Consider the following 131,032-nt stretch of genomic DNA (forward strand, 5'->3'; position numbering starts at 1 on the left):
CACCTCAATACAATGGGAGGGGGGAAAGTACTTAAATACATTATTGAAACCAATATCCTTACTGCCATCAGAGTGCTTTTCAGAAAAGCCGAATTTCAGGCCTCATTCCAGAGCTTCTGAATCAGAATGTGTTTTAATGAGATTCCCCAGTATTTAGTTCTTAAATATTTTATTTTGAAATAATTTTGGACTTACAGAAAAGCTGTGGAAATAGTATACAGAATCCTCCCTTCACCCAGCTTCCCCTAACTAACATCCTATATCACCACAAAACAATGATGAAAACTGGAAATTTACATTTATACAATAGTGCTAACTAATCTATAGGCTTCGTAGGAATTTTGTTAGCTTTCCAATTAAGGTCCTTTTTCCGGTTCAGCAGTCAATCAGGATCCCACATTGCACTTAATTTTCATGTCTCCTTAAGTCTTCTCCAATCTGTGACAGTTCCTCAGTCTTTCTTTTAGGACCTTGACATTGTTTTAAGAATACTGGCAGTTATTGCATGGAATGTCCCTCAATATGGGTTGGTCTGATACTACCTGGTGATTAGGTGAAGGATTTTTTTTTTAAATCCTCACCATAATCATGCTTCAAGACAGATAATTCTCTCAAATAAAATGTTGAGCACAAAAAATAATAATAATAATTTGCAGATGAATAATAAAGTTTGAACCCAAATATATGTAGTTAAAAACATATAAAGCTAAGCAATATATTGCTTGAAGTTACCTACATATGTGTTAAAATTGTAAAGAAAATCAAGGAAATTATAACTTAGGACGTGGTCATTTTTGGGGGGAGAGACAGAGGGTCACATTGGAGAGGAACATAAGGGTTTCCAGCGATGTTAATATTTTATTTCTTTTTTTTAAAATATATTTTTATTGATTTTGTTCAGAGAGGAAGGGAGAGAGATAGAGAGATAAAAACATCGATGAGAGAGAGTCATTGATCAGCTCCCTCTTGCACACCCCCTACTGGGGATGTGCCTGCAACCAAGGTACATGCCCTTGACTGGAATTGAACCCGGGACCCTTCAGTCCCCAAGCCGATGCTCTATCCATTGAGCCAAACCGGTCTCGGCAATATTTATTTCTTAATCTAATACATGGGGGTTTATTCATTATTCATTATTCTATACACCTCACATTTACTTTCTATTTTTAGGAAATATAGACTATTTTATCTATTAATAAAAGAGGTTGCTTTTATTAAGGGTGACTGAAATCTTTTCACTGCCCTAACCAAGTCATTCCAGAAATGAGCTGAGGAGAAGGCGTGTCCCTTGCTGAGGAAATTCCAAGGCTTTGATTCTACTTTGCCCTATTCATGTGAGTAAACTGCCCATAACAGGGCTGTCTCTGAAAGGCAAGCCTTGACTTAACACGTTTTTCTCTTAAGTGTTATTTCTTTCATCAGTCATTGGATGGATTGAGTATGAAAACTGGAAGCTTTTCTTTAAGTCATATATACAACTGTCCAGATAACTACAGATAGTTTTGCTTGTATAATAAAAAGATACCATTAATCATATAATTTCATTCATATGTGAGAGCAACAAATGAACAAACAAGACAAACAGACAAAAACACATGGACACCGACAACAGTATGGTGGTTAGCAGAGGGGAAGGAGGCTGGAGGGAAGGGAGAATATGCAGATGATGTATTATGGAATTGTATACTCGAAGCCTATGTAATTTTATGAACCACTGTGTCCCCAATAAATTTAATTTAAAAACTAAATGTGTGCAATTAAAAAAAAGGGCGGGGGGAACTACACTAAGGACCTTGTTACTCAAAGTGTGGTGAAGCAGCGTCAGCAGCAGCTGGGAGCTTGTTGGAAATGCAGGCCCTGCCCCCAACCTCTGACCTACTGATCTCTTTAATAAGATCTCCAAGTGACTGCTGTGGACATTAAAGTCTGAGAGGTCCAGGAGTCCTACAGCTTCACCTACAGAGAGCAGCACCAAGCACCAGGAGAGGGGCTGCATGTGGAAATTCCTCAGGTTTAACTATAACAGATCTGCTTCTTCCATGGCCCGCTCTTTGGTGGCCTGCATATTTACAAGTAGAGACTTGATATATTTACTAGAGGCCCAGTGAATGAAATTCATGTGGGTGGGGGGTGTCCCTCAGCCCAGCCTGCACCCTTGAGGGATGTCTGTCTGTTTAGGCCTGATCCCTGGGATCGGCCAGATCCATGATCGCCAGCCAGATCCATGATGGCCGGCCTGCCCCCTGTTTGCTGCCTCAAGTTGCAGGATGGGTGCTGCTCCTACATTGAACGTCTGGCCCCCTGGTGGTAAGTGCACATCATAGCTACCGATCCTTCTGCTGGTCGTCATGCCATTCAGCCGATTTGCATATTAGGATTTTATTACCGTATATAGGATGACTCTCTCCTCTTTCCAACCGTGCTAGGCTGTGGCACTCTCATCCATTCAATAAAAACGTACAGAACTTCTCTTAAGCGCTGAGGATAGTGAATTGGATGATATGGCTACGGATCTCAAGGAACTGACAGTTTAACAGGATACAGATACCAAATGAGTAGTTGCAAGTTTGATGAGTGTTAGAAAGAAAACAGGATTTCATGGGAAAAGAGCTGGAGATGGAGAGTCAGAGTAAGCATTTCTGCAGAAAGTGTTGTTTAAGCTTTTTGTGAAGGCACATGTAGGTGAGCTGTGGGAGACCTGGGAGATTGTTCCAGGCACAAAGAACACCACCCATGAATGGAGTGCTTTGGGCATTTATGTTTGTATTTCCAATGCCTTGCACTGTTCTTGGCATACAATAAGTGTTTGCTGAATCAATAAGTGTTCTGTCATGTTTTAAACATCTGCTCTCTGGCGCTGGAGATGATGGAAGCTTTATTTTTCTATTCAAAGGAAATAAGATCCCTTAAGGGGGAAATGAAAAGGAAGAGAGAAAGCTGACTGTTGTACAAATTGCTAAATTGGAACTGTGAGTGGGAATGAAAAATTGATTTACATGAATTTTCCTCCCTGAAGCAACTTGACAATTTATTCTGTTCTGGAGAATTTTCAGTTTTTAGCTTTCAAAAACCAAGCTGTTTCTTATTCTAAATTTCTTGGCCTGCTGTGAAACTAGCATTTAGTGTCTTTTACAGCATACTCTGATTAGGTCATGGAAATTCACAGCTAGATCAAACTGGAAAACAGCTAGATCAAACACAGCTAAATCAAAATGGAAAATTTGGAACATTTACTGCCCATTTTACTTTGTGCATAGAATTGAAAGGTGTTATAAGACATTGACTTTTAAATCATTTTTTAAAAGAAATATTATCAAATGATCATAATCGCTATCATTTTTGGACACTTACTTCATGCATTACATAGCAAAATCCTTGTTAACTCTATGAGAGACTAAGTTGAGGAAAATGAAAATTGCCAAATGTTAGCAATTTTATATTGTTCAACTTAATATTATCTTTAGAATATCACTTTAGAAACTCATAAAGAGGTCAGAGAATCCCTGATAGCCATAGCCTTACTGTTAAATATAGTACTGAATTTTCTTTATAGACAAAGAGATTCTGAGAGAGTTATAGCTCCTTAATAACCCCCCCAAGTCCTATTGGCTCAAGGGCTGTCTACTTCTATTATGGTTGTTTACAATGCTTTGCACTGTTTGTTGAGGTGGTCTACAATCCATCTCCCCTGCTAGATTGAGTTCCTTCAGGGTGGAGGTGTGTGAAAAGAATTTGTTACCTTGAAACCTTAACAAAATGTCTGTGGAAACGAAATAATTTTTTAAAAATCCTATTGATTTGTTACTGAACAATGCAAGGTAATCAGTCACTTCATTGGGGTTTTGCATTTTAGAATCAGTCTGAGGAGTGATGCATTTGGCATTCTTGGACTCCTAGGAATTTATATATGTCCAATGATGCAGGAATTGTCTCTCCACCCCTTCCCAGAGAAAGGGCCAAAGGCACTCTCTAACCTCCCTCACCTCCTTTTAATATTTGCTTAAATGGTACCTTTTGTGCTCCTTCTCTGAACACCCTATTTAACAGAAGCCATTCTGCCTTCTCTGCTTATATATTTTTACCTATAGCACGTATCAGCATGTAACAGAGTTTGTAATTTGCTTATTTCTTTTGCATCTTGTCTTCTCCATTCCACTAGAATGTAAGCTCATGAATGATTTTTCACACAGACACAGCATTAATAGACAAATGTTTTAATATTGAATTAAAGAGACAGGTATTTGGGGTGATGTGTCACGATTTTATCTTCAGCTCCCACTTGATACAGAGACTCGGCCTGGTTTGGATCTTACTTGCCTATTCAGGATCCCTATGGTCTCTAAACCACTGTCTGAATAATTACAGGGTGCCCTACACTCACCCCCACACGTGGCCTCACAGTCATTCCCCCCTATTCCCCCCTGCTCACTGCTCTCCCCGTGGGCGATTCATCAAAGGCTGTTTACCCTCTTCCTAAAAACTTTCTGCAAGGATGGGGTTTTCCAGCTTCAGGGCCTAGGGGATGGGGGTGGATGGGAAAGTCAAGCCTGAGGAAGGGCGTGTTTACAAACATTAGGCCTCAGGCCTGCAGCCCCCGCGGGAGGCGGATGGGGAGCCGCAAGGCCAGGGTCTTCGCAGGGGACCCACTGGGAAGCTCCGCCGAGCGGCCAGGGGGTTGGAGCATCGCATCCCTTCGCCTCGCGGCCCCGCCCCTGCACCTCCGGCCCCCTCCTCTCTTAGGGAAGCCTGGGGGCGGGGTTTGTTTACTCCTCGCACGCACCGCCGCCCCGGCCAATCGGCGAGGAGAGGCGCCTTACGCCACTCACCCCGCGGGCCAATCGGCGCGCACCGTGCTGCTCCGCCGCCAAAGCTCGCGCGGGGGAAGCGGGGCAGTGGCCGGGCCGGGTGCGGGCGGACGGAGCAGCCGGCGATCTCTCCCGCGGTGGCGGCTGCTGCTCGGCTCGGCTCGGCTCGCGGGGCGCGCTCGGACCCTTCCTCTCCGGCGGGCTCGGGGGCGCGTGCACCGCCGGCGTCCTGGGACCTCGAACTCCGGGGCCCTGACTGGACAGGCCGCGCGTCTCCCACCCCTGCCCCGCGTGGGAGTCCGCCGAGACCGGGCCGCCGCCGCGCACGGCTGCCCCTCAGGCTCGGAAGAACAGCCAAGCGGGGTAAGGTGTGGGGCGACGGCGCGGGCACCTAGGCCGAGGGCCTCCAGACCCGGCCCCAGGCTTCCCTCCCTGCGCCTCGGGGTGTGTGTGTGTGTGTGTGTGTGTGTGTGGGAGCCTTGTCACTCCAATCCTCTCTGAGAACCACGCATCCGTCCAGGCCTGGCCGGGTCAAGTGTGAGTGTCTGGAGGAGAACCCCTCAAACCTACCCCCCACCCCCAAACACACACACACACACACACACTGCAAACTGGGGGGAGGGGGGGGCGTCCCTGAGTCACGCCTCGTGGAGGGGAGGAAGGGCCGCTTTCTACTTTGTCTTTCAGGGGAGAAGGATGGCTCCTAGGTCTCGTTTTCGGACTTTTCCTCCTTTCCTGGCCCACCCGCCTCCCTCTCTGTCTCTCCTAGGCGTGTTTCAGAGTTCCAAACGTGCGTGTTCTGAGGAGAGCCTCCTATTCCCCATTGAAGGAACTTTTCTCTCAAGTCGAGGGTCACTCTTTTGGACCCAAACTCCTTTGAGGAATTCCAGAGAGCCGTGGTCCCCGGCCACAGGAAATACGAAAGTAGTTGGTAGGATCTTGATCTTGCAGGCAGTTAGTTGAGTTAATGGATGAGCGCTCAGACCCTGGAACCAGCTGGGTGGCCTTGCATTGCCAGGTCTCAGGGGCTTCACCTGTCAAGACGCAGGAACTGCCTCTTCGGGGCGGTGCGGAGCTGCAGGGGGGTGTGAGGAGTAAAGGTTCTGATCGGTGGGCGCCTCTGGAACAAAGCTCACAACATATAAGAGCCATGCCTGGGTCAGGCATTGTGGTTACCGACTACCGTGAATGCTGGTTCCCTGTATGGTTTATCTTTTTCTACTGAAACAGTTAACAGGCTCGCCCCCACTGCTGAAGCTCCCTTTAAAGCCTTGGAATATTTTCCCCTCATTCTATCTCAGGGGGCTCACACTCCCTGTCCCATTTATTTGTTTTCTCTCTCTCTCTCTCCCTCTCTCTCTCTCTCTCTCTCTCTCTCTCTCTCTCTCTCTCTCTCTCTCTTTCTCTCTTTTAAATATATTGATTTTTCACAGAGAAGAAGAGAGAGGGATAGAGTGTTAGAAACATCGATGAGAGAGAATCGTCGATCAGCTGCCTCTTGCACACCCCCCACTGGAGATGTGCCCGCAACCAAGGTACATGCCCTTGCCCGGAATCGAACCCAGGACCTTTCAGTCCGCAGGCCGACGCTTTATCCACTGAGCCAAACTGGTCCCGGCTATTTGTTCTCTTTTTATTAAGTCAGTAGCTCATTTTCTTCCTTACCCCTTTCCTCCCAAACCCTAGTTTTTTTGTTGTTGTTTTTTCATTTGACTTATACAGCCTAGTATTTTCTGGGCCACGTCTCTCCCCCCCCCCCCCCCCCCCCCCCAATGGCTTGAAGTCATCTTCAGGTGATAAATATAAGTTGAAGTTACTCAGCCGTTCTCTATTTAAGGTAATCATGACCTGTCTGTCCAAAATTAAATATAAAATAAGATAGTTGAGCTGATAGTAAACGTTGCTTTTCCATTTCATTGGTTGGCATATGATTTAGCTAGCCCTTGATCATTATCCCATTACTATAATAAATTTTTCATAGCAGTGTCCATTTTCAAGTAGGACCAAGGAGAAAAATCAGATGCCTGGAGCCTGGATTCCCTCATGCTTGTGTGCTGGCTCTTGCTGCATGTTATTTGCTAGAACATCTTGTGCCTGTATCTGGAGTCTAGTTGGAGGGCAGACATGGTGTGTGTAGTGCTGTTCTGGCAGGAGAGGTGCAATTTCAGCAATGTGGCACTTACCGCTTGCTAATAAAGGCTCAAGACCTACTAAACTCGTAACTTTTTAGTTCTCTTTATTTCTAGTGGTTTGAGAGAAAACGGATTTTTCAAGCATGGAATACTTGTATGACCATTTTGTGATCATGTACCTTTCCCTCCAGCTCTTGTAGATGTGTAGCCCACTGGCACCTTCAAGTTTTTCCTTTGCTGCCAAAATTCTTAACTGTCTGAGCTATGTCCTCTCAATACAATTTAACACTGAATGTTCAAAGCGTTTATGGATGGACATTATACATTAAAACACACTCGATTCAAAGGTTGCTTTTTATAATTAGGAATTGAAATGTGAACATACACTTGCTTTTTCTTTTAACATGGCTTTGTTTTCTTGCTGTTGATAATACATGAGTTATTTATATTGACATAGCACTTCACCATTTAAAAACCCTTTGAAAAAAATAAATAAGAACCCTTTTAGGCCCAGTTGGCATGGTTTAGTGGTTGAGCATTGACTTAGGAACCAAGAGATCATGGTTTGATTCCTGCCAAGGCACATGCATGGGTTGTAGGCTCAATCCCCCAATCCCAGTGGGGAGCAGCCAATCAATGATTCTTTTTTATTATTGATGTTTTTATCTCTTCCTCTCTGAAATCAATAAAAATATATTGTAAAAAATAAAAAATAAAATAAAAAGCCCTTTTAAGTATATGAAAGTTTATAGAGCAAGATAAGGAGATGGACTAATACAAAATTAAATTCATGGTAAAGGTAGTGAATTAGAACCTAAGTGTTCTAACTTCTAGTCCATTATTTGTTCGTCTGTCAGTCTTAACAGTCAGGAACAAAGGATGAAAAGGGAGAGTTTAAGAAGTTTTAAAGCAGGGGAAGGAATTTCTAATTTAGGCATTAAATATTAGATATTGAGTTGTACATTAGCATCTTATTTTTTATCTTTAAACTTGGGCATATATCTTTTGAAGGTTGAATAATAAGCCATACTATCTATGAATTTAAGCATAGTTTATATTGTCGCTAGGCAAATGACTTTTTTTTACTGTCATATTTAAACTCTTATTGCAATATGTATTATAGTGGATCTCAGAAGAAATTAAAGGCATAGAGTTAATAGTTATTTTAGGTAATAGAATTTTTAAGTTGTAATGAGTTTTAAAGATTATTTACTTACTAGTGACCCGGTGCACGAAATTCGTGCACATTAAAAGGGGATTAATTAGAGGAAATAATTTGCCCTTTCTCTAAATAAGTGTCAGAGATGAAAGAAAATTAGTAAAATGTATATGAAAACCTTCCTTCTCTCAGCCTGGGGCTCTCTATGGGACCCAGAGTCTAGTCCCCACCCACCCACATGCACCTCAAAATCATGTGAGACCCAGACCCGGCTGGCCCCTCGCATTGGGCTAGATCCAGACCTGGCCAGTCCCACCCTTGTCAAGCCCGGCTGGGTAGGGGGTGTAGCCTCAGGTCCCCTGGCCCTGTGCCAGGATGGGGGTGTGTGGCTTGAGGTCCCCCAGCCCAGACAGGTGCAGGGGCTGTGCCTTGAGGTCCTCTGGGAAGCCCCACCAGGTGGGGGACACGGCCTGAGATCTCCTGTCAAGCCCTGCTGGGTGGGGAGCGTGGCCTGAGGTCCCCTAACCCAGCACCAGGACAGGAAGCGCACCTTGAGGTCCTCTGTCAAGCCCCACCGGGTGGGAGACACGGCCTGAGGTTCCCTGTCAAGCCCTCTGGGGGCGGGGGTGGACATAGCCTCAGGTCCCTGCTGATTGCTGGTTAAGGCTCCTTATGGGAACTTGGCCTCAGCTGTGGGTGCAACCATCTTTGTGATGCAGTGATGGTCAATTGGCAAATTCCCTTTTTATTAGATAGGATTTATTTATTGAGAGGGAAACTAAGTTTTATTTAGGTAGAGAAAAAGAAAGAAACCAGGATTCAGGTTCCTGGAGACAGGATAAGGGGCTAAGCTTGGGAGTGACTAGCACTGCTCCCCTGGTTTCAAGTCTCAGAGATCATGGCTGTGAGAGAAGCAAAACATGTCCAAGTGGGCAGAAGTGAACTCATGCATTAATTGCTAAAGATTATTAAATATACTTGCCTCTTTATCCTTGACCTTTTCGTTTTAATCTGGGGTACATGGCTCTAGAGGTGGTATGAGTAGATTTAAAAGTAGATTTTTAACCCTTGGAGATGTAAAGCAAACTTATATGCATTTGCATTATTTTTTTTCTGGAGAGAAGATTGATAGTTTCATACTTTCTAAAGTAAGGTTTTGGACAACTCTGGCTTTTACAAAATTATTTATTTTACTGAGCTAGAAGTTACATCTTCACTGGTTCTAATACTGTCTTCTGTATGTGGATTTTCAAATATTTGAAGACTAGAAGCCTGGTGCATGAAGTTGTGCACAGGTGGGTCCCTCTGGGTGGTCTGCAAGAACCGGGTGAAACCCGCAGTGCAGCACCACCTGCAGCTCCTGTTTGCTGCTCCCGCTCCCCCGGCCCCAGTGTGCATGCTACGGGCTCACACCCAATCAGTCCCAATCTGGAGAGGCTCCCGCTGCCACAGCAGTGCTTGCCACCCATGAGCACTGCATCTGGCTCCCTCCCAAGAGGAGTGGCCTGCGGGATCCAGCTGAAACTGGCTCTCTGACATCCCCCGAGGGGTCCCAGATTGCAAGAGGGCTCAGGCCAAGCTGAGGGACCCCACTGGTGCACAATTGGGCTGGGGAGGAACCGTAGGAGGGCTCCAAGGCGTGTCTGGTTCATCTCATTCAGTCATGATTGGCTGGACCCCAGTAGCAAGCTACCCTACTGGATGGAGGATCTGTCCCCTGGTGGTCAGTGCACATCATAGTGAGCAGTTGAGAAGCCTTAACATATCATCAGCATATCGTGCTTTGATTGGTTGTTTGGTTCTGCCGTACAGTTGATTTGCGTATTACTCTTTTATTATATAGGATACTTATATTCCACTGACTTTTCCCATTTCTAGACATATCTTCTCAGTCTTTAACTTCTTTTTTTTTTTTTTTTTTTTTTTTTGATTTGAGCCTCCTCATAATACTAATGGCTTATTTAAAGCCCTGCTTGAGCTTTGACCTATGAACTAGGATATCATGCTTCGATTCCTGGTAAGGGCACATACCTAGGTTGTGGGCTAGATCCCTGTACGGGGCATGTAGGAGGCAGCCAATTAATGATTCTCTCTCACCATTGATGTTTCTATCTCTCTCTCCCTCTCCCTTACTCTCTGAAATCAAATAAAAAATATATTGTTTTTAAATTGCACTTAAATTTTAATAACTAAATAGCATTTCTGTAACTGGCCCTTTCCAGTTATGAATCCCTCTTCCCCAAGGGAACTATTCAGACTTCTAACGGCATGAATTGGTAAAACCACCTTTCACAGTATCTATTTTAGTTCTTTTGATGATTATCACTTTTTTTTTTATGATTATCACTCTTAATGGTATAATTATTGCCTCACTTTAAAAAAAAAATATATATATATATATATTTTATTGATTTCAGAGAGGAAGGAAGAGGGAGAAGGAGGGAGAATCATTGATTGGGGATCGAGCCCGCAACCTGGGCATGTGCCCTTGACCAGAATTGAATCTGGGACCCTTCAGTCCGTAGGCTGATGCTCTATCCACTGAGCCAACCAGCCAGGGTTGCTTCACTTCTTTAAAAAAATACAAAAAAACAAACTTATTTTGCCCTAGATGGTTTGGCTCAGCGGTTGAGCATCAGCCTGCAAACTGAAGGGTCCCAGATTCCTGTCAAGGTCATGTACCTTAGTTGTGGGCACATCCCCAGTCAGGGATGTGTAGGAGGCAGCTGATTGATTTTTCTTTCTCATTGATGTTTCTAACTCTCTATTCCTCTCCCTCTCTGTAAAAAATATCAATAAGATATGTTAAAAAAAAAACTTATTGAACTAATTTTAGACTTACAGAAAATTTGTAAAAGTTGTACAGAGTTTAATTACATTTCTCAGCCCATTTCCCCTAATGTTAGTTTATATTTTATATAACCATTAGAGGCCCGTTGAAGGAAGATTCTTACAAGAATAGGACTTCCTGTGGCTGGAGCAAAGCAGAGAAGGGAGTGGCAGGCTTCCCTCCTGTCTCCACCTCACTTCCCTCCCGTCTCCGCCACCCCACCTCACTCCCTTCTCCCCCCACCTCACTCCCTTCTCCCCCCACCTCACTCCCTTCTCCGCAGTGCTTCACTCCTTTCTGCAGTGCTTGGTTTCCTTCTAGGCTGTCTTCAGTCTTGGCTCCGAGCCTGTGTATGCAAATTAACCAACATATTTGGTGGGTTAATTTGTATACCCGCTCTGATTGGCTAGTGGGCATATCAGAGGTACAGTCAATTTACATTTTTCTCTTTTATTAGTGTTGACAGGGTAATTATCAAGATCAGGAAATTAACATTGGTACAGTATTGTTAACTCAACTCCAGCCAGAACTTATTTGAATTTCACCAAATTTTTTCACTAACGACATTTTTCTGTTACAGGATTCTATTCAGGATCCCACATTATACATTTAATTGCTATCTCTCCTTAGTTGTCTCTATTCTTTTTAAAAAATATTTTTATTGATTTCAGAGAGGAAGGGAGAGGGAGAGAGAGACAGAAACATCAATGATGAGAGGCAATCATCAATTGGCTGCCTCCTGCACACCCTACACCAGGGATCAAGCTCACAATGTGAGCATGTGCCCCAACCGGGCATTGAACTGTGACTTCCTAATTCATAGGTCAACGCTCAACCGCTGAGCCACATTGGCCAGGCAGTTGTCACTATTCTTTAACAGCCTTTAATTTTTCTTTGTTATATGACCTTGACACTTTTGAAGAGTGCTGATAAAAAGTTTACAGAATTTTTCTCTATTTGGGTTTGTCTGTTGCTGTCACTGGTTGGAGGGTGGTTATGCATTTTTTAGTAAAAATATCACAAAAAATAATGTCTCTGTTTTTCACAGGGTATATCAAGGGGTTCATCATGTTATGTTTTAATCATTGGTGATGTTTATCATTGTCTCTTGGTTAAGTTGATGGCTGCCTGGGACCTGGGACCTGGGCTTCCATCATAGCCTGGCAGCTTGCCTGGGCCCTCGAAGCCCCGGCTTCATCCTGAAGGACGGCTGGTCTAATTAGCATATTTCGCTTTTATTGTTATAGATGGCTAACTTACTCCTGCCCCCTCTTTAGTCCATTTTTTCATTGAAAATGTATGAAAGAAGGTAGAAGCCATAATTCCAACTCTAATTCATGTCTCTTGTCACTCTAAACCAGTGGTCAGCAAACTCAGTCAACAGAGCCAAATATCAACAGTGCAATGATTGAAATTTCTTTTGAGAGCCAAAAACCGACTTCTGCGCATGGGCCACGAAGTTTCAATCGCACTGTACGTGCGTGCCCCCACGTGGCATTTTGTGGGAGAGCCACACTCGAAGGGCCGAAGAGCTGCATGTGGCTCGTGAGCCGCAGTTTGCCAACCACTGCTCTAAACCATTAAAAACCAAAAATATTGGTTATTTATGTTGACAGATTTCCCCATGGCCACTGAAAGCTTTGTTCTCTTGTGACCTCAGCATGTGAGGGAATATCTACTTTATCTAATATTTCTAAGTGGTTTGTTAAGATAAAGTTTATTCACTATGTTTATTTTTGGTATAATTTCCTTCCTTTTCTGAAATTTCCTTTTAGTTGTACCTTTTGGATTGGTGTTCTAATTTTTTTTTTTCTAGTTTTTAAAAAACTTTTTGTTCTACTCTGGGAATTTCCAACCCTTCCTTTACCGCTTTCCTTTTTATTTTCTTTCTATTTTGTTTATTAATTTGGTTTACTGCTGTTTTGTTACGTTGTTCTCTTCATTTCCTATGAGAGGCTTTCCTCAGTTGTTCAGTAAACTTGGGCCATCTGTTCAGATTAAAGAGTGAGGCAGTAAAAAGCTGAGTAAAACTTTGTCCATGGGGAGTTAACAACAAGTCTTTTTTTTTTTTTTTTAACATTTTTTTCAATTACAGTTTGAAATTTAATATGGTATTAGTTTCAGGTGTATAACATAGTGGTTAGACAACCCCAATAAGTTCTGTACTCACCTGACACCATGCATAGTGATTACAATATTGATTACATTCCCTATGCTGTACTTTACATCCTATGACTATTTAGTGACTGCCAATTTGTACTTTTTTAAAAAAAATTATATTTTATTGATTTTTTACAGAGAGGAAGGGAGAGAGATAGAGAGCTAGAAACGTCGAGGAGAGAGAAACATCGGCCACCTGCCTCTTGCACACCCCCTACAGGGGATGTGCCCGCAACCAATGTACATGCCCTTGACCGGAATCGAACCTGGGACCTTTCAGTCCGCAGACCGACGCTCTACTGCTGAGCCAAACCGGTTTCGGCCAATTTGCACTTTTTAATCTCTTTATCTTTTCACCCAGTCCCCCAACCCACCTTCCATCGACAACCATCATTTTGTTCTCTGTATCTATGCGTTTATTTCTTTTTTTTTTTTTTTTTTTTTTTTAAATATATATTTTATTGATTTTGTACAGAGAGGAAGGGAGAGAGATAGAGAGCCAGAAACATCGATGAGAGAGAGTCATCGATCAGTTGCCTCTTGCACACCCCCTACTGGGGATATGCCCGCAACCAAGGTACATGCCCTTGACCGGAATCGAACCCGGGACCCTTCAGTCCCCAAGCCGACGCTCTATCCATTGAGCCAAACCGGTTCCGGCTATGCGTTTATTTCTTTAAGTGCAAATCCTCACACAGGGTGATGGAGTGGTTGTAGGTCTTTCCCTTGGGTCACATTTCCCATGGAAGAGTGCCCGAGCCCCCTGTTTGAGAGCCTGTGTTCTGAAAGCTGATTTGAGGAACAGAGGTGGGGTCCACTGTTCAGCATGTAAATCTTTCATCTCCGTGTAGTATGATATGACAACCCCTGTGTGTACCCGGTTTCTACATTCTATCTGGTTTAGTGTCTTAAGAAAGCAAACCACTGTCTCTCGCTAGGGATCAGGAGAGGCAGTTTCTTGGATACATGGTAAGACTTCTGGGTGAAAACTGTTCCTTACAAACATTCAACCTATATTCCTATTTTCAGCCCAACCTTGACCCCTACCTTCAGATTCTTCAGCCTTTCTGTTGTGCTTGTATCTTACTGGTTCATACCCTCACCTGCCCTCACATGTGTGGGGTTGGTGTATTCTGTTTTACAAAGCCAACCAAGTGTTATAGTATTTATACTAGAGGCCCGGTGTCTGAAATGCATGCACTTAGTGGTGGTGGGGGCGGGTCCTTCAGCCCAGCCTGCGCCCTCTTGCAGGTAGGGAGCCCTCAGGGATGTCCAACTGACTTAGGCCGCTCCCAGTCTGGTCTCCCTCTGCGGGAGGTGACCCGGCAGGCCAATCAGAGGATGGTGTTGGGTGGTGAGCGGCAAGCCAGCCGCATCCCCCCTCCACTGCCCCTTCAAGGCCTGCTGGTCGCTGCCCCCCAATTGCTGGCCCCTCCCTCTGCCTGCGCCTTGGCTGGCCTGGTGCTGCCTGCTTGCCAGCCCTGCCCCCTGCCTACTGGTAGTTCCCTGGTTCGATTCATTTGTATATTACACTTTCATTATATAAGATCTCTCAGCAGCTGTTGTCTCCTTTCATGTTATATGGTTTGTTTGTTTTTATGAGTTTATCCTTTTTTTTTTTTTTTTAGCATCATTTTAGTGTAGTTTTAGAAGAGGATGGATATTTAACAAAGATAATCTGAATTTTTTTTTTCAGATGAAAACAAGTATTTATTGGGTTAAACTTTATAAAATAATTTGCAACTCTACATATAGAAAAATAACTACTGCATGGGAAAACATATACAAATTAGCTTCACTGCCTTTAGACTACTTTTTTTCTTGATCTCAGATGGCTTCACAAACTAGCAATAGCAGCTTCTGGCAAATGGAGAAACAGCAGCAAAGTCCGGCAGTAAAGTTGTGATTACTCAAGTTGAACGGTTCAGTCCACTAATCTTACAACTTTTCTACATGTATCTGTCACACATTTTTACTTTCTACAGGATAAACACCTAGCCACGTTTTGTTTTGTTTTGTTTTTTTTTATAATCTGAATTTTTAAAAAATATATATTTTATTGATTTTTTACAGAGAGGAAGAGAGAGGGACAGAGAGTTAGAAACATTGATGAGGGAGAATAATCAATCAGCTGCCTCTTTCATACCCCCTACTGGGGATGTGCCAACAACCAAGGTACATGCCCTTTACCAGAGTCGAACCTGGGACCTTTCAGTCAGCAGGCAAACGCTCTATCCACTGAGCCAAACCGTTTTCGGCAATAATCTGACATTTTAATTATGTCATATTCACTTAAAAATACCGTGTTTCCCCGAAAATAAGACATCCTCCGAAAATAAGACCTAACGCATGGAAAGATAAGACATCCCCTGAAAATAAGACCTAGCACAACTTTGGGAGAAAAAGTTAATATAAGACACTGTCTTATTTTCGGGGAAACGGTAGTATTATCATAAATATTATTATAAATTCAGGATTTCTTCTATCTTTCCTTTCCACTAATATTTATTTCAGTGAAGAGCAGAAGGATAGGTAAATATAGGAGGGAATGGCCGAAACCGGTTTGGCTCAATGGGTAGAGCGTCGGCTTGGGGACTGAAAGGTCCCAGGTTCGATTCCGGTCAAGGGCATGTACCTTGGTTGCGGGCATATCTCCAGTAAGGGGTGTGCAAGAGGCAGCTGATCAATGACTCTCTCTCATCGATGTTTCTAACTCTCTATCTCTCTCCCTTCCTCTCTGTACAAAATCAATAAAATATATATTTAAAAAAAAATATATAGGAGGGAATGGAGAAGGGCAACAAGAGACACAAAGAGGAAAAACAGGTTCCTTACTGACAGGATGAGAGGCTTAGCTATTGGTACCAGTGAGGCTGTAATGAAGTAATATCGCCATCTTCTGGCTTTTTAAAAACTGTTTCTGGAATTTTATCTGGGAATGTGAGTTACAAATACTTTTTTTCCGGTAGATTTTTCTTATGACTTGCATTGTGTTGTTTTCTTCTATATCTATATATACGTTATACTTATATCAGTTTTTTTCTTTGAATACTTCTGGGTTTATACTTATATTTAGAAAAGTTTTCTACACACAAAGATAAAAATTCTGATTCCCGTGTTTTTTTTCTAGTAACCTAAAAAATGGCATTGAATTCTTTGATCCACCTGGAATCTATTTTGAATGGGGGGTAAATTATGGCCCCTGTTAATTTTTTTTCCAGATGGTTACTATCCTGTTTCCCCAAAAATAAGACAGTGTCTTATATTAATTTTTGCTTCCAAAGATACGCTAAGTCTTATTTTCAGGGGATGTCTTATTTTTCCATGAAGAAGAATACGGTACACATTTATTGTTAAATGAAAATAAAGGAAATTTATTACCTGTATATGGTACGGTAGTACGGTAGTTGTCAACACAAACCAGACAAACTGTGAATCCTACAGTATCAAGAATTTACTCATTTATTCAATGACAATCATGTCATCATCTTCTGGAACATCATCATAACAATCCAATTCCTGAATTTCTTGTGACTCCATTTCTTTCAGAATCAGTGGACCAAATCTCTCATGTTTAGCAATAGCATTCTGAGACAGAGCCTAGGGGGGCCTTATTTTCGGGAGGATGCCTTATATTTCACTCAGAAGGAAACCTGTAAGTAGGTCTTATTTTCGGAGGATGTCTTATTTTCGGGGAAACACGGTAGTTCTCAGTGCTACATACTGAATAATTCATCCACATCAATTAAAGCCCACTGATTTGAACTTGATAAATATTATGGATTTGGGTCTCTTCTTGAACTTGTTTTTCTATCCATCAAGCTATATGCCTTTTCATTTAACAAGAGCAATATTTTAATTATTATATAACTTTATAACTTACTTTAATAATTGGAAGGGGCTAATTTGTAATCTATGTTTCAGGATTTGTATAGCTATTCTTGCTTATTTTTTTCCCCATAAACTTGTTTTTTCTTGCTCATTCCCTACTTAATTTCCTATCTATTAAAGAAAAATTTTTATTATGTAAAGTACACACAATATATGTCAATACTCAACCACTGAGCCATGCCAGCTGGGCCAGAAGTCTTTTTAAGATAATTTTAAAGTACACATAATTTATATTCAACATTTATAAATAATATAAATTTTCACTAATAAATGAATTCCACAGCAATATTGGAACCGATCTTTTTATATGTGGGACTTACTTAAACTTTATTGTAAATTTTGGTTATATATGACCTTGGCCAAGTTATTTAAACTCTTTGACTCAATTTCCCCTCCTGTATAATGGGATAACATCTATTGGGTTATTTGAGGAATTACCATAGTAAATAGCTCTTATGAGGATGCTGATTATAAAATTGTTTCATTTTCATTTGAATACAGGTTGTATATTTACATAAGTACGGTGGTATTCTAAATGAGAATTAGAAATTACGCTATTTTCTTCACAATTACTTCTTTTTATTGTCTTCATTTTTATCTTCTTGGACTTTTAGATAAATTGAATATTTTATGCTTGCATAATTCATTGTATAGTACTTTGTCTGCAAATTTATATTAACACCCAAATGATAATTTAAAAACTCATGTATCCTGTTATGATAGATCATGTAAGGTAAATCTTAACATTTGTAGTTCTAATCTAAATCTGCGTTGATCTGGAAATGAGATTTTGCTAAAGAGCATATGTGCAGCAAATGATGTAATCTATGCAGTCATTGTGCGTGAGTGAATGAATGGCTTAAAATTTGGCTCGTACTGTTTGATCAAATAACCTTTTGTTAGGTTTTTGGCAGGATCTTGAAGTGTGATTTTGTTCTAAATTTGGGCGATCTCTTAGATTCTAATGTTGCTTCTTTGGACAGGGTAGAAATAAGTTTTCTTTGTTAGGCTTTTATTTTCAATAATTAACAAATAATGTTATAATCTATGACAGTGTTTGAAACAAAAGTATCCTTAGATTTTATGGTAGATGCATATATAGGAACATGTCATTAATCTAGTTTTGCCTGGGCACGAGGGAAGAATTCTACTTCTGTGGATATACTTGGTGAAATAAATTCTGTGTCTAATTTTCTTTAGTATTAAGCTAACAGTTGTCAATGTACTCATCTGTGCCTGGACCATTTACTCCCTAAGTTTAATTTGTTTCATTCCTGAAAATCAAGTAGATTTAATAAGAATTTATCTTCTACACATATGTAACACAGTAATCAATAAAGAAATAAAAAAAAATTTATCTTCTATATATTTAAAAGGTTAAGTGACCTATCATATGTTCATATGTCCGACTGACCAGCCGGTACACATGATGAGACGTGCACTGGCAATTTAAAAAGATAACATTGCCGGGACCGGTTTGGCTCAGTGGATAGAGCGTCAGCTTGGGGACTGAGGGGTCCTGGGTTCGATTCCGGTCAAGGGCATTTACCTTGGTTGCGGGCAGATCCCCAGTAGGGGGTGTGCAAGAGGCAGCTGATTGATGACTCTCTCTCATCGATGTTTCTAACTCTCTATCTCTCTCCCTTCCTCTCTGTACAAAATCAATAAAATATATTAAAAAAAATAAAAAAATAGAAAAGTAAACATTGACTTGCGCATGCATGATACATATAAAGCTCTCACTGGTGCCAATCGCACGCATGTGCTAGATTTTGATTTTTTATTGTCGATTGTGAATGTGGTTGTTTTTGTTGACATTTCTATTATAGAGCAAGGATGAATAGTGATATTAAAATATTTCTTCTAATTAATTTCCTTTCAATGTGCACGAATCCATTCACTGGGCCACTAGAGTTAAATAAACCAGTGAGATGAAGGAAGGCCTAAGGTCTTAAGTGACTGACTAGTGTATGGGTTTTGTGAAAGCTAATTTAGGAACGGGGAATATTCTTTTTGCCTATTTCTGAGCTTTGAGTGTTGTTGCAATGGGTGAAGGTTGTTTTTTAGGTAAATGGATTCTAGATGGTGACTATAAAGTTACCTGATAACAGTTGAGAAATGAATATGGCTGATAATGCTGACTTTTAAAGAATTAGGATGTAAATACTTTTACTTAATCTTTGGTGAACATAATTTAGTCTCTCTCTACTTTAAATGTTCAGCTTTCTATTTAAAATCTTTCTGAGGCTTCCTACTAATCTGATTTTTTAAAAATAAATGTTTATTGTTCATATTATTACAAAAGTTCCTCATTTTTCCCCTCCACCAAGTTCCTACCCCACCCTTTACCCTTTCCCCACCCCCCACTGTCCTCATCCATAGGTGCACAGTTTATGTTCAGTCTCTTTCCGCACCCCCCTCTCCTCTTTTCCCGAGAATTGTCTGTCCACTCCCCTTCCGTACCTCTGATTCTAGTATATTCACCAGTTAATACTGTTCATCAAGTTTTTTAATTCCCTTGGTTGTTAGATTCACTTGTTGATAGTTACATATTTGTTCATTGATTATTTTATTTTTTTTTAAAATAATGTCCTGCTTGACCTGGCATCCAACCTCATCTCTTAGAAGCCCTCCCTCTTGCCCTTTATTTTCAGGTGCATAGATCTTCCTCCAGTTCCTGGAATTTCCCTTGTGCTTTTCTTCTGAACCCTGTGCTGGCTGCTCCCTCTGGCTGTGATGCACCCCTTTCTCTTTGCCAGTGGTTTATGTTGTTTATTTGGTGAGCTCAGCTCAAATCTTACTTCTTCCGAGAAATCTTCTCTAAAACCACCAGAATCCCAGTCTCTTATGTTACATCCTTCTTCTGCATCTTTTTGTCTCTGTAGTAGCACATATACCATGTTTCCCCGAAAATAAAACATCCTCCGAAAATAAGACCTACTTACAGGTTTCCTTCTGAGTGAAATATAAGGCATCCCCCCGAAAATAAGGCCTATCTCCAAACTCTTGATATTGCAATAAACAAGCCATTCAAAGACAATTTGTGCATGGAAATTAATGACTACATTGAAAATAGAATGGAGAGAAATCAGCATGAAAACTTTGTGAAACCTAAACTGCAAGAAGTTGCGACTTGGGTGAAGAATTCATGGGAGAAAATCACTGACAGTTGCATTGCAAATGCACTGCGAGCAGGCTACCTTGACAAGAAGTACTCATTTAAAGACAGTGCTATTGCTAAACATGAGAGATTTGGTCCACTGATTCTGAAAGAAATGGAATCATAAGAAATTCAGGAATTGGCTGGGACCAGTTTGGCTCAATGGATAGAGCGTTGGCTTGGGAACTGAAGGGCCCTGGGTTCGATTCCGGTCAAGGGCATGTACCTTGGTTGTGGGCATATCCCCAGTAGGGGGTGTGCAAGAGGCAGCTGATCGATGACTCTCTCTCATTGATGTTTCTAACTCTCTATCTCTCTCCCTTCCTCTCTGTACAAAAATCAATAAAAATATATTAAAAAAAAAAGAAAGAGAGAAAGAAATTCAGGAATTGGATTGTTATGATGATGTTCCAGAAGATGATGACATGATTGTCATTGAATAAATGAGTAAATTCTTGATACTGTAGGATTCACAGTTTGTCTGGTTTGTGTTGACAACTACTGTACTACCGTACCGTATACAGGTAATAAATTTCCTTTATTAATAAATGTGTAACGTATTCTTCTTCATGGAAAAATAAAACATCCCCTGAAAATAAGACCTAGTGCATCTTTGGAAGCAAAAATTAATATAAGACACTGTCTTATTTTGGGGGAAACAGGGTAGTAATTGTCATTAAGAGTTTATTTTGAAATTCATTGTCTAATGTAGGGGTGTCGAACTCAATCAGAGAAGGGGCCAAAATCTAAAATCCAGCCTAAATCGCGGGCCGAATGGTTTACTGAACAGTCATAAACTGTCATTGTGATGGAAACGCAGCGGAGTGCAGTGATGACAGCGCGGTGCGGGCCACATTGCAAGGCCTGGCGGGACGGATTTGGCCTGCGGGCCTTGTGTTTGACACATGTGGTCTAATGTCTACCTTCTTTTTTTGTGACAATACTTCCTTTTTAAGTAAAAAAATGAATCATTTTCAAAACAAAATGTTTTGCCTCCAAATAATTTTTAAAGGATAAGGGGAAAGGTCATATTTTCATTTTTCAATGTTTTTTATTTTTATTTTTAATTAAGCTACACAGTCACTAAGCAGTTTTTATTTTTTTATTTTTAAATATATTTTATTGATTTTTCACAGAGAGGAAGGGAGAGGGATAGAGAGCTAGAAACATCGATGAGAGAGAAACATCGATCAGCTGCTTCCTGCACACCCCCCACCGGGGATCTGGCCACAACCAACGTACATGCCTTTGCCCGGAATCGAACCTGGGACCTTTCAGTCTGCAATCGATGCTCTATCCACTGAGCAAAACCGATTTCAGCACTAAGCAGTTTATTTAGGTTTCATGATCCATTAGACTTCATGCTTTTAAAAGGAGTCTTTATCTTCAAACATGACAGATTTCAGAATCCATTAAAAATTATTTTATTCAAATTATATTTTCCAAAAGGGAGGGTTCTATTCTAGTCATCTTTGAAAGTTCTCATACCAGCTGGGACCGGTTTGGCTCAGTGGATAGAGCGTCGGCCTGTGGACTGAAAGGTCCCGAGTTCGATTCCGGGCAAGGGTATGTACCTTGGTTGTGGTACATCCCCAGTAGGGGGTGTGCAAGAGGCAGCTGATCGATGATTCTCTCTCATTGATGTTTCTAACTCTCTATCCCTCTCTCTTCATCTCTGTGAAAAATCAATAAAATATATTTAAAAAAAAAAGAAAGAAAGAAGGTTCTCATACCATTTCAAAACCACATTTGCTAGAATGAACGTTCCAGATGGACTTGGTGTCATGTGGGTCTGAGAGATATTGTAGCAAATGATGATGCAAAATTTTAGCCATTGTCCAATATCTTTTTTGTGAATTGTGTAAATAAGTCAGTTGAGGATACAGCAGCATTACCTACAGGACTGTCCAGTGATTCCACTGAAATTCCAAACTGAGCAACAGATGAAGTTCAGACAATGTTTGTGGCTCCAAATGGGTGCCGGCTTCCTTCTCCAACTTTAAGACCTGACTTTTTGAAGATGGCTCTTGGTTTCCCGTTCGTGACAAATCCTGGGAGTTGCCATACTGGCATTCCATTTGAGTTAGGATAGGCAAAGTAGACAGATCCTCCCATTCCCTCAGGAAATGGGATTGTTCCCAGCATAAAAACCACAACATGGTTAATATTTTCATAATCAGGCAAATCAAAAACTAATTTATCGTCTGCCACTTGCTGTGCAGCTGTTTGCACCACTTCCCTCCACCAAGCAGCCAAATGTGGTGGTGGCAGCCTAATGCCTGCCTTCTCAGTATATGCAGACTCCATGGAGGCAGGGACTGTTATTGTTTCTCGCTGTGTCTTCAATGCTCAGCCTGGTGTTTGACATGCGGTAGGCAGTAATATTGAATAATAAATAAATGAGCAGTGCTCAGACATGATTCATCATTTCATTGCACTTAGATAGAAGACTGTTTAAAAGTTGTCATTAGTTGTTTGTAATATTAACCAGTTTTTATCATTGTAGAGTCTGGAAAAAAATTTTTTTCAAATTAAAGTAAGCAATGAATATGATAACTATCTTTTTTTTTTTTAAGTGTGAAATGTCAGTGGTTTCAGCTTTTAGTTCATAAAAGTGTTTTTAAAATTTTGCTCTTGCCTACTATTCATTTTACCTTAAAATTAGCGAAATTAAATTTACCATATTAAAATTTCCCCCATAAAATATAAAAATAGAGTTGTATTGACTTTTAGAAAGAGAGAAAGGGAGAAGGAGAGAAAGAAACATTAATCGACTGCCTGCTGCACACCCCCCACCAGGAATTGAGCCCACAACCTGGGCATGTGCCCTGACCAGGAATCGAACCAGCACAGGATGATACCCAGCCAACTGAGCCACACCGGCCAGGGCAGTTCTAAAACATTTTTTGTTCATGATAGGAAAGTGATACTCAAAATTCAGCTATATAGCTTAGTGATATTTCAGATGTGTGAATATGTTAAATGTTTACATTTCTTTTCATTTTCTGCTGCCAAGTCATAGTAAGTGGGATTATCATACGTTACTAAATGGTAAAAATAAACATAACATTGAGTATATAGTTAATTTACTAAGTAGTTCTTTAAAAACAAACAAAAAATAAATATTACTTGTATTCTAACCACGTGCCAGACACTGGATATAATAGGTAGGTTCCCTGCCCCAAGGAACTTACATTTTAGTTGGCAGAGATAGACCACATTTTATAATTACACAAATGACAACCCAATGTGTACTTAAAAAGGAGAAAGTAGGATAGAGCATTAAATAGAGACCTCTGACCTAGTCTGGGTAGTGGGAGAAGAACAGTTCTCTCAGGAAGTGATATTTGAGAAGAGATCCAGAGGAGGAGGAATTAACCATTGGTGAAAGTTCCAGGCAAAGGGAACAGGATGTGCAGAGGCCCTGAGGCAGGAGGAGCATGTGTTTGAGGAACTGACAAGGCCAATGGAACTAGATCAGAAAAGGGTATGGGAAATTGGTTTAACACAGACCTGGAGTGGTAGTCAAGAACAGATCAAACATGAAGGATTGAATCATTAGAATGTGACTCCTACCGAAATCGGTTTGGCTCAGTGGATAGAGCGTGACATCTGCGGACTTGGGGGGTCCCAGGTTCGGTTTCAGTCAAGAGCATGTACCTTGGTTGTGGGCACATCCCCAGTGGGGGTTGTGCAGGAGGCAGCTGGTCGATGTTTCTCTCTCATCGATGTTTTTAGCTCTCTATCCCTCTCCCTTCCTCTCTGTAAAAAATATCAATAAAATATATATTTTTAAAATAAATAAAATAAAATGTGATTACTGCCCCGACTGGTTTGGCTCAGTGGATAGAGTGTCCGTCTGCGGACTGGGAGGTCCCAGGTTTGGTTTCAGTCAAGAGCATGTGCCTTGGTTGCGGGCACATCCCCAGTACGGGGTGTGCAGGAGGTGGCTGATTGATGTTTCTCTCTCATTGATGTTTCTAACTCTCTCTCCCTCTCCCTTCCTGTCTGTAAAAAATCATTAAAATGTATATTTTTAAAATGTGATTTCTGCCAACTGTTTAGAAACAGGAATTCTATAAAGTGTTCATCAGCCAGGGACTTGTTCAATCAGTCCTATATAATATTGTAAAAGGGTAATATGCAAATAGACCGAATGGCAGAACCACTGGTCGCTATGATGCACACTGACCACCAGGAGCCGGGAGAGCACTGCTTAGCCACAATCCAGGCTGACGGCTGGCGAGCACAGCGGTCTGCCTCCACAGCAGCGCTAAGGATGTCTGACTGATGGCTTAGGCTGCTAGTCGGACTTCCTCCAAGGGCACCTGGACTGCAAAAGGGTGCAAGATAGGCTGAAGGACCCCTCACCCCAGTGCACTAAAGTCGTGCACCAGGCCTCTAGTTACAATATAATGATGTAAAGGACTCCTATATAATAAATAGCTTATATGCAAATTAACTGTCACGCCATCACAAGATGGCTGCACCCACAGCAGAGGCGAAGTTCCCATAACACGTGATCAGCAGGGACTTGAGGCTGTGTGGAGCCAGGCCAGGGCAGGGGACCTGAGGCTGCACACACACACACACACACACACACACACACACACACGCCTAGCAGGGCTTGACTGGGGACCTCAGGCCACAACACACACCTGGCGGGGATTGATGGGAACCTTAAGAAGTGACCACTAGCCCAGGCCAGGGGACCTCAGTTCACGCTGCCCATCCCAGCACTAGGCTAAGGGACGTCAGGCTACTCTCCCTGCCCAGTGGGGCTTGACAGGGGACCTCAGGCTGTGCCCCCAGCCTGGCAGGGCTTGACCTCAGGTTGGGTCCCCTGCCTGGTGGGGCTTGACTGGGGACCTCAGGCATGCCCCCTTGCCCCAGTGCTGGGCCCAGGGACCACAGGCCAGGCCAGGGTATGTGAGAGTGCACCGGGGATCTGAGGCTATGCCCCCCGCCCGGCATGCACTGGGGGAACCTGAGGCTGCAACCCCCACCCAGTGGGGCTTCACAGGGGATGTGAGGCTGTGTTCCCCCGCCTGGCAGGGCTTGACGGGTGGGAGTCATCTGGGTCTGGATCTCACCCAATGGGTGTGGGGCCAGCAGGGTCTGGGTCTCGCACGATTTCGAGTTGCATGCGGGTGGGCGGGGACTTGACTCTGGTTCCTATGGCATGCCCCAAACTCTGACAGGAGGAAGATTTTCATATACATTTACTAATTTTCTCTCATCTCTGGCACTCCTATTATAAAGGGCAAATAGCAACATTAAAATATTTCCTCTAATTAATTCCTTTTTAATGTGCACAAATTTCATGCACTGGGCCACTAGTAAAACTATAAAAAGAAATGAGGAATTTACTAAGAAAATTTTAATACTGAAATTAATAAAAGGAACTAAAAAGGGTGAAAATCTGATTAATGATATATGACTTGTCCTATATGAAATTCTGAAGGCTTCTTTTGGTAATGTGAGGTATTCTTTTATATGGATTTATTATATTAATTATATTTTTTGCTATATTTTTAGGATATATTTGTTGTATCTCAAGTCAGATATATTTTGTAATTTAGTGTAATAGGTAAGAACATGTCTGTTAGTTTTCTTTGTGGGTTTTTGTTGTTGTTTGTTTTTGTTTTGTTTTGTTGTTTGTTTTTTGCTAGTTCTTCGGTTGATCTTCTGGCATTTCCATTTACACAGTTGGTTAACTGGGCAAATTACTTCAACTGTAAAGTTCAGTTTGTCATTTATAAAATGCAAATAGTATATTTGCCTGGTAGAGTTGTGGTACGAATTATGTGAGATCCTACATGTGAAGCACTTAAAAGAGTGCCTAAGTATGTATATTTTCCAAACTTTGAAACATGAATTTGTATTTAAAATTAATAATATCTTTCACATAATTATACTGCCTTTGCTGAAATTAAAGTTTTAGTAGCATCTGTTAACAGCATTGTTAGAAAGTCTACAAATTCTAATTAAGTGACGTTAATTCTACAAATATATTTATAACTTTGCTTTTTTTCTTAGTTGTATTTTGATTAATGGTGTACCATTTTAAAAGGCTTTGTGGCCAGAACTACTAAATTGTGGTTGGAAAGGAAAAGGGCTTGCATTTTGAGACCATCTGTGGGAGTTACATTGTCTGAAGCTGACAAGAGATGGTGGCAGATGGTGAGGTCACAAAGACTGACTTTTTGAGCTTGACATAATGTGTTCATGAAGGTGGAAGAAGAAATCCGATTTATTTTTTTTAACCAACAGAAAACTTGGTGACAGGAAGGAGTGTACAATAGTTGAGTCTGGGTAAAATATAATGCATTAGCTTGTCTTTGAGATTACCAGTGCTGTCCAAAGATGGCAATTTCTTGAAACACTCCATGCCATGTTTATTTACTTTCTAGATACTTGGTTTAAGTCACACATTTCCAATAATTTGTAACTTAAAGACAATGTAAAAGTCAAAAGCTTTAAAAATACTTATAAATGTATACTTTTTAGTTAAAAGGTTAAAAGCTCTAACTCAAAGCCAATATAGCATACTTATTTATTTGTAGTAATTGAATGAAGCTGATATGTCACAGTGCCATTTCCTTTTGTAACATTTACTGTAATTTTATATATTTAAATTACATTTGAAGGTTTATGCTGTTTCTCTCATTTACTAGGATATCTCCAGTACCTGTATTAGTGCCTTACACATACTGGGCGTTCAGTGATTTCTGGATGAATAAAAAATTAATGAATGAAGTTGCCTAATCTTGTTACTTTTAGAATTTTTCTTTTTAACCACAATTTTTCCTGTTTTAAATTGGATTTATGTTGTGGCATTTTTCACTTGTACTATGTGTGAATTGTGTATTATTTATTTTAGAGGAAGAAACCTTAATTTGTCATGAGAAATCAGTGAGCTTTTTCCTCTAACATGGGTTGAGTGCTAACCTTGCGCTAGGCAGTATCCTCATGATTTTTCATACCTTGACTCATTTAATTAAGTAGATAAACTATTACTGTTTTGCAGATTAAAAAATTGAGGCACAAAGACATTAAGGTAAATTTGTTCAAGTAACTCATGCACTCTCTTTCAAATATTTATCTTTGAGGTAACATTTAGTGGTTCTCAACCTGTGGGTCACGGCCCTTTTGGGGGTCCAACGACCCTTTCACAGGGGTCGCCTAAGGCCATCGGAAAACACAGATATTTACATTACGATTCATATCAGTAGCAAAATTACAGTTATGAAGTAGCAACGAAAATAATTTTATGGTTGGGGTCACCACAACATGAGGAACTGTATTCAAGGGTCATGGCATTAGGAAGGTTGAGAATCACTGATTTAGAGGTTCCAATCTGTGCTAGCTCTGGAGAGAAGATACAAAGGAATACAGTACTAAACAAAATTATGAGGCTAAAGCAGTATTTTTTGTTGTTAATCCTCACCTGAGGATATTCTTTTCCATTGCTTTTGAGAGAGAGTGGAAGGGAAGGAAGGGTGAGTAGGGGGGTGGGAGAGGAAAGCAGAGAGCAGAGAGAAAGAGAGAGAGGAGAGCAGAGAGAAAGAGGAGAGGGGAGAGAGAAAGAGAGGAAGGCAGAGAGAAAGAGAGGCATTGATGTGAAAGACACATTGATTGCTTGCCTCCACATGTGCTCCCATCTGATATCCAATTGTAACCCAAGTACATGCCCTTGGTTGGGAATCAAACCTGTGACCCTTTGGTGTGCAGGCCAATGCTCTAGCCACTGAGCTACCAGCCAGGGCTAAAGCAGTATTTTTATTGGTAGCCTATCACTATAGTGTGCTGAAATAGTAACACTCTTAATATCTTCTATTTGGGAGAATAGCACAGTGCCACTGAATAATACAGTTCTTGACATTTAATACACAAATGAATACTAAATATAGTAATGAAGCATATGCACGGGGACAAGCAGCTCTTGCTATTACAACCATATTCTGAAAATTAAGAAATGGGGAGAAGGGAAAAAACAAGCCAAATCTGGTAGCCCAACCCAACAATGTCTGCTTATATTTCACTAGAAGCCCAGTGCACAGATTTGTGCACCAATGGGGTCCCTCAGCTTCTTTTCATAATCTGGGACCCCTCAGGGGATGTCGGACTGCTGGTTTCAGCCTGATCTCTGCAGGCCATCAGGCCAAAACCGGCAGTCAGACATCCCCTGAGGGATGTAGTAATGCCCAAAGTGGCAGGCGCCTGGGGAGGAGCCCAAGCCTGTGCTGGGCACTGCTCCGCTCCCGCTTATCCCGGCCCTGCTGTGCCTGCTGCCGCCACCACTCAGTAGGCAGGATAGGCTCGTGCTCACCAGCCATGAGGTCAGCATCTGGCGCCCATAGGTCAGCTGAATGCCACTCTCAACTGGTGTGCCAGGCAGCTGTTACTAGAACTAGGACTCGGAGAGCAAAGGAGATGGCCCACACTGAGAAGGACCTGCAGAGGCCAGACCATGCTCTCCCATCTCACTTCTCAGTTTCGCTTGCATGAATCAGGACAAAGCCTGCTGCCCGAGACTGGCACCATGTGGGGAGGGTTGCAGCAGGGAGAGGGGCCCTGACCTGTCAGTCTTGGTTACAATCATCTCGGTGCCCAGATCATTGAATTCATTCCACAGAGCCTTCATCTTAAGCTGCACACTCACGCTGGCCACCTTTGCATTGTTCTTTACTGGCACCTTGGTGGTGGCTGCGCAACTGGCCTTGGGGCCTTTGGGCTCGGCAGTGGCGCTAGTGGCAGGCCCTGCAGCTGGCATGTCATAGTGGCTGGTTGTTCCAGTTGTTCCGCCGTAATTGTCACTGGGTTTCTAGTATATATAGACTAGAGGCCCAGTGCACAGATTGGTGCATGGTGGGGTGATCCGCTGGCCGGTGATCAGGGCCACTTCACCCAGTCCTGATTGGCCACTTAGGGCCAGGGCCAGCTAGTGGGGGGAGAGTCCACGGGAGGTTGGCCAGCCATGGGAAGTTGGCTGTGGGAGTGCACTGACCACTAGGAAGCAGGTCCTGCATTGAGAATCTTCCCCCTGGTGGTCAGTACGTGTCATAGCTACCGGCTGGTCATCTGGTTGTAACATTTGCTTAGGCTTTTATATGTATAGATTGGCCAGAATTTGTCAGAATTACATCAAATGGTCAGCCAGTCTGAGAGGAAAACTGAGAGTGTAGTGTTTTTAATTGAACACATGGCCACTCTCAACTTCTAAGGAAGAAGAAGAAAATGATATTGGATAGGCAACAGTGTCTGCCTTAGATAGATATGGCATGTTTCTAAAATTTAACAGGTACTTTGGATGGGAAAGACCTTTTGGATTTTTATCATAACTACATTTGAGTCAGTAATAAGGAAATCTTCAATATATTTAAATTAAAAATTTTTGTGATTAGGAGTATTCAGTGTTGATATATAAATTGTAGGGCATTTGGCACATTGCCTTTGTGGATTGAATGATTTTCACTTCAACTATATCCAATTTACTCCTAACATAACCCTAAAAAACTCAGTATACCTATTTTTCAGATGAGGATACTTAAGCTCAAAGAGGTTAAGTCACTTGGTCAGAGTCACACAACTAATAAGTTTCAGAGCTGAGACTGAGCCTAGATTTAAAAAAAAAATAAAAATCCATGCACTTTCCTCTCCGCTAACAATGCTACTTTACGAATTACCGTATTTTTCGGACCATAAGACGCTCTGGACCATAAGACGCACCAGTTTTTAGAGAAGGGAAATGAAGAAAAAAAGATTCTGAAACAAATAGTGTCCTAAAATATTTTATGTGCATTAAAACCCAACATCACAGTCATAAACACATGTAATCAACCCTGTAAAGTAAACAGCAGCATTTAGAACCATTTTAGAGCCAGGCAAGCACACAGAGACCACACAGAGCCGGGCAAGTAAAAAAACTTTTTTTTAAAAGTATATGTGTAGGCTATATTTGGACCATAAGACGCAGGGACTTTTCCCCCCACTCCTGGGGGAAAAAAGTGCGTCTTATGGTCGGAAAAATACGGTAGATCCGTACTTCAAGCAAGGCACTTAAAACCAGTTGTTATTTTGATTTTTCCCCCCTATTTCATTAGTTTTTGCCTTTTTCCTTCTTCCTCTGAATTCCCAGTTTTTAATTTGGGAATGTTTCTCAGGCTTCTTTTGTTTCTAGTGACACCAGCGTTTTACAAGAATTCAGTCCTTCCTTTTACAGAATGTTTCTCCGTTTAAATTTTTCTGTTTCCTTAAGATTAGATTTAGATTGTGCATTTTGGGTGGAAAACCTCAGAAATTATATCCATCTCAGTCATTTGAGGAGATGCAAATGTTCGTTTGTCTCTCATTGTTAGTGGTCATTTGGTAGCTTTGGTCACTTTTGCTAAAATGGTGTGTATCATGTTTTTTTACTGTAATATTTGAAATTATGTGTATTTTGTGGGGAGATATTTCAAAAGTATGTAAATATCCTTCTCACCAATTCTGATTGGCTAATTTTAGTATTTAGCAATGATTCTTGCCCAATCCTTTATAGAAAACCACAAATTGGGGTTTTTCTAACTCCATCACTCCTTTATACAGGGCGGGACAAAAATAAGTTTACAGTTTTTAGTACATGAAACAGTTTATTCTTGTGTTGATATCTATTTTTTAATTAAATTCTGCTTTATTTTTTATAATAAATCTTTATTGTATTCCTCTCCCCTCTCCCCCATAGCTCCCTTCCACCTGATTCCCCAACCCCACCTCATGCCCTTACCCCCGCCACTGTCTTTATCCATAGGTATAAGATTTTTGTCCAATCTCTTCCTGCACCCCTCAGACCCCCTTGCCCCTGAAAATTGTTAGTCCACTCCCTTTTTATGTCCCTGATTCTATTATATTCACCAGTCCATTTTGTTCTTCAGATTTTTTATTCACTTGATTTTTAGATTTACTTGTTGGTAGGCATGTATTTGATGTCTTTTTGTTGTTCATAGTTTTTACCTTTACCTTTTTCTTCTTCTTCCTCTCCTTAAAGAATACCCTTCAGCATTTCATGTAATCCTGGTTTGATGTTGATGAATTCCTTTACCTTTTTCTTGTCTGTGAAGCTCTTTATCTGACCTTCAATTCTGAATGATAGCTTTGCTGGGTAGAATAATTTTGGTTGTAGGTTCTTGCTGTTCATCACTTTGAATATTTCTTGACACTTCCTTCTGGCCTGCATAGTTTCTGTCAAGAAATCAGCTAACAGTTGTATGGGTACTCCCTTGTAGGTAACTAGCTGTTTTTCTCTTGCTGCTTTCAAGATTCTCTCTTTGTCTTTTGCCCTTGGCATTTTAATTATGGTGTGTCTTGGTGTGGTCCTCTTTGGATTCCTCTTGTTTAGGGTTCTGTGCGCTTCCTGAACTTATAAGTATTTCTTTCACCAGGTAGGGAAAGTTTTCTGTCATTATTTTTTCCAATAGGCCTTCAATATCCTACTAGCTCTCTTCTTCTGGCACCTCAAAAATCCAGATGTTGGTACGCTTAAAGCCGTCCCAGAAGCTCCTTACACTATCCTTGCACTTTTGGATTCTTCTTTCTGCCTCTCTGGTTGGGTGTTTTTTGTTTCCTCATATTCCAGATCTTTGGTTTGACTCTTAGGGTACGTTGATCTACAGTTGAGTTTCTGTATATTCTTTATTTCAGACAGTGTATGCTTAATTTCTGACTGGTCGTTTTCCATTTTTTTGGCATTCTCATTAAGGTCCTTGAAGGTCTCACTAAGCTTCTTGGAGGTCTCATCAAGTTTCTCCAAGGTCTTTAGGAGATTCTTGAGTAATCTTATAAATGTGGTTCTGAACTCTGTGTCGCCCAGTAGTTTACTTTCCTCCATCTCTCCCATTCATGACATGCTTCTGTGTCTCCTCATTTTGGCTGCCTTCCTGTGTTGATGGAGTGGCTTTGTGTGGTCGGTGACCTATAGGGGTCAGTAGCTCAGCTCCCCCAATCACCTGATGTGGTTGCTCTTGGTACACCCCATTGTGGGCTGAGTGCAAAGTTTTGGTGTAATTAAGCCTTGATTGCTGTTGGTACACTGGGAGGAATTGACCTCCAGGCCAATTGGCTGTGAAGACCCACTGTGTCTATAAAGGAAGAACTGCTGCACTGGAGATGTGCCTTGTTTCAGTGGGGCTTCGGTGCTCACTGAGTGCGTATCCTGAATGTCGCTTATGGGTGTGAGGAGTTGAAACTGACCACTAGGAACACTGGCTTCTGGATCTCCAATGGGGCACAGTTCAGCTACTGTCTGGGGCCACCCTGCAGGAGCTACAGTGAGAACCATAGTCCTCTCCTCCCTGCTTGGAGCTTGGAGGCTTTGGGGCTGTCTGCACCAGGCTTCAGGTTTGCTAGGTTATACTGTACTAGAGGCCATTCATATGCAAAAGCCACTGCTTGGAGCTTGGGTGTTTGTAGGTTGTGTGGGGCGGAGTCTCAGGGCATCACTAGGCTAGGGCGTGGCCAACAGCGATGGTTGCCTGTCAGCCTCTCTGCCTTTCCCACCATGCCCCCGCATCTCGCGCCCCCACCAGCAAACAATTATTCTTGCATGCAGCCCTGCAAGCAAGCCACCCTCACTTTCCAACTCAATGGCAGACAGTCTAGCTTCTCCCCAGAAACTGGATTTCAGAGAGATTGGGAGCTTGTCTCTCTTTGGGTTGAAGAAAGCAACGCCCACCAGCCTGTATCACACATGCGCCCTCTTACCTCAGTTTTTCAGCACTTGTCCCCTGAATGCTCCTTTCTCTTTCAGTCTAGTTATAGGGCTTTCTTTCAGCCAGCTTGCCTGTGGTTCTGGGTGGTAGACATTTTGTCTTTTAGTTGTAGTTTTGAAATTGTTATGCATGGCAGCAATTTAGGTGTGTTTACCTACACCGCCATCTTGGATCCCTCTTGTTATCTATTAATGAACTTGTATTTTCCATATGAACAACGTAAACCTGCTTTGTCACACCCTGTATTGAATACTTGGCATTGTATTACAAAGAAGAGCTTCCCCTTCTTTCTCATTATTTGTTCATATTACTGTGAGCTCCTGGAATATTATTTTATTCAATGGGTTTGTAGTCTGTTACTACCTGTTGCTAGCAATATGTACTTTGGTGTTCATTGTCCGGTTGTAAGCTCATTTTTTGAGTCCTTCCTTACTTTAGACACAGTAAAATGTTCTAGGTTTATCTTGCCCCAGACCTGGAATTGGCTATTTCTCCAAGAAACATTGTTTTTTTCAATGGGTTGCCTAAAGCAGCGTAGTATAATATTTCAAAACCCCCGGCCCTATCACTTCTTAGCTGAGTTGATTTGATCAAAATATTCAACCTCTTTAAACCCCAATTTTTATTTGGAAAATGGGGATTAAAATGGTACATATCTTATAGCTTTGTTGTGAGGATTAACTTAAATAATTTACTTAAAGAGCAATATATATACAGCACATAGTAAATATGACATAAATGTTGCCTATTATTATTATTATTATTACATTATTCTCTCTTTTTTCTTTCTTTGACAGGATGCTTTTTTAAGGAATGACTGAAGACAAAGTTTTTTTATTTTTGTTCTTAATGGCTTTACAGAATTTTAAACCGAATACAATTTGACATGACGGCAAAAAATGTAAGTATTTGTAAGTGTTTTAATGTAAGTATTTTTAAAGTAAGTTATACTTTTCCTACTGGTTTCTTTTTTCCCCCCACCAATCGGGTTCTTCAAATTTAATTTACTGTCATTAATTTATAATTGTTTTTGTTCATGCAACGAATGAGATAGTAAATTTGAATGCTACTGAATCCAGTAGGCTAATGGGCATGGTAGCATTCGTATAAATTGCTGCTAAGTTGCTCCTTCTGAATAGCTACTAAATTGCTGTCTCCAGAAAGTTTCCCACCCTGCTCCTTTGTTGGGTACAGTAATAAATTTGCTTTGGTATTGCTGGAGATTTTCTTACCCTCACCATTTTCTTTGGTTCAGTGATTTTCTCAGGGAAATGTGTATACTCACGTATAGTTCAGAAAAGCCTGCTATCCTCCATGGCATGATTCCTGGAGCGACGTTAGGACTTAGAGGTTTTGGAGAAATTATTCAGTTTTTGTTTGTTTGAAACTATCATTTCTTAATCTACTTTCTTTGAAGTTACATTTTATTGTCATAAAATGTAAATGATAATACATTTTATTATCAATGGATTTGTTCTCAGTTATGGTGAAGGATTATGCCAGAAAAGAAATACTAAGCATTCAGGAAGTAACTTACTATAATAGCTTTACTATTCTAGATTATTATGTTGGAATTTTTTATTGCAGGTTACAGAAATCAGCATAGACTTAAACAAAAAGGGAATTTATTATAAAGATACAGAGATGTCTCAAGGAATTGAGTGGGCCCTCAGAAAGACCTGGATCTAGGAACTTGAGATCTACCAGGAATTGAGGCAATACTTGGTTTCCATATGTCATCTCTGCTTGTCTCTGTGCATCTGCTTCATTACTCTGTCTCTCTGCCTATCATCTTCCTCAGTTCTCCAGTTAGCATCTCAATTGACATATTTCAGAGCCAGCCTGTTCAGAGAGAGACAAGTGTGAAAGGGAGAGACGGAGGCAGCCCTGCAGGTTGGGGAGGATGTCTGGCAGTGCCTCAGCTTGACACTCACTAGAGGTTTGGTTAGTTATGACCAGGAGAAGCAAGCATCATATTGAGTAAAAAGGTCTCCTTGTAAGCCAGACATATAATTCTAAATACCATTATCCATCTAAAGAATGGCACTTAAAAATAAACCCTTGCCGAAGCCGGTTTGGCTTAGTGGATAGAGCATCAGCCTGCAGACTGAAAGGTCTCAGGTTTACGAGCCATTCTGCAGTAGATAAGAACATTTTTGTGGCCTTTAGCAGGTTTTGCCAAGATACTTACTAAGAAGATTATACTAATTTATGATGCTATGAGCAATTCCTTCTCTTTCCCATCCCCACGGTTCTCTAACAAATACTACATGTACTGGTTAATATGGATTTTTTTCAATAGATGGAGTTACACATACGTTGATATATATGCAATTTGATATGTATGCTATTTTGTTGTATTGACAAAAAACTTCATATGTCAAATTTTCTGAAGGTGTTATCATAGATATTTTTACACTTAAAAATGTCGAATTTCATGCCAAAAAAAAAAAAAAAAGCATTTGTGAGAAGTTTTCATTCATTCCTTTATTTTGAAGAAAAGTGCTGCTGAATACTTTGGGAAGTATTATTAACTGATACACCTAGTATATATGCACATTACTATTCTAGGCTCCTGCCTTCTTGGGTCTTATAGTGTAGTGAGAAAAAGACAGTGTCAGGTAATGATAATTGTTGTGAAGAAAAACACTAAAAGGAGAGATTGACAGGGATGAGGAAGTGCTCTTTCAACTGGATGATCAGAGGAGTCCTCTTTAAGAGGAAATGACATTTAGTAAGAGCAATGCTCTTAAATCTCAATCCAAGCAGCCAGCCATGTGTGTATCTGGAGAAAGAGCATTCTAGGTAGAGGCTGTCCCTCGAAATACATCCTAGATCCAGCCACTTTTCCCCATCTCCAATATGTCATTTGGTACTAATTAGGATACAGGGCAGAGGATAAATTAAAGAAGACTTTTCGTATTTGTCTTGTGCAACTTGGTAAAGAGGAACTCTTGCGGTAGTGTAGGATTTTGGGGTATACTGGAAAATCGTTTTGAATATATTAAAGTTGAGGGACCTAATAACATCACAGTAGAGATATTGGCTAGGCAGTTTGGTAAGTGACTCTGGAGCTCAGGGTAAGGCTTGGGACTGGATATAGAAATTTTTGTAGTCATTTCATATTAAATTATTTTAAAGCAGAGGGAGTATATGAGATTATTTAGTACATGAATGGTTAGAGAATACATGAGGACCAAGGAGACTAAAGGAATGGCCAGAAAAGAAGGAGGCAGTGTTATCCCGATGATCTGGACACCAGCGAAGGAAGTGTTTCAAGAAAGAGAGAGTGATCAGTTATGTCACATGTCACTGAAAAGTGACTCTGATATAGAAGATATTGCCTGGTCTTAAGGTGGCATCTTAGACATATATTCAGTTACTTACGTCTTACTTTTTTTGTTTTCCATTTTGCAGTTCTTTTATGAGAAAAGTGTTTTTGTGAGGAGTTAGTTGCATGTTTTCCATGCCATACTTGGTCTCTTATGGTTGTAAGCAATAGAGTATGAGGTGTGTTTTGTTTTGTTTTTTTGCCTTGTTCAAAATAGCTTATGGCCGAAACCGGTTTGGCTCAGCGGTAGAGTGTCGGTCTGCGGACTTAAAGGTCCCAGGTTCGATTCCAGTCAAAGGCATGTACCTTGGTTGTGGGCACATCCCCAGTAGGGGGTGTGCAAGAGGCAGCTGGTCGATGTTTCTCTCTCATCGATGTTTCTAGCTCTCTATCTCTCTCCCTTTCTCTCTGTAAGAAAATCAATAAAATATATTTAAAAAAAATAAAATGATGCTATTTAAAAAAAAAAAATAGCTTATGGCAAAAGTGGAACATGCTGGTTCACATAATGAAAGTCTGGAGTACTCTGGCTTCAGACACCGCTGGATTCAGGGGATCAAATGATGGTGTCAGAGCTCTGTTTTTCTTTTCCACCTCTTGCCTCTATATGGTGGCATAACGGCCTACATTGGCCTTAGGATGTTTGTCTCAGAGGAAGAGAGGGAAGTTTTCTTTTTTAGCATTTATATTTCAGATTCCATGCAGAAGCTTTGGTTGCTTTTGTTGCTTGGCCTACTGCTTAGACAAGTGAGTGTGAAGAAGGAAATTGGTACCATAAATAGCCAGATCTACTACTGTTATGGTACCAAGGCACAATTGTGACACTAAGATGAAGAGTCCTACCAGAACTTTATGGATTGTGGCACAGATTACTACTCTGCTGAGATGGCAATATATTCATTGTATCTAGGATAAAATAAATTGTTACTCAGTAGTATCTAGTATCCAGTGATAATCTTCTAGACCAGTGTTTCCCAAAGTGTGGTACGGGTACCCCCAAGGGTATGGGAAGAGTTTGGTGGGGATATGCACTGCACCATGCTTAGCTGCGCCTAATTCTACGTTCTCATGAGTACGAGGGGTACTCAGTGTTACAAAAATTATAGAAGGGGTACACGTATGTCAAAAGTTTGGGAAACACTGTTAAGAATCTAGACCAATGGCTCTCAATCTTTCTAATGCCATGACCCTTTAATATAGTTCCTCATGTTGTGGTGACCCCCAATCATAAAATTATTTTTGTTGCTACTTCATAACTGTAATTTTGCTACTGTTATGAATCATAACATTAGAAAGGTTGAGAACCACTGTTCTAGACCCAAAATGAACATGTGTCTAACTTAAGCTCATTCATTATACAGTAAAGAATTTGAAACTTAACATGAGGTGTATTTTGGTTTATTTGCCTTGTCAAGAATTTCTTTAAAAGTATGAATGCCATATGCTCATAAAAAATTAGAAAATACGGATAAAGAAAAGAAACTAGAGATTATGAGCAAAAATTTAGCTGGTATATATACAAATATATACATATAGATATAAAATTATGTATGTTACATATTTTATTAATTTTAATATCTTTTATTTAACTCAGTTTCATAAAAATATTGTCATGTAATCCATACAAAAATATTTCCCCCTTTATTGAATTTATTGGGGTGACATTAGTTAATAAAATTATATAGGTTTCAGGTGTTCAATTCTCCATTATCTGTATGTTACATATTTTTAGTAAAAATGAGGTCATGCTATTTTGTAATCTAGTTAGCTTAATCTCTGATGAATGTTTTTTCTTGTCTTGATAACTCTGCAACATAATTTTATTTATTTTAAAAATATATTTTATTTATTTTTTACAGAGAGGAAGGGAGAGGGATAGATAGTTAGAAACATCGGTGAGAGAAACACCGATCAGCTGCCTCCTGCACACCCACCTCTGGGTATGTATCCGCAACCAAGGTACATTGCTTGATTGGAATCGAACCTGGGACCCTTCAGTCCACAGGCTGATGCTCTATCCACTGAGCCAAACTGGGTAGGACTGCAACATTATTTTAAATGGATGTTTTGTGTTATATGGACATTATACCAGTTTTCTAATATTGACCATTAAATTAAAATTTTTTTTAATTTTGTTTATTTGTTGGATTATTTCCATGAGGCAGAGTCTTAGGAAGTTACTGTTTCCAAGGGTGTGCTTTCTGGGAATTTTTTTTATAACATATTTTTATGATTTCAGAGACGAAGGGAGAGAGAGATAGAAACATCAATGATGAGAAAGAATAGTTGATTGGCTGCCTCCTATACGTCACGGGATCAAGCCTACACATGTGGCCTTAACCAGAATCAAACCTGGGACCTTTCAGTCAAAAGGCTGATGGATCTATCCACCGAGCCAAACCGCCTAGGTCTTTCTGGGTAGACTTTTGACTCATATTGCTAAATTGCATTTCGAAAAGATTGCATCAATTTATGTATAAACCAGTGGAATATTCAAGTGACATTTCCATTTTCATTTTAGAGAAAGAGAGAGGGATAGAGAGTTAGAAACATCGATGAGAGGGAATCATCGATCACCTGCCTCCTGCACACCCCCCACTGGGGATGTGCCCACAACCAAGGCACATGCCCTTTACCGGAATCGAACCCGGGACCCTTCAGTCCTCAGGTCGGTGCTCTATCCACTGAGCCAAACCGGTTTCAGCGTCCATTTATTTTCTTTTTAATCCTTGCCAATCTAGTCAGTAAAAATGGTATGTCACTTATTAAGTTCTCTGATTGCATTGCTAATTAGGTTATACTGGTATTCTATATGTTTATACATCATTATCATTTCTCTTTTATAAGTTGTCTAGTTAGTATTGAAGTGTTAAAAGCCACTGTCATTTGAATAATTGTCCATACTTGAACATTGCTTTGCTATCAACAAACATGTTCACATAATTTTTTATTTCATCCAGAAGCCGAGTTTTTTGTACACATATGAACTATCCCCATTTTGCAGCTACTGTTCAAGATCACCCTACTTGTGAATGGTAGAGCTCTGATTTTTTTTCTTTCAGTTATGTTGATCTGAAATGTTAAATATTAGTGCTGTTATAATGCTGTTATTGGGGAATATGGTTTCATTCTTAAAAATCTGGCTTGGACCCCTAGCCAGTTTGGCTCAGTGGATAGAGTGTCGACCTACAGACCGAAGAGTCCCAGGTTTGATTCCGGTCCGGGGCATGTACCTTGGTTGCGGGCACATACCTAGAGGGGAGTGTGCAGGAGGCAGCTGATTGTTGTTTCTCTCTCATTCACGTTTCTAACTCTCTATCCCTCTCCCTTCCTTTCTGTAAAAGATCAATAAAATATATATATTTTTAAAATCTCACTTGGATATTTTTAATTGAACAGTTTATGACTGATTATTGTATGCAACACAATGTTTAAATATCCACATAGAAAACTTCCTCAGGACCTTATTAGATGAAAAAACTTACATAAAATGAGTTCACTTTTTTCTCTTGCTCTGTGAAACATTATAGAGAGACTAGAGGCCTGATGCACGGAATTTGTGCAAGAGTAGACCTTCCTTCCCCCTGCCACTGGCAGGCACTTGGGACCTGGGCTTCCCGTATAGCCTGTCTTTGTCCGGAAGGGTGTCTGGTCTAATTAGCATATTATGCTTTTATTATTATAGAATTATTATAGATCCTTTTTAAATAAGGAAAGAATAGCTAACATTTGTTCTTTTTAACTTTTATTATTTAAGGTATTATAAATAGTAGTACATATGTCTCTTTCCCCCCCCCCCATTGACTCCCCCACCCGCTTCCCCTACCCCTGGTATGTGCCTTAACCTCCTCATCCTCCCTCCCCTGTCTTTATATCTATCTATCTATCTATCTATCTAATTCTATTTATTTATTTATTTATTTATTTATTTATTTATTTTTACAGAGAGGAAGAGAGAGGGATAGAGAGTTAGAAACATCGATGAGAGAGTATCATTGATCCGCTGCCTCTTGCACACCCCCTACTGGAGATGTGCCTGCAGCCAAGGTACATGCCCCTGACCGTAATCGAACCCGGGACCTTTCAGTCCACAGGCCGACGCTCTATCCACTAGCCAAACCGGTTTCGGCTTCCCTCCCCTGTCTTGCATCTACTGGTTGTGCTCATATGCATGCATACAAATTCTAACATTTTTAATGCCTTTCCTAGCAACCCTTTTTACTGTCAAACAATCTACTTTTTCTTTGAGTCTTTATAAAGTGTTTATGAAAGCAGAAATTAATACACTTTTAAGTTTTAGTAAATTTTGGTAGTATTTATATAAGCTCTGAATACAGTCACCTTCCCTCCATCTATGACAGCAAAATTAGTAGACAGTATTGACTCACAATTGACCTTTGAGAGTATAATTCGTTAGTTATTAAGGTGCAGGTGTACAGCTCCTTAAAAAGGTTCTAAATTTGTTTGTTGCTTCTCTGCAGAAGTTGGACATTAAGAGCAGGTGTTTAAACCTAACAGTAACTCAATAACTGAACTTTCGACTGTGAATATGTGGTTTTACTTGAGGTTTTTACCGTTAACTTTGTATAATAACAAAAAGGGATAAACTTACGCTTTTGCAGTTATTGAAATACATGTACTTAACAGTCACATTGTACTAAGCATGGAATATGTTGGAGGCTGCCTTGGCCTTCTTTCTTTTTACAATAGAACACCAAGAGAAGTTTGACCTTCTTTTCTCTTTATAGCAGAAGAGTTTGAAAGTAGAGGCATGTTAGTGATGCCACAGTAAACTCTTGGCATTTATAAATTAAACACTTAATATTAGGCCTTGTGAGCCACTGTGGAAATGTATGTAGTGGTAATTTGCAAATTTACAATAGTTGCAAAGGTTTTTCCTTTACTTCTAACAGAATACTTGTAAGAAGCTAGACAGAAGTAAGTCTCTACATCATTTATCTACATAGAATTAAAAAGCTTTGTTTTAGATGTCTTTGCCCAGCTGGCATCATAAAAATTTAATATTAGATGCTAGAGATAGGTTTGCATCAGAATTACTTTTCCATGATATGAATATTTAGAAATATTCCTGATAAACATCTCTTGACAAAAATAGAAACAGTTGTTAGTAGAGCATTTGAATTACCAAATAAGGAAATAACTAGCCCTTACATCATGAAATTGTAAAGTATCAAACAAGCCGAAACCAGTTTGGCTCAGTGGATAGAGCGTCAGTCTGCGGACTGAAAGGTCCCACGTTCGATTCCGGTCAGGGGCATGTATATTGGTTGCGGGCGCATGCCCAGTAGGGGTTGTGCAGGAGGCAGCTGGTCGATGTTTCTCTCTCATCCCTTTCCCTTCCTCTCTGTGGAAAATCAATAAAATATATTTTAAAAAAAAGAATATAAGGTATCAAACAAGCACTTATATAGAATATGTAATGTAAAGCAGTGGGTAGGTTAACAATGTAAGACAGATGGGCAGATATAAAGTTATAAAGCTTTGTGTGCTTTGAAATCCTTTCAGTGTGGTAGTACTTGGAAAGAATATTTGATGTACCAAATTAGTATTTCTGTTTCATGATTACAAATCTACAGGGATTAAAACAATAATATAAGAGTAATAGCAGCTGAAACTGGTTTGGCTCAGTGGATTGAGCGTCGGCCTTTGGACTGAAAAGTCCCAGGTTGGATTCTGGTCAAGGGCATGTACCTTGGTTGCGGGCACATCCCCAGTAGGGGGTGTGCAGGAGGCAGCTGATCAATGCTTCTCTCTTATCGATGTTTCTAACTCTATCCCTCTCCCTTCCTCTCTGTAAAATAAAATAAAATAATATATATATATATATATATATATATATATATATATATATATATATATATTTTTTTTTTTTTTTAAGAGTAATAGAACCGTTTCTTGGATGCTTGCTTTGTCAGATTTTCTAAAATGGCATGCCCCCTACCCCTGACTCTATCATAAATTGTAAAATTGTGTTTGATGATACCACCATATTCACTGATCCAAGTGGTCCGGTAGACACCTCGCTAAATGAAATAGATTATCTGAATGTGAATTTATAAACACACTTGCTATAGGTAGTCCCTCAAGTATCATACTAATAATGAATGTTAACCTAAGCATTGGACTTGAGCCAATGGACTTTACCTCTGCATTGTGTTGTTATATTTTTTGGTAACTTAAAAAAAATTTTTTTATTGGTTTTAGAGAGGAAGGGAGAGGGATAGAGAGATAGAAACATCATCAATGAGAGGGAATCATTAATTGGCTTCCTCCTGCACACCCCACACTGGGGATCAAGGCACAACTTGGGCATGTGCCCTAACCTGGAATCAAACCATGACCTCCTGGTTCTAGGTTGATGCTCAACCCCTGAACCATGCCAGCTGGGCGTGGTAACTTTTTTTTCTTTAAGATATTACATATGAGTCCTTATCCCCATCTTGCCCTCCACACATCTCCCCCACACACACACACACATACACACTGCTCATGCCCTCACCTTCCTGGTGTCTGTGTCCACTTATTAGGCTTATATGCAATCATGCAAATCTTTTGGTTGATTTCTCCCCCTTACCTCCACCCTCCACTACCTTCCCTTTGAGGTTTGAGGTTCTGATTGATGCTTTTCTGTCTCTGGATTTGTTTTTGTTCATCAGTTTATGTTGTTTATTATATTCCACAAATGAGTGAGATCATGTGATATTTATCTTTATCCAACTGACTTATTTAACTTAGCATAATGCTCTCCAGATCCATCCATGCTGTTGCAAATGGTAGGAGTTCCTTCCTTTTTACAGCAGCATAGTATTCCATTGTGTAAATGTACCACATTCTTTTAATCCACTCATCTGCTGATGGGCGTGTAGGCTGTTTCCAAATCTTAGCTATTGTAAATTGTGCTGCTATGAACATAGAGGTACATATATCCTTTCTGATTGGTGTTTCTATTAATAGTTTCTTGGGATCTATTCCTAGAAGTGGGGTCCCTGAGAGTTTGGGCATGGTAACTTTTTTAAACAGAGAAAAAAACATATTCCTTGGGGAAAGGTGAGGGATTGAGAAGACAGGTTCTGGGTAAAAATTATTACGATAGTAACGAGTTGCTAGGCCTGCCTAGGATAGAAACATAGGCACTACCACAGGAGACAGCTACTGTCTGAGGCTCAGCAGACCAGTTCATGCACCACATGAAGCTGTAGAGATCCAAGCCATAAAAGTCTTCCAGCTCATCTTAAAACAAGTCCCACTCATCTTCAAAGTTTCATTGTGTTATTAATGGTCTTTATTTGGTCCATTACATGTCATAATGTTGAAAAGCATCATAGGCAGTGATTCTGAATAGTAAAAATGAAGGGAAGTTGTGAGGGTAAGAAATTTTGGTATATCTATTGGCAACTTCTTGGCTGCCACGGTGTTTACAAAACTGTTAGTAGTAAAACCTATAGACCTTAGTTTCCTCATAACTAACATTTAAAAATTTCTACTTTATCTGGGCAATTCATATTTTCCTCATTCAAGCAATATGGCAACATTTTCTTTTTAATCCTCCTGTAGTTGTAATTAATTCAGTTTTATGTGATTATGTTAATATTTAATATGGACCTCTAGTGGAAGGTATGAAATGGCTTATTAAGTGATCATCTAATACTTAGATCTTTTTAACTTTTAAAAAACTATTTTATCCAGGTTGGTTTGAGTTCCACAAATGCAGAATTAAGAGGATTTACAGATCAGAACCTCAGTCCGACAAAAGGTAAGGACAGTTGAATAAAATTTTCTGCATTGAGCTAATTTTATTGCATTTTTTTATAAAACATGAAGGCACATGCATTACTTTATGTATAATAATATTTATATACTATTACTGTGTTGTTATCATTCACCAAATGACTTGTATAACATGAAAAATCAGTTACCTCTGACGGGTAGAGAGTGTTTACCTTTCTCCATCTCTTTCCTAAGAGGCCTCTAAGACCATATTTGATCAGTGATCCTATTACAATTGAAACTTTTTAAGTAATTTTCTTCTTGATTTTCTTGTTTGAGAGCACTTCTTAGTGGTAAGGAACTACTGTAGAATGATTGAATGTGTTATTATCCTGTGTCTATTGGAAGAATATATCAGAAATCTGACCCACTAGTACAGGAACTTAGGTAGGACACTGGTCATCTTTCAATATATATTTTTGTAGAGATAACATACTGAAATATTTATGCTTGAAATGATATGATACCTGTGATTGGCTTCAAAATAATCCACTGGGAGAAGAATAAAGTGGGTGGAATTATAGATAAAACAAAATTGTCTGTGGGTTGATTGTTTAAACTGGGTGATAGCTATATGGGGTTTCATTATTTATTTCTCTCTTCCTTTATATATATTTGAAATTTCCCATTATAAAAGGTAGGAGCAAAATGCATGCCATTACAATGTAATAGAAACATCAGCTTCCTCAAGGGTTTAATGTCTAAGGTGAGCTATATACCCTGAAGAGAAGGCTAGAGAAGTCTGTATTTCAGTATAAAAATGTTTGGCTTAATAATAATGATCTGTAGAATTACTCTGAGAGTTTATATATATATTGTAAAGCAATAAAAGAGATACTTCAACCCTTGATGCTTCTCAGTCCCCGTCTCTCCCTCCCCCACCTCTCCCACCAAATTTTTACTGTGATAAAATGCACATATAAAATTTACCACTTTAACTATTATTACATATACAGTTAAGTAGTATTGAGTACATTCATATTGTGCTACCATCATCACCATTCACATCCATAACTCTTCATCTTGTAAAACTAAAACTCTATCCCCATTGAATAATTAAATCCATATTTCCTTCTCTCCAGCCCTTGGCAACCACCATTCTATTTTGCCTTTATGCTTCTGACTACTATAGGTACCTCATATAAGTAGAATTATACAGTTTTTGGTTTTTTTTGTGTGTGACTGCCTTATTTAAGTTAGCATAATGACCTCAAAGTTTATCCATGTTGAAGCACGAGTCTGCATTTCCTTCCTTTTGGAGGCTTAATATCCCATTGTATGTATATACAGAGGTAGGAAAAAAGTGGATTTACAGTTGTTTGGGAAATAATAATACAAAAACAAACTCTTTTATGTACTACTTTGCCCACCCCACCTTGTATTCCCCACCTTATCCACAGTATGGTTTCAGTTATCCACAGTCTGAAAATATTAAATGGAAAATTCCAGAAATAATTCATAAGTTTTGAATTGTGCGCTGAAATTAAATTTTATGCTGTTCCACCTGGGGCATGAATCATCCCTTTGTCCAGTGTACCCACACTGTAGATGTTCCCTGCCCTTTCGTCACTTAGTAGCCTGACCAAAATGAAAGTGATTATTTTACCCTCTCAAAATATGCTCTCCCATTTTTCTTATCTTACTGAATAGTACTACCACCCACCATTTGCCCAAACCAGAAACTGAGGCATCCATCATCTTTGACTCCTTTTTCTTTCTCTCTACTTCCAATCAAATCAGTTAAAAGTCTTGTTTCTTTCACCTCTTAAATCTCTCAGCCTCCCCACCCACTTTCTCTATTTTCATTGCTACTATCTTAGTTCAGACCACTATAAACCATTTTTCTGGGTCAGTGCAGCTCTTTTCTTTACTTCCAGATTTATTTCTTTGTATTTTATTCATTGTACTATAGTACATACTTTCTTCTCAAATACAAATCAGAAGAAGTCTTTTCATGTTAAAAAAACAAAACAAAACAAAAAAACACAAAAAACACAACAAAGCAAAAAGCATTTAGTAGTTCCTTATTACCCTCAAGGTGAAGTCCAAACTCCAATTTAAAAGATATGGTTCTTGCTTTCACTTTAGCGTTATCTTAGACACCTATGCTTCTGGCATACTGAGCTCCATTCTCTGTCTCACTGTATGTTCTTCTCTGTTCCTGGAATGTTAAGCCTCTCTACAACATCTTCCACTTCACTCCAGACACACACACACACACACACACACACACACACACACACACTCTCTCTCTCTCTCTCTCTCTCTCTCTCTCTCTCTCACACTCACACACACACACTCACACACACTCGCTCTCTCTCACACACACACACACACACACACACACACACACACTCTCTCTCTCTCTCTCTCTCTCTCTCTCTCACACACACACACACACACACACACACACACTCACACACTCACACTCTAGAGGTCTGGTGCACAAAATTTGTGCATTTGGGGAGGGGTTCCTTAGCCTGGCCTGCACCCTCTTGTAGTCCGGGAGCCCTTGGGGGGATGTCTGACTGGCAGCTTAGGCCCGCTCCCTCTGGGCCTGCGCCAACAGTTGGACATCCTTAGCACTGCCACGGAGGCGAGAGAGGCTCCTGCTACCACCACTGTACTCACCAGCCATGAGCATCTGCCCCCTGGTGGTCAGTGCGCATCATAGTTACCGGTCATTTTGCCATTCGGTTGATTTGCATATTAGCCTTTTATTATATAGGATTTCACCTGGATAATTTCTGTTCATGTTTTGCATATCAGTTTGTCTTATTTCAGCTTGGCCCATAAATCTCTAATAGCTCTACTTATTTTTATTGTAGCATTTACCACACTGTACTTTACTGGCATACTTATTGGTCCCTACCTGATTCCATGAAGTCAGAGACTTTGTCTTATTCATCATTGTATCTCTAGGACAGTATTTCAGAGTATCTGTCCCATAGGATATGTCCCAAATTAGGAACTTTGTTGAAGTTCTCATTAAATTCCTTGAACATCCTCAGAACCATTGTTTTGATCTCTGTATCTGGTAGTTTACTTGCTTCCATTTCATTTATTTCTTTTTCTACAGATCTCTTCTGTTCTGTACCTACTTGTTACTGTGCCTCCTTTGTGTTAACCTTTGGCCTCTATACATATTTTATTATTGTCCTGATTGCATTATATTGTGTTTCTTTATACTATTGTCCTTTTATTTACTGGACTCTGAGCTTCTTGAAGGCAGGGTTCTTTTTCATGTTTTTGTCTTCAGACTCTAGCTTGATGTTATACATACTCAGTAAATATTGAAATGCAAAAGCTTGTTTGGTCATAACATTCCCATTTTGAGTTAATCTTATGAGTTAAGGTTTGTGTCTAGATTTATTTGTTTATTTATTTGCTGGTGGATGTCTGTTTGTCCCCAGTTTCATTTGTTGGAAAGTCTCTTCTTTCTTCATTGAATTGTCTTTGCACCTTTGTCAAAGTTGAGTTAAATATATTTGTGTAGATCTATTTCTGGGCTCTCTGTTCTTTTGCTGATACCACAATATATATTTATAGTAAGTCTTAAAATTGAATAGTGTCAGTCTTCCAGCTTTTCTTCAATATTGTGTTGGTAGCCTGGCCAATGTGGTTCAGTAGTTGAGCATCACTCAGGAGGTCACAGTTCAAGTCCCGATTGGGGCACATGCCCAGGTTGTAGGTTCCATTCCCAATAGGGGGTGTACAGGAGGCAGCCAGTTGATAATTTTCTCTCATTATTGATGTTTCTATCTCTCCCTCCCTCTCTGAAATCAATAAAAATATATTATTTAAAATATATATATTGTGTTGACTATTCTGAGTTTTTTTTGCCTTTCTGTAAAAATTTTAGAATCAGTTTGTTGACATCCACAAGATAAGTGACTGGGGTTTCGATTGAGATTGCATTGAATCTGTACATCAAGTTAGGAATAAATAACACCTTGACAGTATTGATTCTTCCTATTCAGGAACGTGGAATATTTCCATTAATTAGGAAGCATTTTGTGGACAAGGTGGTAGGAACAAAGGGAATTTAGAGTTCTACCACAAGTGTTGTTGGAATGGCTCCCTGTAGGACTTTTCTGTGTTCTATTGTGAGAACTTCATTATTTTATGAGAAAATGTTAAAAAGAAGCTGAAAGGTGAAAGGGTAGAGATTATTTGAGTGTTCAAAATCTTAATATACAGCAACTTATATATTTTAGAGTAATGCATTTAATTAAAAAGGCTGGCCCACCATGGCCAGTGTGGCTCAGTTGGTTGAGCGTTGTCCCATGCGCTGAGAGGTCGCCTGTTTGATTTCTGGTCAAGGCCCATGCCCATATTGCAGGCTTGATCTGTGGTAGGGCGTGTGCTAGAAGCAGCCCATCAATGTTTTTCCCTCTCCCTTTCTTTTTCTGAAATCAATAAAGACAAAAAAATTAGGCTGGGCCTTGCCAGGTAGCTCAGTTGATTACAGTGCCCTCCACTCCAAGGTTGCAGATTGGATCTCCAGTCAGGGCACATACAAGAAATAACCAATGAATGCATCTCTCTCTCTCTCCCTCTCTCTCTCCCTCATGCTCTCTCTCTTTTTCTCTTCCTATCCCTTCCTCTGTCTCTCTTTCTGAAATCAATCAATAAAAAAAAATTTTTTTTTAAAGCCTGATAACATTTGACCACATTCTTTTTTCTCCTGGATTTTACTTTTAAGATTTAAGTCCTAAAACATCTAGTAAGCTTTTATTTTATATCACTTTGAATAATAGTTATAAGCAACATTTTGTAGCTATTCTATAAAGTTTCTTTGGCACCTTTCTAAATTTCAAGTCATAATCCGGTGAGTGTGGCCTCTGTTACTGTGCTAGGTTTAGTAAGAGATTGTATTTTAATAAACATAGTGAATGGTTCTGGCTTTGTCTTTTGAATCTGGATTTGGTTTCAGGCTATTTTAAAATAGCTTAATGATCTGAATATAGACAACTATCCGATTCTACAAATAGTTTCATTGACCTGTTCATTCCAGTAGCTTGCTTTTCCTGAAGGACCTGGGTCATCTGAGTCTCTTCTCTCTTGTATTTTTCCTGTTTTTATCTACAAGATGTTTTACTTAAATAAAGTGTTTAGTTTACCATATTAAATAACCAAATACTAGAATTAAATAAGAATTACCTTTTAGAAATAAAATTTAAGGAATTCCTGATTTTAAACAGAAAATAAAGGAAAAAAATTAAAATGTTTTAAAATAGGCTATAGTTACCACATCTTTTATCTTCCTGTAATTGCTTTCACAACGTATATTGTGGTTAGGTAGAATTACATAACTTTGCTGAGTGTTTGCATTGCGTGCTGTAGGTTTATAAAGTTTTAACAGTGTAATATGTTATACCTGAACCACAATGAAATGGCTCCCCCTCCCCATTTTTTTATATACATTTTTATTCTTTGTTCTTGTTCATCTAAGTTGCTTTATTATAAAGAGTATGACATGATGATACCTATTTTTTTTTTTTTATAGTTCTTAAAATATCCAGTTACTATTTCCTGAGCAAGGTTGATAAACTAATCTTCTTCTTTTTGGAGGAAAGGATGTCTCCACTCTTGTTTCTCTATTACTCAAAATTCATTTTCAGTGACTCAGCTTGTAACTCAGTTGGCAGATTAGAATCCTGGAGATTACAAGGTCTGTTTTTATGTGATTTCTTATTTGCTTAATATTTTGAAGTGAAATTCATCTAGTTGTCTGTTTTTATTTCCTATACTCTTATGGTTCATGTCTTCTCGGGAAGAAAACCTTTCCTACACTGTTAACTTTAGCTAGTTTCTTGCTTACTATTGGTAAACAACTATTTTTGCTGGTTAATTTCAAACTAAGGAAGAAGGTAATTTTGATTGCCAATTGGAATTCTAAAATCAACCTCTTAAATCTTATCTTTTTTGAATTTCTTTATTTAAATTTGTCTTGTCATGACCATAAAATTTGCATAAGTTGCCAAATCCAAAAGCGTGCCACAAAGTTTAACAGCTTTATTGCCAAAACAATGTTTTAAAATTAAATGAAGCAAAATAAAATTAAATGAAGCAATTTATTTAGTTAGTTATTTTGTTTATTTTTTGTTAATCCTCACCAGAGGATATTTTTCCATTGATTTTTAGAAAGAGAGTGGAAGAGAAAGGGAAAGACAGAGAGAAACTTCTATGTGAGAGAAACACATCAATTGGTTGCCTCCTGCACACACCCCAGCCAGAGCCCAGGCTGGGAAGGAGCCTGTAACCAAAGTACGTGGAATTGAACCAGGGGCCTTTGGTACACTCTATCCACTGAGTGAAACCGGCTAGGGCTAAATGAAGCAATTTAAATCACAAATGTTGCCGAAACCGGTTTGGCTCAGTGGTAGAGCATAGGTGTGTGGACTGAAAGGTCCCAGGTTCGATTCCAGTCAAGGCATGTACATTGGTTGCAGCACATCCCCGGTAGGGGGTGTGCAGGGGGCAGCTGGTTGATGCTTCTCTCTCATCGACGTTTCTAGCTCTCTGCCTCTCTCCCTTCCTCTCTGTTAAAAATCAATAAAATATATTTTAAATCACAAATGTTTATTATTCAGGAGAGATTAATTTCTTTATTCTGACATTTAATTTGGTTTCTCCTCTTCTTTATAAAATACATCGTAAATAAAAATTAAAATGCTAGCTAAAATATTTGTTAAAAGTATGTGTCTTTAAAAATTACTAATGCCCTAGCTGGTTTGGCTCAGTGGATAGAGCACAGGCCTGTGGACTGAAGGGTCTCCGGGTTTGATTCCAGTCAAGGGCACATGCCTGGGTTATGGGCTCAATCCCCAGTAGGAGACATGCAGAAGGCAGCCAATCAATGATTTTCTCTCATCATTGAAGTTTCTCTCTTTCTCTCCCTCTCCCTTCCTCTCTGAAAGCAATAAAAATATATTTTTTTTAAAAAGAAGAAAATGGTGGCTAACCTTAGGTAAGTCAAAAAACAGAAGAGAGGGGCTTACATTTATAGGTGGGAAAGAAGAGGTTGGGAGTGATTATATGGAAGTTCAGGGTGTTAATAGCTTTCCATTGACTGAATGTATCAGTTACTCATTGGCTGGGCTGTAACCAGGAAACCAAACCTAAAGGCAACCAACTATAGAGGTTCTGATAACGACTGACAAAGGAGGAGGTCTTTTGATTGACAAGGAGAAATTCTTTCTTCTAGTGTGGTATGTCTTCCTGTTTGGGGTCTGGGTGACAGTGTGTGAAAGCTCCCCCTTCACAGCTTCCCAACTACATTTTAAATAAAGTCGTCTTTATTTTTAACAATGTAATAGGTGCTCAATAAAATATTAATCTCTTCCTCTTTACTTTCTTAATTGTTTCTTTATAGCATTATATTAGTAGGTGATTTTATCATTATATTACTAGGTGATTTTAAGGTCATGTATGTATGTGATAGCTAATTTTGTACTCAAATTTTTTTAAAAATATATTTTATTGATTTTGTACAGAGAGGAAGGGAGAGAGATAGAGAGTTAGAAACATCAATGAGAGAGAGTCATTGATCAGCTGCCTCCTGCACACCCCCTACTGGGGATATGCCCACAACCAAGGTACATGCCCTTGACCGGAATCGAGCCCGGGACCTTTCAGTTCCCAAGCCGACGCTCTATCCATTGAGCCAAACCGGTTTCGGCTAATTTTGTACTCAAATTATGTTTACAAAGAGAAACATTTTATTTTATTTTATTATTTATTTATTTATTTATTTATTACACTTTTTTAAAATATATATATTTTATTGATTTTGTACAGAGAGGAAGGGAGAGATAGAGAGTTAGAAACATTGATGAGAGAGAGTCATTGATCAGCTGCCTCCTGCACACCCCCTACTGGGGATATGCCCGCAACCAAGGTACATGCCCTCGACCAGAATTGAACCCGGGACCTTTCAGTCCCCAAGCCGACGCTCTATCCATTGAGCCAAACCGGTTTTGGTGAAACATTTTATTTTTTAAAAACATATTTTTATTGATTTCAGAGAGGAAGGAGAGAGAGAAAGAGATAGAAACATCAATGATGAGAGACATCAATTATTAATTGGCTGCCTCCTGCATGCCCCACACTGGGGATAGAACCCGCAACCCAGGCATGTGCTCCAACCTGGAATGGAACTGTGACCTCCTGGTTTATAGAGTGACACTCAACCACTGAGCCAAGCCAGCAGGGCTGAAGAGGAACATTTTAAAGATAGAAAATGCTTAATATACAGTAATTATTTTATTTAGGGATGATATTAACATGAATCAGTGAAGAAAAATTCTGCAATATATGTAGGTTACTTTATGAACATAGCGAACCATTAAAAACATGGTGCTTAGCCCTGGCCGGATAGCTCGGTTGGTTGGAGTGTGTCCCATCCATTAACCATTTCACAATATATACATATGCCAAATCATTATGTTGTACACCTAAAAAAAATAAAAGATTGCAAGTTTGATTCCCTGTCAGGGCACACACCTAGGTTGTGATTTGATCCCTACTTGGGGCACACAGGGGAGGCAATGGGTCGATGTTTCTTTCTAAAAAAAACAAAACAAAACAAAAAAACACAGTGCTCTAGGAGGAGGAAAATAAAAGAAGTTCCAAATATAAGGAAAGAAAGCTGGAGGCAGAGAGACTTGGAGCAGTGAACCAGTCTTAGTATCGATAGCATCTGTTTATCCCGGATAATATTAAAGTTTGGTGTTGAAATTTTTTTTCTCAACTCTTATCTATCTGGATCACAAAATTTTACAGTGTATAATTTAGTTAGAAAAGAAAGCTAATGTTTTAGAAATTGTTGCTTGTTTTGTTGGCCAATTTTTAAATCTTTGTTTGGTTTTTGTTTCCAACCCAATTGTTAAGAAACATTCAATACAGTCAATGGAAAGTTTTAATGATAGGTGTTATAGTGGCTATATAGAGAAAATGCACGGAGCTTAGTTGTGAAGTTCAGGATTTGTTTAATATGATTTTCAATTATATATAATTGATTAAAGCAAATATATAAAACTGCTACCTGATTCTGTAGAAAAATAGCTGGATATCTGTTGCTTTATTCCGCAATATTAGGTACTCTAATTCAGAGATATTCTAGATTTTGTTTTGATCACTGTGTTCCATCTTTTAATATCTAGGGTCAATATATCAAAGTAATTTAAAAAAAATCTTTCTTGTTGAAAATATTACATAGGTCCCCTTTTTTTCTCCCATTAACCTCTTTCAGCCCACTCCTGCCTCACCCTCTCAAAGTAATTTAAATTTTTTTTTTTTTTTTTTTTTTACTAATTTCAGAGAGGAAGGGAGGGGAGAGAGAGATAGAAACATCAATGATGAGAGTGAATCACTGATCGGCTACTTCCTGCATGCCCCACACTGGGGATTAAGTTTACAACCAGGCATGTGCCCTGACCAGGAATCGAACTGTGATTTCCTGGTTCATAGGTCGATGCTCAACTGCTGAGCCACATCAGCCTCAATATACCAAGGTAATTTTTGAACAAATTGCTTAGTTTAAGAATGGGATACTTTAAAATATTAATTTACATAAAATTTTCTAGAAAATATGGGTTAGATCAGACTTTATATACATCAGTTAATAATACTGTCCTGGAGATGTAAGCCCTTTAAGTTCAATGTTTTTGTCTCAGTTTCTATGAAATTTGGATTGGGGATATTGTAAGACAATTGTGATTTTTTTTTTATAGGCCACAAGGAGAAAAGTGACCTCTGACATATCTGAACCTAAACTTTAAAGGATTCTAACATAAGCAAATACTAAACTCACGTGGCATTGAACTGGTTTTGGGGGAAATATGTCATAATAGCATGAACCCTAAGATGGTTTGAATAGAAAACTATTATATAGTCAAGGGGCTGTTGTCAAATAAAACTTCTAGCATCTCCCTGCCTCCATATTTACTTTACAGTTATTACCCACTCCCTTCCAACTCATCCTGTATTTTTGGAAAAGGAAGGAAATGTCTTTCTCTGAGATTTCTCTGATCATATTAGATAATTCAAAAACAGTCACTTTAACTTAATCTACTGGAAGAAAGTAACATGGAATTCACAATACTCAAATTGTTTCTCCAAAGTACTTTTAAAAATTCTGGATTAGTTGATTAACCACAGTTCATAGCACATTATTCTTAAGTTTCAGAAATTCCTTTCTGAATGGGAGAGTTAAAACAATCCCGGAACAAATTTCTTGATTGGCAGAGCAATATCAATTCTTAGCACACAGGAACTCAAGCTGAGAAACACAGCTAAATCCAAGATTTGGAGTTTTCTTAGTGATTAAGCAGAACTCAGAGAAATATTTTTTGTTTTCTTCTGAAAAGATCTTTTAAAAATTATTTAGTTTCGGAAAGGATATGCTATTAATAAACTTTTTGTTGTCCTATGCGACCATGGGAATACACCATTTAGATCTCCTGCTGGTGAGAGGCATAATAACTGACAGTTGCAGCTGTGGCTCCTCTGGATCCACCACCTCATTCTTGCTGAGGCCACCCACCCTAGCCAAGACTGCTGTCAGCAATCAATGAGCATGATGTGGTAATAGTATAGGCCAGTGGTTCTCAACCTTCCTAATGCCGCGACCCTTTAATACAGTTCCTCATGTTGTGGTGACCCCCAACCATAAAATTATTTTCGTTGCTACTTCATAACTGTAATTGTGCTACTGTTATAAATCGTAATGTAAATATCTGATATGCAGGATGTCTTAGGCGACCCCTGTGAAAGGGTCGTTCGACCTCCAAAGGGGCCACGACCCACAGGTTGAGAACCATTGGAATAGGCCATCCTTACAGACAGGATGCAGAATTCCTCTAATAGGCAGAGTAGTATTTACCTATTGATGCATTAAAAATTCCCAAGACCTAACCACTTAAAACAACAAACATTTATTACCTCATAGTTCCTGTGGGTCAGGAGTGGCTTAGCTAAGTGATTCAGCCCTGGGGGTCTCTCACCTATTGTTATGGAGTTGTTGGCCAACACTAATCACCTGAGGGCTGGAAGATCTACTTCCAAGATGGCTCACTGACATGGCCTCTTGTCGAGATTTCAGATTCAGATCCTTGCCATTATGGCTGTCTCCATAGGCCAGCAACACATTTGTTGGGGATAGGTGTTTATTAAGTTTTCATATTAAGTATCATTTTCTCTGAGACACTTTTAAACATCATCTCTACTTAAGGGTGCCAGGTGTAGCAAGAAAAAATACAAGACAATATTTGGGACATACTTATAGTTTAAAAAGTATTCATTGTCAATTTGAAATTTAAATTTTATTTATTTGTTTGTTTGTTTGTTTGTTTGTTTATTTTAAATCCTAACCTGAGAATGTTTTCATTGATTTTTTAAATATATATATATTTTTATTGATTTCAGAGAGGAATGGAGGAGATAGAAACATCAGTGATAAAAGGAATCGTTGATCGGCTGCCTCCTGCAAGTCCCCTATTCGGGATCGAGTCAGAGTGGAATCGAACTGTGACCTAGTTCATGGGTCAGTGCTCAACCATTGAACCCCATCAGGTGGGCTAATTTTTTTGTAGAGAGTGAGAGAAACATCTATTGGTTGCCTCCCTTATGCACCCCAATAGGGGATTAAACCGACAACCTTTTGGTGTATAGGATGATGCTTCAACCAGTTGAGCCACCTGGCCAAGGCTAAAATTTAAAATTAACTGGCCGGTCCTGGCTGGCATGGTTCTGTGGTTAGAGCATTAGCCTGCACACCAAGGTGAGATGTCTCGGGTCTAATTCCTGGTTAAAGGCAGGTTTGATCCCCAGCCCTGCTGTGAGGGGTGCAGGAGACAACCAGTAGAGATGTGTCTCTAACATTGATGTTTCTCTCTGTTTCTCTCACTTCCCTCCATTCTCTCTAGAAAAGCAATGGGAAAAATACCCTTGCATGAGGATTAATTTTTAAAAAATGAACTGGTCATCCTGTAGCCCTTTTTTCACCCTATCTGGGTTTAGTTCGTCTTGTCTGTGCTCATTAGGCACCCTGTGTTACCCCATTTCTACATTACTGCACTGTGTTTTAATTGTCTATTTAGTTGTCCCACTAGAATGAAACTTCCCTTGGGTAGGAACTGTGCCTTGATTATTTTATTCACTGTTATATCTCTAGTGTCAACCACTGTGCTTGGCCTTTATAAGTCCTCACTCAATAAATACGTGTGAGCTATTCAAAGAATGAGAACACTTGGTCTTATAATTACATGTACTTTTTATCTTCTTCCATCTTCTTCATCATGCTCATGATAAATGTTAGAGGAATGCTGATGTAGCTAGATAAATGGCTAGGAATTCTAGGATTGAAAAACTTGCTTTATCACTTTTTAGATAAGTTTTGGAGGTAATACCTGTTTCCTGCCTACCTTAGATAACATCTACCTCCTTCCTGTCAACCATGAAAAAAAAAAAAAAAAAGCCTATTATTTTCTAGTAGCTGAAAATTGTCCTCTTGGATGTTCAACCAGAGACCTACTGGGAGTTTGATTGCTCGCTATGATTGCACCACCAGGGGGAGTCACAGAATGAAGGAAGGTCCCAGCTGGCAGCCAGCAGCTGGGGAAAGGACCACCCACCCCCACCCCTCCCCCCCGCTGGCATCCAGAAGGCCCTGATTAGCTCTGATCACTGGCCAGGCCTAGGGATTCTACCCGTGCACAAATTTCGTGCACCGGGCCTCTATTATAGTAATAAGCTTTAAGTAGCGCTAAGGACATGGAGTCAGATAGCTCTGAGTTTGAATCTTAGCCTTGTCACATAATAATGGTGACTATTTGGGAAAATTATTTAGTTGTGTTTCAGAATGTCAGTTTTCTCACCTCAAAAACAGCTACTTCTGCTCAGCTGGCGTGGCTCAGTGGTTGAGCATCAGCGTATGAACCAGGAGGTCATGGTTTGATTCCTGGTCATGGCACATGCCAGGGTTGTGGGCTCAATCCCCAGTATGGAGTGTGTGGAAGGCAGCTGATCAATGATTCTACCTTTGATGTTTCTATCTTTCTCTCATCAATGATGAGAGAGAATCATTGAACAGCCGCCTCCTGCATGCCCCCCTACTAAGGATTGAGGCCTCAGTAATTCAACTCTGGGAAGCCTGGGGTTAACTTGCAGCCGAGTAGGGAGACCCATCTCTTGTGTTATCCCATAGTTCAAGTAGGTGAACATACACAGAGAAGCAGAGTTGCAAATAGAATCAGAAACTAGAAATATAAATTAAAATATGTTAGACCTGAGGATTTTCTATAAGTAAAGTTAAAGACAAATCCTTGAGAATTAATAGCAGGGGCAGGCAGGAAAAAAGTAGACTTTCTACCCCTCTTTACTGCATTCCACAGTTTAAGGAAGCCGGCTCTTTGCCAACCAGAAACTTGGCAGCTACCTGCTGTGATGTTGCAACTACTATCTGCAGCATCCAGGGCTCTCTTTCTCCCTCCCCCATCTCTTATCATCACCTCCCTGCTTCTCTTGGTGACCACAGTTCTGTAAAGGCAGGGGCGGGAGAGGACTTGTTATGGTGCATTTTCAGATGTGAAGGGACTAGGAGTCGGAAAGGGCAGAGAAGAAAATTTGGGGGTGGTGGTATTTTTTCATGCTCTACTTCAAATGAAGACATAAGTGACGCTTTTTATTATGGAAATTTTCATGCATTTATAAGAGTAAAGAGAACAGTTTAATCATTCCCTCATACCAGTCACATAGTTGAAAGACCTCTTGGTTCGGCCCTACTTTTGATTAGAGAAAACTGTTCTGTTCACAGTGTCCAGGATTAAATAACCGATCACATACATCACACAATGAGACGGTGGGATCAGGAGAGCCTTCTTTAGCTCATCAGAGCCATAGTAAATGAGGGGATTCTTAATCTGGGATCCACGAATTGACTTCAGGCCATGACAGACTGAATTGGTAAGCAAAATTCTATGTTCTGGAGAGAGAGTATATAATTTTCATGGGATCCCAACAAGATCCTTAATCTCCAAAATAAATGGGAACCATATTATATGACTGCTCAACACCAGAAATTTGACTAAGAGTTATATGAATCTATCTTTTCTCTAACTCAGGATTGAAAATTAAAGGATTAAAAAAAGATGAAAATGGTAGGTACAGAGAATAAAGACTTAGTATGTAGATAACAGTAGTCCTGGATAAAGGAGAATATTAAATAGAAGAGAAGCAATAATCAAAGGCAAAATGGAAGACATCTTTGAGGTTAAGGAAAACCTAAGTTTATACCGTGTTTCCCCCAAAATAAGACATCCTCCGAAAATAAGACCTACTTACAGGTTTCCTTCTGAGTGAAATATAAGGCATCCCCCGAAAATAAGACCCCCCAGGCTCTGTCTCAGAAACTTTGTGAAACCTAAACTGCAAGAAATTGTGACTTGGGTGAAGAATTCATGGGAGAAAATCACTGACAGTTGCATTGCAAATGTACTGCGAGCAGGCTACCTTGACAAGAAGTACTCATTTAAAGACAGTGCTATTGCTAAACATGAGAGATTTGGTCCACTGATTCTGAAAGAAATGGAGTCACAAGAAATTCACCAGGAAATTCAGGAATTGGATTGTTATGATGATGTTCCAGAAGATGATGACATGATTGTCATTGAATAAATGAGTAAATTCTTGATACTGTAGGATTCACAGTTTGTCTGGTTTGTGTTGACAACTACCGTACTACTGTACCATATACAGGTAATAAATTTCCTTTATTTTCATTTAACAATAAATGTGTACCATATTCTTCTTCATGGAAAAATAAGACATCCCCTGAAAATAAGACTTAGCGCATCTTTGAGAGCAAAAATTAATATAAGACACTGTCTTATTTTTGGGGAAACAGGGTAGCTTACAGGATTTCACTGATATATGGAGAATATTGGATATAGTAGGTTGAAATTTTTGAGAATTAAAAGATATACTATAGCCCTAACCGGTTTGGCTCAGTGGATAGAGCGTTGGCCTGCAGACTTGAAGGTCCCAGGTTGAATTCCAGTCAAGGGCATGTACCTTGGTTTCGGGCACATTCCCAGTAGGGGGTGTGCAGGAGGCAGCTGATTGATGTTTCTAACTCTCTATCCCTCTCTGTAACACGTCAATAAAATATATCTTTATAAAATATGTGTGTGTATATTTAGCCCAGCTGGTGTGACGCTGTGGATGAGCATCAACCTATGAACCGGCGGTCAGGGTTTCATTCCCGGTTAGGGCACATGCCCGGGTTGCAGGCTCAATCTTCAGTAGGTGGTGTGTACATAGAGCAATCTAGACAAGTATTAAATGTGGAGCTTCTAGTTTCTCTTTTCTCATGGAGTCAGGGATAGCTTTGCTTTCCCAGTACCGATGCTTGACAGCTTGCACAGAGTTTTGCCAGCCAGAAAAGCTTACCTGAGCTTTGGTGTCCAGAGTCTTTACTGGGGTTCAGTCATGTAAACCTGACCAGGTACTCTTGTAGTTGATTTCCAATCCCTCAGGAGGTTGAGCTGATACCACCCGAGGACTCAAATGCTCCCACCCTGAATCTCATTGTAGAAGTGACTCAAAGCCTCCACCCTAAATCACATTGTTACTATCTGGCTGGCCCAATGCCCCCAGTTAAACAAAGACACTTTTTATCAGGCACAGCATTCCAAGTGTTTAGAGAGAAATTCCTGGAAGCTAAGGGCAAAAGTCAGACCTCTCTTTGGGTAAAATGAAATTACTTGATTACTTAAATGTATGTCAATATATATATATAAAGAACCCATGAAGACCCTGACCAGTTTGGCTCAGTGGATAGAGCGTCGGCCTGTGGACTTAAGGGTCCCAGGTTCGATTCCGGTAGAGGGCATGTACCTTGGTTGCGGGCACATCCCCAGTGCGGGTGTGCCAGAGGCAGCTGATTGATGTTTCTAATTCTCTCCCTTTCTCTTCCTCTCTCTGAAAAATATAAAAAACAAAACAAAACATGAAGTAGGCAAAAGACTTAAATAGACATCTCATCAAAGAATATATACAGAAGGCAAATAAACATATGAAAGATAACTCACTATCATTTGTCATTAGGGAATTGCAAATTAAAACAATGAAATAGCACTAACAACTTTTAGAATGGCTAAAATCCTAAAAAGTTGAAAGTGCCAAACAGCTGGCTGCCATACAGAGAATTCATAGGTGGTGGGAACGCAAAATGATGCAGGCACTTTGGAAGACAGTTTGGTAGTTCCTTATAAAGTCAAACAGTCTTCTAAAAGAAGTCCTTCTGGCCAAAACTGGTTTGGCTCAGTGGATAGAGCGTCGGCCTGCAGACTGAAAGGTCCCAGGTTCGATTCTGGTCAAGGGCATGTACCTTGGTTGCTAGCACATCCCCAGTAGGGGGTGTGCAGGAGGCAGCCAATTGGTGTTTCTCTCTCATCGATGTTTCCAACTCTCTATCTCTCTCCCTTCCTCTCTGTAAAAAATCAATAAAATATTTTTAAAATAAATAAATAAATAAAAATAAATAAAAGAAGTCCTTCTGGCTCCCATTATTTATATGTTTACTTATAAATGTATAAACTTTATATATGTGATTAATCTCCCACATATTGTATAACCAGTTTCCTATCTCTGCCACCCCCTAAGTGAACACTCTGCCCAAATTACTTCAACTCCCACACTCGGTACCTTATAGAGAATCTCTCTCAAGCTTTTCTAGAACATTTACAGAAGGTAACCATAATAGAAAACAGACAAATTTCAATATTGTCCATAAAGCAGAAATTTGGTAGGTCCTTATATCTGATCACATCGCAATAAAATGTGAAATTAATTCTACAAGTATGCCTATCACTTCTTTCCCCAAATAGCTATCAAGTCAAAGCAGAAACTTCAACTGTAATGACTTAAAAATAACAAATTATTATATACACACGCACATATGAGATGCAGTCAAAATTGTGCACATGCTTTATTATTTTAAAGTGGAACTAAACAAGCAATGAACTCACCTTCCAGAGTTAGGCAAAAATTAGAAAGAAGAGGAATGTAATAAAAATAAAAACAAAATTGAAAAAGCCAGAAGATACAAAACTGAAAGAGCTGATAGTTTGATTGTAATAAGCAAAATCTAGGAAGTAATTTAGCAAAATGTTGGAAATATTAGCAACGTTAGAGGAATATTAGAGAATTTTAAAAAATGATCAGATTATAGCAGTTAAGTTTGAAAATATTGCTGAAATAAATTATTGGGGGGCGGAATATATATTACTAAGATTGGTTGTTTTTAAGTAGAAAACTTAAAAAGTCAAGTGTGTTGGAAGAAATAGAAAATGTCCAAAATATCACTTTAAAAGAGTCTCTATGTAGCCGAGACTGGTTTGGCTCAATGGATAGAGCGTCGGCTTGGGGACTGAAGGGTCCCGGGTTCGATTCCGGTCAAGGGCATGTACGTTGGTTGCAGGCATATCCCCAGTAGGGGGTGTGCAAGAGGTAGCTGATCAATGACTCTCATCGATGTTTCTAACTCTATCTCTCTCCTTTTCTCTCTGTACAAAATCAATAAAATATATATTAAAAAAATAAAAAATAAAAAAATAAAAGAGTCTCTATGTAAAAGAAATTGAAAATGTCAAAAAAAATCACTTTAAAAGAGATTCTGCAGTTTTATGGGCAAGCTTTTTTTCCTGTTTCTATGAATAGATAATCCAGGCAATAAAACACTCAGAATATAAAACCAGAGGTTTCCAAGTACATGGAGCAAAACTGATAATAAAAATCATAAAAATCAACAGTACAGGAAGTTATCAACCAGTTTCACACTATAGAAGCAAAAACTTAAGTATTAGCAAATAAAATTAACATACTAAGAGAACTATATAACTTGAACCAAGTAGAATTTGTCTCAAGAAAGTAAATTGTTGACAATATCAATAAATTAACAATAATATGTTTACATAGGTAGGTCAAAGAACCATATTTTTGTCTGAAATACTTTTCATGTTATATTTATATATTTTTAATCCTCACCCAATAATTTGTTTTTATTGATTTTAGAGAGAGAGGGAGTGAAGGGAGAGAGAGCGAGACATTGATGTGAGAGAAACATAGATCAGCTGCCTCCCATACCTTCCCAAGCCAGCTAATGAATGTCTTCCTGGTATTTTAAGGCTTAGGATAAGAGAGAAGATCAGTGAAATCTGTAAGACATAAAACTAATGACACACCGTTTTCCACCAAGTGAAGAATGCTGAATTATAGTGAGAGAAAATGATGCTGACGTGAGAGAAACTCAGAGGCAACAGACAGACACAGTCCTGTCAACCTAGAGTTCTTGAGACCTATCTGCATCCCTGACCAGTAGTTTTCTAACTACTAGGTCATCCTTTACTAGTAGTTATCTAACCCTTTCTTGTTTTTAAAATTATTTTAAATTTTTTGTTATAGTTAACACAATATTATATTAGTTTCAGATGTACACCCCATTGATTAGACATTATATAACTTCCTAAGTGATCATCCTAATAAATCTTATACCCCTCTGACACCATATATATGCTATTAGAATATTATTGACTATATCCCCTATGCTGTACTTTACATCCCCATGACTATTCTGCAGCTATCAATTTGTACTTCTTAATTCCTTTAACTTTTTCACCCATCCCCCCAACCACCCTCCCATCTGGTAACTGTTTAAATGTTCTCTATGAGTCTTACGGTTCTGCTTGTTCATTTATTTTATTATTTAGATTCAATTATCGATAGATATGTGTTTATTGTGATTTCATTCATATTTTTATTTTTTTTTCTTCCTTGTCTGGAAAGCTCTTTATACGTCCTTTGATTCTAAATGATAACTTTGTTGGATAGAATAACCTTGCTTTTTATCATTTTGAATATTTCTTGCCAACCCCTTATGGCCTACAAAGTATGTATTGAGAAATCAGCTGACAGTCTTATGGGAGCACCCTTGTAAAAAACTAACTGCTTTTTTCTTGCTGTTTCTAAGATTCTCTCTTTGTCTTTCACCTTTTGGATTTGTAATTATGATGTTTCTTGGTGTGGGCCTCTCTGGGTTCATCTTGTTTGGGACTCTCTGCTTCCTGGACTTGTATGTCTATTACCTTTACCAGGTTAGGGAAATTTTCTGTCATTATTCTTCCAAATAGATTTTCAATTTCTTATTTTCTCTCTCTCCTTCTGGCATCCCCATGATGTGAATGTTGGTACACTTGAATTTGTCCGAGAGGCTCCTTACATTATCCTCATTTTTTAAAAATTCTTTTTTCTTTTTGCTGTTCTGATTGGGTACTGTTGATTCCTTGTAATGCATTATTCATTTCAGTTAGTGTATTCTTTATTTCGACTGGTTCTTTTTTTTTTTTTTTTTTTTTTTTTTACATGTTTTTTATTAATATTTAGAAAGAGAGGAAGGGAGATGGAGGGAAAGATAGAAACATCTGTCAGCTGCGTCCTGCAGGCCCCCTACTGAGGATCAAGCCTGCAACCCTGGCATGTTACTTGCCCAGGAATCGAACCAGTTTCCTCTTGGTTCATGGGACGATGCTCAATCCACTGAGCGGGCCAGTGACTTGTTCTTTTTTTATGGTTTCCTAACCCTTTCCTGCATTCTGTGAACTAGTTGAGCCAACAAATTTCCTTTCAAGTCAAAGTAGTTTGAGTTGAATTTCTATCCCTTAAAACTAAATTAATACCTGAATTTGGATGAAGCGTTCTGACTCCAATGTTCTTTCTTTCTCAAATGTACCATATTTCTTCTCTAAAGCTGTTATTGTTTAGACCAGAGCTGTTTAATGGACTTTCTGCAATGATGGAAATGTTTTGTATCTGCTGTGTTCAATTCAGTAACTGTTAGCCATGTGTGGCTATTGAGGTCTTAACAAGTGTCTAGTGCAACTGGGAAATTAAAATTCTAATCTAACTTTAATCAATTTAAATTTAAATACCCACATATGGCTAAGGCTATCAGTATTTTTGATACTGTAGCTCTAGACATTGTGAGGACATTAGAAGTTGTATCTTTTATTTCTTTTGTTTCGTTTTTCAATCAGGGAAGTGGTGTGTGTTTAGGGAAACAAGAAAGACATTTTACTTGAAAAGGTGCATCTGTATAGGAAATCAGCATGGCTAATTTCCGTTCCTTCCATAATATGGATGTGGTAGATAGTTTAGCAGAAATGGGGCAAATAAAAACTATTATTGTGCTATCATAGTGTCATTTCTGTCTATAGAATATAAGTGTATTTGTAAAATGCAGTTAATATTTGTTCAGGTTGCCAGGAAGCATAGCAAACTCTAGTCCAAATAAATTAGCATATAAATCTGGGGGGGAGAATGTCTAGCCCCCTTTGATGTTTTTCAGCTCATCAATCTTTGTAAATAAATTTTTCCTAAGTGGATTTTCTATGTAAGATTAAAGAAATATTATTTGAGAGGATCTACATAGGTGCATTGTATTTCTGCACAGTGTGTCATTCACATGTGGGGAACAAGTCTAAAAGAACACAGAAGGTAGTGATTATGCTGCCTGCCGAAAAAGGCTTAGGAATAGAGTGAAAGGCAGTGTGTGTGAAGAATTGGGAGTAGGGAAAGGGTACTGGCAAGGAAGGCAAAGAGGGAGAAGGAAATATTTGAAAGACTAGAGATAGGCTTAAGGTCAGATCCATGGAGCAGGTCAGTTTGTCTAGCTCAGTGCCTGGTGCTCAGTGCTTGGTGTTTGTTGAAGGAAAAAATGAATGATAGCTATGGAAAAGAAGAATTGCTCTTGCAGGAACTATGGAATCCTACTTTGGCCCCACCTTATTTTGTCTGTACTCAGCCATCATATGTATTCCTGACCTTGAGTTGCTATTGGGGTTATTGTTAGAATATATACTAAATGTGTTACTATTATATTTAAACTTGTAATCATTGTTTAGCTCTGGGGGGGTTGGGGTGGAGTGAGGTGAGTGTATCTGAGTACTGGAAAGTTTAATTTCCTTCTCTTTTTTAAGAATGTAACAGATGCAATAGACTGAGGATCCTCAGATGGAAGGTGGTGTGTTGGGGGTGGGGTGGAGGGATGAGGTCAACCAAAGAACTTATATGCATACTAGAGGCCCAGTGCATGAAATTTGTTCTGTGGGGGGGAGGTGTCCCTCAGCCCAGCCTTCACCCTCTCCAATCTGGGATAAGGGATGTCACCTACCGGGATCAGGCCTAAACAGGCGGTTGGACGTTCCTCTCACAATCCAAGACTGCTGGCTCCCAACCGCTCACCTGCCTGCCTGCCTGATTGCCCCTAACCACTTCTGCCTAACAGTCTGATCACCCCCTAACCACTCCCCTGCCAGCCTGTTCGACGCCTAACTGCTCACCGGCTAGCCAGATTGCTCCTAACTGCCCTCCCCTGCAGGCCTGGGCCCACCCCCCCAACTGCTCTCCCCTGCTGACCTGGTCTCCTCCAACTGCCCTCCTCTGCCAGCCTAGTCACCTCTAACTGCCCTCCCTGCTTGCCTGATCACCTACAACTGCCCTTCCTTGCAGGCCTGGTCCTCCTCTGCAGGCCTGGATCCCCAACTGCCCTCCCTTGTGGCCTGATCTCCCCCAACTGCCCTCTTCTGCTGGCCTGGTCACCCCTAACTGCCCTCCCCTGCAGGCCATCTTGTGTCCACATGGGGGCAGCCATCTTTTGTCTTGGAGTGACGGTCAATTTGCATATTATACTTTATTAAATAGGATATGCATAACCCATGGACACAGACAATAGTAGGTTAAGGCCTGGGAGGAGATTGGAGTGGGGAGAAGAGAGGTCAAGGGGGAAAAAAGAAAGGGGACATCTATAATATTTTCAATAATAAAGATAAATTTAAATTTAAAAAACAAGTGCCTGATGGAAAAGAAAAAAAGAAAAGAATGTAGCAGAGTAGGTATCTAGCCCTTGGATATCCTGGCCTTGGGTAACATGCTGAGCACTTCGGGCTGATCTGATAAGTTAGAGGCATGCACTTATTTTTTGTGTAGTTTCTAGAAGGCAATCAAAATGACTAGAAGCAAGGTGGAGAGTTAAACATTTTTCATACGAGTATGTAAATGGATGCAAACATGTAAGATTTTAATACACGAAATTAATTCGGTGCTGTATAAAAAATGGTTAGGCATGCATCTTTTTTTATTCAAATGTCCTCTGAAATCTGATAGCCCATAAAAACTTAGTGTATAGAATTTTAACCTATTCCTTTACTCACATATTATAGTGATTTCACATCTGATAGTGAAAGTAGATTTCAGAATCTGAAAAAAATACAAAGCTATATATAGGTTGTGTCTTCCATTTTAAGTGAATATATATATATTTGCAACCCAATCTAATTTGCACCCTTAAGTGATATCATTCTCTATCGGTATGTAAGAGTAATTTGTGGTACATAGTCTGTTTGCAAAGAAAAGTTTGACTAAGAAAAGCCTCTCTTTGATCTATTTCATTGAATATATGTTTGAGTGTCTTACAGGCACTGTTTCAGACTCTGGGAATATGGCACAATCCTCCTGGAGCAGATGGCAAGGCATATTGTCAGAGGGCATCATTCAGATTAGGTGGTAACTAACTAAGCAGAGGTGTCTTAGTCATCTAGGAGAGATGCACAGAGAGCTGGATATAAACTAATAAACTCACTAAAGCCAGGGTCTTTGTTTGGCTTTGTCTGTTGTGTTCACTGCTCTATCCCCAGAGCCCAGAATAGTGGTTGCTCATAATAAGCATTCAATAAACATATATTGTTGATTGAAAAGCTTATTGTTTTGAATTTGTATAATCATAGACATATACTTTAGTGAATAATTTTTACATTTAGGTAGTTGAAAGTTTTATAATCTCAGTTACCTTATTTTTATGTTTCTTACCTACATTTTCTTTCTCCTTGTGCCCAGAAATCTGGAAGCAGGAAAAAATTATTAATATTAATTATTAGTCTTATGGTAACCTGATATGGCAAAGGATAGATTTTGAAAGCACCTTAAGAGGTCATCCGTCTTTTGTTTGGTTTTCTGCCCAGGAAAAACTGAGTAAAATGGTTAGGTCTGTATCTTTAATTAATCATTTAAAAACTAGGACAACATAATTGGGTTCTCTCTTGAGAAAATGGAGAAAGATACTTAACCCTAGATATAAAGGTACTAACTTGAAAATGTTAGAACTTTGTGTGGGAAAGTGAAAAAAAAAAAAAAAATCGAGCACAACTAAGCTGCTCTTTGTTGATATCAGAAATGGGCCTGTCATTCATTTTGGCATTGAAGCATAGCCGCCTATCTCAGGGGGCAGGACCAGGACTTTTTTTTCCCTCCCCGAAGAGCTGGACAGTTATTACAGGTTGAAAAGCCCTGACCAATTTTTCAAGAGTTTGCCCCCCCCCCGAAACTCATGGTGTTTTTGCTCTGCTTTCAAGATGCGTTAAGGTCTCCTGCGTTTTGACTGCTTTGGAGCCAGCCAGTATCCTGACATGTACAATTCGAATTATGCAGGTTTCATGAGTAAGTTTAATCTTATTTTTTAGCTAGTTAAAATTCAGGTGCTTTTTAGAAAAACAGAGTTAGGCATTTTATTTCACTATTTTTATTTTAGGTATATTTTAAGTAGCCTTTACTTTAAAAAAAAAAAAAAGCAAGATTTTAACATTAAAATGTTACTTTTGCTCTAAGAGCTGTACTTTCAATTTCTTTTGAAGTGTCTTTTGTATTAGATAAATACTATCTAATCTTCTGAAAGACAGTTAACTCACCAGTTTTCTTGAGCATCTTTTTAGTTTTACTAAGTATTTTAAATTGAGCTTCCTGAGCTCGATTGCTTATGTCTGACACAGTCTCAAGTTTCCAGTGAATGGTAACAAAGACTGTAGAGTGTTGTGGGTACTGCAGTGAGAGGCATGCTTCTTTAGACCAGGTAAGAGAGATCATTTTGTTTCTTACTGCTGGTTGAGTTTTTACAGCGCTCATTTTATATTCTTTCAACTGCAGCAAAATTACATTGATAAGTAGCCAGGAGCACGCTGAATTCAAGATGTCCTTGCTTTTTGCAGACAGGAAAACTAGACTATGGGGGTTGCGGTTGAGGGGGAGGGGTAGAGTCAGCTTAGTTTATCACTGTTACTTAAATAAATCAATTAAAATGAGAAAATAATTCCGGAGCTCAGTTTTCTTCATTCAGGAACTAAGGAAGCAGTTGAGGAAATACATAATTTTTTAAAGGTACTTCATGGTTATCGCTTGTGAATGCTATTCAAATGATAGTTTTTACTTTCATTTCTTTCCAGTAGTTAATAAAATAAGCTTTGCCCGCAACTATGCACTTTTTTTCATTTATGAAAACTTTTAAATTGTCAACAGTAAAATATGTTTCCTCGGGATCCTTGGAATAAACCTGACACTTGAAAGAACATTTCAGCTTCTATAGCTGTTTCATTCTCTTTTTTTTTCCCCCCTCAGTACATTTTTCTTAAAAAGTATTTGTGCTTTGAAAATGTCAGCTGTATTCTAATGAAGCTCGGGCATTGTTTGCACATAAAGGGGCCGGTGCATTCCACAGCTTTATGGTTTATTATGAGGCTCAGTGTGAAAGTGTGGGTGGCTCCATTTGCTATCTGCCTCTTGGGGTAGTGACTGCCATTATGTTAGTGTTGGATTGGCAAAGAATATATAACATGCAAGATCCTATGTGAGTCTGGATACTGTGAAGAAAATCTTAACCCTGAACAATGCCGAGGGAACCCGGAATGTGTGACAACTTGATTGAGTTGGTCACTTCAAGAACACTCTTGAAGTCTGCGTTTGAGTTACAATTAATATTCTACCAGTCACATCTCTTGTTTTTGGAAGTATATAGCATTCTTTGAACTTTAATAAGGAAATCAGTGTTTCTGAGCAAACTATGACATTTTAAGTAGATGCAGTAAAATGTTGAATAATACATTTATTTGGAAAAAAGTTTTAAGCATAACTTAGTGTGGGTGGGGAGAGGGAGTGAGGAGGGAGAGGAGGTCAGGCAGAGAGCCTTTCTTTCAGTTAGGAAAGCTCTGGTGAAGAAAAAAAGCAACAGATGTTTCTTCTGTTACCATTGAGGCTGTTTCATTCAAAATTCACAGTAGCTGAAATGGGGAGGGGAGGTCATAAATCTGACTTAATCAGCGAATAAGTAAAACTTAGTTATTTAAATTTATTCTATTATATTCAGGATTTGAGAATCAGTATAGGGTAACATATTCTGAATAACATACCTTTTGAAGAGGCTTCTTAAAATCTTAAACATTTATATGTGTAATAAATGGAAATGTGAGAAAGTTAATTCTAGTGCATAAAAAGTTCATTAAATCATGTTAGGGAAAAATCATTCTAAAATATGTAAGGAATACTGAAGTTGCAACAGTTTGTAATTGCACAATAGATACTGAGGCTCAAAATGAAATTGCAGTATGAAACATCATTTGCGTATAGTGTTATATCATTTTATCTCCAATAAGAAGCATGAGGCTTATTCCAGAAGGTCTTTGAATCTTCTCTGTGGGAGAAATATTTTTTAAGTTTATTTGAAATGATGAGTTCCAGTTTGCCTCTAAAAAGAAAGACCATAAGCTTAGATTTGGTTGCTAATGGAAAGGTGGGAAGAGGGAACGGTTTATCTGCTCACAAGAGTGGGAAAGAAGAACTTGGAAGCTGTATGCATGCCATGAGAGCTGTAAAGAAATCTATGCTGAATTTGTGGGATAAATAACAAGTCACATAAAAACCTTTCCTTTTACTACTAACGTGAAGAGAAGTTCTGTGCTCCTGGAAAGTATGCTTTAACATGCATTACAACTTTATGCAGTTTTTTAAAAGTTACCTCTTGTAAAACCAGCGTGCCAGATCTTTCACGTATTAGGCGCTGATTAAAAATTTGACATACTATGCTACACTGTGAAAGTAGTAAAAATATGTACTAGTAATAGCCAAAAAATTATTTGAACCAATTATGTATGGAGCAAATAGTAAATGGTTTTCTAAATGTTTAATTGGTCTAAGGAGAAGACTGGAAAACATATTAATATATTCAAGGAGATTATTAAAATTTTCTCTTGCTCTTAACTAGGACCTGTGGTCTACCCTGAAGATTTTCTTTGCTTTACATAATAATGACAGAAGTTAGAGATTTTGAAGCTTTTCAGATCATTGTTTTAATTAAGATTGAGATTCTAGCCCTCGCCGGTTTGGCTCAGTAGATAGAGCCTTGGCCTGTGGACTAAAGGGTCCTGGGTCCAATTCCAGTCAAGGGCACATGGCTGGGCTTTGGGCTCAATCCCCAGTGGGGGGTGTGGATGATTTTCTCTCATCATAGATGTTTCTATCTCTCTCTCCCTATCCCTTCCTCTCTGAAATCAATAAAGATATCTTTAAAAATTTTTTTTAATTCTATGAAATATTTTTTTAAAAAGATTGAAATTCTAAAATTGATGTAAGTACATTTTGCTTTTTAAAGGAATAGCATTATTTAGCAATTGAGGATTTTTTTTCCTTTTTAAGATAAGTAAAACAACTTACTTGGAGTTTAAAGTGGATTTATGAACTATAGATTTGACTAACGTATGAAAAAAATATATATATAACTTTGATGGAATAGACAGCCTTAAAAAAAAAAAGTTGGTGCCCCCTCCATGGGACTGATAAATGTGGCAGCATCATAGATTGTAGTTATAAAAAACGGATGTCACTTTTAAAAAATGGGTGTCACTTATGATTATAAATGTAGGCATGAGTTACTTAACAAGGAAGACAGTATCAGCCACAATAATGCAGAAATCGCTGAGACTATTGACCCTTCAAATTAAGAGGAATGTACTGAAAGGTTTCTGGAATAAGGTGTACCTGTGGTTCTTGCCTTATATCAATATATGAATTCTTTAGCACAAAACTGAGATCTGAGGAATCTGAGCCTTACCTACTTATTGGTCTCCAAGTCAGAATACCGAGAGAGTGATGGATGTAGATATTCTCTCTACTTTACATATGTGTGTGCAATTAGAAACAATCTCTGGGGAAGATTTGTCTGATGCCTATATTTTTTTTTAAAACTTTTATTTAGGAGCAGGTAAAATAGTATGTGTACTGTGCTTTACGTATATATTTAAGTATATTAACTCCATTGTATGAAGGGGTCCAAGAACCTATCATGAAATAGAATTATTTCTTTCTACCAAATTTCAGCCAGCCATTTATGAAATGAACTTTTTTGGATCTTGACTCTAAAGCTAGAGATCATCAACAGGGAGGCTTTGTTTTAGGCATTTTGCTCACTTGTGTTGCAAAGTTTGATAACTTGGCAATTTATCTGACAAAAATACGATGAGCCTGTTAACTGAGCATTTACTGTGTGCTAGGTAGACCCAATAGAGGTTTACAAAATCTTTTAATGGATAAAATGTTAATACAAAAGATTTTGTTGACATTGATGTCTAACTTTAAGTTTCTAGCTTCACTTGGCTGGTATGACTCACGCACTGTTGGATTCCTAATCAAGGGCAAATACCTGGGTTTCAGGTTCAGTCCCCTAACCCTGATTGGTGTCCTTCCCTCCCCCCTCCCTCTCTCTCCCTCTTCCTCTCCCCCTCTCTCCCTTCCCTCCTATTCTTCTTCCCCTACACCCCCCCTGCCCTTTTCCCCCTTCCCCTCCCTCTCTCTTTTCTTTTCCCCCTCCTCTCCCCTTCCCTCTCCCTTCCTCTCTTCAACCCTTTCTAAAAAATATCCTCAGGCAAGAATTAGCAAAACAAAACAAAACAAAACAAAAGTAATTTCAGTAATAGCTCTCAAGTGGAGCATGTTGAAATAACAGTATTGATAACCTGCAATTCTGAATGAGCTACTTAGTATAGTATTATGGAATACAACAATTCCCTTCTTTAATTTGCTAAGGAATAGAAAGAACTGCTTTAAAACTCTTAATTCATAGGTCTTAGGTCTTTCTGAGTTTGTGTCTTAAAGTTTTAAATTTATTTTAAGAACAGAACTTTTAAATTTTAGATCTGTCTGCAGTCTTTGGCACCTTTTATCAATATTAGAAAAATATGTCTTGACTGTAAATTTAAAATGATTTCTTTGTTAGCACTGTCTGGGGCGGGGTCCCATTTCAGAGGATTGTGGGCTTCTTCGTGAGTCTTTCCAATGAAGAGCCCTTGGGTATTCTAATACTCAGAAATTCTGATCCTTGTGGTTGCACCCAGCTGCCTTGATCTGCTCCAGCTGCCCAGTGGCTGTTGGTATAAGATAAAACGCTCTGCTTTCCGCTCACTCTCAGTTACTGGGCATGCAAACAGTGTCTGTGTGCCATCTGGTGGGTGTACCGGCTGTGGTGACAGTGCTAAAAGTAGTGGTTGAAAACAGGTTAGACATTGCAAAGATAAAACATTTACAAAAAAGAGACTGAAGAAATGAGGGTCACTCAGCCTTTTCTCTTTTTAACATGAAAACAGAGATAAGTGTAGTAGAAAGAATCTACTTATACTCCATTATTTCCTTCACTTGAATAAAGAGAAAAACTTGAAAAACAGTCTTTCCCAATCTTGTGTGATCATACGAATCATCTGAGGCATTTGTTAATAACACACATCCCACCTAGTTTCAGATTCTTTAGGTGTCAAGTGGAATTCAGGAATGTGTGTTTTGAATAAGAGGGTCACTACCCTCCCTAACTTCCCTCACACGGTGCATTTTATAACCAGATACATTTGGGAAGAATTGCTGTGATGAATTGGAATAACCAAGTTTGAGGCCATATGGTGAATGTAGTCAATTATTAAGAAGAAGATACATTGTTCCAAAACGGGGAATTCTAATTAAGCAGGTGGAAAAGGAATGAGAACATTAAGAATTAAAAGTTTTCCTTGACTTAGCAAATTAATAGAATAAGGACAAAATAACATGCTTCAACAAAAGATAAAGAAGCCAGTGAAATAACAGTAGGACCAAATTTGTAGATGAGACAAATGCTTTTGGATGGACATTTTAAAAAGATTGAAAGGGAAAGGTCCCATCAAAGGAACCTAGTGAGAGTGGATTGAATGATTTCTAAGATGTTTTAGCTTTGAGGTTTGATGAATTAAATGAAAGCAAATATAATAGCCCAGATACCAGAGCTTGAATTAAGGAGTTCCTTTAAGAAATGAAGAGGTGCTGTTTAAATCCTGGCTTGTGGGAAGACGGAGGAAGAATTTTTATTCTCCTTTCAAATGGAAAAACCCAGAGCTTGCTGATAATCATCTTAAAAGATGTCCTCTAAGTCAAAATGCTTATCAAAGCCAAGATAATAGATTTAATCCCCCAGGGAAAGTATGTGGGAAAGTACTCATTTAGGAGTATACCCTTAGGGCTAGAGCTATTTCTTGTTATGGCCCTTTCTAGAATCCTTTCTGTGGTTTCGGGGAAGATTCGGTTAGGTGGTGCCTGGGAGGAATCCTAAAAGTCCTCATTCTGACAGCTGCAGAAACAGGCAGGCTCTTGCTTCCATGCCTATGACCTGTAGGAACGTGTGTTCAGATCTTCTGTCCTTTTAGATCAGTGTTTCCCAAACTTTTGACATATGTGTACCCCTTCTATAATTTTCATAACGCTGAGTACTCATGAGAACGCAGAATTAGGTGCAGCTAAGCACGGTGCAGTGCATATCCCCACCAAACTCCGGTGCAACGCGTACCCCCACCAAACGCTTACCACTGTACCCCTGGGGGTACGCGTACCACACTTTGGGAAACACTGTTTTAGAGGATGCTTGATCTCTATTTTGGAACCAAACACAGAGGGGGATGTTCTGGAGGTTGGTCACCCATTTAACCATTATACTTCAGAGAGGTTATGAACTTTTATCTTCTATTTCTCACTCCTCTCATTTATAGCAATATTGTGGTCACCCGAAGTTATTATGAAAAGTTTGGTACTGGTGATGGCCTTTAGATTTACTCTTAGGAGGTTTGGTGAATATGATTGAGTACAAATGCAATAAAATACAACATAACAGGGTTAAAATGTGCAGATCGGTAATGCACGTTATAATTATACCAAAAGCTACCTATAAATAGAGTAAAAACTTAAAAATTTGAATATGTTTAATTATAAAAATGAAGGCAGTCAGAGTAACTACAAGGTTTATTTATTTACCTTTAATCCTGACCTGCACATTATACATGGATATGCTATTTTACTTACAGATCTGGTATTTCTAGTTAGATATGTTATCTTTTTACATTAAGCATGAGTTATTAATACATGTTTCATTTATAAGATAATGCTGTTGACCTGTGGGGCCTGAGTATTTTCTAAATAAAGATGATAGCCATCTCCTGAGCCATCCATGTTATTTCTCCCTAGTCCACTGACTTCCGTGACAGATACTGCCTTCTACAATAGGTGGCTGGCTGAAGGTTGTGGGATCTTTTCTCTCTGCAAAGTGAATTAACCTATTCCAGAACCAATCTGTGACTTGATCTATTTGAAGTGAATCAATAGTTCTTTACAACAGGTTTCATAAGTGGTTAAAAGGAAATGCTCATCTAGTGGAAATGTTAATCACTAGTGAATAAAGCATGTGGTGCTGTCACATAAACAGCAGATCAGTGGAGCAGAATAGAAAGGTAATCAATTGACCCAAATAAGTAAAAAGATCAAGGTTGCATTTGGTATCACATTGTAGATTATTTATTAAAAGTAACCATCTGGACCTAGCCAGTTTGGCTCAGTAGATAGTGCATCGGCCTGCAGACCAAAGAATCCTGGGTTCGATACCGGTCAAGGGCATGTACCTCAGTTGCAGGATTCTCCCCAGCCTGGGCCCTGGTCAGGGCTCATGCATGAGGCAACCAATCGATGTGTTTCTCTCACATCGATGTTTCTGTCTTTCCCTCTCTCTTCCTCTCTCCCTAAAAATCAATGGAAAAATATCCTCTAGTGAAGATTGACAACAAAAAGTAGCCATCTGGAAAAAAGAAAATCGGAACTTGCACTTCTCACATCAAATAATTTCAGATGGATCAAGCATGTGAAATTTTAAATAAAGGCATTTAAATATTAGAAGAAAACATGGGGAATATTTTATATCATCTTAGCATATAACTATTGAGAACTAATTTAAAAAACAGCATATTCAACTGGAAATACCAAACCTGGAGGCAAGTAAAATATGCATAGCATGTTCATGTACAATGTACATCTCTAGGGTATAGAAGAATGATAAATTTTGTAGTTACTCTGACTTCCTTTATTTTTTATGTTTAAATATAGACCTCTTTATGTATGATATAAGTCATAAAAGGAACGAGTTATAAAATTGACTGCATTTTTTAAATGTGCAAAGAAAATCATATATAAAAAAGCAAAAGACAAAGGTCAAATTGGTAAAAATAATTGCAGCATGTGTAACAAAGAATATACTTATTCCTTCAATATATAAAGAGGGTCTATTAGTAAAAAAAAAAAAAAATCACTAACAGCCAATAGAAAGATGGGCATAATTCTCAGGAAGGAAAATTTAGATGACTTTTAAACAAGTCAGCCTTATTCATAATAATAAAACCAAAATAGTAAAATAGTATCTACTATTTTTAACCTAAAAATTAACCTAAAAATCCCAGTAGGATCGGGCCTAAATGGGCAGTCGGACATCCCTCAAGGGGTCCCAGATTGGAGAGGGTGCAGTCTGGGCTGAGGGACACTGTCCTCCCCCTGAATGAATTTCTTGCACTGGGCCTCTAGTTATTTCATAAGCAAGTAAATACAAATATGTTAATAAGATATAAGTACAGGCCTACCTCGTTTTATTGTGCTTCACAGATGTTGCATTTTTCACAAATTGAAGGCAAGACCCTCCACCAGCAGAAAGGTTATGACTCACTTTACTATGATACTCTATTGCGGTGATTTGGAATGAGCCCTCAATATCTCTGAGATATGCCTATACTCTGGTGAAAAAATCATAGTAAATTAAGAAGTGCTGATATAGGCTGGTCAGAAATCTCTGAAGCAGTGATGACTGAGCAGAGACTTGAAGGAAGCTGGGGAATACGGCACAGCTTGGCACACGTAGAGGTATCTGGGGGAAGAAAGTTTTAGGCAGAGGAAACTAAGAACAGAGGTCATAAACCATAAATTTGCTTGGCATGTCTCTAGGAATAGCTGAGAAGTCTGAATGTAGTGGAATGAAGAAGGGAGAGATGGACGGGTGATGAGGTCAGAAAGGAGCGGTACAGGTAGCATAGGGTTCGGCTCTGTAAAGCTGTGTGACAGTTTACACTGACAGATACAAGGCCAGCTGGAATGTTTTGAAGATAGTTGCTGCACATAGCAGAATTACTCTGACTGCTGGGGCGGGTAGGACAGTGTTCATCATAGAGTAATGTGTGAGCTACTTGTGTAACTTAACATTTTTCTAGTAGCCATATTTAAAAAGGTAAAAAGAAACAGGTAAACTTCACCCAATATATCTGAAATATTCACCATGTAATCAATATAAGCAAATTATCAATAGATATTATACATATTTGGTATACTTAGCCCTCAAAATCATATGAGTATCTTATACTTAGATCAGATCTCAATTTAGATGTTAAATTTTCTCAACAGTGCCGAGGCCGGTTTGGCTTAATGGATAGAGTGTCGGCTTGGGGACTGAAAGGTCCCGGGTTCGATTCTGGTCAAGGGCATGTACCTTGGTTGCGGGCATATCCCCAGTAGGGGGTGTGCAAGAGGCAGCTGATCGATGACTCTCTCCCATCGATGTTTCTAACTCTCTATCTCTCTCCCTTCCTCTCTGTAAAAAATCAATAAAATATATTTAAAAAAAATTTTCTCAACAGTTAAAGTGGAATGTAGTACTATCAAAAGGGAAAATATTTTATACTGCTTTAGTTTTTGTTTAATTAAAATTGAATAAATTTAAAATTTCAAGTTCTCAGTCACACTAGGCACATTACAAGTGCTTAATAGCCACATGTGTCTAGTGACTACTGTATGGGACAGCATTAGAATAGAGTTGGGGGCAGAAGTGGGCATGCAGAAGCAGGTTGATGAATCAGTAATGGTGACTTGGACCAGAGTGATAGCAGTGGAGTGGGTGAGAAGAGGTTGTATTCGAGATAAATTTTAAAGATAGAGCCGACGGAATTTATTATTGGAGTGAATGTAGGATGTAAAAGAAAGGGAGAAGTCAACAGTGATCTTGGAGGAATAGAGTTGGATTTACTGAGATAAGGAGAGATGGGAGAAGGAGGCTTCGGGAGAAATGGGGAGCAGTCAGGAGTTGGATTTGGGGTGTTAAGTTTGAGATACTTAACATAAAAATGGAGATACAAGCAATGATAGCTGGATATGTAAATCTGAAGTTTAGGAGAGAGGTTTAATCTGAAAAAAATATACGTGAGAGACATCAGACCACCTAGGGAGGAAGAATTGACAGAGAAGAGTCGGAGGACCAAACCAAGGGGCTTCCGAATGTGTTTAGAGGAGAAGCCAGCAATCCAAACTGAGAGGAAGCCATTGAGTTAGAAGAACCAATAGGGAGTGATGGTTTGGATGCCAAACGAAGAGTGTATTAAAGGACGGTATGAATTTTTTGTAAGCATCAAATAGTTTGAAGGAACTTGAAAGCTGAGAGTTGACCATTGGATTTAACAACATGAAGATGATCTCGACAAGAATTGTTTCAGTGAAGTTGTTGGGAAGAAGTGGGAGTGGGTTAAAAAAAAAACCTGGAGAAATGGAGATTGCAAATGTTGATGGGTTTTGTGAATTTTGCTGTAGAGTGCAACAGAAATGACTTGGGAGCCAGAGATTTATGCATTATTTGCTTTTTAGATGAAAGAAATAAGGTATGTTTCTGTGTGGATGAGAATGATCTAGCAGAGAGGGAAAGATAGTGATGATTCAGGAGACTTCAAAGAGACAGTACCTGGAAGAATATCATTTAGACAAATACATGAACTACCTGTTTAAAAAATAGCCCCAATGGAGATAACAGGAGAAACAAAAGGATTGTATTATCACTAATATATATAAAATTGTGTAGGTCACTTTAACCCATCATTTTTTTAATTAAGGTACTAGAGGGCCCAGTGCACAAATTTGTGCATGGGTGGGATCAAGCTGCCCACCACAATGGGGGCCAATTGGGGCTGGGCTGGCAGTAGTGGGGGGAGGGGACAAAGGAGGTTGGCTGGCCAGCCCCGTCCCTGGTTGTAGTGGGAGGGGCTGATCGGGTGCCAGGCCAGCTAGGAGGGGGAGGACCCAAAGATGGTTGGGTGGGGCTAATCGGGGCCCTGATTGGATTGGTTGGCTGCTACAGTGTGTGTCATAGCGACTGGTCATTCCGTTGTTCCAGTCACTTGGCTTTTATATATAATGATAATTTACATGTAGTGGAATTATATTTGGTAAACACATACACCACCATATCTAGGTCATATTAAAACTTTTATTTAAGGCTATAGACTAGCTTGTCTTATGAGGTTGGACCCTGTACATATGTGATATACAACTATTTCTGCTTTGACATATTTGTAAACCCATAAAATATTCTTTCCTACAGTAAGTTGCCATGTTTCCCCGAAAATAAGACATCCTTCGAAAATAAGACCTACTTACAGGTTTCCTTCTGAGTAAAATATAAGGCACCCCCTGAAAATAAGGCCCCCCCCCCGAGGCTAAACATGAGAGATTTGGTCCACTGATTCTGAAAGAAATGGAGTCACAAGAGATTCACCAGGAAATTCAGGAATTGGATTGTTATGATGATGTTCCAGAAGATGATGACATGATTGTCACTGAATAAATGAGTAAATTCTTGATACTGTAGGATTCACAGTTTGTCTGGTTTGTGTTGACAACTACTGTACTACCGTACCATATACAGGTAATAAATTTCCTTTATTTTCATTTAACAATAAATGTGTACCGTATTTTTCTTCATGGAAAAATAAAACATCCCCTGAAAATAAAACCTAGCGCATCTTTGGGAGCAAAAATTAATATAAGACACAGTCTTATTTTTGGGAAAACAGGGTAATTTGGTTCTACCAGGAGGTTGTGATACAGGCTTGGGTTAGGAAGGTTTCTCCAAAAGCTAATTCAGACAAGAAAACGCTTTTGATTTTTTCCAGAAAGTCAGTGCTGTGTAAAAATAATTTGCACTGACATCATGTAGACAAACCACAATTATTTGACTTTTTTTATTTTTTATTTTAATTGGGCATATTGAAGGTGTTTAACTGGAACTGGAAGAATGATGAGTGAAAGAAATCACTGCTGTCTAGACAATTCTAATGGAAAACAGAAGGATTCCTTTTACTCAAATTGAAATAAATTTTGAGTCAAAATTTTGTGCCTGTGCCAAGATTTGGCATAAGGTTTTACCTCTTTTTCCTAGCCATTTCCCAAGGTGATTGATCTCATTTAGTTAATTCAGGGAATTGCCAGAACCAAAACCCAGGCAGGTCTTTTTAAGTTTTTGTTTTTAATAAGTGCATCAAGTGCCAGGAATTGGCTTCTGGACAGTATTGGGTCCCTGGTGCCAAGAAGCTGGGAATTATCGCCAAGCCATTTTGCAAAAATGTTTAGACTTGGTTTTAGTTATACTTATCTTAACCTGACAGGTATTTCAGGGGACCTAATGTTTGTAACCTATGTAGTCCTTTTGACCTATTTATTATTTTGACCTAGTTTATTCAGTGAAAGTAAATTGTATAAATATGTGCGTGGCTTTTATTTTTGAATATTAAATATTACAACTATTGAAATCCCAGTGGAGCCCTTTAATTGCTTCTAAAACAGATTTTATTTTTACCAATAAAAAAAATAATGCAGCCTGGCTTGTGTGGTTCAGTGGTCGAGTGTTGACCAATGAACCAGGCTGTCATTGTTTGATTCCCTGTCCAGGCACATTTCTGCTAACTCAGGGCATTATCTACCCACTTAATCTTCATCAATCTGGTAGATGAAAATTTTTCTCTTTTTTTAAGTTTTAATTTTTTATTATTAAAGTCAAGCATTTTTTGTATATGATCATTGACCTTCCTATTCATGTATTCAGCTTATTTTTATGTTAGGGTATTGTCTTATTGTTATTGATGTATAAGTGGGAAGTTAAATAAAAATTCTTGAGGATAGTAATCCAATGACCTATGTGTTGTAGATTTGTTTACCAACTTTGAGATCTCTTTTAGGTATATTTGGTTTGTTGTTACTTAGAAAATCCTTAGTTTTAGATAGTCAAATCTGTCAGTCTCTTTTCACAAAATTTTAATATGACTTAGATGTGGTGGTGTATGTGTTTAACAAATGTAATTCTACTACATGTAAATTATCGATATATATAAAAGCCAAGCGACTGGAATGACAGAGTGACTGGTGGCTATGACACGCACTGTAGTGGCCAACCAATCCAATAAAGATTTCTGAGTTCCATAACCTGCTTGGAAGGGCCTTCCTTATCCCTAAATTATTTTTAAAAATATATAGTTTCATATGTAGTTTCATTTCTTCTAATAGTTCTATGGCTTTAATTTTCTTTTTCCTTTTTTTTTTTTTTTACGGTTTTAATTTTCATACTTAAATATTTTATCTTCCTGGAATTTATTTTTGTGCAAGATGAGAAATTGAATTATAAGATTTTGTTTAGTTAGATGGACAGGTGTTTTTTTTTTTGTTTCAACAGTGTTTTTAAGGTATTCTTTTCTTTCCTCATTGGTTTGAAATGCTACCTTTACCATATATAGAATTTTCATATAGAGATGAAGTACTTTCTGGACTTTAATTTCTATTTTGTGCATCTATTTGTCTGCTTCTTAGTAAGTGTCACATTCTTTCAGTCACTTTAGCGAAGTAATAATTTTAAGATCTGGAAGGCTAAAATTCTCTTCTTCCTCATTATTCCTTTTTTTCAATATTCTTGGCTGTTCTCTGCCTTTACTCTTCTACTTTAGAATCACGTTTGTTAAGTTTCCTCTAAATTAACATGATATTCTCTTTTTGTTTTTGACTAATGTTTTATATTCTTCGTTGTTGTTTTTTGTGTTAGGGTTAAAATTGGGATCAAGTGGTTCCTAACCTTAATTATCTTATTTTGTTGCTTTACGGTTTTTTTGCAAGTTTTTTGCTTTTGCTCCTACCATGTTTCCCCGAAAATAAGACATCCTCCGAAAATAAGACCTAGCGCATGGAAAAATAAGACATCCCCTGAAAATAAGATCTAGCGCATCTTTGGGAACAAAAATTAATATAAGACACTGTCTTATTTTTGGTGAAACAGGATAGTAGTGTATCAGAGATGACCTCATCTTAAACATTTAGCAGCATTAAGATCATTTTAAAAATCTATCTGAGCCCTAGCTGATTTGGCTCAGTGGATAGAGCACCGATCTGCAGACTAAAGAGTCCCAGGTTCATTTCCAATCAGGGCCCATGCCTGGGTTGTGGGCTCCATCCTCAGTGATTCTCTCTCATTGGTGTTCTTTCTCTCTCTCTCCCTCTCTCCCTCCCACCTTCTCTCCCTCCCTCCCCCCCCCCTCTCTCTCTCTCTCTCTCTCTCTTTCCTTCTCTCTTCTCCCTTCCCCCTCTTCTTTCCTCTCTAAAATCAATTATTTATTTATTTATTTATTTATTTATTTATTTATTTATTTAAAAAATCCATCTGAGAGCCTAACTTTTCCAGGCTGTTCTTCTTCACATGGATCTGTGGTGTGTTCTTTTGCCTGGGGCTGAGTTATGGCATGTATGTATCAGTTACATAGTTCTTCCTCCCCTAGAATCATAGATTATTCTCCTGTTGGGCAGATTCTTAAACAATTGAATAACCATACTTAAAATAGAAAGTTTTTATAATAACCTTAATCTTTAGCACTTAATATGATGTTATTTTTAAAAATATTTTTTATTGATTTCAGAGAGGAAGGGAAAGTGAGAGTGAGAAACATCAATGATGAGAGAGTCATTGATCATCTACCTCCTGTATGTCCCCCACTGAGGATCAAGCCCACAACTTGGGCATGTGTCCTGATCAAGAATTTGGACCGTGACTTTCTTTTCTTTCCTTTTTTCTTTTTCTTTTCTTTTAAAATATATTTTATTGATTTTTTTACAGAGAGGGATAGAGAGTTAGAAACATCATGAGAATCATCTATCAGCTGCCTCTTGCACACCCCACACTGGGGATGTGCCCGCAACCAAGGTACATGCCCTTGACCGGAATCGAACCCGTGACCCTTCAGTCCGAAGGCCAATGCTCTATCCACTGAGCCAAACCGTTTTCGGCCGGACCGTGACTTTCTGATTCATAGGCTGATGCTCAACATATAAGCCATGCCAGTGGGGCAGGACTGGGTATTTAAATTTACTTCACGCTTAGTTAAAAAGTAAGAAAAGATACAATGTAGGTTACATTACAGGAAGTATGGCATCCAGATTAGAAAAGGTAGTAGCTCTAGTCTATGCTAATCAGTTTTTATAGACTCATACAGTGATTTTGTACCAGGGACTGAACCCGATGCTAGGGTACGAAGCTGAGAGATATGGCCCATTTGTAGTAAAATTCTAGGGAAATGATAATAGGCTCTATGAAAAGCTGGAAGAAGGGGATCCAGGCCCTAGACCACAGAGGCTGGGTCAACATTTAAGCAGGAGGTGAGCACAGGCTGGAGAGATGGGGCTTCACCAGCCATGAGACCTTGTACAAATCATTTAACCTCACACTGTCTCATCATAGTCTTCATGTTTAAAAGGAAGTCAAGGGAAAAAAAGAAATCAGTAGCAATGTATTTCACACAGTTGTCCTAAGCATTAATGCAGTGATGTATATATGGGAAGCCTCTAGAGTGGATGCTGGCACACAGTAGTAACTCAGGAAATGGTGTGAAATCCCATTTTGAAGTGTTAAGAGGTTGTCCCATCAGACAGACTTCCCAACTGAAGGAATGGTGTACACCAAAGCGGGGGGAATTAAGCTGGGCCTTTTGGGGACTGCAGAGTATTTCATGATTGGAGTGAGGGGTGCTTGGGGTGAGTTGCTAAGATAAAACTGGGAAGGGAGACTTCTGTTTGGAGACTTGGGAGCTTTGTGCCATGTTGAGGAATCTGAGAGGCATTTATGAAGCGTCCTGGGGTCTTTGAAGGTCTGAAGTTGAAGGGGGGTGTCCAGACCAGTTTCACCAGTTGATAGACTGGTTTGTTGTAGATGTGTGGAGGGGGAAGGGAGCTGCTTGAAGTAGGCTCTGGGTGAGAGCAGTGGTGCTCAGCCCTGGCTGCCCTGGGAACCACCTGGAGAACTTTAAAGGGTATGGTGGCCACGTTGCCTCTATATCAGTGACATCAGCAGCCCTGGGGGTAGGACCCAGGCATTGCTTCCCAGACAGTTCCACTGCACAGCCAGAGTTGTAAACTATGGCAATTACATTCAAAATCAGATTTGATAAAGTTCCCAATTAAAGAAGTGCTCACCTATTAAAGGATCCAGGGTAGAATGATAAGTCTGATATGGGTGGCCAGCTGATTGAGGAAGTGGTTGGTTATTTCTGGAATGGGTCTCTGGGTGGATGTTGATCCATGCTCAGTTGTATACCAAGACTGAGAATGTGAAAGAGAAGCAGATTTGGGTCTGAGGCTTTATTTAGTGAGCATGAGAAAGATAATGTGATTTTAAAATGTGGATATCGAGGGAAAATGATACCCAACAAATGGGCAGAGAGGGAAACTGAAGAGGAGGAGCCTCAGGGGGAAGAGAGTACCTAATTGATGACTAAGATGCTTAAGAAGACTGGAAGTGTAGAGCAGACATGAAGGAAGTAATTTATATGAGAATTTCCACTCAGAGAGACATAAGTAAAAGTATGTGAGGGTGCAGATAGGTCACAGGTTGAGGAGGAAGGGCTGTCAGTCTGATGGTCTGTTACCCTTTTCTGTAGGGGACATGAGACAGGAGGTGAAAGAAGGGGATTAAGGAGTATGAACGAGTTTAGCGAGCTGAGGAAGGGGCTAATGAGGAAAAAATTGTCTTTGTAGCCCTGCTCTTAAATGTTTATTTTCCCTCAGAGTTTCAGGATTGGCTCTCCTTCACATACATACTTACTGGCTTGGGCAGGGGCTAATGCTTTGATATCATAATTTAAAATTTAAAATGTTGAAATCACTTGAAAATCCCACAATTTCTAACATTCATAACCTATGTAGCATCATATTTTTTTCTCTATTGTAATGAAAAATCAAAAAACAACAGGATATTTTGAAAATATGTTAACTTTTAGTAAATGCCGAAACCAGTTTGGCTCAGTGGATAGAGCATTGGCCTTCGGACTGAAAGGTCCCGGGTTTGATTCCAGTCAAGGCATGTACCTGGTTGCAGGCACATCCCCAGTAGGGGGTGTGCAAGAGGCAGCTGATGGGTGTTTCTCATCAGTGTTTCTAAATCTCTATCCCTCTCCCTTCCTCTCTGTAAAAAATCAATAAAATATTTTTTTTAAAAATTCTAATATGTTTTCTATTTTTTTTTTTAAATGTCTAATAAAGATCCAACTGAATTTCTCAATTCTGATATAAACTACTAGAGGCCCGGTGCAGGAAATTCCTGCACTTGGTGGGGGTCCCTCAGCCCATCCTGCATGCTCTCGCAGTCCGGGAGCCCTCAGGGGATGTCTGACTGATGGCTTAAGCCTGCTAAGCTGTCAGTTGGACAGTCTTAGTGCTGCCTCTGAGGTGGGACTGGCTCCTGCTACCACTGCTTCGCTTGCTACCGTGTTCCCCTGAAAATAAGACAGTGTTTTATATTAATTTTTTCTCCCAAAGTTGCACTAGGTCTTATTTTCAGGGGATGTCTTATCTTTCCATGTGCTAGGTCTTATTTTTTGGGGAAACACGGTAGCCATGAGCCCAGCTTCTGGCTGAGCAGTACTTCCCCTGTGGAAGCGCACTGACCTGCGTTGGGTATCTGCCCCCTGGTGGTCAGTGTGCATCATAGCAGCCAATCATTCTGATGTTTGGTCAATTTGCATATTAGTCTTTTATTATATAGAACTAGAGGCCCGGTGCATGAAATTTGTGCATGGCGGGGGGGGGGGTGATTTCCCTCAGTCTAGCCTGCACCCTCTCCAATCTGGGACCCTTGAGGGATGTCTGACTACCCTAATGGATGTCCAACTGCTCCTGCCAACCTGTTTGCCCCCCAACTCTCTCCTCTGCCAATCTGGTCACCCCTAACTGCCCTTCCCTGCAGGCTTGATTGCTCCCAACTGCCCTTCTTGTGTGTTGGAATGATGGTCAATCTGCATATTACTCTTTTATTAGATAGGATAGAGGCCTGGTGCGGGTGCATGGGTGGGTGCCAGCTGGTTTGCCCTGAAGGGTGTCCCAGATCAGGGTGGGGATTCCCTTGGGGCATAGGGCAGCCTGGGCAAGGGGCCTGGGATGGTTTGCAGGCCGGCCATGCCCCCTGGTGACCCAAGTGGAGTCCCTGGTATCTGGGATATATTTATCTTCTATAATTAAAACTTTGTAGCCTGGAGTGGAGGCCTAGGCCCACCTGGGCAGGTGGAAAACTTGGCTTTCTCCATTGCCAGGGGCATCTCTAGCCTGTTCTCTCCAACTCCTTGGCTGCCATCATTTTTGTTAGGTTTTATCTTCTATAATTGAAACTTTGTAGCCTTAAGCAGAGGCCTGGGCTGGCCAGAGTGCACAGAAAGCTTGGCATCTCCTGTCACCAGGGAAACCCAAGCCTCCCTCCTGTTATCTCCATGGCTGCAGCCATCTTGGTTGGGTTAATTTGCATAATTGCTCCTGGTTGGCTGGGGGGTGGGGCGTGGCTGGGGGTGTAGTGGAGTGATTGTTAATTTGCATATTGCTCTTATTAGATAAAGGATGCTTTGTATTATATATTCTCTAAATATTTTTTCCTCCATAAAACCAACTAAACATCCAGTAGTTAATTGCCAGAGTGAATTGTTAATTTTACAGATTTCCTATTCAGCAGAACTAATGTATTCACTACAACAAAGCAATTGTTGATATGGCTTTTCAGTAAGCCTTCTTGTTTATAATTTAAATTATGAAGTACTTAGTCAAAACTGGGATTAGGACCATGGGGTTAGAAAGTGGCCTTGATATTGCAGAACATTAACCCAGTGTTTTGATATTATTTCAGGTAACATTTCATTGGTTGCTTTTCCAGTTTCCAGCACCAACTCACCAACAAAGATTTTACCAAAAACCCTAGGACCAATAAATGTGAATGTTGGACCCCAAATGGTAAGAAAACCATCAAATCTTAGAATTTAAAAATTGATTAAATATGGATGGTCACATATTCTAGTTAATTTCTCATCTCAGTAATTTTTTAAAGATTATTTTTATCTGAATGTAACTGATTAAATCTTGAGAAAAAGAAAGGCACTCTTCAGTGTTTAATTTTACAGGTTTGACTCTGGGTTCTGGGTGTATAATTAGGTTTGCTCTTTATGTGAGGCTTTTCTTCTCATTGTTTGGTTAAATTGACTTAACATCTGTTATGTTTTATGTTCTCTTCAGGTTATTTCTTATAAAATAATTTTTACCACCCTAACCTATGTACTCATATAAATTCAACATGACCCATTACTTAATCTCTGTCTGGAGCTATTAATTTGAAATCTTTTATTAAAGGACATTTGGGGGAAAACGACATGCCAATTCATTTAAATTTTTAACAGAAATAATGGATGAAAAATATTTAACTTTCTCTGTAAGTAGTTCATTAATTGTATTAGAGCTTGAAGTACATAGCACTTTTTAAAGAATATATATTTTTTATTGATTTTTACAGACAGGAAGGGAGAGGGATAGAGAGTTAGAAACATCCATCAGCTGCTTCCTGCACACCCTCCACTGGGGATGTGCCCGCAGCCAAGGTACATGCCCTTGACCGGAATTGAACTTGGGACCCTCCAGTCCACTGAGCCAAACCGGTTAGGCTAGATAGCTCTTTTAAAAAGCCTTATTTATAAACAAAGACTCATACAACTACTCTAAAAACCATACCAAATTTGCCCTGGCCAGTGTGGCTCAGTTGGTTTGGTGTTTTCTCGGGCACCAAAAGTTCACCAGTTTGATTCCTGATCAGGGCACAAGCCCAGGTTGGGGGCTCAGTTCCCAGCACAGGGACATACAGGGGACAGCCAATTGATGTTTCTCTCTTTCTCCCTCTCCCTCTCTCTAAAATCAATAAAAACATATTTTTTTAAAACTCATGCCTAATTTAAATGGCTTCACGCACCATTAACAAAAGTGCATAAACATTTTAACAACTCTTCATTGTCAGTGCTTACTGTACATATTCTCTATAGAGCAACAAAGATAAGATTTGCCCACAGTATACAGCCTTATGGGGTATGTTAAACACAAAATCATTTAGACAAAAATACCTTTTAACATACTTAATGGCTCCAGAAAGTCTTACAGTTTTTAAGACATTCTAGACATGACATTTTCCCTGATTGCTTGAGGGCTGTTAATTATCTACAGAATCCAAGCCAAAGACCTTACACAATTTACTATAACTATGTGAAGAATGTGATCTAGCTCCAAACTTCATAGAGACTTGAGCTCAGGTAAGTGTTCCCGTTTCAAGGCAGTTCAGGGGATATTTTCCAACATTTGCTCAGCATTTGCCTCTCCAGCCACTACAGTAGGTACAAGTGAGATAAGACACTTGCCTTTAAAGTCTGTATTTTGAAAGGTGATAATATAAGCACCAAAATTAAACAAACATACCAGAACTCTTATGTGTTTGCCAAAAGTCAGTGGCATGTTGTTTTCCCCCTACAGTCCTCCTCTGGTTTTGGGATACTATTTTTTATTAGTATTTTAGTGTGCGCTATGGCTCAAGTTCAGGTTTCTCTTCTGGAGACATGTAATTTCTCTTTCCATTGTTAGTTTTTACCAATGTACATGGAAGTCTTTACACACTCCAGTTCTGACGGTAAGTAATCAGGTTACTGTAATCAGGTATACATACTTCTTACCCAGTTACTGTAGAATCAGCAAAAAAAGGTCAGAAGGAGAGGAGATCTAGGGCTCTCCTTTAAGCCATGGCAGCCCAAGGCCTTTATTTGTCTCCCTAATTCTTTTTGCAGTTCTTGGGACTTGGACCGGAATCAGAGTTTTTGTTATGATTTCCTAATTAATGTAGAACTCCAATTAGAGCCATTTCTTTCTTCTCCTCTTGCTTGCTTCTTGTGAACATTGTCCTTTCACCTTCAATATTTCATTCATGATTATTAAAAAGTGTTTAGTAAGAAATTAGTGAATAAAACTTAATTTCTTATTACAGCAAATTTAAATTTCATGTCTTTTTGGAAGCCAAATCTTAATGTAGATAGAAATTTCAAAAGGCCTGAGAAAAAAGTTGTGTTCTGTATTTATAGAAACTAGCAGTAACTGTTTTGTTTTGGGATACTTGCCCTTTTCCTAAAGGTTTCTGCTTATATATGTAAGCTACTCTTATGATTATCTTTATTTTAATGTGATTAACACTGCATGATTCTTATATTGAAAACTAAGATTTTGTAAAATAATGGAATCCTTGTCTTGGCTGGTTTGTCTCAGTGTATAGGGTGTCAACCTGCAGACTGAAGGTTCAATTCGCAAGTTCGATTCTGTTCAAGGGCACGTACTTTGTAGGCTCCATCCCCAGTCCAGGTTTCTCTCTCTCTGTCTCTCCCTCTCCCTCCACTCTCTAAAAGTCAATGGAAAAATATCCTCTTATGAGGATTAACAACAACAAAATGGGATTCTTTTAACATTTTGTAATTATATAGCTTTTTTTCTCCTTCAAAATATACGTTCCCTTGGCCTTTCTTAACTGTAGATGGCAGTAGTACATAAGATACACATTGATTGAATGTGGAAAATCTCTAGAATGAGATTCAATCGCTGTATGATTTCCATTGGGTAACTGTAATCTATTGTAAAAAGAAACCACAATTACATTTAAATTAAGGTTGTCTCTTAATTTAAATATTTAAATATTCATTTTCCTAATCAGATCAACTGAATAGTAGAAGTAGTTACCTCTTATCTTTCATTTTAATTTGGGATTTCAAAATTAAGCTTCAGGTTTTTTTTGTGTGTGTTTTTGTTTTGTTTTGTCTTGTTTTGTTTTGTTTTTAAATATATTTTATTGATTTTGTACAGAGAGGAAGGGAGAGAGATAGTCAGAAACATCAATGAGAGAGAGTCATCGATCAGCTGCCTCTTGCACACCCCCCACCGAGGATATGCCCGCAACCAAGGTACATGCCCTTGACCGGAATCGAACCCGGGACCCTTCAGTCCCCAAGCCGACGCTCTATTCATTGAGCCAAACCGGTCCCGGCAAGCTTCAGTTTTATCAAGTGTGTTTGACTCATCACCTACATAGTTTTCCTATGTTTAATGGTTGATCAGTTCTGTTGACTTACCTTTGGTTTTTTGTTTTTTTTAAAATTTTATTTCTTTATTGATTTCAGAGAGGAAGGAAGAAGGAAAGAGAGATAGAAACATCAATGATGAGAGAGAATCATTTATTAGCTGCCTCCTGCATGCCTCCTACTGGGGATCAAGCCCACAACCCAGGTATGTGCCCTTGGCCGGAATCGAACCTGGGACCCTTCAGTGCACAGGCTGACGCTCTATCCACGGAGCCAAGCCGGCTAGGGCTGGTTTTGTTTCTTAAAACTCACTGTCCTAGTTTAAGAACTCATTGCATCTCACATGAACTTCTAACTTGTCTTTCCAGTTCAAGTCCATCATCTTCAATTTGTTCATTCAGGAATTGTTTATTAAGGATTTACTGTGTGTATCAGGCCCTTTGCTAAGAGAAGGGAACAGAGTATTGCTAATTACTCTCAGATCAGAAGAAAATATCTGACAATCCGACAAAGAGGGAGAAAAAAAAAAACTAGAACATAGAAGTTAATTTCCGAAGTCATTCTCATTAATGATAACCATGTTTTCCTATGCTTGTTTCTCTTCCTTCTTGCTTTTTTTTTTTTTCTACAAAGCCCTTTAAATCAAGCAAAACCGAGCCTGTAGGTTTTATTAATAACAAATACAGAGAAAGAACTCCTTAGTAATAAAACTGCACAAGTAATGCAGTCTGTTTTGAGGGTAGATTGGAACACATAGAATTGCTTTTTGGACTCCCCTGTTCTTGAAAGGGTAGACCAGAGACTGTTCAAATACTCAAATTTTCCTCCTTAAGCTGTCACACTCAGTGTCAGTTTGATAGAGGATATTTGAATGTGTGATCTAGTGATTGGTGAAAACTGTCTTTTATATTGTAGAGTACTTTTCTTATTGGATTTTATATAGTCCTTTCTAGCACATCAGTAAATAAAGAAGCTACTTTTCCCCCCATCATTTTAAAAGCTGGGTCTTTCCTCTCAGTTCACTAAGTATTTATTGTACTTTCCTGTGAGCACTGTGCTAGGCCCTGCAAACATTTTTTCTGTTCTTGAAGATCTTGCCCTGAATTAGAGGTGTGGAGGTGGGATGGGGTTCATGGAGGGGTAGGAGGTCCAAACACATTGTCTAGATTTTATATTTTCACACAAGGCAAATTTCTGAATGCCCTGTTTGATCATCATTGGCTTATTGTAGAGAATCAGAATTCTCTAGACATCTTATCCTTGTTTATTATCTTTTGTTTTTATTTATTGATTTTAAAGACTGAGGAAGGGATAAGGAGAAAGTGAGGAACATTGATGTGAGAGAGAAACATCAATCAGTTGCCTCCTGTATGAACCCTGACCAGGAGCAAACCTGCAACCTGAGTGTCTGCCCTTACCGGGAATCGAACCTGTGGCCTTGCAGTGTATGGGATGAAACTCCTGTCAACTGTGTCACACTGGCCAGGGCCCAAGGAGCTTTTTTTTTAAAAGACCATGTTCTGTCCTGGCCGTGTGACTTGGTTGAGCATTGGACCATGCACCAAAAGGTCTCTGGTCAGGGTACATGCCCAGGTTGCAGGTTCAGTCCCCAGTCATGCGGAGGCAACAATCGATATTTCTCTCTCACATCAATGTTTCTCTCTCTCCTTATCCCTTCCCCTTTCTCTAAAATCAATAAAAACATGTTTTTAAAAAGCAATAAATACCCTAGCCAGTTTGGCTCAGTGGATAAAGTGTTGGATTGCAGACCAAAGGGTCCTGGGCTCAATTCCAGTCAAGGGCATGTAATTCAGTTACAGGCTCCTCCCCTGGCCAGGGCTCATGCAGGAGGCAACCAATCCATGTGCTTCTCCTGTCTTTCCCTCTCTTCTTCCACTCTCTAAAAATCAATGGAAAAATATCCTTGGGTGAGAATTAGAAAAGAAAAAGAAAAAAAAACACAATAGACGAAAAGTCCATATCTTTAGTTCCATTAATTTCTTTCCTGAAATCTATCCTTAGCAAACAGAAATTAAGGCCAAGATCATTGTACAAGAATGTTTATCCCAGCATTGTTTATAATAGTAAATAATTGAATATCCATATATCTAATAGGGAATAATAAATTTACATGATGGAATGTTTTACTGATATATTTAAAGAATATATTATTAAAATATTTAATGACATGAGAACTTGCTCTTGAAAAAAAAAGAGAAAGAGATTAAGTTGCATCTGTATACTAATCCAAATTGTGTAATGTTTTTGCCTATATTTTGGACTGTGAAGATCTGATTTACTGTTATCCAGTTGTAGTAAATCAAGCTTGACTGGAATTAGATTCTGTAATTGCAAAGAAAGCCTTTCATTTTTCTGGTTTTTAAAACATTGTCAGTTGCCAGCTAATCCTTCCAAATTGCTCTTCACTTGCTGAAACCTGCATTATGACCTCATGGCAGTATAAGATCTTAGGATATAAATGAATCAGAGGTATTGCTTATGTTTAAGATGATTGAGCATTTTAAACAATAAGGTTTCCTCCTTGTAAGGTTAGCAGTCAACATTATTTTGTGCCTGTAGGCTTTTCATAATAACTAAGAATATTATTTTCTTTGTCCTCACTTCACAGATTATAAGCACACCTCAGAGACTGACCAGTTCAGGAAGTGTTCTGATTGGGAGTCCATACACCCCAGCACCAGCAATGGTCACTCAGACACACATAGCGGAAGCTACTGGCTGGGCCCCAGGGTAAGAGTGTTGTTACAAGTTACCATTTTTAAAAATTAAAAAAAGTTCTGACCTTTTTTTCTTAGGATCTTGTCTTCTGTTCTTGTTTTATGTTAGTCTAGTCCTTAAAAACGAATACACTTCCTTTAAAATACCTATTTTATTTCATTTCATATCTTAAATATAATCCATTTATGGAGCAACCATTTTAAAACAGAGAAAAACGTTATAATAATAACTTGTACCTGAATCTTTTTACTTTTTTTCAACTCTGAAAGAGAACTACTTTTTATTAATGGCATTTAGCTGCTTTAAAGATGTCAAAACTATACTTTATATTGTTAACAAATGAAAGATAGATTAAGTATTGGTTATACTGAGAATTTCCCTTATGAGTTCTTGTTTCCTTTAAAAAAAAATCAGAAAAGGAACTAGGGAAAAATATATTAAAATTTTCATTGAGCCAAAACCGGTTTGGCTCAGTGGATAGAGCATTGGCCTGCGGACTGAAAGGTCCCGGGTTTGATTCTGGTCAAGGGCAGGTACATTGGTTGCAGGCACATCCCCAGTAGGAGGTGTGCAAGAGGCAGCTGGTCGATGATTCTCTCTCATCGATGTTTCTAACTCTCTATCCCTCTCTCTTCCTCTCTGTAAAAAATCAATAAAAAATATATTAAAATTTTCATTGAGTTTTCCCTTGATTCTTTTGAAACATTGGGCAATTAAATCAATATTTCCTCTATGTTATTCAGTTGCCGCTGTTAGTATCAAACCTTCACATCTTTATAAAATACTTACCCAACCTTTCTCCTTTGCTTATCATTTTAACATTTCATCTTTCCATAAAATAAAAGGAAATAGTAAAATTAATGACTCAAAACTTTATTCTGTTACTTTAAAAATTATTTAAATTATTATTTAAATACTGCATGGGTAGTTCCATCTTTGACTTACAACTGTGAGTTCTAGCAAGGAGACAATAAATCTTGATTGAGTAAGAATTCAAGAATATTAAATGAGCCTGGCAAGTATGGCTCAGTGGTTGAAGCTCCAGCCTATGAACCAGGAAGTCACGGTTTGATTTCCGGTTGGGGCACACGCCCGGGTTTGGGCTCCATCCCCAGTTGTGGGGGCCTGCAGGAGGCAGTTGACCAATGATTCTTTCTAATCATTGATGTTTCTTTATCACCCTCTCTCTGAAATAAGTAAAAAAATATATTTTAAAAACGAATATTAAATGAATTAATGAAATAACAGCCCTGGCAAAGTGTTTTAAGCCATATATTGTACATATATTCAAGAGACAGAAGAGTATCATATGTAGTCATACTTTTTCATTATCAAATGAGATGACATGACAATCACCTGTAATTTCATGGCCTTTTGGACATTCTTGTGAACATTCTCAGGTAGATATAAAAGTTACCTTGGATTTCTGCATAGCCCTGAGAGGTTATAACATGAAAGCTTGCCTAGGCCAGTGGTTTGGAGATGACCAGGGTTTGGATATTTCCAGCTTCAGCTGTGCTTTATGTTGGAGATGGTATGACTGTCGTGTTTTTATAGTCAGTCATTCCAGAGTAAATCAAATTTCTCTGTGCCTTTTCTTTTGGGAACCTGTAATATTTTCTCCTTAAAGATTCACTGAACGCTTTTCAAACTAGGTTATCCTATTGTGATTTCTTGGTCCTTTGGTAAAATTTAAGTTTTGTTTTTTTGGTTTTTTTTTACATACCTTTTATAGTTGTTAGTTTTTGTGTTTGGCTATATATGTTGTGGAATTAGACAAGTTACAATAAATTATTCATGAAATAAAATAGTGTTTATATGTTCTTTTATGCTTTTTTCTTTTTAGTGATAGAAAACGGGCTAGAGAATTTATAGACTCTGATTTTTCAGAAAGGTGAGTATGAGTGTATTTTGTTTGGGAGATGCTATTACATAAAGTTTTGGTACCCAGACTCTAGCTTAAGATAGTGAAATTTGTTCAATCACACCAATTTAATAACTTTATTGAGTTTCTACCATTATTCTATACCACACACTGAGTAGTTGACCTGTCTTACATAAATTTAGTATTATGTTTTTATTTTCATGGTTCCAGAAGTGAATAGATTGGCTATTGGTAATATGTCATTTAGCTCCCTCCCTCCTTTTGAGAAGTGCAGTGTTCTACCAAGGTGAACACTCCACCTGACCTCAGCATGCCCAAACGTTTTAAAAACAGATTTGATTGAGCACATTTAAAGATCATAGTAAAGTCTCACTTCTTTTTCTAAATAATACATGGAGTATAATGTGACCTTTCTTTAGACTGTTAGGACAGTGGTTCTCAGTTCTTGATGTGCCTCCGAATCCCCTGCGGTTTGTTGAAAAATACAGATGCCTGCCTACCAAGTGAGAAACTCCAGGATTAGAAACTCTCACTTTAGTCTACGGCCATACCACCCTGAACACGCCCGATCTCGTCTGATCTCGGAAGCTAAGCAGGGTCGGGCCTGGTTAGTACTTGGATGGGAGAAACTCTCACTTTACTGTCATTATTTGAGCTTAAGTTCAATATTCCATGCAAGTCACTACACGAGGTAGAATATTAATGTTGCACTGTTAAAATAGGATGCATAGTCTTAGAGGTAGTTGAATTCTGTACGATTGTTACTATTTTAAATAAAACCTGGCCTGTTACACTTTTAAAAATTTATTTTTGGTTTTAAGATTTTTTAATTTCCATTTTCAGTGGTATTTCAGTTTCCTTTGTCCTGTTAGGTCATCTTTTCTCAATATAATAGTTTTCTGTCTTTTCCATTTTTTAGTTTGCTATCTCCAACTTGCTAGGCAACGAGGTGGCCAGTTGTGTTAGAATTCAGTCTAAAATAAAAGTGAATAGGCTCTGAGTGAGGACCTCGGGGCTATATAGTCTAAAAGTGTGCTTTCTTGCATTGACACTGGCTTTGCTTTAGTTCCTAGGTGGCTTTTGTTGCTTGCTTCTTGGCTCTTAACTGTTTTTGAACACAAAAATCATGCCTGAGGAACTGCTGTATCGTGTAGAAATATGTAGCAACATGTTCTTTTCTCTCTAATGGAAATTCCTCTTTCCAAACTCATACTGTCTTTGTGTGTATCCTAGGAAAGGGTAGCAGTGTAAATTCATATAGATATATTTAGCAATGTTTGAGGCCGTAAAATAGGACTTGTTATTAGTTATGATTGGTGGCACCTGTGTACTACAAACAGTATAAACAATAAGATTCTCTCCATATTCTCCTTCATAAGAAAAAGATCTCTGAAGATCACATTAAAAGTGCTAGATTAAATTAGTAAGTGTAACCATTGATTCAGCTTTCCCTTTCTGCATCTGGGTTCAGTGGCATTTTGGGGAGTGAGGGTTGTGCTTTTTATTATTCTCTTATTTTTAAATATAACCACAAGCATTACTACATGTGGCTTTTATTGCTGTTCATACAAATGTTTCTTTTCCTCCAAATTTATTGTATTTTTCTGTAACGCTGTGAAAAGTTTTGTTTCCCGCCCCCCCTCCCAACACCTCCAGTGTTTAGGTGAAAAAAGCCAGCTCTCAATCATAGACTAATTTTTATCTCTCCAATGTCTGGTATGCTGATTTAGTATGATATGTAAATATTTCTATTGGTTTTCCTCAGGAATTTATACATCAATATATGTAGATATATATAAGCTCTTTTTAAAAAATATATATTTTTATTGATATCAGAGAGGAAAGGAGAGGGAGAGAGAGAGATAGAAACATCAGTGATGAGAGAGAATCATAGATTGGCCGCCACCTACGTGCCCCATACTGGGGATCAAGCCTGCAGCCCAGGCATGTGCCCTAACCAGGAATCGAAACGTGACCTCTAGGTTTGATGCTCAACCACTGAGCCACGCCGGCCGGGCTATACAAGCTTCCTATTCTTACCTTATTAACAACTGTTTCTTGGTTAAGGCCATTTGCAGAAGCAAGTCCGTTTCTGAAGAAATCTTGTTTAATGGGTGAAGGATGCATTGAAATATACTCATTAGTTTTCCCCTATATTCTCATCCACTGGAGTTCTTTGCACAGAGCTTGCAGAAGGAGCTATGAAAACCCTCTTTCTGGTCTTGCATGGGGTTTTGATCCTAGAAGATGTTTGTTCACTTTCTCTTTTTACCTTTGGACAGAATCTGATGATGTCTCCTAAATCTCTTTTCCAAATAGGTCTGCTTTTGCTTTGGGATTTCTACTGGGGAAGGAAAGTCCTTAATATTTTTTTTTTTCCTGTTGGAATTCAGTTAAAATGTTCTTTATTTATAATAAATTAATATAATTTAAACTATACTACACTAATAATAAGAATAAAAATCTGTATAGTTAAAAACAAATATCATTTTAGACTGTGATAGTTGGCACACACAAAACATAAGGGGATTATTGGCAGGATGGTGGCTGCCTTAGAGCAGGCCTCTCTAAGGAGATAACATTTGAATGCAAAGAAGTCAAGCATGTAGCTAGCCTGATCATGGTGGGGAGCCAGAGATTCAGGCAGAGGGAAATGAGGAACTAGGTTGGAGTGTTTGGGGAAGCAGAGTGGCTTGGAGATAGTAAGAAAGGCAGAGTATTATGAGACTAGGGGCCCAGTGTATGAATTTGTGCACCTTAAAAGGAATTGTGGGCCTCAAGGCTACGGTGGGCACAGGGGCAAGTCTCAGCCCATCCTCTGTGCCCCCACCCTGCACCTCCTGCCGAGGCCCCTGTCTGCTGGCAGTCCCACTCCTACATGCTGATGGTGCCGGCCCCCGTAACACCTGCTGACTGTGCAGAGCAAGTAGGCTGGCGCCAGCAGCAGGTACAAGCGGGGCCAACACCTCCAGTGGGTGTGAGTGGCAGCTGCTGCCCCGATCGCCCCTCAGGAACGGGGGGGAGGGGTGGAGAAGCCTATAGGAGCGATCAGGGCTGCCAGGCTGCCAGCCACCACATGCACCCACTGATGGCACCGAGCGATCAGGATTGGTGCTAGGCGCCAGCAGCAGGTGTGAGCAGGGCCGGTGCTGGCAGTGGATGCGAACTGCAGCTGCTGGGCCTGATTGCCCATCAGGAGCACAGGGAGGTGGAGAAGCCCTGAGAGACTTTTGGGGCCTGTAGCAGCCACTCACACCCACTGATGGCGCTGAGCGATTGGGGCTGGCACTGGGCACCAGCAGTGGGTGCAACTGGGACCAGCGCCGGAAGCAGATGCAAACACCAGGCGGGACCATGGTGCTTGGTACCAAAGAATTTTCAGTAACTGGGACCCCTTGCTCCTTATTGCCTGCCTGCAGCAGAGGTGGGAGAGGCTCCTGCCACTGCCAGTGTACTCACCAGCCATGAGCCCAGGCTTCTGGCTGAGTGGTGCTCCCCATGTGGGAGCGCACTGACCACCAGGGGGCAGCTCTGTGCTGAGCATCTGCCCTCTGGTGGTCACTGTGCATCATAACAACCGGTCGTTCCACCGTTTGGTTGGTTTGCATAGTACGCTTTCATTATATAGGATAGGATAGTTTACCAATGTTGATATTTAACCATAGTTCTCCTCAAGTTTATTATCAATACATGCACTGAACTAATCTTATAAAAGTTTTATATGTAATCTTGTTTTTATGTTTCAGGAGTATGTTCATCAGCACTTAAAGTTTAGCTGTTCCTATTTAAGGACTGTGTTTCGCCTTTTCTTTAAATACTACCCATGTATGACTACAGAGGACAAATTAGCCAAACTACCCTATGATTATTTTATTGCTCCCTTTTTAAAAATAATAGAATTGCATGAAAAATAACACCATGCTTTATCACTGGCTTTTAAAAAGTATATAAACACTGAATCGAGAATTTCATTTACTTTAAGCCATTATCCAGTTCTTAGCATAAATTAAAAATCCCATACACAACATAGTTTTTTCAAAATAACTCCTGTGCTCCTATTTTTAGCAACTCTTACTTACTTTTGTCGCCTGACTTGTACGAATGATATTGACTTATGTGTGACTAGCCATTTGTATCTCCACACACCAAACTAAGGGCATATCAGCCTAGAGTGGGTTTTGTGTGGAAATGGACACAGCAAATGGGAATTGGATTCTTTTCCAAAATGAAATGACTTAGGACAGTGACATGAACAGAATGACCAGTTTGTGTGGGAAGTTCACTGTGATGGCCATGTCTGGAAGGACCAGGGTGCCTCTAGAACAGTCATGAGGTTCTTGTTAAGAACTGGATAAGGACTTAAAGTAAATAAATAAAACCACCCCCTACTAGCCTTGAAGCACTCACTCCCAGGTCTCTTTCAGCTCAGTATGCAGCATCTTAGCTGGTTTTTACATATCACTGCCTCCAAAATGGCTGTCACTAATTAACTGCTTTTCCTTTATCCAAATCAACAAGTTTTTCTGCCAATTCAGTTACCTGTGATCATTGTGTGTGTGTGTGTGTGTGTGTGTGTGTGTGTGTGTGTGTTTTCCCTCTTGATGGCCTCTACATTTTAAAATTGTGCTATTCGGTGATTTCCCCAGCAACAAAAGCATTCTCTCCTTTGTTTATTGCCGGAGAGACTCTTTGTCATGCTGAGGTATCAGCTTGAAAGGATTGTCAGTTCGAAAACCAAGTTTGGTTCCACAGCCTAGATATTTTTTTCTGTGAGCAACTGAGTGGAGATGGGAGATGCTCAAGAAACGAGGTTTGACTGTATTTTATGAACACTTTTTTCAATTAGCATTCAGTGTTTAGAATCTATTTCCTTTTATTTATTTATTTATTTATTTATTTTCAGATACTCTAATTGTCAGTATAGTCTTTGCCTCTCTTCAATATTAGTCATTTCCTCTTGAATATCAGTTGTGGGAGTTATGCAAAATGGAGTATTGTGACCTCTTTAGTCCTTATTTTGGTTCCCTTGCACACAGCTGGTATTGAAGAGGGTAAAACTCCTGGTTTCAACTGCTGCTCTCAAACTGGCCTGCTGTGCTTTCTAGTCAGTTCCTATTGGCTATTCGGGAATTACTGTTCTGATTCCCATTAAATGCAGCCCCGTTGAGTATTTCTTATTCTGCTCACTACCATGTAGGTCTTTGGCTGTTGGTATTGTATTCTGAGGTTTGTTGAGGATACCTTGTCATCTAGTTTTGCTGTAAATATTGTCATGAGGTTTGCATTTTGCTGTCTAGTTGCTCTGTTTTTATCTGGGGATTTGGAGAGTTTGAAAACTATGTTGCTGTCTTGCTATCTTCCTAGACTCCCCCCATAACTGGGGTGTGTGTGTTTAGTCTGTTTGAATATTAAATATTAAATTGACATGTCTTTTATAATCTTGGTATATAGTTGGCTCACAGATTAGCAGAACTTAACCATTCAGTTTAGTAGAACTGAAAATCTAATGATTAAGTTATCAAAGTTTAGGCCTGGGCATTACCCAAACTTGAAATAATTAGATAAGTATGACCAGTATATAAACTACGAGGGCAGGGTTTTTATCTGTTCTTCTCATGGATATTTCCCAGTATGTAGAACAATGCCTGGCACGTAACAGTCAATAACTTCTCAGTAAATATTTGTTGAATAGATGATGTGTGTAAGAGAAGCACTCTAGCTTTATATTTCATTAGGCTTTTAAGGTAAAAATTAAATTTAAAACATTTCCTCATGTCTAATTCAATTAAAGCTTACCACTTGGAACAAAAATCAAATTACTGTCTTTTCATTATTTTCTACTTTTGTAAAGGAAGTCTCTAAGTAAGTATAATGGAGTATAATATTTTCTTCTCTTAGTAAACGAAGCAAAAAAGGAGATAAAAATGGAAAAGGCTTGAGACATTTTTCAATGAAAGTGTGTGAGAAAGTTCAGCGGAAAGGCACAACGTCATATAATGAAGTAGCTGATGAGCTGGTATCAGAGTTCACCAATTCAAATAACCATTTGGCGGCTGATTCGGTAGGTAGATCATGCCCTTGACATTGACTATTATGAGTGATGCAACAGTGTACCTCTTTGGGTTATCCATATCATCAATATGAGGACTCAGACAAGCTAGGGAATTCCCAATTCCTCCTCTACTTGAAGGTTTCATATGGTTTGTTGGGAATTTTATTTAATTTATTTATTTATTTATTGTATTGATTTTATACAGAGAGGAATTGAGAGGGATAGAGAGCTAGAAACATCAAGCAGCTGCCTCCTGCACTCCCCCCACTGGAGATGTGCCTGCAACCAAGGTACATGCCCTTGACCGGGATCCCTCAGTCCACAGGCTCTATCCACTAAGCCAAACGGTTTCAGCTGTTGGGAATTTTTTGTTGTTGATTTTTTGTTTTACAAAGAATTCTTTTATTATTTATTTCAACATACAGATGAACTCTATCCACTGAGCCAAACCGGTTAGGGCTACTTCTCTTATTCTTCTCCAATATTCCCACCTTTGCTTACTGAGTTCTGGCCACTTTGGCCTGTGCTTATCCTCCAACCTCAGGATCTTTGCTCTTGCTGTGCCTTCTGCCTGCTTGGCTCTTTCCCCAAATAGCCACACAACTCACTTTCTCACCTTCTCTACATCTTTATGAAAATGCCACCTTTTTAAAAATTTATATTTTTATTGATTTCGGAGAGGAAAGGAGCTAGAGAGATAGAAACATCTATGAGAGAGAAACATCGATTGGCTGCCTCCTGCATGCCCTACACTGGGGATTGAGCCCATAACCTGGACATATGCCCTGACTGGGAATCAAACCATGACCTCCTGGTTCATCGGTCAACACTAGGCCACGTTGTTCAGGCCATTCTTGTTTTATAGAGTTAAGATTTTCCTTTTTTGTTGGTCTTCATTCCATCCTACTTTTCCATGCTCTATCTCAGTTTCATCATTCTTCTCCCTGAAGAAGGCCCTTTAGCATTTCTTAAATTTAGATCTCTAGGTAACATAATCTTTACTTTCTTCAGATTGTTCTTTACTTTTGAAGGATAGTTTCACTGGGTACAGAATGTTTTCAGCACTTTGAAGATGTTATAATAATACTGGAGGCCTGCTGCATGAATTCATGCGTGGGTGAGGTTCCTTGGCCTGGCCAGCAATTGGGGCCATCTCTCCCAGTCCTGATTTAGGCCAATGAAAATCTGGCCAGCCAGGGAGGGACTGCAGGAGGTCTCTAGGGCATGTCCTGCCCATCCCACCCAGTCCCGATCGGCTGGACCCCAGCAGCAAGCTAACCTGCCATTCAGAGCATCAGTCCCCCAGCGGTCAGTGTGTGTCATATAGACTGGTTGAGCAGTCAACCAATCGGTCAGACACATAGCATATTAGGCTTTTATATATATAGATTATTTATTAAATATTTTAATATCTTGTGACTGTTATCTTAACCCTTAACTTTTATCACTTAATAATGTATTTTTTAGCAGGCTTATGACCAGAAGAACATTAGGCGAAGAGTTTATGATGCTTTAAATGTGCTAATGGCAATGAACATAATATCAAAAGAAAAAAAAGAAATCAAGTGGATTGGCCTGCCTACGAATTCTGCTCAGGAGTGTCAAAACCTGGAGGTAAGAAAGGAAGATCTGATTATACAAAGTAGTTTGCTTTGTTTTACATCAGAGGCATTTTAATTTAGAAATGTGGTTACATACTACTAAAATATTCCTAATTATTTATGTATACTGTATCTTTTTAAAAAATAGATTCTTCTACGTAGAGTTTTAGAACTGGAAGAAACTTTAGAGATATGTAGTCTGACTGATGTTTTGATGAAATGAGGGATATAGAAATTAAATGGCTTGATTTTTACTGTTTCTTAGAGAAGATCTTCATTTTATTCCAATTCAATTCTGAGCATCTAATAATAACTTTTTGGTGATTCATGTAACAGAAATATTATCTCAGTTTTGATATAATGCTTGCTTTATGGACCCCCAAAATATGGGTGAAGCTGTCCGTTTGCTTCTTATGTTTAAACTTTTACCTTTAACTCTAGAATCAGTAGCAGCAGAATGGTATTTCACTCGTATCTTTATCAGAATGGATCAAATGTTTAGCAGTAACATGAATTTGGGCATGATGTGTACAAAAACATTTTTATTCTGTTAACTTTAATCATTATAGGAAATCTTTCCTAACTGAACATGTGCCTTTGACATAGTTTCCAAATCTGACATATTTCTGATGTCATGGCCATAAAGGGAATAAACTGAGATGACAGGTAGCTTATGGAGATAAATGTGGTTGATTTCATGTTTTCCTCATGATTTGGTATCATTATACTTGTGGGTGGAGGGAGAAACCAGGCATTTATCAGAAATTATAACTTTACATGGTACAGTGGAAATGCCCTCCTCTTCTCCTTTCGATAGAGTATAAGTTGAGCATCATTTTAATTACCAGTAATATTAAGCTTAGCACTTACCAATTCAAAAATCTATTAGCATCTGCTAGCTATGTGCTTAACCAAAGATTGTACAAGACAAAAATCTCTGACTCTAAGGAGCTTTCATTCTAATTAAGAGAAGAAATGTAAAAAGTGTTAACAAAAATGTGATTACTACTATGAAAGAAGTAGGTACAGATTTTCTGGGTGATAAGGAAGGGCTTTACAAGAAAAAAAATCCCTGAGCTCAGTCATGAGGGAGGAGTAGGCATTTGCCAAGGGGTTTAGGGCAGGGAGGGCCTTCCAGGCAGAGGCCTGCACTGGCTGAGGCAGGCATCTGAAAGCATGCCCTCAGCGGGGTGTGGCCAGAGTGCAGGCAAGGAGTAAGTGCTAAGCTGTTGGGACCTGATCCTATAAACTAGGGGAAGCTCTTGAAGAATTATAAGGAGGAGGGCTGATGGGATGTATTCTGAAGGATCTCTCTACTAGAGGGTTGGCAGTTGGACAGACAGGGGGATGAGGAGGGAATGGAGGGGCAGATTGGAGGTGGCCTGCGTTAGTTACGGCAGTGGCATGAGTTTGGAGACGTGTTCTGGAGGTAGAGTCGGTACAACTTGTGTGTGCAGGAGGGGCATGCTTCGGGTACAGGGTGCAACTCCTACATCTTTTCAAATGTTGAGGGCCACACTGGTTTCACAGTCAGCCTAAAGTAATTTAGGAGTAAAGTGTGGTGGTGGTTAGAGGAATGATGAGAGGAAATTCCTGGTGCAGACTAGAGTGGATGGGGAGCAAATAAGAAATATTCTCTTGGAGTAGACAAGAAAAATGTCTCATTTGATGTTACTGACTTTTTGCCCAAAGAGACCGTTAGGAACTCGTCGCAAGGAAAATCAAACCCTAAGATCTGTTTTCCGGGTAGTCGTAAGAGTGAGGAAAATAATAGTACTTTGAAGCTGGGCAAATTTATCCCATAAGCATGTTTCTTATCACAGACAGGAATTGAATTGTATATTGAATATATATAAGCTACCTGTATTATTAGCAGCTGTGCTTATTTCTTTTTAAATACATTTTTAGCCCAAACCGGTTTGGCTCAGTGGATAGAGTGTAGCCTGTGGACTGAAGGATCCCAAGTTCGATTCCGGTCAAGGGCATGTATGTTGGTTGTGGGCACATCCCCAGTAGAGAGTGTACAGGAGGCAGCTGATGGATGTTTCTCTCATCGATGTTTCTAACTCTCTATCCTTCTCCCTTCCTCTCTGTAAAAAAACAAATATTTTTTTAAATACATTTTTATTGATTTCAGAGAGGAAGGGAGGGCAAGATAGAAACATCAATGATGAGAATCATTGATTGGTTACATGCCCCCTACTGGGGATCAAGCCCACAACCTGGTCATGAGCCCTGGACAGGAGTCGAACCTGGGACCCTTGAGTCTGCAGGTCAACTCTATCCATTGAGCCAAACTGTCTCAGGCCAACTGTGCTTATTTAAGTCAGTCAAAATACAGTATAGCAATTTTCCATCAATAATAAATTATAAAATAATAGAAGAAAAGGAAGGAAGGAGAAAAAAGGAAAAGGAGAGAGAAATCTGACATAATTTCCTCTTTCAGGAAAGTGATATTTACTCATGTGAAACAGGAAATGATACAAAATACAATAGGATTAAAAGTAAACTTCTACCCTGTTTCCCTGAAAATAAGACAGTGTCTTATATCAATTTTTTCTCCCAAAGTTGCGCTAGGTCTTATTTTCAGGGGATGTCATCTTTCCATGCGCTAGGTCTTATTTTTGGAGGATGTCTTATTTTCGGGGAAACACGGGTATGTGACCAGGCCCAAGTATGGTCCATTAGAAGGTCCTGTGCACCATCAGAAGGAGTGTTAGTACTGCTGTGTTTCCTTATTGGGAAGTACTGTTACTAATGAGAATGCAAATTGGTTAAAAAAAAAAAATTGGAAAGGACTGTGTGTATTCTTTGACCTGGCAATCAGCCATGTGAGATTTTTTTTTAAAGCGAGTTAATTAAAAGTAAAAATAAGAGTCAGACTGAGATCTTACCTCATTCTTGGTGGGTGAGGAGTGTGAGCATAATATAGCAAAGCAATTAACCTTAGGGTCTCTGGAACCAGGTGGCTAGGGTCCTTGCCAAGCACTGAGCAGTGTGCCCTGGGGCAGTTACTTAACCCTTTGTGCCTCCATTTCCTTACCTGCAAATGGCTAAGGACACAGAGGGTTTGAGAAGAGGAATTAAGGTAATGTGTGGGGAGTGCTGAGCTGGGTGCCGGCACACAGAGCAAGTGTCTGAGTGTTCGCTCTCGCTGCTGGAACTGAAGTAGTAATAGCAATGCGTCCTGCACACCAGGTATTGGTTTCAATACTGACAGCAGCTGCTGCGATTCTGCCGAACTGTCTGCTCGCTTGCCCCAACCCCTGCCCCCCAAAGAGGTGTGTCTTGCCTTCATTGATATTGGTTTGCATCCCCCTAAAGAACATTCTTGGTATATCAGAATTGGGACCTGAAAATGAGCCGTGCTTTATACCCTACCCATCTTCACGTTATTTTGTGACCTGTGTTTTAAAGATAGAGAAGCAGAGGCGGATAGAACGGATAAAGCAGAAGCGGGCCCAGCTGCAAGAGCTTCTCCTGCAGGTAAAATGCTGGGATGCCTCTCGTTACCTTCCCTGCCTGTGTCTGCTTCTCTGCCTGCTTTTGTTTCCTACTCTGGGTGCCTCTGAGGGCCTGTCTGGGACCACAGGAGGGCAGCCTCCCACCGGGAGCCCACTGCCATCCCGTGGTCTGCCTCTGAGCGGTCCGCCTCTCACCAGCATCAGGGCCCCACAGCCTCACCTGCCCTGCGGGCGGCATTTTACACAACACTTTGACACTTATCTTTACTCTGAACAGAAACTATTAGGAGTGTGTGTGTGTGTGTGTGTGTGTGTGTGTGTGTGTGTGTGTTTTAGTCCTAATGTGGAATACTAAGAAGTAAAGCTAGTTAAATTTTGGGCACATTGAGTAAAATAATTAAATCCACATGTAATACTCATAATCCACCTGAATAACATGCAATACTTAATAAGCTTTGTAAAAATACCCAACCTTAAAATGCATTTATGTTTAAAAGAAAATTAAAATTTATAGTGTAATAAGGATCTAATTTTTTTGGATAATTGCCTAGAATTTGGATGATTTTAAATATAATAGAGCCTCTGTATGAAGTTATGGGAGGTAAAATCACAGGGTAGATGGACTTTCTACTTTTGATCATTGCAGTTTGTGTAAAAGTTCACCTTGAGCCATACAGTGGAGCTATATTCAATCCAGCCAAAAGCTTGTGAAATGAGTCAGGGAATCTGTATGCCTTTGCTGTTTTTCCTTGCAGCAAAGCAAGCAGGAATCTATTAGCCACAGCAAGCACACACTCAGGACTGGGAGACCTGGAAGGGCGTAGAGAAGCTAGGGGAGAGCCCAGGCTGCTCTGCTTTGGCTCACTGTGAAGTCAGAGAAAAGGGGGCCTCGGGCACAGGTTTACGGGGTCAGCCTGGATGAGCTGCCGCTGCCCATGGTTCCACTGTTTAAAATCTCAGGGGCTCCCTCTGAGTTTAGGAGATACACGTGCCTAAAGGGGAAGGAGGGGGAAAGGAATTGCACTGCTTTATGTCTTTGCTTTTATCTGCAATTTTCTTTCTTTGAAAAGCTTTCAACCAATCCTAAAATCAACTTGGATTTGAACAATTGTAAGTCATTAGATTTTTGGTGAAGTTCACTTTTCAGAAGTAAAGATACCAAGGGGTTACTAGGTTTCCCCCTGAAATAGCCCTTTGTCTGAAGGATAGAATGTTAAGTACTCCTAAATAGTTCAGGTTTTTGTTTTATACTTTCTAGATGCTTATATTTGTTTTTTTCTTCACATCCTCGGAGGGAGAGGGTCAGGAGAAGACCAGTCGCCCTTCCGAAGGTCTGTGCTGTTCTGAGCAGGAAGCAGGGCCGGGGCGGGGGCGTGGCAGCAGGTGGATCAGAGCTTTTCCCAACACAGGGAGCCCGGAGACTGTGTTCTGTGTCCGCTTTTCATGCTGAATGAACCCCAGAGGACCTATCGCTGGAGGAGGCATTTTATGTTTTTCTTATTGGGTGTCCAAATAAGATTTTGTTTGAAGAGACGGTTGCAGCTTTTAAAAAGCTGACGCTGGGTTCCTTTTCCTGCAGCTGCTCCCTGTATCACCCTGCCTTTTTGTAGACCTGGCGGCCGGGCCCTCACGCCTTAGCTCCTGCCCTGCACCTGCTTCCCCTTGCTGTCTCTGGGCTCCTGTCCCCGCAGTTAGCTGCAGGAGTTCCCTCAGCTCCGTGTTGAGCCTGCCTCAGGTTTCCTCAGGAGGGTCATGGGACATTTTGGAGCTGGATTTTCGGAATATGTTCTATTTAAAATCTGTTTCTCAACAGACTTGTCATGTGTTTATCAGAAAGAATGGTGCTAGCCAAGATCACTCTCATTTGTATTTTCTTTAAGTCCTCAATTTTCTCCCCTCTATGCTCTCTCAAACCAAATACTTAAAGATGATTTCAACCCGGAGCACCCTAGCTGTCAACATTTATAAAAGCAGGTCTCTCTATTGAAATGAAACCCAAAGTATAACAGGCAACAGCCACTTCTTGCTCTTTCATATCTTATTTCCTCCTAAGCGTTTTGTTCTTTCCTTCACCAAAAAAACAGGGATGAAGTTGTCTTAGAAAGAAAATTAAGTCCCTGAACAATAATAACTTGCCATGGCCTCCTTAGCTTAGTATTTCTTTTAACAGTGTCACAGCGCACTGCCATCACATGGCACAGGTGAGTTATGCTTGTGTGCCACTGCCACTTTTGCATATCATTGGGCTAGGCCAGTGGTCAGCAAACTCATTAGTCAGCAGAGCCAAATATCAACAGTACAACAATTGAAATTTTTTTTGAGAGCCAAATTTTTTAAACTTAAACTTCTAACGCCACTTCTTCAAAATAGACTCACCCAGGCCATGGTATTTTGTGGAAGAGTCAAAGAGCCGAATGTGGCTCGCCAGCCGCAGTTTGCCGACCACGGGGCTAGACTAAGCGATATATTCAACCCTGAACTCTTGGGCGTCTGTGGTGGCTGAGGGGAAAAGCTCGCTCGGTGTCATTTTCCCTGTCACTCGCTCTGAGGAGAGCTGCAGGTGCCCCTGGTTCAGATTTGTAAGGCCCCATTTCTATGGATAACAGAAACCATGGGCCCCATTACTTAATTACAATGATGGTAGACACTATTTAAATGTAATTTTTACCCTTGAAATATATTTATTGAGTTGGATTATTATAATCTTTTTTTTTTTTTTTTTTTTTACAGAGAGGAAGGGAGAGGGATAGAGGATTAGAAACATTGATCAGTTGCCTCCTGCACACTCCCCACTGGGGATGTGGCTGCAACCAAGGTACATGCCCTTGACCGGAATCGAACCGCAGACTGACACTCTATCCACTGAACCAAACCGGTTTCGGTTATTCTAATTTTTTTTCTTAAGTGTCTGATTCACTATAGGTGGAAGGTTTCTTTAAACTCTCTAATTTTAAACTATAAGTGGATTTTCTTATTCATTTAATTCCAACTCACTTATCCATATTAAATAATTTATATATATATATTTTTTTATTGATCATTACAGCAAATCGCTTTCAAAAACTTGGTACAGAGAAATCGGCAAAATGAACAGCAGAACCAGGGCCCGCCAGCTCTGAACTCCACCATTCAGCTGCCGTTTATCATCATCAACACGAGCAGGAAAACGGTCATAGACTGCAGCATCTCTAGTGACAAGTGAGTACAGAATGGGGACAGGTTGCTGGCCGGCCTTCTCTTCACACATTCCTGTCATTTGCCAACATAAGGGTGTACTCCATTCTGAGACCTCCAAGGCTGCCTCCTTGGGGCGTGTGAAGTACCTGTTCCTACATGGAGTGCTGTCAGCTTCTGGCCTGTGCTCCATCACTCGCCCTCCACAGCCCCCCAGTCACGTGACCAGCCCTCTGCTGCCTGTTAGCGCAGGGTGGTGTCTGGACCCAGACCAGGATGTGCACGTATGTACATGCATGTGGTGTAATTGGGCAAGAACTGCGGTGAGGTCCTAACTGGTTTGCTCAGTGGATAGAGTGTTGGCCTGCAGACTGAGGGGTCCCAGGTTCAATTCGGATCAAGGGCATGTACCTTGGTTGCAGGCACATGCAGTAGGGAGTGTGCAGGAGGTAGCTGATGGATGTTTTTATCTCTTTCCCTTCCTCTCTGTAAAAAAAACAAAAACTGCAGTGAGGGTCTGACGGAGGTAGGCTTGCTGGTGATTCACTGTCCTAGTTTATTGTGGAAATATTTTAGATCAACATGTGGCACAAAAGCAGTTACCTCTTTTACTCTACCACAGTCTACTAATGGATGAATAGACATGAAAACGCTAGGTGCAATCTCTGCTTTTTTTAAAAAAAAAATCTTATAATTAAAAGTTAATACTTTTGACCACCTTCATGTATTTCGCCCAACTCCCTCCTCCCCATCTCTGGCAACCACCAATCTATTCTCTCTGAGTTCAGTTTTTTAGGTTCCACATTAAATGAGATCATTCAGTATCTGTCTTTCTCTGAATTATTTTAGTTAGCATAATGCCCTCAAGGTCCATCCATGTTGTACAAATGGCAGAGTTTCCTTCTTTTTTATGACTGAATATTTTATTATATATATACATTTTCTTTGTCCATTCATCCATCAATACAGAATTCATGTGTAATTTATTTTACCCTTCATGAAAATAGTTAATTCATTGTTCTTCAGGCTGTGACCAGTATTGTGAGACAGTTGAGGCATGGGGTGCAGAGTGAGACAGACCCAGGTGTGGAAGATGGTTCTCCTGTTTAACTGCTCCAGAGCTCTGTTTTCTGGAAAACAAGTGGGGGTGATACCAGGGCCTTCCAGCCCTGTGGTGAGGATTAAATGAGATAATGCCTATAAAGGCTTGGACTCAAAGCAAGCAATTAAAAAATGTAAAATGCTTTTATAAAGGAATTGCAGGAAATCTGGGAGTCATTGCCCTAAGGGCTTTATGGCTTCTGTTCCTCCCTGGCTGGGTCTAGTAAGGGTTCCATTCCTGGGTGGTGTGTGACTCATGCTCTTCCCCTGGACGGAAGGAGACTAGAAGCTTGCAGCAGTTTGTTCAGGTAGGTCCTACCGCCTTTCTTTCACTCACTCTGGTGATGCAATCTTTTCCCCTTACTTAGCCAGGCAGCTCATTAAATTGTCCAAACTAGCACTGGCTGGTGGTGGTAGAGCAACAGCCTGTGCACTGAAGGGTCTCAGGTTCAATTCCGGGTCCAGGGCACATACCTGGGTTGTGGGTTCCTGTGCCCCCACACCTCCCATTAGGGCTCATTCAAGAGGCAACCAATCCATGTGTCTCTTACATTGATGTTTTTCTCTCTCCCCTTTCCTCTGTCTCATGAAAAGCAATGGAAAAAAATATACTCTGGTAAGGATTTAAAAAAAGGAAAGTATTGAGTATTGTATTTCTGCCCTAGCCAGTTCGGCTCAGTGGAGAGTGTCGGCCTGCAGACTGAAGGGTCCCAGGTTCCATTCTGGCCAAGGGCACATGCCTGGGTTGCAGGCTCAACCTCCAGTAGGGGGCGTGCAGGAGGCAGCCTATCAATGATTCTCTCTCTTCATTGATGTTTCTGTCCCTCTCCCTTCCTCTCTAAAATCAATAAAATTATTTTTTTAAAAACCAACAGTATTGGATTTAGACCAGAATTTCTGCCTTCAGTTTGCAATAGCTTTAATGAGGGCTAAAGTTTATGGACCTCTTTTGTCTGTTGCATGGAAGCTATTTTAATTGGGAAAGTGATGTATTTGAGATGTCATCTCCTGAATACAGCAGAATGACCCTTCTTGATGTAAACATCGATAATTTCTAGTACTATGGCTGAACTTTCCCTCTTTAAAAAATATATATAGCCTAAACTGGTTTGGCTCAATGGATAGAGCGTTGGCTTGGGGACTGAAGGGACCTGGATTCGATTCCGGTCAAGGGCATGTACCTTGATTGCGGGCATATCCCCAGTAGGGGGTGTGCAAGAGGCAGCCCATCGATGTTTCTAGCTCTCTCTCCCTTCCTCTCTGTACAAAATCAATAAAAATTAAAAAAATAAAAATAAAAAATATATATTTTATTGATTTTTTTACAGAGAGGAAGGGAGAGTAAGAAACATTGATGAGAGAAAAACATCGATCAGCTGCCTCCTGCATACTCCCTGCTGGAGTACATGCCCTTGACTGGGATCGAAACTGGGACCCACAGAGTATAAAACTCTCCAGACCTCCCCAACACCGTGGAAGCCCCTTACCAACTTTGTTTCCCGTGCAGGTTTGAATATCTTTTCAATTTTGACAACACCTTTGAGATCCACGATGACATTGAAGTACTGAAGCGGATGGGAATGTCCTTTGGTCTGGAGTCAGGCAAATGTTCTCTGGAGGATCTGAAACGTGCTAAGTCACTGGTGCCAAAGGCGTTAGAAGGTTATATCACAGGTATGTTAACGGATGCTTTTACATGTTGTCTCTGATTAAGTATGTCAAACCCCAACAAGTTAAAACCTTTCTTCTTTTCTCATAGAAAATTAGTTCAAGTACATTGTATGCTCTCCCTTGATTTTGAACCCTTTCCTACTTGAACCTTTTGAGGAACTGCCATACTATTTTCCAAAGCAGTTGTACCAGCCATGTAGGAGTTTGTTTTCCACCTCCTTCTACACCTTGTTGTCCCTTTTTTATTATAGCTGTCCTAATAGATGTGGTATCTCACTGAGGATTTGCATTTCCCCAGTGACTAATGATGCGAACATCTTTTCACATGCTTATTGGCCATTCGTAAATCTTCCTTGGAGAATGTCTATTCAGATTCTTCGCTGTTTTTTTAAATTGGGTTCTTTGTCATTTTTATTACGAATTAGAAAAGTACACTTGAATACACTAACAACCACTGTTTTGCATGTCATATAATTCAGATTTGTTTCACTAATTCCAACATCTCTTCCTAAGACTCTGCACTGAGAATGGATGTAGCAAACAGTGCTTCTGCTTTGTGCCGTTCCTTCAGTATAAGTCTTACCTCCTAGATTGCACGTCAGTTTTTAAAGGCATTTTAATAAGTTCTAAGGTATATTAAATCAGATATAAGCAAAGTAATAGAATGAGACTTTTTCCTTTGGGTTTAGTTCTTAAATTGGCATCACCCTCTCCTGCAAATGGGACCCCATCTTATTGCCCCTCAGCCGGTATCTCCCCCATTCCTGCCCGTTCCCCCTGCTCTTTTATTGGCAGCCCCGCAGCGGCTAAGGAAGGGCTTTTCAGTAACTCACCACCACGTTACTTAGTCCATTCTCACTGTAAAAGCTCGGGCGGGCGATTCAGCAGGCTCTCTGGCTTTTCTCTCTCCATGACCTCATTGGCAGCCTGGGACACAGACTTTCTGGTTAGTTCAAAGGAACAAATGTGTGCCTCGGTGCAAAGGACAGAGGGCTCATGAGCACAATGGCGAGAACCACTGTGTGGTGTCCAGGGTAATGAGAATGAAACCCAGGCTTTCCAAGCTGTTGCACCAAGAAAGTGCGATGTGTTATGCAACCAGCTGAGCTCTGACAAAGTTTCCTCGTTGGCTAATCGCCAGTTACTGTTTGGATCAGGATTCTGGCTTTAATGTTGCCGTGTGCAGACTTGTTATTTAATGTATCAAGTCTGCTGTTCTAGAGCTGACGGTCTTTTCCCACAGCTGCCTTGTCGGCCTGTGAGAAACCTCCTAAAATCCGTGTAGAGGCTTCGTTTACTTTTCCTCCGGAGATGCCTCTCGCTTGCCTGACAGTGTCCAATCACACATAGCTTTCTGTGTTTTGCTCAGGAATTATAAAATTGTTTTGATTAAACATAATAAGCGCTCATTTTGGTAAATTACATTTTTCTGAGTGTACATTTGATCTTGTAATTCTAAGAATTTATTTTTAATAAGTACATCGCCTTCTTTGTAAACTCACTATTGAAGAGAATGTACTTATTCAGTTCATTAACATTTAGATCTTATATGTCCTGTCACTGCCTTCTCTGAGCTGACACTCTAGATAAGGAGATAACATTGAACTAGTGGAATTACAGTGAAAACTGGTCAAGGTTATGATAGATAGAAGGAATACGATGTATGTATAGAAAACAGCGTGAAAGGACAGACCTAACATCTGTGCAGAATGAAAAAGTGGTGTCTGTCTCACCCTCACTGAAAGCATGACTGCTCGTGGCCTTTTAAAGAAGAGCTGGTTTGAGTTACAAGCAAACGGGACCAGGAGAAAGAATAGGTCTTGGATGATAGTACCGTGTTTCCCCGAAAATAAGACCTAGAGCGTGGAAAGATAAGACATCCCCTGAAAATAAGACCTAGCGCAACTTTGGGGGGAAAAATTAATATAAGACACTGTCTCATTTTCGGGGAAACAGGGTAGCACCGAGTTCACCAGGGGGCACTTGAACAGATAGATTCAGTGAGGGTTTTGGCAAAATGTGTCTGTCCTTCCTGCCTCCGATGTTTCCGACTTGCCTTTCTCTGCCCACTGCTGGCTTTGGCTGTTACCACCACCGGAAGGGTCTCAAGTCTTCCATCGCGAGGACACAGGTGGCCACAGTAGTCCAGTGGCTGCTGCCTCTTGGTCTTAAGAGAACGAGAGCCCAGTTGGTTTAGTTTGAATTCTGTCTCACTACGCCTTCCTGTCGTGTCCCCGCCCCCCTATGATTTAGAAATGTCTTTTCTCAGCTGCAGAAGCCTGGCTTCTCCCAGGGCAGGAGGCTGGTGTGGCCGAGAACAGGCTGATGCCCTCACTCGTCCGCTTTCTTCCCACGGGAGCAGCAGCTGCAGGCCTGCGGGACCCACCCTCCTGTGTTTTCCCCCTTAGATATCTCCACGGGACCGTCATGGTTAAATCAGGGACTGCTTTTGAACTCTACCCAGTCAGCTTCCAGTTTAGACCTGACCACTGGTGCCACCTTGTCCCAGTCCAGGTACGTATGACTCGGGGTTCAGGAAGCCAGCACGGAGCCCGGCCCCTCCGGGGGGAGGCACAGGTCCCTGCCCGGCTCCGGCGGCACCTCCCCCCGCTCCATTCCCACGTGCAAAGAAGCGGGAAGCCTTCGCCACATTAACGAGCTGTGTGTTTGGATTGTTTGCTAGCGTGAACCCGGGCTTCTGCTTGGATGCTGAAGTGGCCTTAGCAACGGGGCAGCTCCTCGCCCCGAACAGTCACCAGTCCAGCAGTGCGGCCTCCCACGGCTCCGAGTCCCGCGGGGAGACGCCCTGCTCGCTCAACGAGGACGACGAGGAGGACGAGGAGGACTCCTCCTCCTCCCCAGAATAAAGACAGGGCGACCCACACTCTCCTACCGATGCTCATGTGTGTTCTTAGTGTGAGCTCTTGTTTTTGAAACGATTGCTTCAGCCCTTGCTTCTGTTCGCACTGTGTGTCCGGTGGGAACTAGGGAAACAACCCGCGGATCACACGCAGGCTGACACGCGTGAGGTGAACGTTGCCGGGTGCGGACGAGAACGACGGTAGGGTAGTAGGTCAGCCCTCAGCGCGAGCTTTCTGAGGGGCCAGGGGGACTGTCCTGGGAGAGCCGGGCCGCATGACCAAAGCTCATTTCCCTCCCGCAGGTGGGATCTGCCCCCCCCCATACTCCCCCTTAGGACCAGGATTGCTCAGTGGCCAGATCTCCTGCATCTCTCCATGGGAGGCACGGACAGGGGGCCGCACTGCTGAGCCAGCTGAAAGCCTAGTTGAGGTGCTTCACGCACCAGCTGCCTTAGACAGCTTCTAGAAAGGAGCGCGCTAACTCTTACGTCCCTAAGTGACATTTAGAGTAATTTATAGGGAAGTGGAAGTGATCACTCTTAGCCAATGCATTTGGTGCCTAGAACCTTTAGGGCTACTTCTGGGGGCCACGGTAGAATAGCCTTCCCATGCATCACACTCCGCCAGCACTGCCTCCGCCAGCACTCTCATCGCCGCCTCACAGGGAAGAGTGGCATTTTAATCAGTGGCCACGCCTTCCCCCCCAGCGCTTTCATTGGAAACTGAGGAGCACAGCCCTCCGGCCAGGCGGCTTGCTCACCGTTCCCTGCAGCAGTCCTGTGAGTTCCCCCGTGTGCGTCTGTGGAAATGAACCAAGTGTCATTTCCCGAACACGAAAGCACCGTTTTCCTGTCCACGTCACCTTTTCTACATTTTCGTTCATCAGAATGGCCTTACCGAGTTCTTCCTGGGTAAACCGTTTTCACACTCACCGGATGCCGCCTTCTGAGAAGTGGCGAGCGCTGAGTGGCTGGGTTCTGGCCGGGCGGTAGCTGTGTTTTGTAGCCAGAGATGCCGCAGGACCGCTGTGCTGGCGCATCCAGCCCTGCTCCTCCGAACAGGAGCGCGAGACCCCAGCCTGGCCTGGAAAAGAGCAAACAACGAGAGAAAATTCACTCCACAGCTTTGCCCTGGCCGTTCGGATTTGCCCCTGGATTATGCATCGAGCACCTCTGGGCTCCGCCCAGGCCAGACCTTTTCTCACCCCTGAGGGGCAGGCTGAGTGCAGGTGCCTCCTGCTGCCTCCCACAGCGCTGCCCTGTGCTCACTGAGCAGGTGGAGACCTGGCCGGCCTGGAGCTGGTTAGGCCATAGAAGCGAACACACAAAAACATACAACTCGAACTTAAGTTTCTCTCAGACAAACCTCATTCTGTCAGAAATAAGCTGGAGTGCATACGCAGAGTGCAGAGATAGAGGCAGTGTTAGAGAATTCAGCCTCAGCCCAAGTTCCAGGCACGTCTCAGCTGGGCAGAGTGGGGAGGTGCCCGGAGCAGCCAGGTCCCCACGGCCTCCAGAAAGCACTGACCAGGAGGCGCCTGATGTTCCAATCACTATTTCTAACGGCTTTTTCCACTTTGATTTCTATTCGACATTGTGCCTAAGCGTGGAGTTCACCAGGCTCCCTCCCCGTGGTCCCTAAAGAGGACACCGCCTCCTCCAGCAGCCCCTCCCTTTCTCCTCTCTGTGTGGGAGGGGCCCCGCTGGGACCTGGAGAGACCCAGGGCCACAGCTAGCTTTTCAGTCCTCAGAGTACTGACCTGTACGTCTGCATTCATGGCAGCCCATCAGCCGTAGTCTGGTCTCTACTAAATAGCAAAATCCTCTCTCTCCTGCTGCTACAGTGCTTCAAATGGATAAAATATGGGTTTAAAAGCAAAAGCAACCAAAGACTCACTACGCTTGGTGCCCCATCCTTGGCCGTCCAGCCGTAGGTGTGGCTTTTGGCCGGAAATGGTCCCGGTCCTCGGTACCTGGGTCACTGCTGAGGACATCTAACAGCCCTCCCGAGGGCATCAGTACAGGCTGGTGCACAGCCCTCCCTGGCAGAAGCTAGGCCGAGATAAATCCTGTTTCACTCCATAAATACCCTAACACGTTATCCTGGTCTAGAACTCCACGCTTAGGCACAATGTCGAATAGAAATCAAAGTGGAAAAAGCCGTTAGAAATAGTGATTGGAACATCAGGCGCCTTTCTGGGAGCTGCACCCGGGAGGACAGCTCTGCCAGGGGCGGCCCTCTGATTCGGGGAGTTTAATTGGCCTTTCCCTCGGGGGTCCATTTACTGTTACCCTTTCAGGTGTGTAGCATCGGTTTGCTCATTCTTGCTCCAGGATCACTGTGGGCTCCTGGCTGGCCTGGGACCTTAAGTTGTGGGAAGGGCAGGGCGTAAGGCCCCTGGTGCCTGCCCAGGCTCCCCTCCCCTCCCCCACTGTGCATCCAATCACCTTCAGGAAGACAGACGCAAACTGTGCCTTAGGATCGCGGAGGCCTCAGTGAGCTAACGGTGACCTCTCACCTCAACAAGCCCACCAGTGGCCCCTGGAAAACTTGACATAATGACCATGTGTTTCGTTTCCTTCAACTTAACTGTGGAAGCTGCGGGGTGAAACGGTGTTTTCCTCCATTTAACAGGATAAAAGGGTAACTCCCCTCAGCCAACTGTCCTCTGCTGAACTGGAAATGATGCCAGCTCAGCCCGTCCGATCCGTCAGGGAGGCACTCGGAGGAGGGCTCAGGTCAGCCGGCAGACCGTCACAGCTCTTTGCTAAACCACAGGTCTCGGCCACTGGGGTCCTGAGGCCACCAAGCTGCTTCAAGCACAGTTGGGACAGGCGCCTGGGGCAGGCAGAACACAGCAGGCACCGGCTGTGCACGGGGCAAGGCCAGCAAAGGAAGGAACGGCCTCGGCCGCCTGCCATAGCCACACAGCACCCTGCTGGGCTTCACCAGTAATTCCCCTCAAGGGCCTTTCCTACCTGTTCGCTCCCCTCAGGCATAGGAAAGCCGTGTCCCAACCCCAGCATTCTGAGAGGTGGACATTGAGATGCTGCCTTAGCAGTGACTGTAAAGATTTAACCCTTCAGTAAGCATTTGAGCTCACTGAACAGAAAGCATCCAGGCCGGTTAGTGCTGTGGAAAAGAAAGGGCAATGGGACCTGGGGGAAGGCTGCTTTAGTAGGGGGTGGCCATTGGTCCTGAGTCAGACTGCTGAGGCAGGCTTCTCCGTGCCTTCGCCCCATGACACACCGTCCCATAACATGCGCCTGGAGTCCACTGAATTCCAGCGGCCACACCGCTCCAGTTCTAAGCTTACATTTTGTTGTTTTACTGATTTTAGAGGCAGGAGAGGGAGAGAGCAAGAGAAACACTAATGAGACACAAGCATCACATTGATGGGCTGCCTCCTGTGTGCCCCCTACTGGGGAACAAGCCCACAACCCCCCGAGCATATGTTCCGACCGGGAATCAAACCAGTGACCTCCGTTCACGGGCCTAGGCTCCCCCCTGAGCCACATCAGCAGGCATACGCATCCACCCTGGAGTCTGTTAAATAATTGCTGGTATATAAAAGAAAACTCAAACTTACCTACCAGCAGTACCCATGAACCAAGAGAAGATCCTAACCCATGAAGTTCTCATTAGCTTTTACCGTCCAGCTGAAAGGTGGAAAAGTAACTGCTTTTCTGGGTGTTTCTTCTAGTTTTACAAATTGTTGGGTACATAAAAGCTTTTTAGATTGGACATATAAAAGGTCATCTTTTTTCTGCATCTACACTGGCATTGGTGGAGCCAAAGACTATGTAAGAACCACTTTCCCAAACAGGTTCCTCACTTGCATGTGCCCACGGCGCTGACGACCATATCGAAGGCCCACAGCGGGGGCCAGGGGCCTGCGCCATGCGTGTGAGGGACCCTCAGAAATGTGCCTGTTTCTTTAAATTCCACTCAAAAGGAAAACAAGTCTGATATTTGCTTAAAAATTTACCTTTAAAAAGTTGAGTTAAGTATTCACACAAATTGTAATGTTTCTCAGGAAATAGCCCCTTTCCACAACCTAGACAGCTCTAGAAAGGGATGCTTAGATCACCTTTGGGATCCAGTTTCCCACAGACCTCTCCACGCACACAGGGCTAAGGAAGAAAAAGTGGGGGACACACACTGACCAGCACAGAAGTGTGACAGATGTCCGTCCAGGCACGTGGTGTCGAGGCAGTGTGTTCTGTGCTGTATTCTCTCGGGCGAGGTAGCTTGTCTCGTCCTCCCATGGCCTTTGCTTTACGAAGGCCCATATGCTGCTCCAGCAGGCCGGACCGGGCCCGCCTCGCCCACAGTTGCGTTGGGAGTTGATGTGGCTGAGACGGGACAGGACACCCCTTCACCAAGGGCCTCCGAACAGGAGAGAACCTCTCTCCGCCAGCTCAGTAAGACATCGCTTGTCTACCACCCCTCAGGCCGTGTGCCGAGTCTGTGCCAACCAGAATGCCTCCCTCCGGGAGGACCACATGGCCTGGAAACCTGGCCCTCCCCGCGGTCCTCCCTCCCGGGGGCCTGGGTTAGCACCAGTCCTGTCACACCACGCACTGCACAGCCAGGAGGGGGAGAGGGCCTTTGCCCGGGAGGCTGTGGGGTCAGCTTTGGGCCTCTCGGCTCAGAAGACCCAGCTCTGGACACGTCTGGGAAGAAATGCGTCCATGGGCAAAGACTGGCACACACACAGCCCTGCGGGAAAGGGGCTTGAGGGGAAGTTACCCACCACCCTTCTCTGCCACATCAGCTTGTTTCCGTTTATCCCAACACTACAAGGATGCACTTCCCCAGATGGTGCTTGGGTGTCGCCACCAATTCTTTTGTCCCCGTGTGTCATCTTCATGTGTCAGGCATCATCGGATGGCAAATGGCCTGGTTTTCTAGTTCATGACCAAAGTCAGATTTTTTTTTTCTTACTAAAGGTCTCCGAGGACCCAGACACTTTTCTGCTAAAAACAAAACAAAAACAAAAACAAAAACACCTTCTGAGCCGTTGCCTCTCTTTCTCCATTAGTACATGGCAGTCCCAACCCTCCAGTGTCCTGTAAAGGACCTTCCAACCAGCCACGCCCTGGCCGCTCAGGAGCCCGAGCTTGGGGCACAGTTCAATACGGAGGTCCTCGAGCTGGTTTGTTTACCACCGTCACATTTGACTTGCAGGTGAAAAAGAAAAAGGCTGTGAGCCCCAATCACCCACTTGTTCACCTTTCATTTGGAGATACTGTACTCTGATCATGTGCTCCAGAAAATAGAGATCTGTGTTTTTTTATTTTATTTTTTTTTTCTGCATGAAGGAAACATCATGGTGCCACATGCTCTAAGCAGTTTAACAAAGCGAAACAAGGGGGACATGCACACACCACATCTGACTTGCCTGATGCAGACTTTCTTAGATTGGAGTACCTAACCTGATAACGATGTATTATTTTGTAGCATCTCAAACTTTGTAAATAAATACCGTTATTTTTATATGGAAATTTTATAGAAGAGCTATTTCTGTATACGTAATTACTCCTGGATTTTCTGAAATTGCTTCTGGTAGATAACAGACGAGTCCTAAGCAGTGTTCCTTAAAGATGGTTCAAGGACCACCCGCAGGAGAAGTGACAGGGTTGGGGTGGGCGTTAAAATGTTGCATTCCCCGTCCCACCCCAGACACTCAAGACGCTCTGGACTGAGGCTTGGTAAGCTATACCTTTAATAAACTCCAAGTGATGTTTTTGTCCATTAAGTGTGAGTGTCTTTGTCCGTCCTGTAAGGTTAAAAGAAGGAAAAAGAAAAAGCATCTGAAATGAAGGTCATTTGTTCTTGAAAGGAAAAATATGTATCAGACTGTTGTATGATTTGAATGAGATGCACTATAGAAAAAATAAATATTTAAAATAACATTGGCCTCATTATTGGTGGATGGGGGGGGTCAGTGGATATTGTGGTCCATTGCCCAGCTCCCCTACATTCAGACCGAGATACTCCCCAATTGCTGAGAACCTCCCCCAGGGATTGCAGCCAGTGAGGGGTATAAAGCCAAGACTTTTTGCCCCAACTCAGGGTATCTGAAGGGTCACCCCAACTTCAGAGTTACTCATGGAATAACTGCGGTTTCTCTGGCAACTGTATCATGTTTCAGCTTCCTGCTCTGCCCCATCCTGCTTCCCTCACTACTTTATAGTACATGGACACCACCTATGACGGAAATACTCAGACATCTAAACGGTTTTCTACATCTACTCAAAAAGACATGCACTCCTGCCCAGCAGGTGTTGCTCAGTGGTTGAGCATCGACCTGAACCAGGTCACAGTTCAAATCCCAGTCAGGACACATCCCTGGGTTTTGAGCTCACTCCCCAGTAGGGGGCAGGCAGGAAGCAGCTGGTCAATTATTCTTTCTCATCATGGGTGTTTCTATCGCTCCTACTTTCCTCTCTGAAATCAATAAAAATAAATATATATGTACTTATATCCTACCTAATAAAAGTAATATGCAAATTAACCATCACTCCATTCCACAAAACCACTCCCACTAGCCAATCAGAGCAAGTATGCAAATAAACCCAACCAAGATGGCTACAGCCACAGAGAGTAGGAGGGAGGTGTTTCCCTGGCAACAGAGGAAGCCAAGCTTTCTGCCTGCCTTTGCCGGCTACTATAAAGTTTCAATTGTACAAAGTAAATATATCCCAGATACCAGGGCCTCCGCTTGAGTGGCTGGGGGATGTGGCTGGCCTGCAAACCACCACAGGCCCCTCACTCAGACTGCCCCAAACCCCAAGGGAACACCCACTCTGATCCAGCACCCTTCAGAGCAAACCAGCTGGCCCCCACCTGTGCACCAGGCCTCTATCCTATCTAATAAAAGAGTAATATGCAGATTGACCATCACTTCAACACACAATATGGCTGCCCCCATGTGGTCAAAGATCCTGCCCCTATGTGGCCACAAGATGGCCAGCAGGGGAGGGCAGATGGGAGGGAGCAGGCCTGCAAGGGAGGTCAGTTGTGGGTGATTAGGCAAGTAGGGGAGGGCAGTTGGGAGGCACTAGGCCTACAAGGGGGGCAATTGAGAGGGACCAGGCCTGCAAGGGAGGGCAGTTGGGGGTGATCAACCCTGCAGGGGAGGGCAGTTGGGGGTGACCAGGCTGGCAGAGAAGGGAAGTTGGGGGCAAACAGGTTGGCAGGTGAGCAGTTAGACATCAATCAGGCTGACATGGGAGTGGTTAGGGGGTGATCAGGCTGGCAGGTAAAAGTGGTTAGGGGCAATCAGGAAGGCAGGCAGGTGAGCAGTTGGGAGCCAGCAGTCCTAGATTGTGAGAGAGATGTGCCTGGAGGGGTCCCAGATTGGAGAGGGTGCAGGCTGGGCTGAGGAACAACCCTCCTCCCTGTCCCCATGCACAAATTTTGTGCATCAGGCTTCTAAAAAAAAAATAAAATATATATATATATATATATATATATATATATATATATATATATATATATATATATATATATTTTTTAAAGACATGCAAGTAGCCCTAAACAGTTTTGCTCAGTGGTTAGAGTACCCACCTGCAGACTAAAGGGTCCCAGGTTCAATTCTGGTCAAGGGCATGTACCTTGGTTGCAAGCACATACCCAGTAGGGAGTGTACAGGAGGCAGCTGATCAATGTTTCTCTCTCATCGATGTTTCTAACTCTCTATCCTTCTCCCTTCCTCTCTGTAAAAAATCATTAAAATATATTAAAAAAAAAAAAAAAAAAAAAAAAAGACACGCAAGTGGTTAGAGTACCATCCAGACACACCAAGTTTTCCGGTGAAATGCCTAGTCAGGGCATATACAAAAATCAACCAGTGAATGCATAAATAACTGGAACAGCAAGTCAATGTTTCTCTTTCTCTCCCTCTACCTTCCTTTTTCATATATATATATATATATATATATATATATATATATATATATATCCCTGAGATTAAAAATTGTGGCAGAGTAAGTGGATGCCACATAGACATGCTTCCCATGACCAAACTGGAATTACAACTAAAATACAAAAAAAATTCCAGAACAGTCAACTGAAGACTATCTGGAGAGAACCCTGATAATAAGGACCAAAAGTGGAGACGGCATAGAGACTGGCAGGAAGGGCAGAGGTGCAAAAGGGCTGGACAGGCTCACAGACAGCAGCTGAAGTTCCAGAGAGATATCTCAGCTGTGGGGGGTTGCCACTGAGAACTCTGGGTCTAATTCTCAAGCTGGGTCTCCCAGCAGAAAGCACCAGAACTGAGAAAGTTGTCCACATAACATCTGGCTGTCAAAAGCAGCAGGCTTACTGTCTCTCTGGGAAAGAGCTGGAAATGCAGGCACCCTCTTAGAAGGCCAATGCACAAAATTCCATGGGCAGCCACCCACCTTATGCTTGGGCAGAGGGAGGGCAGAGTGGACTGGAGCTCTGTGAGCAGAAGCCAGGGCTGGGGGCTCTGGGGTAAAAGTGCAAAAAGCAGATACGAAGAAACCAAGATAGCGACATACGTGAACAACTGCTCTGCCGCCTCACACAACAATTTCAAAACTACAACTAATATACAGGACATCTATCACCCAAAAGCTCGGGAAAGCTGGCTGAGAGAGAAAGGAGCCTAGGTACGGAGGCACGCGAATCGGGCTGGTGGCGGGCAACTGGGCGAGAGGCTCTTTTTTCAGCCGGAAGGGAAACAAGCTCCCCATCACTGAAATCCAGTTTCTGGGGTCACACAGGAGACCCAGACGCCAACAGGGAGAAGCTGGTCTGTCGGCCATCGGGTCCGAAAGTGAGGGTGACTCTTGCAGAGGTGCGCCCAGCAATCATTGTTTAATGCACTGGGTCACAGGGATGCGGGGGCTTGAAAATGCAAGGATTTGGAAACACAGAAGGGCAGAGCAGGCTGAAGGCAGCCATCGCTGTTTGCCACGCCCCAGCTGGGGATGTCCTGAGATCCTGCCCCACCCTGAGGACCCGCCCCGAGGCTCCACCCCACATATTCTACAGACCCACCCAGGCACCACACAGATACTTTTGCATATAAATGGCCCGGATTGTGGCAGCTTAATGAAATAAATTGCAGCTCCAGCAACAAAACCGCCAAGTCCCAAGCAAAGAGGATAAAACTGTAGCTCTTATGGTAGCTCCTGCTGGGTGGCCTCAGACGGTGGCTGAACTGCACCCTATTGGAGATCCAGAAACCAGTGTATCTAGTGGTTGGTGTGAGATGACACCAGATCTCAACTACTCTTATAAGGGACACGTTCAAGAGGCAGACTCAATGAGCACCAAAGCCCTCTGGGAACAAGTCCTCCCTCATAAACGTGTCTCCAGCACAGCAATTTTTCCATTATAGACACAGCGGGTCCCCACAGCCAATTGGCCTGGAGGTCAATTCCTCTCAGTGACACTAACAACAATCAAGACTTAACTACAACAAGGCTGTACACACAGTCCACAAAGGGGAGCACCAAGAGTGTCCATATCAGGCAACTGTGAGGCTGACCCACTGAACCATATAGAATACCCAGACCCACAAAGCAACCCTACCAACTCAGGGAAACAGCGAAAATGCCAAGGAAAGGAAACAGATCCCAATCAAAAGAAATGGAGGAGAACAAAAGACTGGATATAGAGTTCAAAACCACGGTTATAGGTTTTTCAAGAATTTCCTAGAAAAGGCTGATAAATTTAACGAGACCCTCGAGGATATGAAAAAGGACCAACTAGAAATTAAACATACACTGACTGAAATAAAAAATATTATACAGAGACCCAACAGCAGACTAGAAGAACTCAAGAAACAAGTCAAAAAGCTGGAATATAAGAGGAAAGGGGCACTCCTCCGCAGAAGCAAGAAGAGAAGAGAATCCAGAAAGCTGAAGATAGTGTAAGAAGCCTTTGGGACAATTTCAAGTGTACCAACATCAGAATTATGGGGGTGCCAGAAGAAGAGAGAGAGCAAGACACTGAAAACCTATTTGAAGAAATAATGACAGAAAACTTCCCCCATCTGGTGAAAGAAATAGACTTACAAGTCCAGGAAGCGCACCGAACCCCAAACAAGAGGAATCCAAAGAGGACCACACCAAGACACATCATAATTAAAATGCCAAGAGCAAAAGACAAAGAGAGAATCTTACAAGCAGCAAGAGAAAAACAGTTAGTTACCTACAAGGGAGCATCCATATGACAATCAGCTGATTTCTCTACAGAACCCATGCAGGCCAGACAGGAATGGCAAGAAATATTCCAAGTGATGAATAGCAAGAACCTACAACCAAGATTACTCTACCCAGCAAAGATATCATTCAGAATTGAAGGGCAGATAAAAAGCTTCACAGATCAGAAAAAGCTAAAGAGTTCATCACCACCAAACCAGTATTATATGAAATGCTAAAAGGTGTTCTTTAAAAAGAGGAAAAAGAAGAAAAAAGTAAAGACGAAAATTATAAACAACAAATACATATCTATCAACAAGTGAGTCTAAAAGTCAAGTGAATTAAAAATCTGAGGAACAGAATAAACTGGTGAATATAATAGAATCAGGGGCATAGACACTAAAAAATAATACAAAAAAATCAATGAAGCTGGTTCTGTGAAACCTATTACCCACACTCATGAGCTATTAGCCTCCAGACAAAACTGATGAGCTATTACCCACACTCATCAAGGAACAGAGAGGACCGAAATAAGTGAAACTGAAACAAAAGCAGAGAACTAACCATCGACACCACAGAAATACTATGAACAGCTATATGCCAACAAGCTGGACAATGTGGATAAAATGGACAAATTCCTAGAATACAATCTCACAAAACTGAATAAGGAATAATAATAATAATAATAATAATAAACCTGAACAAGCCAATAACAACTGAGGAAGTAGAAGCAATAAAAAAACAAACAAAAAAAAAACACTACCAGCAAACAGAAGCCCAGGTCTGGATGGCTTCACAGGGGAGTTTTACCAAACATTTAAAGAAGTAACACCTATACTCTTGGTGTATAATTCAAGTGTATGTTGGTACACTTGAAGTTATTCCAAAAATTAAAGAGACAGCCACACTTTCAAGCTCTTTTTGAGGCCAGCATTATCCAAATTCCAAAACAGACAAGGACACTACCAACAAAGAATTACAGACCAATATCCCTAATGAACATAGATGCTAAAATCCTGAACAAGATATTATGAAATCGTATCTAGCAATATATTAAAAAGATCATATACCATGACCAAGTGGGATTTATTCCAGGGAGGCAAGGCTGGTACAATATTTGCAAATCAGTAAACGTGATACATCACCTAAACAAATTGGAAGACAAAAATCAAATGAACATATCAATAGACACTGAAAAAGCATTCAACAAAAAATCCAACATGTAGAGGGCCCCCTGGGAGGCACATGGGCATTTCTTTAATTATTGTCAGCTGAACTCAGGGAGACAGGCAGAGCCATGCCCTGGGAACACACTTTGCCAAAAACGCAAGAGTGTTATCAGCTTGGCTTTCATTCAGACCAGGTGTCGGGGAGTGTGGGCCTACTCAAGAATGCAAATAAGCTCCTTTGATCCTAAGTTCTGGTGAAACCTCCTTGTATTTGGGGGTAGAAAATAAATTTGCTGAGTTGGTTCTGGGTCCCTGTCCCTCCATCAGAGAGGATGGCGGTCCCATCCGGCTCCCAGCTTTTTCTATCTTCATGTCTGGTCTCTTTCTTTTATCTCTTAATCCCCAGCTCCTCTACTCAGGAACTAGACCTGCTCCTTTTCTGTGCTGGACACAGAAAAGAGAGAAACACCTCCACTAACACGCATTTTTTTTTTTTAAATAAAAACTCTCAGCAAAGTGGGAATAGAGGGAGTATACCTCAACATGATAAAAGCCATATATGACAAACCTACAGCCAATATTATACTCAATGGGCAAAAACTAAAGAACAGGAATAAGAGGGATGTCCACTTTCACCACCACCAGTGATCAGACAAGAAGAAATAAAAGGCATCCAAAGAGGAAATGAGGAAGTAAAACTCCCATTATTCACAGACGACAGGATATTATACATAGAAAACCCTAGAAACTCCACACAAAAATACTACTAGATTTAATAAATGAATTTTGCAATGTAGCAGGATACAAAATCAACACCCAAAAGTGAATGGCTTTTTTTATACACCAATAATGAATTCTCAAAAAGAGAAAATAAATAATCCCATTTACCATTGCAACAAAAAAATTAAGATACATAGGAATAAACTTAACCAATAAGATAAAAGACCAGCATTATCCTAAGGCCAGTTAACCCCAGTGACAGAACATTGAAGAAAGAGATAGAGAAACATATAAACAAGTGGAAGAACATACCCTGTTCATGGATTGGTAGAATTAACATCATTAAAATGCCCATACTACCCAAGGCAATCTACAGATTCAATGCAAGCCCTATTAAAATACCGACAGCATATTTCACAGATCAAGAACAAATACTCCAAAAATTTATACGGAACCAAAAATGACCCCAAATAGCTGCAGTAAACTTGAGGAAGAACAAAGTTGGAGAAACCATAATACCAGATATACTACAAAGCCACTGTACTCAAAACAGCCTGGTATCGGCACAAGAACAGGCATTTAGATCAACGGAACAGAACAGAAACCCCAGAAATCGACCCAAGCCATTATGCTCAATAGTATTTGATAAAGAGGGCAAAAGTATATAATGGAGTCAAGACAGTCTCTTCAATAAATGGTGCTTGGAAAATTGGACAGATACAGTCAGAAAAAAAAAAAATTAGACCACCAACTTGCACCATACACAAGAATAAAATAAAAATGGATAAAAGACTTAAATATAAGTTGGCAAACCATAAAAATCCTAGAAGAAACCATAGGCAGCAAAATCTCAGACATCTCTGGTGGCAATACGTTTATGGACACATCTCCTAGGACTGTGGTCAGCAAACTGCGGCTCGAGAGCCACATGCGGCTCTTTGGCCCCTTGAGTGTGGCTCTTCCACAAATACTACGGCCTGGGTGAGTCTATTTTGAAGAAGTGGCATTAGAAGAAGTTTAAAAAACTTAGCTCTCAAAAGAAATTTCAATCGTTGTACTGTTGATATTTGGCTCTGCTGACTAATGAGTTTGCCGAGCACTGTCCTAGGGCAAAGGAAACTAAGCAGAAAATAAACAAATGAGACCGTATCAAAATAAAAAGCTTCCACACAGCAAAAAGAACCATCAACAAAACAAACACGGAGCCCACTGTGTGGGAGAACATATTTGGCAATGATACAGCTGATAGAGGGTTAATATCCAAAATATATAAGGAACTCATACAATTTAACAAAAGGAAGACAATCCAATTTAAAAATGGGCAAAGGACCTAAATAGAGACTTCCCCAAAGGGGACATACGGATGGCCAAGGGACAGATGAAAACATGCTCACAGTCACTCATCATCAGAGAGATGCAAATTAAAACAACAGTAAGGTACCATCTCACACCTGTCAGAACGGCTACCATCAACAAATCAACAAATGACAAGTGCTGGCGAGGATGTGGAGAAGAGGGAACCCACTGCTGGTGGGACTGGTGCAGCCATTATGGAAAACAGTAAAGAGTTTCCTCAAAAAATTAAATATGGAACTGCCATTTGCCCCAGTGATCCCATTTCTAAGTATATAGCCTAACAAATCAGAAGCACCAATCACAAAGAATGTCTGCACCCCTGTGTTCACAGCAGCACAATTTACAATAGCTAAGCTCTGGATACAGCCCAAGTGGCCATCAGCAGATGAGTGGGTAAAAAAGCTGTGGTACATTTACACCGCGGAATACTATGCAGCTGTAAAAAAATAAAGACATATCTTTCACCTTTTGAAACAGCAGGGAGGGACCTGGAGAATATTATGATAAGTGAAATAAGTCAGGCAGAGAAAGACAAGTATCACATGATCTCACTCATATGTGGAATCTAGTTAACAAAATAAACTGATGAACGGAGTGGATCCAGAGACATGGAGGCCTGGAACAGAGTGAGGGAAGGCGGGAAGGGTGGGTGGAAGGCAATCAACCACAGACCTTGTATGTATACATGCATAACCCATGGACACAGACAATAGGGTGGTGAAGGCCTAGGGTGGGGGTAGGAGAGGTCTCAATGGTGGGAAAAGGGGGACATATGTAATACTTTCAACAATAAAGAATTGTTTAAAATTAAAACTAAAAAAACAAACATGCACTCCTATGTTCATTGCAGGATTGTCCATAATAACCAAGATATGCAAACACCTAAGTGCGCTTTGACGGATGGCTGCTAACAAAGATGTGGTACGTATATGCCGTGGAATACTCCTCAGCCACAATCAGATGGTTTTTTGTAACAACATGGATGGATACGGAGAGTACTGTGCTCAGTGAAACACGTCAGACAGAAAAGGAGGAGAACCATGTGATTTTACTCCTGTGGCTCATAAAACAGAAACCAGCCACCAGCCTGGCTGATGCAGAGGGAAGGAGAGTGGGAGGAGGACAAAGAGGTGAAGGGAGGAGACCAGACTACAGGTGGCGAGGACACAGTAACAATACACAGATGCATTATAACGCGGTACAGCTGACGTTTATATAATGTTATCAGCCAATTCACCTTGTCTAGTTTTCAACTGGAACAAGGTTTTCTGTGTTAGAGAGCTATGACTATCAGTGTTTCCCAAACTTTTGACATATGTGTACCCTTCTATAATTTTCGTAACGCTGCGCACCCCTCGTACTCATGAGAACGTAGAATTAGGCGCAGCTAAGCACGGTGCAGTGCATATCCCCACCAAACTCCGGGGCAACGCGTACCCCCACCAAACTCTTCCCGTACCCCTGGGGGCACGCGTACCACACTTTGGGAAACACTGGATAACATCATAAAGAAGAATGCCTTTACAATTCCAGAAACCACTGACCTGAATAGATATTTTAGGGAAGTTGCTTATCTTCCCTTTTACACCAAACCAGCAACCGAGAGAACAGTGATGAGGGAAGTACCGGTCCCAGGCAGAGCTTTGCCGGCCTCCGGGACCAGACCCCCCTCAGCCTCTGCCTCGCCCCGACAGCTCTGTCCTCTCCTGTGTCCCACATGCTGAGCAGGTGCTTCATGGATCATGGGCCGTAAGGAGGAAGGCACAGCGGGGTTTGGAGCAATTTGGGAATCAGAATGAGGTCAGGTCTTGAAGATACACTATGAGATAACTAAGGAAGGCATTTTCACATAAAGACTCTCACTTAAGTTCAACAGATGGATGGACCAGTAGGTGGTGGTGTTGGTGGTGATGATGGGGGAGTGGTGTTGGTGGTTGGTGGTGGGGTTGGTGGTGGTGATGGTGGGGTTGGTGGTGGTGGTGGTGGTGGGGTTGGTGGTGGTGGTGGTGGTGGTGGATGGCATGTGCAGTGTGGAAGTGAGGAGCCCGCGCCCACACCCTCATCTCAGGGATTTCCTGGAGTGAAGCGCCCCAGCTGGGGTCATGTTCCCTCCGCTCCTTCCAGCCCGCAGTGCCATTTCCTAGCGCCGTTTGGTCAATGTGTCCGAACGCGACGGGCAGAACACTGCGCCGCTGGGTCATAGGAAAGTGCTTGCTGCGCCGTGTGGGAGGGAGGACAGCGGAGTCCACCGGCGCTCGGCTGGCCGGAGGTCTGCGGAGCAGGAGCTGTGCTCAGTGCCCGTCCCGAGCTGGGCTGGGCCGGAGGTGCGGCGGCCTCAGAGAAAACGGCCCGGCCGCCGCCCGCAGCTCCTGCTCCCCGAGCTCTTCCCCCTCCTCCGGGCAGGTGGGCAGCTGGGGCCGCACTCCTCCCGCTTCTGTCTTCACCGGAGCCCCGGCTCCTCTTACGGCTCCTGACACACAGCTCCCCGCCCCGCACCCCGCACCCCGCTCCCCAGCTTACCTGTGAGCGGGCCGCCCTGCTCCCGCTGCAGCCGCTGCCAACGCCTCCTTCCCGGAGGCCCGCCCGCTTCCTGCTGGGACCTGCTCTCCGGCCTCCGGCATGAGCGGCACCTGTGGGAGGGGAGGCGGTCAGAGCGGCCGCACCAACCCAATTACTGCAAAGCAGGCTTGTCCGAACCACTTCTCCCTCGCATGCAAATCGCTTTCTGGCTTTGCTGGCTCCAGGCACAGTGACATTACGGGCCACTTCCTTCTCGCCTGCCTCGCCCGCCCGCCCGGGGGGCCTCTGTGCCCAGGATTTTTCTTCTTCCCCGGCCCAGCCCTGGCTCTGGGCCCGAAGCCAGTGAGAGCTCACGAGCAGCACGTGAGCTGAAGCCCAATCCGCCACAGCTTCTGCTGATAAATAATAGGCGTTTAGCCTCCAGGGTTTGTGTTGGATGCTTATTTTTAAAGTTTTTATTGTTGAAAGTATTATAAAGGTCCCCCCCCCCCCCAATGACCCCTTCTAGCCCACCCCACCCCCACCTCAGGCCATCACCACCCACTGTCTGTGCCCACGTGCTATGCATGTAACTGTGTTGGATCTCGACTGTGAATATGACAGAAAGTGCTCTTACAGGATGTGTTTTAAAAACATGTAAATTCTGCCGAAGCCGGTTTGGCTCAGTGGTAGAGTCTGCGGACTGAAAGGTCCCAATTTCGATTCTGGTCCAAGGGCATGTACGTTGGTTGTGGGCACATCCCCGGTGGGGGGTGTGCAAGAGGCAGCTGGTCGATGTTTCTCTCTCATCGAAGTTTCTAGCTCTCTATCTCTCTCCCTTACGCTCTGTAAAAAATCAATAAAATATAATTTAAAAAAAACACAAAAAAACAAAAAACATCTGAATTCTGTCCGTGGCGGTGAGCGACTATCCTGCAGAAAGGGTCCCAGCCTGTCTGACCGGCTCCTAACAGGGAACAGTTTCCCTCAGGTTCTATCAACATGGAGTGAACAGTTAAAGATGGGAACAAGCATGCCCAAGGATTTCTAGGGCAGTGCGTACTTCTGGAAATTACGTTAAAGAACAAAAGCCAGCACGAGC

The 131,032-nt window shown here is 40.8% G+C and overlaps 1 protein-coding gene and 1 pseudogene across 4 annotated transcripts; one reads left to right on the plus strand and one right to left on the minus strand.

The window, feature by feature from the left end:
* The first annotated feature begins 4,877 nt into the window (after nucleotides 1-4,877).
* Nucleotides 4,878-119,918, plus strand: TFDP2 (transcription factor Dp-2). 4 transcript variants are annotated; one of them, XM_036431238.2, is made up of 14 exons: nucleotides 4,878-5,168; nucleotides 33,684-33,787; nucleotides 43,925-43,991; nucleotides 86,214-86,317; nucleotides 92,084-92,205; nucleotides 94,040-94,087; nucleotides 99,977-100,139; nucleotides 101,598-101,744; nucleotides 105,056-105,217; nucleotides 108,242-108,393; nucleotides 110,978-111,144; nucleotides 113,550-113,655; nucleotides 113,825-115,544; nucleotides 115,614-119,918. In XM_036431238.2, exons 2-13 carry the CDS (start codon nucleotides 33,773-33,775, stop codon nucleotides 114,006-114,008), a joined length of 1,437 nt encoding a protein of 478 aa, XP_036287131.1. In that variant the 5' UTR covers nucleotides 4,878-5,168; nucleotides 33,684-33,772; the 3' UTR covers nucleotides 114,009-115,544; nucleotides 115,614-119,918. The 4 variants fall into 4 exon arrangements, with proteins under 4 accessions (XP_036287131.1, XP_036287138.1, XP_036287136.1 ...); XM_036431243.2 differs by having other exon boundaries at nucleotides 4,882-5,168; nucleotides 105,149-105,217; XM_036431244.2 differs by having other exon boundaries at nucleotides 4,884-5,168; nucleotides 101,601-101,744; nucleotides 105,149-105,217.
* LOC118715741 lies at nucleotides 21,837-22,444 on the minus strand (annotated as a pseudogene).
* Nucleotides 119,919-131,032: the final 11,114 nt, after the last annotated feature.

The sequence above is a fragment of the Pipistrellus kuhlii genome, unplaced genomic scaffold (assembly GCF_014108245.1).
Source record: "Pipistrellus kuhlii isolate mPipKuh1 unplaced genomic scaffold, mPipKuh1.p scaffold_m20_p_11, whole genome shotgun sequence".
NCBI lineage: Eukaryota > Metazoa > Chordata > Mammalia > Chiroptera > Vespertilionidae > Pipistrellus > Pipistrellus kuhlii.

What these genes read in the sequence shown, in the direction of transcription:
- TFDP2 (XM_036431238.2), top strand. An exon ending in GCTACTGGCTGGGCCCCAGG is followed by an intron (nt 92,206 to 94,039) that starts GTAAGAGTGTTG and finishes TTTTCTTTTTAG; the next exon opens with TGATAGAAAACGGGCTAGAG. An exon ending in AGGAGTGTCAAAACCTGGAG is followed by an intron (nt 101,745 to 105,055) that starts GTAAGAAAGGAA and finishes ATCCCCCTAAAG; the next exon opens with AACATTCTTGGTATATCAGA.